The 121896-nt window shown below is 37.9% G+C and overlaps 2 protein-coding genes across 6 annotated transcripts; one reads left to right on the top strand and one right to left on the bottom strand.

Annotated features, from left to right (window-relative positions):
- Nucleotides 1-3800: 3800 nt before the first annotated feature.
- On the bottom strand, nt 3801-59028 carry CEP126 (centrosomal protein 126). 5 transcript variants are annotated; one of them, XM_063394540.1, is made up of 11 exons: nt 57307-59022; nt 56340-56465; nt 47684-47829; nt 46185-46305; nt 42771-42969; nt 30759-32853; nt 26681-26805; nt 26315-26402; nt 25493-25702; nt 23073-23136; nt 3801-19692 (listed from the first exon to the last, which is right to left on the bottom strand). In XM_063394540.1, coding segments are annotated over exons 1-11 (3270 nt in total). In that variant the 5' UTR covers nt 57402-59022; the 3' UTR covers nt 3801-19691. The 5 variants fall into 5 exon arrangements, with proteins under 5 accessions (XP_063250610.1, XP_063250611.1, XP_063250613.1 ...); XM_063394541.1 differs by lacking the exons at nt 26315-26402; nt 26681-26805; XM_063394543.1 differs by lacking the exons at nt 3801-19692; nt 23073-23136; nt 26681-26805 and having other exon boundaries at nt 25565-25702; nt 57307-59025.
- A 1748-nt stretch (nt 59029-60776) lies between these two features.
- On the top strand, nt 60777-74788 carry ANGPTL5 (angiopoietin like 5). Its single transcript, XM_063393508.1, has 8 exons — nt 60777-61003; nt 62698-62845; nt 63792-63895; nt 64275-64368; nt 65146-65246; nt 69529-69649; nt 70661-70846; nt 71931-74788. Exons 1-8 carry the CDS (start codon nt 60902-60904, stop codon nt 72248-72250), a joined length of 1176 nt encoding a protein of 391 aa, XP_063249578.1. The 5' UTR covers nt 60777-60901; the 3' UTR covers nt 72251-74788.
- Nucleotides 74789-121896: the final 47108 nt, after the last annotated feature.

Genomic DNA, 121896 nt, shown 5'->3' with positions numbered 1-121896 from the left:
TTTCTCAAGGTGATGCCAGTACCTCCTGCCATGGAAAAGGCAGAGATGTTTCGTGCAATTTGACGTAATTTTGATCAATATGAGATAAAGATTCTTCCAGACACCTGGCAATAATGGGTTCCTTGCTAACCATCAGGTGCTGTGACTGTCCTAGTTCATCTCTACAAATTCAACTCTAGGACGAACAAACATGTCTAGGGACCTAAGCATAATAAGTGCAGAGGAACAGAATGCACCCATGTAAATGTCTGAAGCAAAAGGTTCTTGTTATTCTACTTAACCTAAGAGACAGGCTGTAGCAATCAGGACTAATTGAAGAGTGAGGGTAGACTTTCAAGGATATCTATTTTGAGAATACTAAGGCAACACAGCCTGAAGTCAAACATAGGGTCAGCTTAGGAAAAGGGGTGTTGGCAAAACAAAACTGTCACTTAGTTTGAAGGAAAACTTGACATGTCTACATTTTCTATGGAAGAAACAGGAAAACAAAAACTTTTTGGTTAAGTTCCAGAAACTCTGTGCTTAATTCAAATCTGTTGGTGAGTCTGGAACTTTTCTTCAGTGTCACAAAAGACAGGGTTTCCAGGAGACAGAAAAATCCAATGTAGACCCCCAGGGCAGAGCTGAAAATCTATAACTTGTGTTCCACAGCTTATGGTGGAGGTCACCAAGTGTCCAGGCTTCTCCCTCAGTGCCAGGCTGAAGTTCTCATTAGAGTTAGAAATTTTAGGCTCTGAGAACAACAATATGAAGTTTAGAAAGCCACATCTATCTGCACAATAGAGCTATCTTGAATTCACAGAACAGGGAAGACCCAGGTTCTTATTATTCTACCAAGCAGTGTTTTTTTGGTGACAGGAAACTAGGAGGGCTTTTATTCAGAATTCACAGTTTTGGTTTTGATTCATATAAACGGAGATTATCTAATGCAAGCCTGCTTCTCCAAAGCTTACAGTTACACAACAGAGTAAAATAACATATTAGTGAATGTGATTGCAATGTTATCTTTGCAAACTCCTCCTCCTGGATCAGCTGGTGTTTTTCTTCCCTACTTTCTATTCTAAGCTTCCAGTGTGGTTGCTTTGTAGTGTTGAATAGTAATCTTCTGACAGCATTAGGCTTCAGAATCCACACTGAAGGAAGCAATTCCTCCCCCCAGATGCAGGTTCAAGACTGAAAGGAGAGGTGGAGCTCTTGTTTATGGGCATGAAGTGTGTGGCCTAAATCTTGTGCATGTCCTCAGGTAGGAAACCTAATCAGAGAGCTCATCACTTTGTCTACAGATGCCAGAAGATAAAAGGATATGTACACTACTTTGCTTCTGTAATTTATCTGGTGAGAATAAATTTGCACCTGCAAATTGAACAAAAGGGTCAGAACACTGTCCTACAGCAACTAGAGCAGGATAGTATTCTTGCAAGCGCAGAAGATTCTTATAGAATGTGTCCTTATACTTCCCCACAATGTGTTTGCACCTCCTTTCAGTCCTTGAGTCTTAAAAATCATGCCATGTAGTTATGACATAAGCACCAATCTTGGTTTCCCTTTGACTCCATTCTGAAAGGATCAGTATGAACAAGAAGAGCATCCTCTTAGCTCTCCAAGTGAGCGTGTACGTCTCAGTTACTAAAACAATACTGTCCTGATGGGGAAATGACAAACTCACTCCAAGATATGAGCCAGTGACGAGTCTCACTTGTGTTTTTTTATTCTGCACTGTTTCATTTGAATAAAATAAAATGTAAATGGTTTCTTAAAATGTTTCCAAGAATATATACCTTTTACTTGGAATAGCAAGAAGCCAAACTGAGCCACACACTATGAAATTGATGGAAACCAATCCATTTCATCCCTGCAAAAGACACTGAATTTTCCTTTCTGTTCAATTGACGTGATGAAGAATAAATAATCTGCTTTTATTTCTTAGCAATGAGTTTGACAGAGAAATGGCAACCTTTTGCTTTTGGTTTGAATATTTTCTGTATTTCAATGTCTAAATTAAAACTCTACTTGCAAGAGCTCAAGCTAAGAAGCGATTTTCTAAAGTTTTCAACTACAAACTTTATAATCAGAAGTCCTGGCAGAAGGATGTGAGGCTTTTCTTCTGAGGGATGCATGATTTACAGTGCACAGTCTGGCTCACAGAGGGAACAATGGGATCATTGCCATTTTCTCTAAAGCTGCAATTCTCTTCCTATTCATGTTGTAGTTCAGCTGAGGAATATTTAGACTAGAGTGGTAAATGTTTGGGTACTAAGACCCTCTTAGGAAAAAAATGCATAAGGAACATTTAGAGAACATTTAGAGAACTAACATTTAAAGAAATTATTTATATAACAATAGACCAAAAGGTCCATGCCAAAATATAGACTAATTGTGCCAGACAGACATGTGCATACAATAAAAGAGTTTGTAATCTGGAGGAGAGGTGTAAAGGGTTTTCAAGCTGTATCCAAGACACAGCAAGTAGGGAAAGGTTCACATGCTCTTGATAAATCCATAACTTCCTTTAGAGCTTGATCTATTAAATGCTCTCAGAATGCTACACAATCTGACACTTCACAATTCTATTTAGAGATCTCCATACATTTCAGAAAGCACCACTTAATTTTTATAGACCTTGTAAGCATTTCCTTATTTCATAAGCACAAAGAAATACAATGATTTTTTTCCAAAAGGCTTGTAAGAGAACTTCATACATAAATATCTTGACATGCAAAATTATCACTTTTTGTGGATACTTAGGTTTACAATCTTGATACAAAATTTTACAGAACATACTTTTAAAAGTTAGATGTAGAACACATTGAGAGTTATTACAAGAATAGCAGAGTGTACAAAGAATAAACAAGGGATTTCGGGAAGAAATTTTTCACACTGATGCATCTTTTTATTTGTCATCAGACAATTAGATCTCTGATGTTGAATGTCCTGAGAACTGTAATTCCAGCAAATCATCTGGCTCTAAGGTGCCATTACTGTTGCCATTACTGAAACTTGGTGGGTCAAATCCCATGACTGGAGTGTGGCTGTTGATGGCTGCAGGCTGTCTAGGACAGACAGGCAAGGAAGGAGGATCAAAGGGGTTGCCCTCTATACCAAGAGGGGTGTGTGTGATAGAGCAGGAAGAGATCTCTTGGAAGAATAGCCATAAACAGATTGAAAGCTTATGGGTAAGAATCAAGATACTGAGACAACAGAGGGAACCTACCTCATGGCTGGTCTCTCCTACAGGCTGCCCCATCAAGGGAAGCCCAATGGTGAAGTCTTCTTCATCACCAGTTTCCTCCAGCTACAGGAGGTATCACACAGGCTGTTGTCCTGCTGGGGTCAGTAACACAGACAGTGGGATCAAGTACACCCCCAGCAAGTTTGCAGATGATACCAAACTGAGTGGCATTGTTGACATGCCTAAGGGATGGGCCTCTGTCCAGAGGGACTCTAACAAGCTCAAGAAGTGGGCCCATATGAACCTCACCAAGATCAGCAAGGCCACATGCAGTGACCCAGCAATGTGCATTTGCAGCCAAAAAAGCCAGTCGTATCCTGGGCTGTATCCAAAGCAGTGTGGCCAGCAGGGTGAGGGAGGTGATTCTGCCCCTCTGCTGAGCTCTTGTGAAACTCCCCCTGCAGTGCTGCATGCAGCTTAGTGGTCCTCAGCACAGGAAAGGTGTGGACCTGTTGCAGTGGGTCCAGAAGATGATCACAAAACCAATCAGAGAAACACACAGCCACTCGCTCATCCCATCCTGGTGGGATGGGGAGAGAATCAGAAGAATGCAAATGAGAAAACTCATGGGTTAATTCAAAGGCAGTTTAATATGAAAAGCAAAGCCACACATACAAGCAAAGCAAAACAAGGAATTAATTCACCATTTACCATGGACACGCAGGTGTTCAGTCGTCTCCAGAAAAGCATTGCTCCATTGTGTGTAACAGTTACTTGGGAACACAAACATTACTTTGACATTCCAGCCCTTCCTTCTTCTTCTCCCCACTTTACATACTGAGCATAATGCCATTTGGTCTGGAATATCCCTTGGGCAGTTGGAGGCAGCTGTTCTGACTGTGTCCCCTCTAAACCCCTTGTGCACCCTGAGCATCCTCATTGGTGGAATGGGGTGAGGAGCAGAAAAGGCCTTGACTCCATAAGCCCTTCTCAGCTACAATGAAAACATCTCTATATTATCAACAGACTTTTCAGCATAAATCCAAAGCACAGTCCCATTCAAGCCAACTATGAAAAAAATAACTCTATCTCAGCCAAAACCAGTACAATGACCTTTAAAGGTCATTTGCAACCCAAATTATTCTATGAATCTGTAAAAGAAATTTGATTACATTGGAAGCACTGAAGGTCATCATATATATGTAAGGTGGCCCCTGCATAGAAGTATTCAGATGTTAACAGAAAAACTTCAAACTCTTTGGCATCAAATTCCCTAAGGTAATTGAAAACATAGTCAGAATTATCTTATTCCTGTTTATTATTTGGTTAGCAACCAACTTAAAAGGCTGGCAAGCTGCACCTCTTCCTCTCTGGGCAAAAATAAAGTGAGTGCCCTTCCTAGGATCATGTTTATTTTTAGTGTCTTCCTTTATTCCAGACATTTATTTTAGCAAAATCAACATGTTGACTATGTCCTAGTGAAGCCTTGATAGTAAATGTGAACACTCTCTGCAACATTATCAGAACAGACAGATTTCTCAGACTCTCATCCTGTCATTGGACAAAAGCCCTCAGCTAGACAATACAATTGCTTGATTTGTGGGAAAGGCAATGTTAAGAGCCGTAAATTGGCATTAAACGGAATCAGAATTGTTTGCTCCTTTTCATCTCATTGACCATACAGACTGTTTGGCTGTGTTTATACTGCTGAGTTGATTCAAGCCTTCAAGCTGAATAGCACTGACTGGCTTGTGTCCACACTCCACAGGGTCAGCTCCATCAAAACTGGCTTCTCTCAGTGGCAGCTGAAGGGCTCCAAAACAGAGTCAAGGAGAACAGTAAGAATTAAGCAGTGGGACAGTAAGTGTGAATGCCTGAGCTCATTACCTGTCCCCTTTGGTTTGGCAGTATAGATATTCCCTAAAGAAAAAGATAACCAGTGTGTGAAAATTTATAAACAAGCGACTGGAGAACCAGTGATAGTGCATCCATCCAACCGACTCCTTATCCTGCACAGGACCGTTCCCAGGAATCACACCGTGTGCCTGAGAGCATTGTCCAAACACTTCTTGAACTCTGTCAGGCTGGTGCTGTGACCGCTGCCCTGGGAAGCCTGTTCCCTGAGTCTGTAGGGGTACATGGCAGAGCCTAGAAAGAAGGCTCCTCCTGGAGACTTTCAGGGGTATTCATGTCTGGAGCAGCAAAGTAGAGACCTGCTTCTCAAGATCATGGCCAGAGCAATCAGGAATCACAAAGAATTCTGTTGAAAGCTGGGCTTACAAGGATCACATGTACGTTGGTACAGCCTAGACAGCTGTGCCTGCCTGCACCCAAGGGTTGGTTACCCCTCCTGCATGTACGTACACACAAACACAGCTGGGAGACAAAATTCATATGCATATACATGGACATACAGAGAGATCTATGGAATAAAACTAGCTCTACTCCTCTTTGCATAAAACCAGACTGTGCTATGACACCCAGTATAATAAAATACTGCTAAGAAATCTTCCCAACAATGGAGACTTTGATTTGGCTGTGGTCCTTTTAAGATGTTGCCCTGGGCTGCTGTTGGGAAGCTGCTTTGCAGGCTGCCAGATATGTCTTTTTGTTGTGTAACACCAAGGGTGGCTTAGGACATGAGGCCATCTGAAATACTGGTTAGTCTGGGAGAAGCCAAACCCGACATGAGTCACACACTGTATCTTCGTGCAGTGTGGGGGTGGGACACTGGCACACACTATCTCCTGCTCTCTGCCTAGTTCTTCCCAGCCCATAAACAACTAACCTTTCTCCAGAATTAAGCTTGGGGGTGAACTAACTCTCAAGTAGCGTGAACAATCAGGAGATAACAGGCAGAAAAATCCAGCAGACACCAGCAAGATAGTATAGATACACTTTGTGTTTACTAAATTTGAAATAACATTTTTCCTTTGTGTTGAATCTTCCATCTAAAGTAACTCCAACTTTTGTAGTGGGGTTGGTTAGGTTGAATTGGAAAGAATATTTAGGTAATATTGAAAACTCTGCCCTAAAAGCTTGAGTCTAGAGAACAGGAAGGTGTAATATTCAACTCCACTAACAGTAAATATTGAACATCCTACTGCAATATATTGATTTCCCTTGATCTGCTCACAACATGATATGATATTGAAAATACAGCCAATTGTCCCTTATTGATGGCCAGATAGCTTTGTGGAGGTTAAACCATGTCCCAGGCACAGACATAAGATCTGGCTGACTGATGGAAACTGTAATCCACATTCATTCGGCAGAATGTCTGAGCCTCTGTATTTTATTAGACTCTTAAACTGCCACTATAGCTACACTGGAAACATGTGGGATTAGAGGAAATGTGTTTAGGCACTGACCTACTGATTGTCTGTATACTTTAACTGGTGGCACAGTCCTGGGACTCTTCCCCAATGCAACATTGATAAAGCCACCTGCTCTAGGTGAAAGGAGAGGTTAGCTGTGTGGTTGCAAGCTGTAGTGTGTCACTTGCTTTGGGGGCCAGAGGACTGGCTCTGATCTATTTTATTTACTGACAAATACAGCCAAACTGATCCATGCAAAGCCAGCTTAGCTTCTGAACACCCAGGGTGCCAGTTGCACTGGACACATCAGGAATTAGGATGCAGATATCTCAAATTTTCTCATTTCAGGTTTGGCAACACAATTTCTCATTTATTTTTGGAATTCCAACACTGAAGTTACTTGGATGAAGGAGAATTGGCTGCAACTGAACAAAGTTTTGTCTACAGGAAGATGTTCAGTTTGGCACAGGATGTGTCACAGGTGCATATGCATTGGTGATCATTGTGCTTGCATGTTATATGTCCTTTTATAACCAACTTTGGTCATCTCAGCTTGAGATCTATTTTTTAAAAACCAGCACAATATTCCAAGAGAGAAAGTGAAGAGAAAAAGTCAGTAGACCTCTTCTAAGTCTGCCAAGTCAGCATACGTGTCACCCAACTTCTACACGGTGCTTATGGCTGAGCTCATCTGTAACCTCTTTTTCAAGTCATTAGAAACAAATATGTTTAGGGACTCATTCATCTGACCTATTTCAGATATATTAAGAACAGGGGGATCATACCTTAAAATTTCCAAGCACTTGGCAATATTCTCATACGTAATTTCTTCACATTTATAGGAGATATATTTATATTTATTATACTTATAATTCCTCAGTCTACAATGGTGCCGTACAATTAGTTGTTACACTTTCTTCACCCTTTCTGAATAAATCCATACACAGCAGAAGTAGTCTATCAAGGCCTAGCTTTTGCTCACGCACAGTCCCCCCAGTGTGTGCTCAGGCAGTGAGGGGTAGGAGTGCAGAGCTCAGTGGGGAGTAGGTGACACGCGGTGGCCCGGGGAAGGGGGGCAGCTTGGGGCCCTCCTCAGCACACAGCAAACACAGTGGCCACGGACCTGGTGGGACCTGGGCCCTGCTGCAGCTGCAGATTTACAGCGTGGTAAATCTCCGGCTTCTCAGCTGCCAAAGGAAACACGAGCGGCCACAGGAGTCGCGTTCTTTATGAGAGATGAATAAGCACAAAAGGGCCATCTGATACCCCACAGGCTAATGTGTGAGCACTGTCTTATTAAGGACAAAAGAGATCTGAGGAATTGGCAGAGATGTCAAATTTAGTACTCTGGCTTTTTCAAATATATTAATAACTCCATCTTCCCTAACCCCTCAGAGTTTTTTTTCTCCAGAAGAAATAAAAAAAGCCCAACCCAGTAACTTTTAGACTCATTTGGTTTAATATATCTTGCATTTTATAGTACCAGATGGATCTTAAAATGCTGTATTAATTATGGGCCAGATGTTGTATGCAGGGCCAAGCTAAATTGATAGGACTGTTCAGGTCTGCCACAAAGCTGTGTGTTTGTGGTCAGCTCTCAGGAGTAGGGTAATGTGGCTGACAGCTATGTATCACTAAACAAGAATTTTGACTGAGAAAATCTGGATGATTTTCAGAGTTATATTGTCTTTTAAAGTGTTTTCTGCAAAATTTCTGTAAAGGATTTACACTTTGGTATTCAGGAACTGAACCAAACATTGCCATTGGATTATTGGATTCACCTCAATTTGTTGCAATGTGCTCTGTGCATTTATTACTCTTTTCAGGTGCCATTCACATGCGTTTGTGCCTGATTAATAAACCATACCTGAGATTTAAAAAACTTTCAAAAAAATGTGGACACATAATTTCCATTAAAATGAGTGGGAACTTTGAACCCTGTCCCTTACTTGGACTATTATAACATTGTACAAACAATTATTCATCTCAGTATATTGAATACTTAATTTCACCTTCTCGCCTTTCAAATTGAAGGAAAAAACAGAATAAAAAAGCACTTCTGATAAGGATTTAATTGCAACATATTTGTTTTTAATTTGGATTTTTATCAATAGCACAAAATCCAAATTAAAGTACTTTGCAGACAATAGTGCCACTTTTCAGAATCATCTTGCTTCTACATTCAAAAGAAAAGTAGTCTCCTATGTTGTCTATACTCCTAGCTCCATGCAACAAGCCACAAAACTCAAACTTTTCCTTGGCTTCCCATGTTGCAGAAGACCCCATATAAATGTGCAATGATGTTTTTAGCAACATATAATAGAGCTATACAATTTAGTATATATACATTATATTATTTAGTATATATATACACTATATACAATTTTGTATATAGACACTATTATTACGTGTTTTGATATAATAAGAATATTGAAAAGTATCTTCTATAATGCTACCCTCCATGTGGTATAGACCCCCAATGTTTAAAAAACCTGTGAGTAACAGAGTCTAAGTTATCAGCATACTGAATTAGTAGGGATATCTGACTCTCCAAATGACATCTGATCTATTTTATCTGACTGTTTTAGAATATAATCATACTTACATAAATTGAATATAGTGTCTCATAATAATCTCCCTCATCAAAACTTTTAATCAAGAGATTTTGTCTTGCATATAGTTTCGGTTAGCAATCTTTGACCAATAGGGAACTTGAAATATGTTTTGCTGGAGTTGCCTGTTTATGCAAATCTTACTAGCCAACAAAGGCCACTTGAAAAGATAGATGAAAGTATTTACTTCTCTTGGAAAAACTGAGCCCAGATAACCAGACCTCAGAAAACAGAGCCACTAGGCATTCTGCAGGAAGATGGTACTGACTTTCTTCACACTGTGCTGGTATTGGATCGAAAGTACATATTTCTTTTGTGTGGGGTCTCTGTTCCTCCGTTAAAGGCTGATTCAGAACAACTTAGAACTGGTCTCAACGTTTTTTAATATTGGATGAGGAGTGGAAACGAGCCACTCTTAAAACAATTTCAGCACAGTTTTCTGTATGATATTCAGGCAAAGCTTGTCCTGATGATGATCTTATCATTTGAGTTGCTATAATGCAAATTATGGAGATTTATAAGCTGTCTGGAGAGGAAATTTTCACAAGGCTATTCAGCCATAGGCAGCCATAAGAGAAAAAGAAATGGCCTTAAGTTGAAGGAGTGCAATGTTTAGATTAAATATTAGGAAAAATAATCTCTACTGTGATGGTGGTAAGGCACTTGCACAGGTTGCCCAGAGTGGTTGTGGACTCCCCATCCCTGGAAGTGTCAAATGCCACTTGGGATGGGGCTTTGAGTAACCTGGTCTAGTGGAAGGTTTCCTGCCCACGGCAGGAAGTTTGGAGCTAGGTGGTCTTTAAGGCTCCTTCCAATCCAAACTATTCCATGATTCTTCAATTTTATGATATTTGTACAAAATCTCTCAAATGGCATGTATCCCACAGCTTTCTTAGGTGAAAGAAGAGATAAGACAGTCTGCTACAAGTGCTGATAAAAAGTAAAACAAAACTAGGGGCAATATGCTCTCTCCAACTCATATGCACAAAGGACAGTTGCATTGGACCTATATGATCAGTATGTAATAGACTTAGACCACTGCTGCGCTGGAGACAGTTCAGTAGATCTTGCTGTTCAAATTACCATGTGTACCCAAATGGCTTTTGGCAAGCTTTGCACCTTGCCGCACGGTCTCCTGGGAATGGTAATGCCATAGCTGCTGAATTTGAAACTCATTTTCCTTTCCTCTCTTCCTTTGCAGCCTGCCAAAGCTTGGATCCAGAAGCTTCTGGCCCAGCAACCATTTTCCTTAGGTATTGATATGGCAGCAGATTTAGTGGCACAAACAGAGAAAAAAGGTTTAAAATAGGACTAAACTGAGAAGAAAACAGGAATACTTTAATATTTTAGCTGCAATCATAAATCCTGGAGATATTAATCTGTGTAGCCACCATTTATGTATCTGTGTAGCCACTGTGTGTCATGCAGTGCCAGGAGCAGTTTCCTTGTTGGAAATGGTCCCTGTGTAGTGTTTATTGTTATAGTGCCATTTCCTATCCTTTCCTGTTGTCCACTCGTGGCAGAAGACCATAAAACATCTACCAGATCCCTGAAAAAAGGAGAAGGTGGGTGGGTACTGAGACAATATAGGGGTTCTTTCTTTTGCAAGTATGTGTTTTCTAACCAATTATTTCTTCTTTGAATGTCCCCTATGTAACAGCCCTTGAGGACAGCCTGGAAAACACTTGTTTTACTTCCGTGCTGTCCATGACAAGGCTCATGAGTCAATGCCCTGAGGTGTCTCAGGTCCCAGCCCTGGGTGTTCATTAACATGTTTTAAGGCTGTGGAGTACAGCTGAGCCATGGGGATGCAAATCTACAGAGGGAAGGATGGGCAGATTGGGTCTGTGACACCTCAAGTGGCTCAGTGGTTTGACTCAATAAGGTTAAGGGTTTTTTTTTAACCTAAATGACACTGTGATTTTAACATGAGCTATCAGAGCTTGTGAGCAAGGGCCCTCATAGGGGTTCAAGGGCACTGAGATTGGACCATGTGGTTGTACCACTGCAAAAGCAGGACTCAGAGTCAGGACACAGATATTCATTTATAAGATTGGAATATAACCTCAACAGGGTTGAGAACAGGGAGAAGTCTTTTATATTCCTATTCCCTCTCCTAATTCATTGAGATAATGAGCCAGCACAGCTGCTATGACTATTGGTCTATCTATTTATCTATTTTAGAGTGACTAGAAGCCAGGACTAATGATTTAGTTCCCCAAAGGGTATTAGCCTCTGGAAGATTCAGAATGATGTGCATGTATCTTAAGGGATACACAAGGTCAGGACACAGGCCCAGTACCTAATCCATACCCGAAGTTTGGTACTAACCCATGAACAGAAATGCTACTACTTTGAGTTAACAGACTACCCAGCATAAATCATTGGTCCAAGGCATTTGAGACTCCAAATCTACTTGTCTCTGAGTGCTGGGAAAAATGAGGTACCCATGGAGGACACGTAACAAGTGCAGCTAATGTGGAACACACATTTCTGAGCAAGGCAAAGGGTGGAGGAGCTGGCCCTGGTAGCCTATTGTGCAGGGGTCTAATCTTCAGACAGGGAGTTTGCCATCGTTTGCTATTACCAGCAGGACCCTTTATATCAAGTTTACCTTTTTTCAAAATCAAAGTATGGGGATATAATAACATGGCTTTTTCATACTGACTGCATGAATACAAAAATATGATTTAAGAAGACATATTGTGGAGTTTGTCTCCAAAGCTGAGGACAGAAACTTTCTCCTAGAGTTCTCCTGCTTGACCTCAGCCCTGCTTTTCTTACTCTGGGGCTAGGTCCTCAGAAACATTGAAAAGGCATTTTCAGAGGGGAGGCTGGGTGATCCTGCTGTGAGCACTGCACTGGCTGTGAATGGTGATGAGAACAAGAAGGTAAACACAGAAGGCAATTGAAAACTTTTTTTTGTTGTTGTGAAGATTTAACATAGGATTCATTGCTTTAAGCACTGCCTTGTCAGATCATTGCCCTTTGACAGAAGAACTGGAATAAAACAAACTGTTGGGATTGTCTCTCCAGCTCTTCATAAGAAAGGAAGCATAAATAAAGGAGATAAAGAATAGTTAAAACATTTGGAGGGGGAAAAAAGAAGGAAAATGTCACCTTTTTCTATCACTTAACACCAAACATTCAGCCAAGGGAAAAAAGGTATGGATTAAGCATAAGACTGCCAAAGTTAGTTAAGGCTTATCATTCACATATTGCCTAGAAAATGTCATTCTTTCCTATCCTAAGTATTCCATATTTGGCCTGTCTGGCATTCAGTGATAAGTCACTGATAGACAAGCTGCTACTGCAGTACAGTCTGAACTACTCTAGAAAAACTTGCAAAACATTGAAGGGCACAGAAAAAGTGAGCAACATGTTCCTATTTCCCCAGGCTTACCAGAGAGCAAAGGTACATGATAGGAAGCTAAGATAACCTGAATCCATTTCAAAATGTGTTGGAAAAATTAAGGTAAAAAATTCTGTGCAACGCTTCTGTAACACTGACGCCAGGAGTTGATGAGAGGATGTTGTATAATTTCCTTTAAACTATTCTGGGAGTTCAGGCAGAAGAGACCAAAAGGAAGGTCCAGCTACAGTTCCACCACAGGATTTAAGGATGACTGTTGCTGTTCATCCAACATGCAGAGGCTCAGCTCTTGTGCCTCTACTGAGTCCCATTGTCACAGTACAAACTGAATACACCAAAGGTGTGTCAATCTGTGCTGTCAATCTGTACATCTGCTGTACTCCATGCCCCTGTACTGCAGAGCGTTTCTCTACGTGCAGTCTGCCAATCCATGTTCTTTGCAACAGGAGATGCTATTAAGCAACACTTTTGTGTGATGTGGACCTGGCTACCCTCTGAAGGTTTGCCTGTCCTGTTTCTGCTGCCCTGTCTCCTCACCTACTCTCTGATGCTTAATAGGTAGAAACTGGCCATCAAATTTGGGACTGAGGGGCCTCTCATCTGACATGTGCATCAGCTGTCTGGGAGAACACAGCTCACAAGAGTATTACTACAGCACTTGATATTTGACAGGACCATGAATAACAGGCTAATAGCGCTGTGTGCTTATTTATACCAGCAACAGCACAGTAGTCAGTGCAGGTGAAATTGGGAAGTCACATGCCGTGGTAATGATAAGCTGTCCATGTTTCACATGAGTATGAGAAAGTGGTGATGACAGCTGTGTGGCACTTTGAAGCCAGATGCCTCCTGTATTCCAGATACAGTGCCCTTTAATCTCCTAAGAGCCATGCTGGATTTTGCTGTGCTCTGCATGACTTCATGTCTTGCTGTGACAGTCCGAGACAGCCTCCTGCTGAGGTTCTCTGAGCAGAATTGGTCTGCAGGCTTCAGAGATGCGTTGTGAACACATAAAGACAGGCCAGTCTATTTTTCTAGCACAGTGAGTGTGGAAAAGATCCTCCATTTTCTTTCTAGTGGTGATCAGGCCAAATTGCCTGGCAGCATTATTGAAATATTAATTAATGTGCTGTACATCTTCTGGATGCACAATGACTGCTTGGCTGTTGACAGAGCATGTTCTCAGCACAGAGGGTCTGGGCCAGCAGGAGGGAAAGTAGCTCTCAAGATGTTATGGTTGCTTCTGTTGGTTTTTCTGCACTGAAAGAACATTCTTTTGGTGATTATGGATGATTTGCAAATATTAAGCTATTTTAGAGGGACCCAACCATGAACAAACATAAATATGTGAAAAGGCATTTTAAGCCATGTCTCCAGAAATCTTTACATGTAATAAGCTTGAGTATGATGTTTCATCAAGTAATCATTCTGAGACTTATTAAGGCCAGAAAGTTAAGCCTTATCTAAGTGCAGATTTAGACCACTCTGTATGTGACTAGCTACTTTCCTGAGAACTTTCTGACTCAAGTGTGTGACAGAAGCTTTCTTTTTTAAATAACCTTATGAATGTTTGCTGGCATGGCAAAGCAAAAGAACAAGATACAATAGCCTCTTGGTATAAATCTCTGTTAATGAGATCAGGACTAGAAACCTCATTGTTCAACTCACATTCTGTCTGAATACAATCTGCTTCTCAAATTATAAATCAGGGGCAAGACACTGTACCATTGTGTAACCCTACACTCCGGCTCTGGAATGTTTCCTAGTCATAAGAGGATTCTCATCATTTCATTTACGAGAGAACTATCAAACAGGCCTGGGCCATATTTGGTCTACAACCCCCCTTGAAAGTAGACAAATACCCCCGCTTGCAGCGGGGTTTTTTTTTCAGCAACAACACAGAAGCATGCATTATAGTGTGCCACATCCTGGAGTCTAAAAACAAAAGAAAAAAGCACTGTCAGAAGCAGTGCTCATTACTAAGGAAAACTAATTTGTTTATGCATACCCTATACATCTGTATCCCTCTATAAAACAAACACACATATGTGTAATAAGATCACTGAGTTGGAAGGTTTAGTTCTATCTGCAAAGGCACATTGTGTGCACGAAGCTTCTGCCATCCCAGGAGACCTTACAACACATTCTGCTTCAGGAAGAAAGAACCACCCCCCCTGACAATCTCAGACGGACAGAGAGAGGGACTTAGCTACAGGGTGTGGATGGTACAGTCATTTGAAGAGCTCAGAAGGACATAATTGCTTGCACATTTTCATCCAGCTTTCTAACAATCCAAGAAAATGGGGAAAGACTTACTAATTTATTACTGGCTTAGGAGCTGTCTAGGAAATCCCAGGCTCACTCGTCAGCTCCATCAAATGTAGGTCGTTAAACACTTAACCTAAATGCACAACCTGCCAGCAAAGTCACCTCTGGTCTTTGGTAGGACTCACTCTACAGGAAGGGAAAGAGGTTCACCCTCAGCACCCTGTGTTTTGTCTCCCTAGTTCTGCCTGCTGTTAAGAGCATGAAAGGTCTGTGTAAATATCATCCTGCCCCCCCATCCCCACATAGCTCTGCTCTCCAAAGGGAGACTGTGGGCATGGGCTGACTGGACAACACAGAAATCAGTGCTGCAATGTGAATAACCACAAGAGAATAATGCCAGCACTCTGACCAAACGACCTCTGAAGGCCATATTGCCCAGTGCCAAACCCTTTGCCTATAACTGAGAACAGAGTTGAAACCTCTTGAATAGATTGTGTAAGTTTTGCTTTTTATTAGATGGCCAAACTGAGAAATCAGAAAGGGAAATAATTTCCACGAGCAAGAAATTGCCAAACATTTAAGTGGACCTGAAAAAAAAATTTCACATAGCTTTTGACTAATCTTATTAAGCTAGTCTCAAAACCTTATCTTGAAAAGTTAAACTTTTAAATATAAACAGATATATTTGGACTTTAGTGTATTTTCCTTTGATAAAAACTCTGAATATGAATTATTTCAGAAGCATTTCCTTTTCTAGAAATAGACGTTTTCACTTTTTCAGTTTGCTTAATGGCACAACACTTCAATGATCATTCAATAACAGACAGTGATCCATTCTACTGGTATTTTTAACTAACTGCAGGATGGCACAACCTTCAAGAGATTCAGCACCTTTTAGAATCTCATCACAGCACAAGTAAGAAGGTCAAATAAAAAATTGCTGAAAATTGAATAAAAAGCTAAGGAAAGTGATGCCTTGCCTTGCCTTGCCTTGCCTTGCCTTGCCTTATTTTTTAAATTTCTTCTTTCTTCTTTCCATTTTTCTTTACTTCTTTTTAGCTTTTTTTTTGGTTTCTCTGAAAGAGAACAAACTACTGGATGCAGACTAAATAAAAATGTTAAACAATTGCTTCCTTCTTGAAAAATGAACAAAATTAATATATAATATCATATATATAATATCATATATATAATATCATATATATAATATCACATAAAATGTAAAATATATAACATATAACACATAACATAATATACAATATACAATATATAATATATATAATATATAATACATATAACATATAACATATACAACATACAACATACAACATATAACAATAATAGAAACTTTATATGTAGATTCATCACTCACAGACATGGCCCCCTGGATCACTGCCACCATTGTTACTGGTTTGAGATTCATATTCAAGGAATTGAATTCATATTGAAGGAATTGTGTGGCTATGATTTGAAATACAATTCCAAAAATATTGTGGAGTCATGTCTAATTATAGGGAGTCAATTCACTTTAGGTGAATTCTCTCTTATAAAAACAATTGTATTACAGAAGGAATCATTATGAGCCAGATGATTATGAATATTAGTATGAGGATGAAAAAAGAATATAACACCTCCTGTCTACTTGATGGAGCAGATATGGTTTAGTGTATTTGGTGAGAAGTAAGTCTGGTCATTCCCACACACTCCCAGCCATGTTTTAGATGGCATTCTGCCCATGTGTTTCTGGTTTCTTTTGTACTGAGCATTGTCATTCCAGTTGTGTCTGCAGAATTTGACAGTGTCAGTCAGGTTCTCCTCTCAGCGGGGGCTTTACCAAAGATGCTGCCACACAACTCAAGACTTCTGTACTATATACTAGCCTAACACAGGCAAACGCATATTTTGAGGTAGCCCTTTGGTCTTGAATAATTTGATGCAGCCTCCTAGCAGTTGTATAGTTGTATATGCAGCCTCCTGTGGTTGTATAGCACAGTAGTTTTCACTGCTGCAATCTTACACACACCTTGGCTGTCCCCGAACACTGTCATAAGGGTTTGGTTGTGCCTGTTTTGGCTGCAAGAGAGATTGTTCAGAATGCTTGAAAGATCATTTGCAGGTGTCAGTAGTGGTTCTGCAAAGGTCTTCCCCCTTCAGAGGGCTGCTTTTAGCCTGTGAATCTGTTAGGTAAAGAAAATACTTTTTTTCCCCATGAAAGCAAATTGACCAGGTGCAGTGGCTGCAGGAGGAGGGTCTCTGACTTCTCCCAGTCCCCCTCTTCCCACCCATTACCAATGAGCATAGGCAAGGACCCTGCTGTCTAATGACCCTGGCTGGAAGAAAGTTTCAGAAGATAAAGGTGAACCAGAGTCTTGTTCAGAACTCCCAATCCACTGTGGCAGCTCCAGCTGCAGCCCAGCCAGTCCGTGTCTTGCTGCTTGTCCCTGTCAGCACTGAGGACTTGTCACAGTCCCCATGTGTCTCTAGCTACACCCATCCCTCACATCCACAGCACTGTCATGCCCGTCATCTGCCTCCAGGGCCAATGGCAGGCCTCAGGTATATTGGCTCCTGCCACCTAAAGCCTAGCTGCAGGTGCTGGACTGGATGTGGCTATTGGCTGTGGCACCCTAACAGATACAGAGGTAGATCATTTTCTTCCTGGCAGCATTGGAGGCTGCCACACAGATGATGGAGGAAAAGGTGGACCTTGGTAGGGGTGCTTTCACACCCTGTAAAGCCCTGATAGGGCATAATAAAGGTTGTGTTAACATCAGCCTGCTTCTCCTAAGCCTGGCCTTCTGGCCATGTCTGTGCTCGGGAGGCTGCTTGTCAATGACACCCTCATGAGGCTCTGCTTTGGCTTTTCACAAGTGCGCAGAATCCAGCTGCTGCCCCTGGGCCCGCTCCCTCAGTGCACATTCCTGATGACCAAGGGTCATCCAGTTTAGGCACCTAAACAAAAATTATACTTCACTATTGTCATAAGAGCCAAAGTGACATCAAAAAAAGGTTATTACCTTTGAATTGAAGCCTGTAACTCTAAATCAAAAAACTAATTTGATTTGTTTTCTGGAAATGTAAATGCAGGTACCTGCTTTTGAAAGAATGTCTTCATGTAATTGAGGAAGTTGACTCATGGCCTTTACTTTTGTCACCTAAACTGATTAACAGGAGTAGAAACCTGGTTAAGCTGCTGCTCTGGCTTGCTGACTAGTCACTACCATGGTCTCTGGTATTTGGATTATTTGCTTTTCCCTCTCTTAATCTCTGTAGGGAAACCTTCCCTTGCTATTTAAATATGAAATCCTCACCATACTGGAATGTCACAGGGAACTGCTGACAAACAGAGATATAAGGGCTCAGTATTTCAGGGCAAGCCAATTTTGAGTTCCAACTCAAAATGCTCCTTGTTTGTTTCATGCTTTTGCTGGGAATTCTACATTAATCTGAGCACCAAAAACCAAGTAAATACTGACGCACATCAAAATCATTTAGGCTTGTGAACTTCAGTGATAGTTTCCCTTTTCTGTTAGAACTGTCAGAACAGATGGCAACAGTGGTCATAAGAAATCAAGTTTCTGCAATTTTGATGTTTAAATACAGTTTATCTTAACAGGCTCCAGACTGAAGTCAGCCCCTTTAAGCAAGATTTTTCCCTCTGAAGATGTTGTAATGCCTAGCTAGAGGAGAAAGGTTATTTATTATTTATTATTCCATCCTTCAAAATATTTCCTTGAAAAAAACTCAGTTTTTCCCTAAACCTTCTTCGTAAAATTTAAGCTGCTATTTGCACTATGTAGTTCACCGTAGTCTTGGTTGACACAAGGCACCAGCAGGTAGCTCTAAACCCTGATAAACTGTTCATTGTTATAATGAGCACATTTTCCTCTTTTTATCTTACAGGCTGGTTCCTTCCTAAGCAGTGGCAGCACTTTTTAAAGATAATGATATGGTGATCTTGGTTTGATGGGGAACAACAAAGTTTTTAAAATACTTTTGCCAAATGGTCATTTAAGAGCTTCTTTTGGGAAGATGCATTCCATTTATAGAATACCAGTCTCTAAATAGGAAGACATGTTCCCGTGGTTGCACTGTTACAGCACTGAGTCCGCTCCTGAAATAAGGCTCTCCTAAGCTTCCATACACTTTGTTTCAAAGATTAGCAGTAACACTGTGTGGGGATGAGGCACAGCTCTGGCAGAAGTACGGGCGTGCTTAACCCCCAGACAAACCCTACATTTGTTACTGTGTAGGTATAAACAGAAAATCAGGCATCTAATACAGAGTTATAAATCAAGAGATTTTGTAAGTTGTTTTTATTGCTTCTTGCAGGTAACTACTGCCTAAATTTGTTGACTGATTCTGCTAGTTTTTTTTAAAAAAGAGATGTGGATGCAGCACTTGGATACTTGGTTTAGTGTTAAACACGGCGGTGTCAGGTTGAACTCAATGATCTTCCAACTGAAATGATTCTGTGATTTTATGACTCTGTGAATGCTTATCTATTTTTTGTCGAAACAGCAGAGGAAGTGAAAAAGAAGAAGTTAAAATGTCACCATTTGTTAGCAATTAACTAACTTCACAGATCTAGGTATCATGCTGGTTAACAAAAGACCTTTAATCCAGAACTGGAATAACAATTCAGATGGGTTTTTAAAAATTGATTTCACAATAAAGTGCAGAATAAAACAGACTTAGTTATCCCAAAAATGCTTACCAGTCAATTGACATTCATTATTTGAGTTTGGCTTTCTTCTTAATTTTGTTGCTAATTTTGTATTGTCAAACAGTATACACACTGCATATAAAGTACATAAAGCCACAAGATCCTGTAGCAGATGATGTCAATGTTTCCTGTACAGTTGCAGTGGGTTGCCAGATGGAGGTACTCTGGTACTGCTGTGAGGCTATTGCAGGGCTCACCCAACAGGAGGACATGCATTGCTGAATACTCTATAATAAATCAGAAAATAACGAGATATGCATGTATATAAACAGAAATGTGGTTATGTATAACATTCAAGAAACATCATTTGATGGTATCATGTGATTTGTTTTCTATTCAAGAAACAACTGCATACCTTCATCTGGATTTAGAGGTTGGTATTACAGAGTAAAATGTCCTTCACAGAATTACCGAGTAAATATCCATATTTTATTTGGGTGCTCTGAAACAAGGAGAGCTGAAACAGGTTGTTCTCTTGGTGAAGTAAAAATTTTAAACCCCATTGTTTCTCCTAGCAGACGATGAAATCTCATTCATCTGTACTTTTTCTGCAGCTGAGTACTTGTACGACAGTTCATTCTTATCATCAAGAAGGATTCCAAACCAGTGGCTGAGATTTGCTTGTATATGTATAGCTGGACAGCTATGTTTCTATGTGTAAGTATATCCTTGTACTGATAGAAAAGTCTTAAATGTCCATCAGAGAACTTACAGTTTCAGCAACTGGATAGCCTGAGCAATATCTAGTGTTTATATCTTATTCATGAAATAAAAATCTTGTAGATGAATTAGTGGGAGAAAGCTTTGTCACAGACCAGTCAGCCAAGAAAGAATTCTGTCTGCTGAAAGCCAGAGAAATGGATGGATGAGGAGAACAGCTGGTTTCTTTTTTTTTTTTTTTTCATGTGGGACAGACCATGAAGGACAAGAGAAAAAGCTCAAAAATGCATTATTAAAACATACTTAGATCCAATAAAAGTAACTGTGCAGAAAAAAAACAAAATTCACAAGTTATTTAGCCATAAACAACTACATTTATAAGACAGGAAGCAGAAGAAAGGAAATTGAGGTTCCAAGTCACACTTATTACTGAGATTCATAAGAAAGTCACCGATGCATTGTGGTCTTTTCATAGTCCCCCTTCCAAACCAGGTAATAATTTTGAATTTAGGAGCTGGGATGCTTCCCAGAGGGTTTCGGTCTCAGATTCAGGAAGTTGCAAAACCTTTATGAATAAAGAATATTTTCTTTAACATTTCTGGTAACAGTTTATCTCCTAAAGTATATGCAGTATGCAAAGCAGATGACCTTGAGAGTGATCATGCAGCATGTACAGGACCACCAGGGAACCAGACCCAGCCAGTGTGGGTTCAGGAAAGGCAGGTCCTCTTTGACCAACCTGATCTCCTTCTATAACCAGGTGACCTGCTTAATGGATGCAATAAAGGCTGTGCATATTCTTTATCTGGACTTCAATAAAGCCTTTGGCACAGCAGTCCCCTGGAAAACTGGCTCCTTTTGGTATGAATGAATGCACTCTTCATGGAGTAAAAAACTTTTTGGTTGTCTATTACCACGAGCCTAGCAGATAAGGACACACTTGGAGACAGAGGTCTGGGTTCATCAGAGCAGCAGGGCAGGAGAACCACCTTTTGTTTATTCTTCCTATTATATACCTCTAGCAAGGTGACCATGGATTGGAGAGTGGGCATCCCCACCTCTTAACCACATTGGTCAAGGAGGCTGTCATTCAACCTCCCCTTCTCTTGGAGAAGGAATTCATAACAATGGCAGTATTTACAAAATATGATCTTCTGTTTACATTGAGGAGTGTGAGAAGCTGCACACTTCTACTTTAGTATGAACGCTCAGCAAACTAGGAAATCTCAGGGCAACTGTTGTCTGAGCCCAGAAAGTGGTGGTGCCTGGAGTTACATCCAGCTGGCACCTGGCCACAAGCAGGTTTCCCAAGGGCTCAATGGTGGGGCCAGTTCTTTATGACTGATCTGGATGAGGGGATGAATACACTCTCAGTCACTTCGTAGCTGACACCAAGTTGGGTGGGAGCGTTGATCTGCTGGTGCCTCTGCAGGACAATCTGGAAAGGCTGGATTGATGGGTCAAGGCCAAATTGTATGAGGTTCAAGGCCAGGTGCTGAGTCCTGTCCCTGGGTCACAACAACCCCAGGCAGTGCTACAGGCTAGGGCCAGTGCCTGGAAAGCTGTCCAGTGGAAAAGGACCTGAGGGTTCTGGTCAGCAGCAGCTCAACATGATCCAGGCTGTGCCCAGGGGGCCAAGAAGGCCGATGGCATCCTGGCCTGGCTCAGCCATGGTGTGGGCAGCAGGAGCAGGGCAGTGACCGTCCCCCTGTGCTGGGCACTGCTGAGGCCACTCCTCCAATGCTGTGCTCAGTTCTGGCCCTCACTGCAAGAAAGACCTTGAGGGGCTGGAGCGTGTCCAGAGAAGGGCAGCGGAGCTGGGGAAGGGTCTGGAGCACAAGTGCTGTGAGGAGCAGCTGAGGGAGCTGGGGGTGTTTATCCTGGAGAAAAGGAGACTCAGGGGGGACCTTACTGCTCTCTACTGCCTGAAAGGAGGGGGCAGCCAGGTGGGAGTTGGTCTCTTCTCCCAGGTAACAAGTGCCAAAAGAAGAGGAAACAGCCTCCAGTTGTGTCAGGGGAAGTTTAGATTGGATATTAGGATGATTTTCATCATGGAAAAGGTTTTCAGTCATTGAAACATGCTCCACAGGGTAGTGGTGGTGTCCACATCCCTGAAGGTATTTAAAAGATGCCTAGATGTGGCACTTAAAGATGTGGGCTAGGGATGGACTGGGAAGTGCTGGGTTAATGGTTGGACTTGATGATCTGAGAGAACTTTTTCAACCAAAACAATTGTATGAGTCCATGTTTCTAAGTATATGGTCATATCTATAATATTTCTTCAGTGTAAATTTATGGTATAGGAGAAGACTGATGATACAGAATTATAAATACTAACTTCTTCATTATACACTGAACTTTTGAAAAGTAAGTTTTGTATTTCAGACACTCCTATGCCTATTCATTTCTTTACATTCCAGGTATCATATTTTGTTTCCAACTGGCAAGATCTAGAATATACAAAACAAAAAACAAATACGTATTGAAGAAAGATAATACCTATCACTTGTAGAAAATGGTGTATGTGCAGGTCAAAGTAGGAATTCATCGCATTAACAATTATTTTATGCACTTCCATGCATAATTACCCCTTTTCTCTCTATATTGTTAAGAAATACAAATTATTTATGAGTTATATATACTTCAAATGGACCTTGCTAAATTACTGTTTCTTAAAAGTTCTTGGAGCTTCCTGGACTTAGCAAGTGTCTTCAGATACCAAAATGAAAATGAAGCCAGAGGATCAGGCAGTCTGATATAAACTGTTAAAGCCTGCTTACAGTAATACAAAGTTCATGTTTGTTGGGGCTTTATTTTCATAAGCAGAAAATAGGGCAAGTCAACTGAAGACTGGTATCAGTATTTTCAATTATATTTTTACAATAAAATAAGCCATAAGGTTCGTTTGTAAAAATTAAAGCTGTATACATTTAAATTAAATACTTACTACAGGTTGCTTATCTGCAAAACACGTGAAGCAAATGGGTTTCTGGTAATGGCTGCTTGAACATCTGAAAAAAGCATGAACGTATATAATGAATATTATATAAACAAAATACTTCAATAAAAATAAGATTCACAGTGAAATATTCAACTCAAAACTTTCTGAAGAGTGTGAAAATGTGTTTTAATAGCATCGGTTTTATTTTCCCTACCAACAGCTGCTGAAGTATAGGCCATACCTCTGTTTTTAAAATTTGCATGTAAATAGTACATGAACAAAAAATTTAGCATCAATAAAGACATCTAAAGCTAGAGAAAAGAATACCATCTTCTCTCTGGCAACAAATATCCTGGATGTAGACTGGCTAGTGATTGACTGCTATTCAATAAGAAGACCAATATAAAGCAACAGTTTTAAAATCTGGTAACGTGAAAACAAAGCCAAAAGAAGGGGTGCAAAAAGGTAACAGTTTAGAAAAGCAATGTACTTGTATGACATGTAAATACCTACAACACTTACTTACATGTAAGTCTACCTGTAAAATTTCCCAACTTCCTATTACCAGTTTTAATCCTCAAAAATTTAGGCAAGCTAACTAAATTTCTGAGGTACACACATACATGTATGTATTATGCTAACTTTCACAGTTACTCCATTGGCAATCTCTTAACTCCTATGATTCTTTCACTGTTTCTTCCATATTCCTATGTACTTTTCTTACAGTTTTCCTTTTCACACTTTGAAAACTTCCGTGTTCTTGCTCCCAGTTCTTTAGCTGAATTTACCTTTCTCCCCTTTGTTGTTTCTCTGTTACTTATACAGAAATTTAGCTTTATATGCTCATATTTCTCTTTTCATATCTACTTCCTTAACCTGAGCACATCACACTGAAACACTTCTCTGGTAAAAAATGGATTTTTTAAATTTCCATTTGCCTGGGAGCAATAACCACTGGTTATGATAAAATTAAATTCTGAACCGTTATTTGACAGAGCAAGAATTGTAAGCTATAGCTGCAGAAAGTTTTTAAACAATTGCAATGATCTTTTATTTTGCTCTTGCAGTTTATTGGAAACTGAAGCCTTTTTCCTCAGAGTCAGATTATTCACCATGTAATGTAGAAATATACATATAGTGTGCAGAAGTTTAATAAGCCCTGTTTTAGTTTGATTCCAGTCAACAAGGGGGTAAACATGGGTTACCTGATCGTGTAATGGTGCAGTCCAGAAGGAATAGTAGTGGAATAGTAAAGTGAAATCAACTCACTTTAAGAAGGCACACCCTAATAAACTCAAATAATTGGCATGTAAAATTTTATATGAAAAACGCCCAAGGAAAATGTAAAATTCAGGAGAGCTGACAATTCCATGTAGAGCACAAATAGCAAGCAGTCATTCCAATCATATAAAAAGCCAAGCAGACCAGTGAAGAGACTAAGTCATAAGGTCCCCACTGATTTCAAGTATAGGATGGAGCACACAAAATACCAGAACTATGCCAAACTAATATGAAGTTTTAATGGCAGACCTGTATGATCACATCAGTCAAAGCAAATCCTAAAGCAGCAGCGGCTCAAGAAGTTTGTTCTCCAAGTGTAATAGTTATCATAGGATGAGTAATGAAAGTGTTAGCAAATTAATCACTGGGGAAAAATTATCAAGAAAAAGTACAGACTTTTTCCCCACATTCTTCAGCAAGATGGAAGCTGTGATTGGGGAGTTCATATAAAGAGCACCAGTATAAAGCAAGTAAGAAATCCACTTGGCATAAAGGAAGAACGAGTTAGAGAACACTTAGGTAAGTCTGACATTTTTAAAATGGTTGCACAAATACTATTTACTTAAACATTTAGATTTATCTGCAGCAGTATCAGAACTCATTATTCCTAGCCTTTCAGAATTAGGAAAGAAGATGAGGAACATTTTAAAATATTAGAAGTAAGAAAATGAAAAGCCATTCATTATAAAGGGCTACATTTGCAAAACTGTATGACACAGAGGGCAATAATTTGCAAAAAGAATTGCAAAAGGTTTAAGATGGATAAGCTTTGGAACAGATTTCCAAGTGAGGCTGATCCACCTGATGCACCTTGAAGGAACAATTTTGACAAACATCTCTTACAAACAACATCTACAGTTAGGCTGAGCCAGTTTCTGAAGGTGTCCTCCCATCACATTTAAAGTTATTTTTTACCAAGGCAAAGTCACCGTTATTTTAAATTAATTTTGCTGACTTAAAGAAGGGTTTCCTGATTCTGATACACTGTTCGCTACATTAAGCAAATAATAATACCAATAACAACAACAACAATAGAAAATATTTCTATTACAGGATTCCTGGTTTTAATCCAAAAAAATCTGTGGCAACAAAATATAAAGTTATTTAATCAATTGATGTAGTATTCTATTTATTATCCAACTTACTTTGTAGCTTTTGATTCAGACAATCCAGAGACTGGAAAATCTTCTGTTCTTCTACGGAAAGACCAATCCTGCCTGGACATGGAGCCCTTTTAAGCAGTGAGGGTTGGCTGGCTGGCTCCATACCATCCATGACTGCCAGGATTTCATTCTCTGTAATAGGTGTACTTGCCAGTTTTTCTGCCACTAGAAACTGAGCAGTGCTTTCTGAAACTGAAGAGATTACAGAGGAAACTTCAAATGAGCAGGGCTAACTTAAATGAATAAACATTTAAATAAACTGTGTTTTCATGACCAAAGGTCTGTGAAACACACAAAATTGATTTTAAAAGAAAAAAAAGAAAAAAGTGGCAAAATCGAGAAGCATAATATGTTAGGAAAATGAAATAATTAACACTAATGCATCTTACAAATGGCACCAAAGCAAGTCCTAGTGAGTTTGGAAATATGTAATGATAGCAAGCAATACCTGTCCACATCATACAGTTATATGTGACACATACAGATAAAAACAAACAGGAATGGAATGAAACTTGAACATATGTTGTAATGCATTTATAAAACCATTAACATCATGCTATATGATACTATATCTTACATTTACAGGAAAAATGCTGTAGAGAATTACCATTTATTACTTAGAATCACGATGCCAAAAGACACAAGTCATGTTACACAGTGGGTGCATTCTGTCATTCTACTTTATGTATGACATAAATAAAACATTCTGTTATTCTACATATATATATAACAAAGAACAAAGAACTGAACAAACAAAGTTTGTTTTTGTATAACAAAGAACTGAAGTGAGTTGTGTTACTATACCTTCCTCAGATTTAGAGATGTTTTTCATCTTTTGTACTGGATCAAATGCAGACTGAATAGGTCTCAGCTGGACAGCACCTAATGAATTCTATCAAAAATATTGTAAGAGTATAATTTAAGGTAATTATACTACATTCTGAACATGTTTTGTTTATTGTTTCATATTACCAAATGTCTTCAAGTGAAAAAAAATTACTGTACACAAATATAGAGATGCATTTGAGTTGGTTTTATTATTTCCATTAGCAGTGACAGCAAGCTGACTAAGCACATTGTTTCAAAATCATGTGACAATGACAATTCCTGAAACTATTTCCATTTTGAAGAAAAATAACACTTTTATTTTTTATAGTATTTTATATTAACCTGTGCATGATGAGCAGGCTTCCACATTTTAGAGATGACACTTTGTCTTCTGCATTCTAAAAAAGCTCGGTGTTTATTTTCATAGTTGTCAAAAACCTGATTTTGTCTTGTAACAGGAATACCACCTTAAATGACATGCAGACAAAAGTAAACCAAAAATGTGTTAACAACATGATGAATATAGTAGCACCAAAACTAATAATGGTGAGTAAACGTCTCTGTCCACATTTAGATATTTACACCTGATCTCCTTCAATTGTCTTAGATGTGGACATAAGCAGCTTAAGTAAATCCCCATGCTGAGAGACAGATAATAAAGATGGTCTGTACAGAGACACAAGGTGATCTTACCAAATAAAAAGGATAATGAAAGGTGAACTGTGATATAAAAAATTTCAAATAAGTAATGTTTTAGAAAATAAATTGCATTTAGAGAACAATCCTAAAGTCTAACTGTCCAATACAACAAATCACTGTTGATAAATTATTGTATCTATATGTTAATTGTGTCAACTTTCATTAAGATTACGTAGTACTGTGCAGTAAACATGTAGTATTTCACAAAGTTTATTTGATTCACAGAATCACAGCATGGTAGAGGTGGGAAGGGACCTTCTGAGGCCATCTGATGCAGTGCCCCCATTCAAGCAGGGCCACATAGAGCTCATTGCCCAGGACCATGCCCAGATGGCTTTTGAGTGACTCCAAAGATGGAGACTCAAGAAAGTCTCTGGGCAATTTATTCCAGTGCTCAATCACTCCCACAATAAAAAAAAAAAAAAGAGTTTTCTGATGTTCAGAGGGAAATTCCTGTATTTCACTTTGTACCCACTGCTCAGGTACTTTCAGTGGGAACAAACTGGAGACAGCCTGGCTCCATCCTCTTTGCAGCTTCCTTTGAGGTATTTCTAAACATTGGTAAGATTCTCCAAGACCTTCTCTTCTCCAAGCCGAACACTCCAAGCTCTCTCAGCCTTTCCTCATAGGAAAGGTGCTCCAGTCCCTTTAACCATCTTTGTGGGTCTTTGCTAGACCCTCTCCAGCATGGCCGTGTCTCTCTTGTACTCAGGAGCCTAGAACTGAACACAGTATTCCAGATATGGCCTCACAGGTGTTGTAAGGTTTAAAAGTCATGGATTGAAACCTTATTTCTATAACTTGGCATTTTTTTAGTTAATCTTATTAATTCGTACATCTTTGTGCTAATTTTTTAAAAGGCAGTACTTCTGTGCAGCATTTTCTCTCAGCCAGAAAGGTCTAATCTAGACAGTGTACTTTAAATTTATCTCAGTTTTGTCTGGTGTAGCAAAACATTTTCAAAATTGAAGCATCAAGCTTCCAAATTAAAACTAAGTTCTTAATGAAACTTTCATGCAATCCAACCGGAGATGCAAATTAGTATTTTCATGTACAACTCAGGAATCTACATACCAAGGAGATCTATCTAAACCAAGGAGATAGTATATTATTATTTGTAAACACAGTTACTAGATATGTAAATGGAGTTACTTGATTTAAATTTGGGAAGACAAATTACCAATTTATTTATGCAATATTTACATGTGCAGTTTAATTGCAGTTCATATTTTGAACAAGTGTTACTTTACTGTTTCTAACACAATTTTATTTATTTTCTGGTTATTAAAGTGACATTAAAGCAGAATTCTTATCACGCATAGAAAAAGAAAATAACTGATCCTAGAAACATATTTGAAGCTTATCATCTGTCTGCTGCCAACAATAGTAACATGGGACACATTAGCTTTGAAACATTGCCATTTAGTTATATGCAAATTATTGTAGCATGATACATGGTACTGAATAGCACCTGAAAAAGAAAGGAAATGTGATCATGTTACATTGAATATGAGAAAAAAAATTTAAAAAAGGAAAAGAAGAAAGAAGAAGCCCCTTGGTATATTAGTAATCACATAATGTTTTTCTGAAAAAAATAGAATTTAAAGTTGCTCTATGTGTATGCATCAATACCTAATTAATTTGCAAGACTAGATCAATGCCAAGGAGAAGATTCCTTTGAGACATACAAGACCAAATAATAATTATAAATAGTCTCTTTAGGGAATGAGATACTGAGCAGTCTACTGAGAGTTAACTGCAAGTATGTTAATTAGCCTTATATCTGTCACAGGCTAAAGGTTAAACACATTTTTAAAGCTTTTACTGACTGAACAAGAAAGGTTTTAAAAATTCTAATATCCAGCTACAATAATATGCTATAATATGTGTCAGGCAGAAGATATACAACTTGAAGTCTGGAAACCAAATTAAATTAAGATCCTCATGGACAACAATTGTATTCATCTGGTTCTCACTTTCTGCACATTTGGCAAAGCATTGCAACAGATCACATTTTCTACAGTGTCTTCCCAGACATCATGAAACTCTGCAGATATTTTACTAGAGAACAGTGCAGTATTCAGTCTCACTGCAAGCACTTTAGGACAAGACTATGGTGTCTGTGTGTATTTAGAGGCATTGAATAAATAACAGCAAGCCATTAAGAGTTATCTATCTTACTAGTCTAGTAAGAGTTGTCTATTTAAAATAAAGAAGACTTTCAAAATACAAAATATAAGCAGACACTGAGAGAGGGCAACCTACATAAATTTTAGAAGGCATTTATTTACTCAGCTCTTCTCTAAAAGAGCTGGAGGTATGTCACACTGGGGATGTAGCATTTAAAGCTGCAGTGAAGGCACTGTTAGTAGTGCCCAACTTGGACCCAGGACATTTCCCGATTCATTGATCTGAAGTGCAGACAAGGACATCAAGAGACAAAAATCTCTGCTGGAGGCAAGGCATGGTAATGCAAGTCTTCATTCATTTCCAATGTAAAATCAAATAGGCTAAGTCACACAGATCTTATACTCATCTGTCTGACTTTGAACTGGAACAGACAAGCAGATAATATTTTCTCTGCCCACCCCTGCTTTAGGCCATGAGTATTCACTTGCCTGCATCTGCTCTTACACAACAGAGTTTTTCTGAATCACTCCAAATTAAGAACTGTGTATTACTGCAGATAAAACTAGAAATGTAGGGGGTTTAAAGTTATGGGTATTCATTACTTTGCTAGAAAGTATCTTTGAGTTGCATGGCCAATCTTTGGGGTGATCCCAGTATGTGAAGCAGTTTGGAGTTGTGCTTGTACATAAAGCAGGGACTACAGCTCCAGGAGCTCCAGCTGCAGATCTCAGGAGCTCCAGCTGCAGCCCTCATTAGGAAGCAAACCACCATACTACATAGAAATTACAAGTACAAGGATGTCATTAGTGCCCAAGGCACAGAATACAGCTAGGCTGCACAGGACAAACAAGGCAAATCAAAAAGCACGAAATGTAAATTGAAATGTAAACCCCAGGAGATTCAAGTTCATTCTCCCAAAAATTTCTTATTCATCTTTCCTGTATATTACCAACAAATCTGTGCCTCGTATTGTTCCCAAGGTTATTTTTTTAAAAATGCAAGATTGTTCCTCAAATTTCTTAAAATTCCTTATAAATCAGATAGAGCTTGCAGCAGAGCAAAGTTTGCTGGCAGAAGCTCTTATCTTTAATTTTTGCTCAGCTTTTAATAGTATTCTTGGGAGTAAGTCAGTAACTGTAGGCACTTACAGTGTCAGTATTTTAAAAACACAGTAGCACTAAATTTCTTTCACTCTCATGTGGCAGTGACTTTGGACAACAACACTCTTAGTTACCTTGTTACCTTAGTTACCTTGTAAAATTCACTTGTATAAACTGTCACTTCCTCCTATATCATTATTTAGACCACCTGTCACATCTGCTCATTAGTCATGAATATAATCTCAGGGAAAATACTTCCTTTTCATTTAATATTGCAGAGAGCTATTAGAAATGAGGATTGACGTTTGAGAGGCCTCTGGGCACCACTAAATAGAAATGAGAATGACAAATGGTGAAAGCTTGTTAAAACTGGCTGTGTTGTCCGAATGGATGAAAGGCTGGATGTTTTAACTGAAAACAAACCTGTGCTGTATTTGAAGAAGACTTTTGTCTGAACACCCCCCACCAAGACCCAGAAACATGATTCTTACCAGTAGCAGAGTCTTTTGGAGCTTGGCTAGAATGTGCTCTGTGCCAGAAGGTGCTTGTTTTTCCAGCTGCTGGGATATGATGGAGATGTAATCCATTTTCTGTGTTAACAGGTTTTCTCTCAGAGCAAGTTACTGAAAGATCTTGACAGGCGCTTGCCTCAGCATTATTTACAGAACATGTACTTTTTGCCCAAGGTTTGTATTTGGCCATGCTGCAGTCAGGTGTAGAGATGGCAGTGGCCAAGCCAGCACAACCAGCAGTATTTTCACTGTTTTCTGCACTGTTCCTATTTAAAACCTGACCTGCTAGCACAACATGCCTGTCATTGAAATCACGGGTAGCTTGCAGGCTGGCAGGCAGCAGTGACTGACACCCAGGGCTGGCTGTGTTTTCAACACTTCTGTTTCCCAGCAGAGGTGTGGAAGGTGGGTGAGGTGCAAGATATTTCCCTGGAACTTTTTGAGTTTTGCTGGCTTCAGTGGCTGACTGCAGTTGGATCATAGTGCCTCTTTCCTTCTTGGGCATAAAATGTGACTGGACTCTTACAGATGTTGCTCTTCTGGTTATTTTTACCTTATTTTTGAGTTGACTACCTTCTTTAATTTTAGCATTATTGCTACATACTGGGGGTTTACTTGTTTCATCTTTTGGTACCATCCAAGCTTTCTGAGCAGAAAAAGATCCTGTAGATGTAAATATATTCTGAGATGGGTAATTAACATTTGGTTTTGATACATGAGAATTTTCCTGATGATTTTTTATGAACATGGGTTTTGAAGGCTGAGCAACAATACTTAAATTATTCTTAGGAGCATTATTTGCAGTTTGAACACATTGCAGCTGTGAAGAAGATATTTCACTGATGTTTTTTTCATAACATTTTTCATTATTTTCTATTATTATCTGGTCAATTTGATCACACCATTTTAGCTTCCTGTTGAAGTTTTCATTTTCTACACTTTTCTTTTTTATTTTTGCCAGTTCTAAACTGTCTCTGATAGATGACATGAGTTGAGTTCCAAAACTGATCCTATGGTCCGTAACCACAGCTTTGAAATCACTGTGTTCATATTTAGAATCCTTCTTTAAGATACTTCTGAATAACTTGGCTCTTTTTCTTTCAAGAATATTATTTTTCAGGATTTTGTCCTGTGCAAGAGCATCAGAATTGAACTCTGTATCAGGTAACCGTGACATATTTTCAATTCTATTTCCCTTTCCTCCTTTATTATTCTGTTGCTTAACTTTCAACAGAACTGAGGCATTTGGTATGTTCTGAAATAAAGATGTTTCTGAAATAATATCATTCATACATTTAATATTTTCTTCTTTTTTTTCGTTCATTTTTTCTATGGTATTTTTTAAAAAGCCTGTACTGATGTTTTTGTCCTTCGGTAATACATCAGCTGTGCTGGGAATGCCAGTGGAACATCCCTGATTAGGAAATAAGATTACAGATGTTGCAATAGGTTGACTAGATGCTTGCATAGATTTAGTTCTCTCCTGTGGGGTCATTTTAAAACTCTGGTCTTGCATCAGATGCTGAATTCTTTCTCCTGGAATAGAATCAGGGCTGTCCCGGGCTCTGCTAGGATTGAAAACAGGATGACCAGCAGCAAATGTGCTAGCTGTTCCAGAAGATGGCTTGCTTCTGTCTTTAATATTTTGCAGAAAACTAAATGCATTACTTACAGAGCTCTTTTGCTTACCAGAGGCAGAGAATTCTGTAGGTTGTTTTCCAGATCTGTGAGAAGCAGGTGATTCCACTTCTGAAGTGTTTACATGTTCAGCAGGAGTTAGAACATTAAGTTTAGCTAAAATATCATGAATAAGTATGTTGCGGTAGTGTAGCAAATCCACATTTCTCAGACAATTATTTAGATGTGCATTTTTAGAAGTATTTTGATCTGTGTGAAGTAAATCATTATTCCTAGTCTGGCATTTTTCTGGATCATACAGGGTACAGTCATACTGTGTGGTAAAAGATGATTCACTCTGTGTTGTGCAATTTTCATTTTGTTCTCCAGCGTCAAGACTGTCAAGGCTCATCAGGCTTTCTGAATCATCTCTTTCTTTGACTTCTTGATGAAAATTCTGAAATACAGGCATAAAAACAAACTCTCAGATTTATCAGAAATGTGGTTTTGCTGATAATTTCTCCTTAATGAGAGCTTAGACCAAATCAATATTGAGTCTGGTGTTTTTATGACTTGGAGTCGTATCTCCATGGGTGTTTCCATCAAGCCAAAATTTACCTGTGTTAAATTGTAACAGAAAATGACGTAATTTGGGAAGAAATCCAGAGGAGAGAGCAGCATGGTTCAACAAATTTAATCTACAATTATATATAAACTCCACAATATTAAAAAAAGGAACTAGATTTATCTGAACAATGGTACTGTTTCTGGATTTTCCTATGAGACTCGATGGTTTTGATCCTCTCTAAGGGTACTTGAGTTATAAATTGAAAGAGAATCCATGCAAATAAAGGTTTGATAGGGGATCTACTCCAAACTGCAACTTTTCCATAATACTGGACCAAAGATATTTATTTTCGTACAAAGCACCACAAGCGATGAGGAGTTAAGTCTTGTCATGGCAAATGCAGAAAAGTCTCTTGGTTATCATAACCACAGTGATTAACAACTCCTCCCAGTGAAACTACTTCTTCAAGTCTTTCAGAGAGAAGAAAGTATCTCCTGTTCTATGAGGACAGATCAAGTCCCAGGGCATAAGGGATTCTCATCCACTTCCTCAACCTTTTCATTAAATTTTAATGGAGTGATGAATAACAGCAACTGGCACCATCTGAAACAACAATTGGACAACTGTGTGCATGTACTATACAAATGTTTTCTTCATTGTTACTGCTCCATCCAAGCACTGAGATGCTGACATTGATTGAAAATAGATACTTTGTTAAGTACAAGACTTCAAACTACACATGAACATAAAGGAAAACAAGCATGTCAACGATTTTCACAGTCTCATACACTCTTTCCTGGAAATTAATTTTCACACAACTCAGCAGCAAAGTAATTTTAAACCTCATGTTGGACAAAATTGATGTGAAAAATTAAGAGAAGTTGAATTAGACATGCAATTTTATGCATTAAAGATTTTTTCATTAGTGACTTAAAATGGAAAATGTTTCTACTAGCAAAATCTGTTAACCTATGTGAGTGACTATAAATCCCCTAGCAATGACATAGAATTAACATCTTGAAAACTCACCAAACAAACATAGAATTCTTTAGTGAATAATAATGCATTTTTGCAGTAAATATTTTTTTTATTCTAATAGAATTGTTATATCTAAATATTGCATATTTTATAGCAGTACAAATATATTAAATTGCAGAAAAAAAAAGCTTAGTAAGTCCTGAAAGACGTTTTATGATCGAATTAAGTCTTATCTTGCACTAAATGTTTAGAGGTTGGTGCAGTCTTCCATTATAGTTATGGTCTATGATAAAGTTACTAAATAGAAGATCAAAGAAGGAAGCGTAGGGAAAAAGCCCTTTAGGGAACATTTTCAAACTAAACCTATACTAACCAGGGTCCTTCTAACAGAAAAGAATAAGTAGCACTCTGTTAGTTATTTATTAACCTTTATTTTTGACTAAATTATACTGTTAACCTCTGTTTGAACTTCCCCAAATAAGGGAAAGGCATATACTCAGCGTTTTCTGTATCAGGACAAATTCAAGAACTAACTCTGACATTTTCAGAAGGGAAAAAAAAAACTGAAAATAAATTACAGCTGTCAGGCTTACTTCTTGTCTAATTTGGAAACTGCACCTGTACAGCAAAACACATGTTTCTCAAATGACAGTTAAACAGAAGAAAAATTTTGCAAAGATCGATTTTAAAAAACCTTCTCTTGATAGCAGGTTAGCTTAAGCTGATAAATCTGGAGGGTGCAAGAAAACTTACAACTTTTAAAAATTAAGATAAAAAATTCTACAGTTGTACTCCAGAGGTTGAAAATAGACTTGTTCCTGCATTATATAAATAAGTATTCTCCTTATAAAGCTAAACCCCATGGAAAACGAAATCTCAGTTGAGGTGACATCCAGAAAAGTTATGAACTAAAGAATAAAGAAGGAGTTCTCTTTTAACCCACACTTAGTATTACTTAGTTCATGCAAATATAGTTCATTTACATTTATTTTGTTGCATCACACATTAAAGATGCTTAACATTCTCATTGAAATACCTACATATTTCCCATTTTAGATTACTATTTAATGCAAATTATAGTCCCATTTCCTTGTAAAAATGTGTAATTAGAAGTAGTTCTGCAGAAATTAAAAAGCATTCAACAATTGTTCATTTTAGTGATCTGTAGGTGCAAGGAAATAAACTGAGAAATCCCAATGACTTAATTTTATTTAATCTGTGAGAATACTATAGGATGATTAAGAAACAAAATGTTCATATAGTACTATATTGTTATTTACCAGATTTGCATTTTTCCTGTTACATAAGTACAATTTATTGTAATGCCTATAGCCTGCATTATCTTATGTTACAATGCATGAAATCTAACACCCACACATATCCACATCCCTAGGAAAGGAATACTTCCAAGGAGTTAAAGAGGTCACTTTTATGTCTTAGGACTTAGAACAGCTGTGTCAAGCAATTTCACTTTAGTGAAGCACTAAAACAAAGAGAAAACACAACCCTAAGAGATCTTTCACAAGGCCAGTGAAAGAACAACATAGCAACAAGTAAAATTTTAAGTGAACCTGACAAGTGAATTTTCTGCCAAAGGACTTTGTCAGAATGCTATTACACTAAAGAGCTGCTACGTGTGTATTTGACATTTTCCGCAAAAGAAGTGCTGACTGTTCGTAATTCCAAGAGGTGAGTGGCAGCACTCTTCTGAATATAAAATCCTGAAAAATGCTATCTATTCTGAAAACTGAGGCCCTTCACACTTCTCACACTACTTGCTATTTTTGATAATTTTAACTGGTTTCTTTACAGAAATTCTTTGGTGTTTATATGTGTATATTTATCATATTACACTTGACATTGACTGAAGTAAAACGCACCACTAAAATTATGTAGATGCAAAACTAACTTTCAAAGCCAGTGAGGTACCTAACCAACTTGTTTCAAATTTATCAACTATGGATTGGGAAAGTCCATTCAAAATTATTCACCTCATTTCTGTATGAGTTTGAAAAACATCATGTACATAGCACTACACAATACTTATTTCTCAAAAGATCTGGGCAGACTCGGGAGAGCAAGTTACACTGTGAAAGGATTTTGGTGCTTACCTTACATGAGAGATCCACCCTATTGTGCCAAACTCACCAAAGAAGCTATAAAGGTATAGGATGACCAGAGGAAAGCTTACTATCAACACCACTGTCTTTCCCAGTCTGAGGCCTAGGTGCCTGATCTCTTCCCAGGCTAAGGATACAGAAACCACATGTCTATGAATCGATGAGTTTTGAAAGGACCTGTTTGGAAAATCATTGCAGGCTGCTAGAAATGCAGGTTCAAACTTCTCAGGATAAAAAGAACTTGTTTCTAATTTCATAGGCATGTGAACAATTTCAGTAAGCCATACTATCAGAAGATTTTAAAAGAAAAGTGATCTGAACACTGAATACCAATGTTTTATTCCAATTTTCAGTCTTAATACGCCCTGAGGCAAATGTACATAATTGTGTAGGGAGCAGACTTTCAGCTGAACTTGTCTCTCCGTCGCTTTAGCATCCCAGTACTGAGAGTGCTGTTTCTCAGGCACCCTGTCCCAGGTGTCTAACTCTCCCATGCTAATCTGGTCATTCCGTTACAGAAGTGCAATTTATAAAGCTAGGTATGAATACTATTAAAATTGTTAAACTATTAAATGGTGAGGCAGGGTGCACCATAATGCATTGTTCCCGTTTTTTGTTTCTAACCCATTAATAAATTCAGTTTGAGCAGGCTTCATCTACACTGCAAATTTGTCATGTAACAATAGCATGTGATTGCATAATTAGAAGCCATGATAAGGCAAATAGTCATAGAGAAATACTGGGCATGGATGAAGCTCTTTAGTATTTACCTAATAATATTTTTTATGATTACAGTTAACACATTTGAATGGACTGGAGCCATAACATCCATAACATCAATAAAAAAGAATAGATTAATACTATTTGATCAGTACACAGTTCCTGAATGAATCAGTGTAAGAACACAATTTTAAAAATAATCTCTCATTCAGTCAAGGAACTGCCCTACCAGAGCTCTTTATTTTCTAAAAAAACAGTATATATTTTTGTAGTTGATGAAAAAGGATTCGGTTTTTTTAGCAGTATACTTTATAAAGATGGAAGAGTTTTTAACATGGTCCAACTCTTGTGCACTGCAAGCAGCAGCCAGAGCAGAAGGTGGATTTACGTAAGGAGATACTAAAGGTCAGATACAGAAATACTTTTAGAATCATGGAACATGCTGAGTTGAAAGGGACCCACAAGGATCACAGAGTACAAAGCCTGACTCCATACAGGGCAATCTGAAGGCTAAACAATATATCTAAGATCATTTTCTAATACTCATATTTATATATTTCTAGAAATAAATTTACCTAATAAGGCAGTTTCATGTAATTTCCAACATTCATTGCATCCTTCATTAATATAATCACTTATCTTGAAAAAAAATTCTGTGACTTACATTACCTGTTTTACAAATCCAACTTTTTTCAATCAGATATGTTTCAAGACATACATTCTTCCTAAGAACTTCGCAGATTTCATTTATAACAACTCACACAAGCTTTCAGCATCTACCTTTCCCTAAATAGCCTACTGAATTTAAAGGTTAATTTTTTAAAATCTTGCCACTGTTTGAAATAGTGTGATTCTTTATTACAAGAACTTTCAGTCTTCTGAAAGAGGTCACAGTTACTCTCTGCTTATCCTTGTCCTCTGAATTTTGGGTGTTTGGTTTGATGCTTTATTTTGTACTTTATTTATGGTGAACCATACTTATGGAGATATGCAAGTGTTGGGCATAAACTGTCCAAAGCTTAAGCTACTAAATACCACAGCAGTGCTACTGCAGGTTTATAAAAATTAGTATTAGAAAGAATGAAATAATTGATTAGACTCCTGTGTACCCAGGACACCATTAGAATACCAGGATAGAAAGAGAATACTAGGACAGAAAAAAGTGCTGAATTCTTTGTTGCTTTACAATTCACAAAAGTCTTATCTTTTTTAAAAAACCTAAAACACATCTCTGCCATCTTCAAAGGGGCAAAATTACTTTGGAGATTGATACTTTATTCTTCATGAGAAATCAATAGGTTTTCCAACATCTCCTTGAGACACCAGTATATACTATCACTGATAATACCACTTTAGTATGATGCAGCATCCTGGTAGACCCATATGCACAAACTTTACATCTTCCAGTCCCTTCCTGCAAGCAAATATCTTACTGTAACTGCAGTACACAAAAGATTTGGTACTGCAGTTTTTACTCTGTTCCTTTCTTTCAGCTACATTTACGAACATCTTACTCTGTTGCAGTAAAACAAATCCCTCCAAACCAGTCATGAAGTATGGTAAAAATACTTTAGTGCATAGCCATACATAAATATTTCATATATATGTATATATAGGGATACATGCATATGAATGTAAACAGAAAAATGGAGTCATGCTAATACGTATGGCAATTCTTATGAAAAAGCGATATGCTTGTAAAAAAGGAACAGGTATATTTTAAAGGATAGTATCAATTTCCTTGTTCCTGTGGTTAGTGAGTTAATGCTGTATGTATAACAGTTATAACTTATCCACAAGCAAAACCTTATCCATGTATTAGTCTAACTCTGAAACAACCTCCTTTGTACTGAAAAGCTGTTTCAGCTTCAATCCTACATTATTACCTGTTCCAGAAGGGCTTTGAACTGAGGAAAGATGCTGTTGAATGAACTCCAGACAGTCAGGTATGAAGATTGTCATGTGATTTTATATGGCACAAGCTTAGAATAAGTTATTTTATGAAAAATCTCCCCCAAAACCTCAAAACCTACTCTTGAGGAATACACAATCAAAACAAGTTGGAGTATTTGGGTAAAATAATTTAGTGTGGAGATACATTTCAGTTTGTCATTACAGCACATGTGAATTTTGGATTACTGAAATAATGTGGAAGATAGCCGTTAGTCACAATATTGGTTGAAAGCCAATGAAAACTGAACACCTCTCCTCTTGCCAAGAGGAAAGTAAGTAAGGAAATCACTCAGGCCTGTCATATAATTTAAATGATCAACATAAAAATGTTAACACTCACATTTAGAAGTAAAAAAATGGCCAACATTTCTTGATTTAAGGTGACCGTAGAAACCTATTTCAAGCTGTTGAATGGTCTCTACAAAACTGAGTTTGACTTCTGCTTCAATGCCATTTTATCCTAACCCTACCTGTCAGAGTCTGTTTCCCCACTGACTAGCCTTGAGCATTCTAAAAGTTCTTGATGCTTCAGAGAGACTCTGTATACAGCACTCCTTTTTTCCATGCTGGTCTTACCTATGGCTCTGAAGAATTAGACTGACACTACATCCCTTGCAGAAGGAGCCTTTGGTTAACTCATTCCAGCCATAGTACAGTTTTTCTATCAGTTACCTGAAACATCTCCATTTCACAGACACTGTGAAACTCAAAACCACAGTACACAAACACCTAACAGTCTTACAAGTGAACTCCTGCAAGGCAGGTGATGTCCATACCATTCAGTGGAACATCACTTAGAAAATATCCTTCATTGTTTCATGGAGACTTATGCGATTTCACATGTAACATGTATAAATACACACACTACAGTAAAATACAATTTTTTTCTGTATTAGACATAATATAAGAATAACCTGCTGAGTTTGGGTTGCAATTTCTGAGAAATTTTACTGGTGTTCCATTCTTTTTTTAATAAATATTGAAGTGTTTTCTTCCAAGAGGAATGGTATCCATGGAAAAAGTGGTACTGAGTACTTCAATGGCTGCACAATAAGCTCAGAAAAAACAGCGAACCAAGGTTAAAATCTTGCTTCAAATCAGTCAGAAAGGGATTTAAATTTGGATTTCACAGATACCATTTGAGTAACCCAATTATGGTCATATAAGGGAGGGAAGAGTGTGAATCTCCATGTGATAATCTATACTTATTTTGTCTTGAATTGGTTCTTACTTCAAAGTATTTTGTTTAAAAAATGAAAGGATAGACATAAAATGTTGTGCTATCAGTTTAATTAAGGCATAATGTATTTTTCTGGTAGAGCCTAGAAATATTGTACTGACCAAAATAATGTTGCATGACCATGAAATTGGAGAGGTGACAAAAAATACCTGAACAATACTCTTCCTTGTCACATTTGAGCCATTTAGTGGAAATTTTAAAAATTATTCAGTTCAAGGCACATGCCAGAAATGGCAAATTTCAACATAATGAGTTAACAGTTCAAAAAAATGTTAAGCACCTTGGGGCTAACGTTATTTGGTGAAAAGTTGCATACAGCTTCAGCTAATGACCATGCTACCAGCTCCACCTTAAAGATTTTATTTATGCACAGAATAAAACCAGGAAAGGATGGAAAGACAAAACCATTTTTTGTGAATGGAATTAGCCATATTAGAAGTCTTCAAAATGGAACATACTCATGAACATAAAACAGTAACTTGATGTAGTGGCTTGGATGCAGCTGTTGCACAAAATAAAATCTACTGCTCTCAATACTTTACACAAAATGATTTTGGAAAATGGTAGAAGCCACTAAAACCCTTGGCTTACCGATGAATCTGTACAAATATTTAGAGATGTAAAGCAGCGAACACAACAAATCTACTGATAAAGGTTCACATAGAATTTTATTGCCCTGTAGAAAAGTAAAGAATTTTAGGAATCTTTATAATCCTGTTGGGCCTGTAAAAACAGAAACAAAGAGAGGTCAAAAGATCTCAATGGATGGCTAGGTTGCAAAGCAAGTGCACAGTGAAATACTTTAATTTTAGAAATTACTTCAGACAACAGGTAGTATCAAGACTACTGAAGTCTATTGATTTCAGTAAGAGTATTTTAAATCATTATAAATTATAAATTTTATTTGTATTATAAATACTATTTCACAAAACAGGAATGCACGTGCACACCAGCCACCAGCACAATCCAAGTATTAAACTTCCAAAACTCAGGCTTTAGAACAAGGTCAATAGCTCTCTTGACTGTTTTTCTAATCAGAGTCCAATGCATGCAATTTCAAGAAAGCAAATCCAAATGTCTGAAGTATAAATATTTACATTTTGAAATTATTCATCAGAGGGAAGAAGCTGAGCAACCCCTAGTGGTAGCAGAAAAATATCTTCTGGAAAAAAAGCAAAAATTTTTACAGGTATTGTCAAAAATACATTAATTCTTAAACACAAATTCCTATATTATATGCAGAGTCCAAAGTTGATGATAACCTTTATAAAAAACTAAAGGCAAAAAATTATGCATGACTCATAGCTGTTTTTCCCTAGAATTCAATTAGGAAGTGATAATTCTGTTTGATAAAACACTCCAGTATAGAAGTCTTAAAATACATTTAGAAGAATCTTTTGTTTTGTTTTCTAATTCTAAGATGTTCTAATGCAGCTACTGCCAAATTCAGCATCATCATGTAGGGAGGGATTTGCAAACTCTCTACCGGTGAAATGCAAATATGATATTAAAAAAAAAAAAAAAAAGCTTAGAGCTTTTTGTATTTTTGCAAAGTGGTTATCTAGATTTCAGTTTTATCAGCCCTCATCTATAAATTGTCACTTTCTCTTCCTTCTTTTATGCTTAGAAATAAGAAAGAGCACTGCCAGTACAAACTATACTTTCTCTCCATTTAGCTTTTTTGAACCTCACTCCAGCTGAGTGAGATTTTCTGTGCTAGCCATCAACTGCTCAAGATTTTCATGCATAACCATCAGAACAAAGTAGATACAAAGGCAGAGACGAATGCTCCTAGAAACATCAATATCAGACCATATCTGAACCCTCTAAAGTCTTTCACAAGTTATCCATGCACTTGTATTAAAAGGAAAAGCCCCTGCTCTATGGCCACCAATGATTCCATGCCTCCAGCCATGACCAAAATAGAGGGACAGGCTTCATGGAGTCCAGGTCATTTCAGACACCACTACTCTGGACACCAATAAATATTACAGAAATAAAAGAATGAGCCCCAAAGTATGCCCTCTTTTTTCCAGCAAATGTAATGTTGAGGACAGTATTTCCAAAATCAAATACAACACTGAGGCATAAAATCACACTTAAGGGTGCACAACTAAAACTTGCTTTAGAGTTCATTTCTTGATTTTCACTGTTTCTAAGGTGACTTTTTGAATTGATTTTCAATCTAAAAATTAGTTTAGCTAATAAAAGCTCGTTGCTGGAACACCCGCAGCTATTCCAAAGGTGAAAAAAGGGATCTCAAGAGAATTGAAGTCAATCTCTCACATATCACCACACAATGGGAAAAAAACAACCAAACAAACAAATCCTCCAGCATTTGACATGCCATTATAATACTGCTACAGCATTTTGTGCTAAGCTACCACAATCAGCAGAAACTTGAGTGTGCACTGAAAATCATCAATTTAAGTTGAGAGGTAGCACAAGACTCCTGTGATCAACTAATGGCTACCAATGTCAGAGACAAGAAGTCTGACACACAAATCTTACCTTAACAGGAAAAAAGGAGGAAAAAACATAGCAGGGATCTTGGATGAAATTGTAAAAATATTCTTATAAATATTTTTACAGATCTCTGACTTTTTACTGGAAAATATGTACAATTTTACTAAAAATAATCTATTGATAAGGCATAGTACAGTAGTTTGCCCTCCCAGGTTGTCCAATTGATAAAGACAGCTGAACAGAACTTTCATTTTTTCCACATTCAAGAAACTTTCTGTCACACTCAAAAGCACCTTGCAATGAATCACAGGAAAATGAAAATATCATACCTCCAAATTGTTGAGGTGCTGTTTTTCAAGGAGCTGTTGCATTTCTTTCAGATTTTTCTGGAAGAGAAGTTGGTGAGTATCCATGGCTGTTCTATTGCTCTCCTGTACTGTTTCATCACAGCCCAACATTGCTGAATTCTGCTTCTGATGGGAAGAATCACTTCTACATGCTGATGAGGAAGAAGTGTCATCTGTGGTTCTTGATATAAACAAGCAAATTACTACTTTGTCTTATTTCTATGCATCAACTGTACATTTTAAATATGTTTCTTACCAAAAGTATACACCATCAATAAATGATGAAAAGCCCAACAAATGCTGTTAGTACTGTCTGAAAGTGCCCAACACTCTCCATTTTAAAACTTTTCTTCTTTTATTTATAAATAGAATTTTCTGATTGGGCGATCGCCTCAGGCTGCATTAATATGGAAAATGTCAGCCAACAGTTTGGTAATTTACAGAAACAGAACACAGAGAGTTGTTTTTTTTTAAAGAAGAAAGAAACAAACAGGGCTTTATTTTTCCATAAAGTTGGCTTATGAAGAGTGTAACTATATTGATGCTGTCAATATATATCGTTGGGCCCTGTGACCAGCTCTTAGCTGAAGATATATGTTTCACATATGTACAGAAATTCAATAATCTCTTTCCTTCATTTCTATCCATTTCTTCAGCTTAATGTCTTTCTTCTGAGCCTTCTCATCCTGCACCTAAAATTATCCTTTTTCTTTATAATTTTAGGGCAATGGAAAATGGAAACTTTCAAACTATGAAGATTATTGTTATTTTCCAGGAGATTTATTCAAGATTACAAGAAACCTTGGCTTAATTGCAGTGACCTAAGGAGAACCTAAATGGAATTTATTATTTGTGATGAGATGGCTGACAGCAAAAAGGGAGAACAAATTCAGATATTTATTGATTGAAATCAAAAAACTGCACTGTTTTCTTTTGAATAGCAGATATCCTCCCTATCCTAAAACTTTTTTTTTTTTATTATGGACCAGACTGACTGACACCTGGCCCCAAAAATCTGGTTTGTTGGTTTTTTGGATACACACAACTTTCTTTATATTTATTTGAGTGCTTAGACCATTCATATTTATAAAAATTGCTACATGCTTGGACCATTTATATTTATGAAATTTTCAACATTCCAACTTTTCCATAGACTCTTTTTGATTTGTCATATTAAAGTTTATATGCCAAGACTGAACTCTATCAAACACAGCAATTTTAAGCACCAGCAGAGAAACATATCTGTAAAAAGAGCAGCATGCCATTTACACACCTAATGTACAAACATCCCAGTGTCTGCTGGCTAATGAGTTCTCCAAAATCTTTGCTTTAGCATTCAATAATTAAACACTACTAGAAGGAAAATGGCTCTACTACAGCATGGAATATACTTATTAGATGTTTCAGGACTTTTGCTTTCTCCAAGAGGAGTTAATATGTCTCAGTTGCCTAATTTATTTTTTTACTCCTTTTGAAACACAGACATTATGAATTCTTGAATTTTTAAAATTCACAGATATTCAGTTGGGGCTGAAGCTGTATTCATCTTGCATACTTAATATAGTATTCATTTCCTCCTTTAAGAGGGGACTGTCAATGAATTCTATGCATTCTCTTTCTGAGGAAGAGTAAATTCTAAAGATGACACAAGATTTTTGGCTTCAGTATTTATAGACTTGTAAGAAACAACAGAAATAAGGAAAGGTATATACTACTTCGTACTAGTTAGTTATTACCCATCCCAAATCTCCAATTAAAGAGATTATAAGAAATGTTTAAAGCTTTTCAGCTCAGAACTGGTGAGTTTTGAAGAACCTTCACTGCTCTGAACCTTCTTAATATGCTCTTCTGTTTTATCTGTACTAGCTGTCTTGTGACATCCCAATAGGTGATAGTGGACTCAACTTTTAAACTTTTCTGATGCTGGGGTCACTTATTTTCATTTTTTTTTTCCTTGAGCCATTGCTAATTTCAAACTTACAGAAATATAATTAACTTTGAGATTCTTAGCTCTCTCTCAAATTTGATTACTAGGGGAAAACAAACTGTAAAAGAATATGAACATATAAATTTAATTTCCTTAGGAAATCAGGTAAGGAAAATGAAAACCAGAAAAAGAACACATGTGCTAAAGGATAGTGAATTTTTAAAATTATACAAATGAAAATGGAGTGACAGCACTGTAAGAAATGGTAAGTGGTTTGTACAAGTCCTGAGATACTAACATGTTGCACAAGAAGCAGTTTGAAAAAAAGATGAAAAATAAAGAAAGAAATTATAAAGGCACTGAGATGCTGTCCTTGATCCAGTCTATGAGTGAAACGAGACAAATGATCAGGAAACCTGAGACAGGGTCCAGAAAAATCTGTATTTTTTGACATAAATTAAACTTAAATTTAACAGGTAGATTTCTTGTTTGTTTCTTTGTTTTTTGTTGCTGCTATCTTCCTATGAATGTTGACTAGAAAATAGCATGAGTGTTAAGATCCACGAGTTCCAAAATATTTTCTCAACTGAGCAGTTTATCACCTAAAAATGTGTTAATCAGCAGAGATATGTAAACAAGTTGAGTATTAATGTCACAGTGAAGAACACAGTGAAGCCCAAAAGTAGGGAGACCCCTTTCAGGCAGAATTTCTCTCTATTCTGAACATCTCCACAATTTATATCATGCAGAAAATAACTGAAATGCAGAAAGGAATAACAAAAGAAGCGATAACAAAAACAACCCCCTGAGGTGAAATGGTAAAGAAATGAGAGGTTAGGAAAGGAATAATCAGGAACTAGTAGGAAACGGATCAGATAAATAAACTGTGTATGAAGGAAAATTCTGTTATAACTCAAGGTATTTTAGAAACAGTGCTTGGGTAGAATGAAAAGTATGCAAATAAAATTTTATATGATATAAAATGAAATTACAGGTCAAATTGTTATGAGGACACTCTCAATTCATGTAGAGAATAGGAAATATAGAGGAATGACAGCTGGAAAGAAGATCCTTGGGTGACCATATAAACTTGAGTATCCTTGAATGTCAAAAGGAAAAATATTATGGATAAGAAATCCCCTAGACAGAATAATTCTGAGAACACCAAATGGTTTGATAACCATGGCAATCTGAGTTGGGCTCTAAATGACTGGAGACTGGGTTAGTCTTAACTATTCCCAGAATTCCACTGAGGGAAAAAGGTTTGTGTCATCTCTGCTGTCTTACCAGCTGGACACAAACAACTCGAGGAAATTGCATAATGTTTCATAGGAGAAGTTCAGAGAAATGCTTTTTTTCTTGCCACGAGAGAAATGGCCTACAATTTCTTATAGGTAATTGTCTGCTGTTCATTGAATACAGTAAGAAATTTACTTCCTTTGATCATCAGAGTAAACAGGAATGCTTACCTGAAGTTGACTTTGTTTATGTTTGGCAAGCACAGTCCTGGTGTTAAAACTGATCCTTTAATTTGTTCAAGAGCTTCTTCTAACTGAAAAGCTGCTTTTGTCTGCACAGGAGGGATCAGAGCTAAAAACACACAATGGGGAAAAAGTTTTTTAAAACTGGAATATTTTACCATAAATGGTTTGGAAGTTTGGAAGCCTAAATCCAGTCAGTTACCCAGTAAACTACTGTGTTAAACACAGTAGTTTAGCATTATTAGACATGCAAGAGCACCTCCAGTTTCTCTGAAACAAAGTCCCATTCTATTTAAGTGTTTACAGTCACACATGTATTTAACAGTTTTGCTATTTGCTTTTAAACTGCACTGTCGAAAAAAAATCAGGTTAAAAAAAATCTAACCCTGTTTTTACATCATGATTATTCCAGTCATGCACTAAGCCAAAGTTATGGCTTGCAGATATTTCACAGAAGCCAAATTGTAACGTAATAACTGAACCAGTGGGGAAAGAAGGAGTCCAGACAGGCACAATGTATTGCCACTTTCAAGTGAGTAGAAGTAGGGTAGAGATTAGCAGAGGCAGAATTTCTATAAAGGAAAACCAAGAGAAAAAATTGTGATTCCTTCTATTGCTTCACAGTCTGGGCTGTCAGTAGAGCTATGAAGAAGCCCTAAACCAGTACTGTTCTATTTTGTTATTTTAATCTGACATTCGATCTTGAAGTCAGAGACATTACCTCACAGCTGGCACAACTGCAGTTGGGAGAGTAAATCTGTTAAAGAATACCTAAGTAATAGACCATATCTTAAGCATTTGAACACTGGAAAGTTAACGGGAAATCAGACTTGGCCAATGCTGTTACAAACTCCTGCCAATCTGCACTGATTCCAAGAAAGCAGGAACTGAGCTGAAGTGATCATTGCTTCCCAGCAAAAGAACAGCTTAGAAAGTGGACTAATGAGAAAAAAAAATGAAGTTATGTGCCATATTAATATATGCTAGGACGGCATTTACTTAAGGATAAACCAAATGCACATTTTTGAATATTTTATATTCAATGGTTCCAAAAGGGGACCATTATGCTACCCTAGCAATTGTCAGTGGCCTTGTAACACCTCTCACCCAGCTGTGAAAGCACAGTACTGCAACCAATAAGCACTGCAGTCAAAAAAGTGGGGAAAACCCAGGAAGCTACAATACCTCAAGGAGGTAATGTATTATTGTGACTGGAATATCGTGAAATATCACACAGTACAGTTTTTAGAAAAGAAAAAAAAGTGGTTTTATTTCCCTACCCAATTGTCGTATGTATCAGATCTGAGCTTCTTGTAAGTTATTTTGCTTTCATGAATTCAATTACTTTGAGTGAAGTTAATGGTTCTGTTTACTAATAGAAAAGACTAATGGCCTCAAGAGTACCCTTCCAACTTTAACCATTTTCTGATCCTGTGAATATAAAAACAGTTCTATTGTGAAGAATGGTTAATTTTTAATTGACAAACCTGTTTGCTTGTGCTGAGAAAACGGCTGATGAGCACATCGGACTTTAGCAGTTGCCTCCTGAAATTTGATTCTCCTCTGCTGCAGAACTTGTTCTCTAAACCTTTGTTCTTTTGCTTCTTCTTCCTTCTGTCGTTCTTCGAAGGCTCTGTATTTATGAAGCAAAAGCAGATAATTCCTATGTTTATGAATTGCATTTACCAAAATATTAGTAACTTACTTGCTTACCAACTTGCCATTTTAGTACAAAAGCCAGCTTGTCCATAAATTAAATGCTATTAACTTCAGCACAGCTGGATTTTTACAGCTTGTCGAATTTAAATGGGACAGTGGGTGGTGAAGAAGAGTCACAATGTATTTTTATTTTTCAGCCTATCTGGGGATTTGATTATTTTTTATATGTGAATTAAACCAATGCAGACTTAACCAGTTCTTTTCACCAATGTGACTTTTATTACAGCCTTTACAATACCACGTAAGTGGTATTACAGCAAGCAGATCAGTAGGAAGGTTACCTGCAAATGCTCTGTGTGTGCTTTTCACAAGCTGTTGGGGAAATCATAACAGCCTAAAAGTTGTTATTTAGAAATCACACAAAGGAACTACAGCTTTTATCTATAAATATGCAAGAGTAAGTATCAAGTTGTAGTTAAGAAGCTTCCTGAAAGACAATCAGTTTAGCAGTACAAAATGGGACAAAGCAGTAACACAAAACTATAATTGACAGAATCTGTTGTTATTAAAAAATATGTTAAATGTGTGCTCTTACTGATTAGAAAGCAAAGCAGGCTCTAGTCAAAAAACCCATCATCACAAAAGTTTCCTTCAGTAGGTGTGAGCTTCATGAAGCTGTGTGGAATCTTTTCTTCTGCAGACAGAATCATCAACTTTTACTGACAAACTAGCTCCCTGAGTGAAATATACCCAGAATATTTTTTGGCACAGTGCCTATGTAAGAAAGTCATATTTAATGATTTTAAACTAAAAGAGGGTAAATTCAGACTACATATAAGGAAGAACTTTTTTACAGGGAGGGTGGTGAAACACGAGCAGATCACCCAGAGAGGTTGTAGATGCTCCATCCCTGGAAACATTCTGTTCTAAAAGCAGTAATACTATATAAGTAATTGTCTTCACCTGAAACTTCCAAAGCCTGCCATGAAAAGATCACTACAGTTGGGAGCTTCCCATCTGTGCATTAGAAATGTCATTTAACAGGTCACTAGTACTCTAAGTAGGATCCCCCTCTAGCCAGCATTAGTGGAAAGAAATGTTTAGCCATCGGTTCTTTGTTTCTCTTATCACAATAAGATACCTTCCTATAACTCTAATCACTAGCAGTTGCTTCATGATTCTTCTTGCTTAATGGAGCAAAGCTGCTACTTCACAGAACTACTCCTTAATTCAAGCTATTTTAATTATTCTTCCCTTTGCTTTTCAGGGAAAAAGTTCAAACTGAAATATTCAACTTGACCCTCTCTAGTGTCCCTTCAAAGTAATGACTGATCTCCTGTGAAAACAAACACAAAAATAATTTTAAATAGGTACTTTTTATTTTAGAAAGCTTAAAGGCTGTAATTGCACAATAGTAAAAAAATAGAAGAACTGCCAACTAATTCCCAAGTACACACTTATGCAGGAATATCCACTTTAATCCACTTGGAAGCCAAAGCATAGCAGAGAGGGAGAAAGAACTTTTCCTATTTTTAAAACCCATATATACATAGCTGTCAAAACATGTTAGAACTAAAAAATAGAACTAGAGTTCCTTGTCCACTTACAGTATTCCTGAATTTTACTGTAAAATCTAATACAGAAATCTGCAATTTTATCTTGAGTAAGTGAAAATCACAAGAGAGGAAATGGACTTTCTTATCCTCATAAGTACTTTAAACACATCCTTCTTGATGCCCTTTAATATCTCTAGAAGCTGATCAAGAGGGCCTTCAGTTGAACTGTAGTTGTTAAATTCAGACATGTGGGAAATCCTACAATTTTACACCTGGAGTAATTCCAGCATATAACACCAAAATGGAAAAAAGTCAATTCTGACAGAGTATTTTTTTTTTAATTATTTTGAATATGACTTAGCTGCACTCTTCCACATTCCTAATAACGAGTATTAAAAAGAGGACTGTTGTTCCATATGGCTGGGAATGAGCAAGCCCAAATGCTGATGCAAGAGGTCTTTTTCAGCACAGCTCATCATGATCACTATTTGGTTTGGATCAAGACAAGAAGGATAAAAAAATTCCTTATTTTAATGTAAGGAAATGCATTAAAGTTATTCCGTGAAGCCTTATTAACTTCTTGACCTTGCAGAATGTAAATTGTAACACCCAGGTGCATTACATAAAATAAATAATTTTAAAAATGCACATTTACATCTTACAGAAAAACAGTTAAAACAAATGTTTGTTCATGCACTCTCCTTAAGCCACCAGCTTAGGTTCCTATCACAGATGTAGCATTGGCAAAAGAGTATGGCTTTAAGATGGATAGTTAGCAGAAGAATTTCCTGACTGGTGTTTTTTTAACCCAAATTTTCTGTCTACTATAAACAACCGAGTGGTGCAGCAATTTTTGAAATGGCTGCCAAAATATTTATGGAGAATTTGGAAACTTAAAGTACTTAGCTGTCTCACATATACAGACATTATGTGGAAGGCATTTTTATGTTAAAAACAGTATGACTAGATGGTGGAACTATTTCCTGGTTAATTTTATTAAATTGTCTTCACAGTGAAGTGATAGATGCCACATTCCCAGGTGGATTAAATGCTTACTACTACCTTGGATGAAACTTATAATTAAAAAAGGAATATATACAATGTGTATGGAATGCTATGAAATGAACCTTTTGATATTGAATTGATATTATTCTTTCATTGCCATATCATGTTGCAAACCAGTGCACAGTAACTTTAAAATTGAGGTAGGGAGATATTTGTATGGTCAATGACTACAGTAGGATCAAGAAATGGCCAGAATGCCATGTCACACTCAAAATTCCCTTCATGGGCAAACAGGAAGCAATCTTACGTCCATAAAAAGATCTGTGGAAATTGCCCAAAAATCAATTTTTTTATCTGAGACACTTACCAAGACCAGGAACACATATTAAATCTATTCCTTCATCTTTGATTATCATATGCTAAATACAAAAAGAGAGCCTGAAATTTCTGTGAGCGCTTCAGAAGAACCAACCCTTACAATACTGTGTGGGCTCACAGAGGGCTGTCCTGCAATATTCCCCAAAGGTCCACAGGAGGGCTGCCTGCACTATGTACCAGTTGTCACATTCCCAGTCTTGTTCATAGGTAAAACCCAGGCACACCTTATACAGTCAAGCTTTTTTTTTTTTTGTTAGCATAATTCAAGTCTTAAGAGTCTAATTATTACTAATTATTACTTAAGAGTCTTATTATTACTAATCCAGAATTGTTACTGGGAAACAATAAGACTGTTAGAATATTACTATGCAGAAAACGGCTCAATAATAGTGATAAAACAGTTTGACCTGTTATTCACATTGAGTTTCTATCCCTTTTCCTGATGCTTATTCTTGCATTGCTCTTTTGCATCCCAAGGCTTGTAGTTTTATTCTGGTTGTGCTGGAGCGTTAGGGTGAATTGGCAGCGTCTGGACTCCCTTCAGCAGGAACAACATGATCTTCATGTAAATGCTTTCCTCTCCCTCACCTTAGGATCCACTTGGAGTCATTTTTATATTTTCTAATATACTTTTACACTTCTGGTCTATTGTTGTAAATCTGTAGCACCACAGTACCTCCAAATATTCCATACCTGGTGCCTTCTACGTATGTTCAAAGCTGTTCTTCTCTTCTCTTTGTTACCTCTAAAAACTCAGATCTAGTTCTGCATTTCTTTAGCTGACTATTGGTGAGTATAGCCGTGGGATCCCCAGTGCCAAGCCTGTGTGCCATCTCTTACCATCCTGCCTGTACTCCTCCATGCCATATCCTGCACCTCCAGTTTTCAAAACCTCTGCTACTGAACCAGGCTTGCATTTCTCTACACTACTTCATTATTTTAGAGTGATAAATATCTCATTCTCTGCATAGAATAACTGCTTCTTACTGCTGTCTATATAAAACTATGGTCATAGGATAAAAAGATAAACAAAGGCAAAATAAATTAGCCACAGACACCTGGTCTTTTAGGGAGATTGCTGTTACAGCTGAACCAAGCAAAACAAAGCTGCTGTCAGGTCAAGAAAAGTTCAAAGAGAGCAAGCTTGGCAAGCATCTGTTCCAAGGCCCTGCAAATTCAGCACAATCCTGTGGCCCATTATCAGAAATGGCAATACTGCATTTCAAGTCCACATGGTTACAGTGATCATCTACTTTTCACAGTTCCATTCTGATGCAGAAAGAAACACAAAATCCTTAACACTCTACCCTCTCTGTTTACCAGGTGCTGACATTGTTCTTGTATTTCGGGCTATAGACTACTTTTCATTATCTATCACACAACTGATGAATGATTCAAAGGGCTTTTATTAAATAATCAATGTTAATCAGCCAGTAGGTGGAGCACAAAGCTTGTGCATATATTGAAAATAAAGTATTACAGAAAGAACAACAGATTGGGAATAGATTGGACATTGCTATAGATTTCCTCCACCAGTTTCAACAGATAGTTATTAGCTATTTCAAGGTAATTCAAAATGCTGAACCAAAATAAGGTTTATTTTAAAATGCACATAGACAATTGCAATTCTGCTATCTGCAGACAGTAACATTACAGTAAAATGGGACACACATTTTGCACTGAGCACTACCAGCACGAAGTCTATAGCCCACAGCAAAACTAACTGTTGGTATTTAGAAAACATTATGTTATAGAAACATAAAATATAGTATCCTATTCATTTGCATCAAGTATGTGCTTAGTCAGTAGCTCTTATTTCTAGAATACTGTTATTTAAACAAAATATCTGCCAGCTACTGTCCCAGAGAATATTTGTTTCTTAATCTGATCTTGAAATTGCAAATTTATCTATCAGTGAGACAATAAAGAAATTAGTCTTGATACTCAAGCAACTTGTATAAACTGTAGGGTAGTGGTTTTTGCTGTGTTTAAGTACTGTTGTTAACACAAAACTAAGGAGCTTGGTCAGTACAAGAGATGCCAAGAAACAGATGACATCAGGGGGTTTGAAAAAGATCTGTGATTTAAGTTACTGAGACTTTTATTTCCAAAGCTATCCTTGTTCTTTCTGACCAAGTGATGTTTTTGTCTTTTACTACTAAACCATATAACTGAGTATAGCTTATAGAAGATGAGTATTTTTAATGCCGAAGTTGCTGCATTTTAGAAATACTGACAACAAATCAACAGTAGACTGTCAAGGAAAATTTCATTACAAGTACATATAGAAAAGGTTGAAAACAGAAGACCTCAACCTGCAAGAGCCTTGCATATGAATATGCAGGTCTCATTAGCTTAAAAAGTGCTTTGGTACAAACTTGTTTAAAGGAGATCTGCTGGAGGTTCCTGAAAAAAAACACAAGGAAAAACTCACAGAAATGTTTTCCTCCACAAAGCAATATGAAGAGAATTAACCTAAATGACACAAGATTAAGGAGAGAGCAGAAACTATCCTATAACTTCACTAGAGCGTCTTTCTAAAGGGAATTCACGGCTTTTACTTTTTTAGTAGAAAATTTATAAACTTAAGGTTGACACTAAATTTGGTTAAGCTTGATCAACTTCATAAAATTCTACAAAGAAAGGGTGAGAGGAGAGCAGTAGATATTGTCTGCTAGACTCTACTAAGGCTGCTGGTACTGTCTCCTCTATGATCCCCATAAACGAGATGCTGCTGTACAGGCTGAATTAGCAGAGTGAGGTGGAATGTAAATGGTCGGAATGGTCAGGCCCAGAGGGAGGTGATTAGTGGCACGAAGCCCCAGTGGAGGCCAGTGCATAATGGCAAATCCTACAAGTCAGTACCAGGCCAAATCCTCTTTAACATCTTCATTAAACATAGAAACATAGAACCATTTGGGTTAGAAACAACCTCTAGGATCATCAGCATCCATCAAACCCAGCATGGCCAAGTCCACCACTAAACCATGTCTTGAAGTATACAACGTACACCCACCCCAATGGGAAGCCTTTTCCAGTGCTTGACAACCATCTCCATGAAGAAAATTTTCCTATCTAAACCTCCCGTGATGCAATTCGAGGCCATTTCCTCTCATGCTGTACCACTTGTTTCTTGAGAGAAGGGACCAACCTTGCAGCAAAGAAGGTCAATGGTATCCTGAACTGCACCAGACAAAGCTTAGCCAGCAAGTAAAGGGAAGTGATGCTTCCCCCCTGCTCAGCACTAGGCAGGCCACAGCTGAAGGACTGTGTCCAGCTCTGGGCTCCTCAGTACAAGAGAGACATGGACAGACTGGACACAGTCCAATCAAGGGCCACAGAAATGGTGAAGGGACTGAGAATATAGGAGAAAAGGCTGAAAGATCTGGGACTGATCAGCCTGGAGAAGAAAAGGCTCAAAGGAAACTTATTAATGTCTATAAATACCTGGAAGGAAGGAGCAAAGAGAAGAGAGCCAGGCTGTCTTCAGCGATGCCTGCAGACAGGACCAAACTGAAATGCAGAAGTTTCCTTTGGAATACCAGGAAACACTTTTTTTTTTGGCAAGGATGACAGCACTGACACAGATAGCCCTGAGAGCTTGTAGAGCCTCCATTCCTGGAATAGCTCAAAAGCTACTCCTGGGCAACCAGCTATAGGTGGCCCTTCCTGAGTGGAGGTGTTCAACCAGAAGATTATGTTTTGAAATCATACACTAGCAGTACCAAGAGTAACTCCTGATACATGCCTGTAAGCCCTGGCAGGGAGAATTTTGGGTGCCAGGTGAGAATGTGGATCTTAAGAACGTCATACTACCCTTGAGAAACCATCATCGTATCTAGCACCTTTACATGTGTAAGAAAGTTAATGGAATTTGATTCATAGGCTTGAGACATGACCTGAGGGTTAATCGATCAATTCCTACCTGCATAACAGCCAGAAAAAAAATCTAGATTCAGGGAACTCTATTTTCAAATTACTTTCCTGCACATATGCAGTGACCCTTAATTTTTAACTATATATGTCACAGCATATAACATTGTATGCACTTACTACCTTTCTAACATTAAACAACTCACTCCTTTTCAGTTCTTAGGAGAAAACTTGTTACCACAGACTTCCATTTGAACTGCTTATTGTGCCAATAATTATGCCATTTTTAATTATCACAAATTGAAATTACTTCATTTAATGAATACCATACCTAAATTTTTAAGTGGCTCACCTGAGTAACTTGGATTTATACTATATTTCTTAAAGCTGCAATGCAACACATATGGAAATGTATTTATGTATCTATGAGTATTACTTTAACTACACCAGTCTGTCAAAAATATGCAGGCTGTCTGGTATTTGCTTTTACATTAGAGTATAATATTTCAAGACCAGTAATACAATAAACAGTGTTCATCTGAGATGTGTAGCATTACAGTGATTCTGTTCCAGAAAATGAAATTAGGTATTTAATTTTTCAACTGAGACTCAGTTTATTATCTGCAAAGGTTGTGGGTCGCACTCCATCTTTAATTACTCACAGGTGATTATATCTCCTCTTCCATTTTTCATTATATTTCAAAATATAAGTTGATAGCACATACTGTCAGGCTGAAATGGCAACATAAACGATATATACCCCCTCTCTTAGGAACATATGCCAGTAAGTAAATGTTGTACAACAGAAGTCATCTGATAGAGGAACTGTGGGGTACGAACATGAACAAGTTAACAAGAGGCAGAGGAAGCTGGTCTGAGGCTGGAGACTTCCAAGGAGGGACCCATCTACCCCTCCAGTACGCACAGCTGAGCCCCCTGTATGTGTAAGCATCACCTCAGTGCGAGGGAAAAGACCTCTATGCCCACTAAACTACTTACAGCACTTCACTGAAACATTTCAGTGCATAAGTTACCTAATCCATTTGTCACAGAATATTGCATGGCTTTGCATTCTCATGTACGCAGAAGACAGACTATGCAAAGCTCTGTTTAAAATGTCAGTACAAAATAACTTTATTACAAGTATAATCCTGTACAAGAAAAATGTTGCTTTTTGTTTATTGGGAAGTGGGAGCTCAAAGCTTCGCCACGAAGGGGAGGCTGTGCAGCTGTTACGCCATGCAGACAGGAAAGCTCACACTTCAGAAGGCAACAACTGCCTGCTGCTGGCCCACTCTGCACAGCTGAGTCATTTTTTGTACATCCGTTGAAGCTAATAAAAGCCAGAATACTTAGAAATGCAGATCAGACCCATAAGATGAAAGTGCTACTTGGCTATAGTTTATATGAGATGTGACTACAGTGAGTTTCCAAAAATTAGTGACCAAACGAGAATGTTGCTCTTTTTATGTTTTATTTGTCCTATAGCAAGGAGCTGGATTGGTGAAACTTTTCAGCTTAGATTCCTCTAGGCCAAAGCAGGGAGCTATTTATCAAAGTGAACATGAAAATAGTAGAGATATATTGATCTGTCTCAAAATTTTGACTCTTTTTGCTATGGTTTTCTCTTTTTTTTTTACAATCCTCCATTAAAGGAACCCTAGATACTTGCCTTCTTCTTCTGTTTGTCTCCATCAAGTATTTCATTGCCTTGCTCCGATGTATTTTTTGATCCTCTTTCAATGCTCGACGTTCTTCTTGTAAATCTTGTTCAAAATGAAATATTAAATCTCTACCCCTAAGACTGTGTTAAGGACAATGGAAACTGGATGGAACAGCTCATTCAAAGATGTAATAGCCTGTGGGATTGACCTTATATAGAGTAGGTCCCAAAATTTTATGTTACAGTCATAACTAAAATTATGCTCATCCAGAAAAAAAATATAATTGCATTTTATTTTTAAAGGAATTTTAGAAGAGGCTTTTCACTCATCTTTCATGATACCACCAGCTGAAAAATCCCACCTTTATTTCATTCAGTTCATTTGAAGGCTCATTTTGTGTAGTTATCTAAACCTGTAACATAAGGATGCAGGTATGACAGGGAAACTGTTAAATGGTAAACACCTCTCCCCACACCCTAAAGGATTAGTTGTTTACACTGAAATTGATTACCATCACTAAATAAAAGCTCTCCACAGAGCGAGATCAGCCCTGCATCATGCCAGTAATTACTTTAGTATCACTGTGCAGGCGGATCTTAAGAGTTTGCGTCAGTAGTTCTTACTACTAAAATTCAAAAAGTAAGAACCCACACACAAGTTAGGATGGAAAACACTATTCCTAGTGGCATAATCTCCTAGAAGAGGGAAAACAAGAAAACTCTTGTTTTCGTTGCTTGAGAAGTCAGCTTTCCCACGGCAGTTTAAACCCCGCAATGTACAAGTTTTAATTTGAAGACACCCCTGGGGCGGTCGCTGACCGCGGGGCAGGGCGGAGGCTGGCACATCGCCGCGCCGGCCCCGCCGCCGCCCCACAGGGGCCCCACGCAGCCCCGCGACCCCGGCCCCCTTCGCGGGCCTTGGCCGGCCCCGAGAAACGCCGGGCCCCGGCGGTCGGGACCGCCTCGGGAAGGATACACAGGGACGCTCCGCCGCCCTCCCCCGCCGTCCTGCGCGGCCCCGGCGAGGAGCTGCCCCCGCGCCGCCCCGCCGGCCTTCCCGCCGGGCTCCATCCAGCGCCCGGGTCAGCGCCGCGCCCGCTCCGCCGCCAGCGCCGGGCCCGCTCTGCGCGTCCCGCCCGCCTCGTGGCAACCGGCGACGCCGCTTCCTTCGCAACGGGGCGGGGCCGCGGCGCCCGGGGAGCGGCGCCGGGGAGAGGGCTCGGTGGCGCAGCCATTGCTGCCTTCGAGGCGGGCGCAGGGGCCGGGACCCGCCTCGCCCGGCAGCTCCTTGCCAGTGCCACGGTGGGAGCCACGCGTGGCCGTCGCGCCGCGCTGTCCCCGAGGGCCCGTCCCGTCCGGGACAGCGGTGCCAGGGACGGTGCTGGGCTCTCACTGGGCTTTCCGTCCTCTGCAGCGCTGTAACCGCGGGATGCGCTTTAGAAGCCCCAAACACACCCGGGGCCGAGCGAACGCGTTCCCGTGGGCAGACACCGCCCCGGTACCGCATGCGGGTTTGCAGAGCCCTGCCGCTGCCGCTTAGGCCTGTGGAAGCCTTGGAGTTAACACCATAAAATAAACTTTTTTTTTTTTCTTAAACTACAGGCTGCAGAAATAACAATAGGAACAACAACCACCACAAGATTTTTTTTGTGCATCAGTTGGTGCACAAAATTGTTAATATTATAGAAGAACACTAGAAATTCCATATAGTTATGCAAAGAAAAAAAAATAAAACCCCCCAGTTTGTTCTTAAGACTGCAAATTTATTTTTTCTTTTTTTTTTTTTTCTAAGCAGAGCAGGGTGTGTTGGGCTATTGCCCTGCCGCTTGGATGAGCTGTCAGCAATAGGCTAAATGCCTTGGTGATTTCCTGGCGAGACATTTCTTGGCTGGTGTATTTATGCTTAAACCAATTCGTCGTCTTTTTTTTTTTTTTTTTTTTTTTTTAAATTTTTTCAGTATGCAGCTGTTTGTCTTTGACTAGGAAGGTAAAAATAGTACTCTGCATTAAAAATACTTGTATCCACAGACCCCTCCCCTGTATTTGTAGCACAGTTGGGGAAGTGGGTGTTGCTGTTAGCATTTTACAGTCAAGACCATTGGTGGTCAGGTTGCCAAATGTGTTAAATATTTGTAGTATCCCAGTTACTGCAGTTGAGAAGATGACCCTAAAATGGAAGTCTTCCACCTATAGTTCAGAAAACCACCCCCAAATTCACCACTTCTTTGCCCCGTCTGCTCTGTTGTGTTGCAGAAGAGGGAAAAGTGGTTGTCAATTCACCTCTGTGTGCTTTTCAACCACCCACACACACATTTTAAATCCCAGTTTAGGCTGATAAAATGCGCTGTTTCATTTAGGATGCAGTAGAAGGCTTTATCGGGATGGAGAACTGAGGCACCCAAGCAGAATTGAGGCAGAGCTGGGAAACTGCAGAATTTGGGTTTGTGTCACACCTAGGAAGAGTGAAGGTCGTGGTCAACTCATGCCACTGACAGAATTGGAGCTTCCTTAGATTTACTAAAAATTTTGAGCTAACTTAGCACAACTTGCAGCTTCACCTTAAGATATCTTCTGAGGTTCAGAACTAAGTATAGTGTTTATTCATATTTCTGTCTTTCTCTTGTTTACTTTTATTAAGTCTTCACAGTCCTTCTTTACGGCTTGGATAATTTCTCCCCATGAGTAACCTCACATCTTTCAGACTGTGGGTCAAGAATGTGACAAGCTGAGGGCCATGTAATTCACATGTGTACGATTATTCTAGGACAGCAAGAAACTTGATCTTGAGTAGTTACAGAATGGAAGGTCCTGCTCTGGCAGCTGGTTTGAAAGAAGTTTCATAAATTTTACTTTGGGCTGGACACTGATATTCCAGTGAAAGATAAAGACCAACTCTTAAAACTTTGTGGGATGGATTCTGAATTTATTACAAGTCTTATTTGAAGGTAGGAACATAGCTGTGCTGCTGCAGAAACCTATTTTTCTTTCCTTGTTGTTCCTGTGGAGGATTAATCTGCTGATGTCCTATAGTTTTTCTCCAAGCTGTCTAGGCAACTGCATGGGAGAAGTTAATGTTTTGACTGTTTTAACCTTCCTGCCTGAAATTTGTCACTCTGCCTATTTATGTACATAGAAAGAGGAAGAAAAACTGCTCATTTGCCCTTAATGTGATATTCAGAGAGTCATGGAAATCTTTTCACCTTCTTCCCGAGACTGACCTAATGATCACAACCTGCATCTTCTTGAGAGAGCATCAACTGATGCACCAATTAAACCCTAGTAAGTCTCATATTGGAAAACTATTATGCACCATGTGGTACTTTAGAAAAAATTAAAAATTTGATTTTGAGAGATACAAAAGAGCCAAAATTGTTCATAATTTCATGGGCAGTTGAATATACTAGTCTCAGTTACAGGTTCTTAGTACCATTTAGTTATTAATTTTTAAAGAAAACATTGGATTAATAAGTGCATTAATCCCTACTCCAATAAATGTTGATTGCTCCCAACAAATCTTAGTAGCAAAAGCTATTTCCAGTGTATTCCAGCTTTAAATAGAGGTGGAGATGAACCACATTATCAAGACAAATTTGGAACATTGTCTTGTACCAGTGTAAGGTGCAGTTGAACAGTGTATTCTGAAGATCCTTTAGACAGTGTATTTCACAATGGTACATTGGAAGCTGAGGTTTCATTCATTCAGCCAGATCACAAACAATTTAAATTCTCTAATATGTCTAAATTCTCTAAATATGTTGGACCTTACTGAACTTTTTTTTTTTGGTTAGACTATCAGATCCACTTTTAAGATACAAAAATAAGGGAATTGAGTGTATGAAATCTGTAAGTGCCTCATAGTTTTAATTAAGCTTCTGTGGACTACATTTAATTTTCTTCTTTTTCATGCCATTCTCTTGTACTTTGACTTTTTTCAGGGATAGAAATCATTGTTTTGAATGGTAGTCTTGGTACCTGTGTTACAATGGGTGGGCTACCAGTGAGACCAAAATCCTGCTGTTATTCTCCTGGTAAAAGATTTTCTATATAATACAAAGTACTAACTTAAAATAACGTTTTTTCAGTTTTCTATTTGAACTTACTTTCATGACATATTCCAAAATTACCTCCACAGCCTGTTCTAGCGCACTACCACCACAACAATACAGACACCTTAATTTTAATGATAAAAAACTTGGTAAAAAATTGAAAACATCAAGTAATACTAGTTTTTCTTTCAAGCAGCCTAGAACACTCATGCCAAATATACACAAATGCTCAAAAATAGCACATAAGAAAATCTGACAGAGTTTATCACAATGAAAATATATATGTTTGATGTGTCATGTAGAGGTGATAAGCAGTAATTTTCCCTAGGATGCAAGTACTAATATATAAATTCTACTCTGCAGTCGAAATGTGGTTTATTAAATCCAGGCAGTAAAAGAGTGATGTGTTGGCTGCCCTTTGTGCTGTAGACATTCCCAAATAGTTAGATCAGGCCTTCGTAGTGTACAATTCTTTCCACAGAAATTTGAAACCCATCAAAACATTTGCATTTCTTCAAGTAAAAGATGAACCACCACTTTAGTGTAACTTCATTTATTTGTCTTAATATTTTTTTGTTTGGTTTAGGAGAGACTGTCATAAACAATGGCGGACCTTGTTCACCTAAGGTAAGATTTTCTATACTTTGTTTAGATAGGATAATGAATGTAACTGAATGATTTCTCAGAAAAGTGACAGATGTTTTAAAAATACAGATTACCTTATTCAAGATAGATATGAAAATATAGAAGAATCAAGTATTTTCAAAAGAAACTACATTGAAATTGTAGGAACTCAGTATATTAGAACATTTTTGTGTTGATGTCCTTTATCACAGCTCTGTTTTTATGTCATATTTTTAATCTCATCTGCATGACTTTAAGTGCAGAGTAAGTATTGTTTTTGGCAGAGTCAGTTTTTGCTTGAATTGCTGAGATCAGACTTAATTGCTTGTTTCATGTTGGCTTTTGTTAAAGATAAATATTGATAAAAAATATTTGCTTAACAGCATTTAATTGAACATCTGGTGAGTAGCTGTGATAGCCCTGGAACAAGAAATACTTTCAAGTGTTCTATTTATAAGGTTTTAGTGATCTGTTTATAACTCTTACATAATTTCTCTTCCTTTATTTTGTGCTTATTTCAAAATCAAAGAAACATATTCTTTTACTTGTCTACCATTCTCCAGGCACAAAATGCAATTATAGTAGTAATTCAAAAAACCTTTTTTTGTAAAATTCCTTTGTTAACATCTTTTAAAAATTTTTACTTTCACTTTTTAAGAGGAAAAATCAGGGAAGAAACCCTTTTCAGTGCCTGCTGGTGTAGTACCAATTCCAGAAAGAGAAAACTGGAGCAGGAAAGAACAACTATATTGAAGGTGTATTCAAGTCTAAATAAGTTTTGTTTTTCATTAAAATGTTGACAGTTCTAAGGATCCTATTTGAGAACACACTATGTGAACATAATGCAAATGATTTGCTGAGATTATGAAATCATCAAACAAAGGCTCATACAAAAATATGTTGCTTAGTCTTTTGACAATGACACATATTTTGGGAATTAGTTTTAGTAATTTCTCTAAGTGATGATTCAGAGGCATTCCCTTATTTTATGTCACATGGCACCATGGAAAAAAACCTCTTAAATGTGAAAATATAATTTTAAAATAACAGTAACAGGTGAAACTACTTTTACTAATGCTATTATTGTCACAATTTCAGATAATTGTGTGTTCATGAATACTCTGCCTTTATTCTTTCCCCTATAAGAACATCTAAAATTTTTTTCATGTTGAATTGGTCTGCAAATCTTCTCACAACTGCTTGTGTGCATAAGTTAAAAACTTATGCAGGTATTTCCCTGATCAGCATCTAAATAATGAATTTAGGGATTTTCAAGTAAAAGTTGGTAAATATCTGGTAAATCCAAAACCCTGTTCCTTTCCACTGAAAATAAGTCCCTTAGCATTTGAGATGTCTATTGGGTGTGGTGATTCCTGAAATGCTGGATTTGCAAATTTTTGCCTCCAACTTACAGTGCTCACAAGTAGAATACCTTACCAGAAATGGTGGTGGTATTTTTTTAATTTATAGAGATTATTCTTTACCCCTGACACTACTTTTTTCTTGTGAGATATGGCTAAGCAGAGAACATCTAATCAGTTTTGGTCACAGCTCTGTCAATTATTATTTGATACAGCTTTTACAAAACAGGTTTTGAAGGAAGTCCTGTGAAGCAATCTACTTCATTTTGACAGACTGAGCTATTTTATGTGTGCTTTATGTTCAATTTATTTCCCCCTCCATTGTTTGGTACACAGGACACAATGAATGTTGGAGCTGTGGAGAAACTACTCCAAGCAGAAGAGAAAAATAAATCTGCAGATATTTCAAAACAAAAAGAACAGTGCCTTGTACCATGTGATGCTCAAGCTAAAATTTTACGAGAGGACAAACATTACATGTGCAGTATGTATTCATAAAGAATACTTTTAGTGATGAGCTATGCAGTGCCGTGCTATGCAATCCTCTTCTCTCCTCTGCTACGCTATGCTGTGCAAACTTATTTTTTAATCTTCTTGAGCACATGTGACAGCCTTGTGACCCTGCTGCCCAAACTGTGTATTGTCCAGAAAATCTGAGGTACCCTGTCTTTGGGATGCAGCTGGTGTGACAAAGTATAATCATAGTTGAAGACAGGCAAATCCAAGCAGATGCACAACCCACCTAGATCTGGAAGTGGACGATGTCTATTCCTCATTTAAATGTCATAGCTGGATGTGGGGGTGTAAGTGGGAAGTAGTTAATTAGTTAGTTAGTTACATGGGAGTAAATGTGTACTTCACCTTACCTTTTACAGAGGCTTACACAGGATATTCTCTATTCACTACTTGACAAACTACACAGCAAATTATACAACCAGCTTCTGAAAATAATTGTGTAAATTCTTGGTTTTCACATATGACTTTAAAATATATATTATTAATTATATGCCATTATGATGATCATCATGATTTTTAGCATCAGAGGAAAAACTAGGAGTGGTACAATGAATGAATAAACATAAGGTGACAAGAAACCTTATATATCTCTGTCGTTTATCATATGCATTTATATTTTCATGATATCCATTAACTGGTTGTCCAGTTTACCCAAGGATAGGAATAATTTCTTCTTCAAAACACGAGAAAGCCATCACTTAAGATGTCTTTACTGCAATCAGAAAGTCTGAAGTTTATAACACCTTTGGCTTTTTAATCTGTGGTCTCTGTATTACTTTCATTTCACTTTTGGGTGCTGTAAGGTAAAACACCTTCAATATTCACTTAGATGTCATAAATAAGTATGTTGTCATTTAGCTGAGAATATTTCTGGCATTGTGCAAACAAAGTGGATGAACACATTTCTTTTGAAGGAAATTTGCAGAACTCTCTTGCTGAATATGCCAGAGGTACTAAAAAACTGGTAAGAGACATGATGGATGATCAACAGTCTTCACTGGATTACCTTTCTAATCAGGTACTTTTTTTCTTTATTATAAAGATTTGTATTTGTTATTTCTCACAGCAGGTGTTGTCTTTCTGAGGAAAAATAGGGCTTATTAAACCATTAAATTGTCATTAAACCTGTAGTATTAGAGCGTCTTATCACCAGTCCATGTACCTCTGGTAGGGTGTGAGCTCCATTTCTATGAGGAGTGGTAAGCACCCCGTTTCACAACTTAGAGTCATACATTGCAGTAGGGAAAGTGGAGGACCATTCCTTCACATTGGTACAAATTACTGCACGTCACAAAAATTAACTTCAGGTTATGTTTACTAGGAATCAGAAAAAAGTCTTTAGAATGTAGAATTTTGCATTGCAACCTAATTAAAAGATCTTTTATTTGAATTTACAGGTAAATGAACTCTTGAACAAACTTGTTCTTTTGAACACAGTAATTTTGAGAAAACATCTGGATCCACTTCCTTATAAAGCAGTTCAATCTCATGGTAAGTATTTTTCAGATATAGTCTTGACACCTTCCCTTTTTATCTTTGTATCTTGAAAAGGAGCTAATTAAAGCAAAGGTAAGCAATTTCAACATGACATTTATCCTGTGTTAGTAACATATAAACTCTGGAAACTTAAGACACTGTTTAAAAACTTATCATAAATACTGCTTTAAATCATTTACAACTGACAACTCTGGGCATCCTATTTAGCATACTGATTTTTATGTAAAACATCAAGTATGATTATCAGCTAATAAGTGATCTGAGGCTGCTGAATGGTATATTCTTTTGCAATGAAATAAAGTATGCTCTGCATCTGCAGTGTCCTTATTCAAATGGAATGTTTTTCATGTATACTTTGTGATGGAAAGGCTTTTACAAGTATTAATACAAATATCTGTAGGAAAAAGACATCATTTCTCAGATGTCTTTTTAACAGTACAGGTGTTATAAATAAAATGAAAAAAAAAATCTGTAAATTGACCCAGATACATAATATTTAATTTCATATAGGTATGTATCATATCTATTAAGATTAGAAAGAACTTTGTCTATGCAGTATCATTTGTACTTACTTAGAAGCTAAATGGTGTTTAGAAAATTTTAACTTACAGGATAAATTCATGACAAAGCATGATTTTAAAGTTTGCATGAGAAGAAAATTATATTTTAAATAATTCATGCCACCATGAAAAGTAATATTCCTGTATTCATCTGTATTTTTTTAAAAACCTTTTTTCCTAAAGAACTCCCTTGAATACCTTTTGTCTCTAGGTTTGGACTGCACTCATATTAAAGATACTGTTGGTTCTGTTTCAAAAACTCCAAGTGGTCTGTACATTATCCATCCAGAAGGATCAAATTATCCTTTTGAGGTAATACACTTATTATTATAGTCACAATTTGCTTGAGAATATACATTTAGAATACTTTTGATAGACTTAAAGTGTTTTCCATGACAATTTCTCAACAGATGAATGAAAAATGTATTAAATCATCTGCACGTGTCTGCTATTACTATAATTGGGACAAGTTTCTTGCTTTCTACAAAGAAATTTAATCTCTGTCATAAGAGCCAATTGCCAGTTTTTATATGCAGTGAAAAATACCTAAGAGGAAAACCCATGGTGTTTTCCAGCACCTCTTTTGGATTTGGAGAAGAGCTGTTCTTTTCTGTTTTAGAGATGGAAAACTGAAGAGCAATTGACTGATCCATTTGGCTTTTAAGATGGGACTTTTAGATTTTGAGTGATTCTGCTGCATAACATTCCCTTCTCTTGTGATGGGACTCCGCTGATGCAGTCATCCTAGTGTGGGTGCAGATGTGCCTTGGTTTGAGGAGTAGGTGCTTAGCTCTTGTCTCAGTATCATGATAATCCAGTCTTGAGGCACGGAGGCCTCTAAAATTGCGGTTTTCCTATCCAGTTTGCAGGATTTATATTCCTAAGAAAAGTATATATATATATATATATATATATATATCCCTAAAACAAACTGCTGCGATCATGCTTCCTATCGCTGCCTGCACTTCATGTAATTTCTCAGATTAATAGTGCTCATCTAGAAGAAGGGAATCTTGGGCTAATTTCCTCAGACTCAGAATATTAAGATCCTTGCAAGAACAAGGAATATTTTGTTTTATGTGTTTATTTCAATTTCAGGTTGTTCTATTTAGAGTAGGCCTTATACATAGTGGAAAGGCAGATATGGCACTTTCAAACCTTCAACTTTGCCGTACAGGTTGAGGTCATTATTTTTTGAAGAAAAAGAGGAATTTAAGCCAACTAATAACTACCAAAGTTTAATATCTAACTTTATAGTGTTCCTTTATGTGCAATAAAGGAAGGATGAATACCTTTATCTCTAGCCAAGAGAAGCCCTTCAATATGCTACAAAAGGGAGCTTACACTGGTTAAGAAAAGGTTTCAGAATTATGCTGGCATCTCAAAAGAAGAATATACTTGATTCTGCAGCCTTTGATATAAAAACCTGTCGTTGTTTCCATACAATGCAGTGAGCTCAAGAAAAAGATCTGTAACTCATCAATAAATTGCTTCCATTTAAAAGAAAGGCAAAGACGTGTTGCAGTGTTTACAGAACAACCATATTTGTCATATGAACAAAATGCTACCATAGCAAAAAATTTCTATTTCAAAATTTCTTCTGGATTGAAAGTGATTCCAGAAATATAAAAGAAAAGTCATAGCAATTTGATTAAAAGAACAAAGTAACAATAAATAATGAGAAGAATGTTTGCAGTCATGAGTGTCCCGTTTCTTGTCTGGTAAATGTTGCACAGAACTTAAAAGACAATGCCAAAAAGCTCTCAGAGAGAAACATCTAAAATATATGTTCCATAAAGAATGTTATTTTAAGGAAAACTATTTAATGTGAATTCTTTCATGTGTTGAAGCACAAAAGGAGTACAAGAGAAATGATAGATAGACAAATATATCAAGATATTAAAATATAAACAAGAAATTTTAATGCATCTTTTAGAGGCTGATAGGCAAGAGTTCTAAATGTTCTGCAGACCATCAAAATAAGAAAAAATACAGAGGCAGAAAATCATAGTAAGAGACTGAAAAACAGGAAACAAACCCAACATGAAACCATTTATTTCAGTGAGGACCTTTGCAGCAATAAGATGCCTTTTTATGCAATGGAACCTAAATGAAAATGTATTTAGAATAATATACATAAAGATATCAGTTAAATGAAAACTATTTAGATGACATGATCCCATTCTTATTTTTCATGTTTGATACCTCATGTTTCCAAAAGTGAGTATAGATTTTGATGCTTAACTTGGGCTAATTGAACTCCAGATTCCAGGAGCAATAAGAATATCTAGCATTAGTGGTAATGGCAGGTTACTGTCACCTCAGAAAGTTACTCTCAAATAGGCTTTTGCCTGAGCATTTATTCATGAGGTGATTAAAACAAATTTCACTTTTGGAAAAATGAACCATGATCCATCTCTGATACATTTTTCAATCAGTAAATTTAGATCAGTGATATTTTTCAGTTGGATCCGACAAACTAAACAGTTGTTTAGAATATACCTCTTATATATACTGCAGATGGAAAGGGAAGAAATATTCAGCAGAAGTGTCCTCTTCTCATTTAATTTAGGTTGTACCTGGCACAGTGATGCCCTTCATACCTTTCATGATATGAGACATAAAGCAAACTGTAAAGCAGATTAACTATTATAAGGCTTTACAATTGCAACATTTCCCTAAGGGATTAAGAAAACTACACAGCTATAACTGTATTTTTTTGTATCTATCTAATATTCTTATTTAGCTGGTGTATGTATTGGTACTGTATCTAACTGGATGATGACCTCTCATGTAGAACCATACCTGCTCCTTCTGTGAGTTATCAACACTCTCACTGATTTATATTGGACTGAAGACTGATGTTGTGACCAAGTGGGCTCCTCATAGTATTTCTGACTCATAGGCAAAGGAGTGGCCAAGCATGCAGTCATCTTCTCAGGACAGTGGATGAGGCAATGGGATTATTTTGAATGAGGTTTAGGTATTTTCATCTAAATATTCATTTTGGAATCTTCTATGCTTCTTTTTATTCCAGTTCTATCCTCCTGGGGTGACTGAAATAAGCATGTGATTCTCCAGGGAATAAAAGTCACAATTTTTTTCCATGCACATGAACCTTACTATGATTCATGTAGTATTTGTTTTGCAACAATCACTCAAAGCATCTTACTTGAAGAGCCAAGATCCCTCAGGTTGTATTAGATCAAATTGCAGCTCTGTCCTGTTGCTTTCTTGTCATTCATTGAGAAGACATTGTTAAATCACAGAGACTCTGACTACGATGTTGATGTTTTCCTGCTAAGGAGCAAGTCTGGTTTCCTGAAGAATATCTGGCTACTACAGGCAATGGAGGTGCAACATACAATGTCTACCACAAATCTTCCTGAGGCTTAAACTGACTTACACCTAGTTTCCCCTGTTATCAGCTGGCTAAGACTGCAAATCTCTCTTTCCTGAAGCATGTTTCATTTTGTACATTTCCTGTAATGTCAAAAAAATTCTTACTTTACTCCATCACTTGTGCATTGGCTTAATGTTATCACAGTCAACATTATGTTCTGAACTTACTTTTGTTATTGCAATAAGCTTATGGGCTTGCTACCTATAAGCATTTTCCAGGTTAATTCTCCTGATATTAGTCACATTTGGAGACAAAAACGAGCCCCTGTTTTTGTAGTGCAGTGTATAAATGTGCAAAATGATCTTTCTACATTAGATTCCCAGATTTTATAACCTCAATTAGAACTGATCAAGATTTGGCACTGCAGATATACACAGAAAAGTCAATTACATATCTTAAGTTAGATGGACTGAGGAGAAAACTTGCCACATAATGTGATATTCCAAAGCAGAACAGATGGCAGCTGGACCGCTGCCATTGGACATACTGCTGGGCACAAATTTTAGCAAAGACTCATAAAGACTCATAAATTTGAGAGTTGATCTTATGTGTTCAGTGGTACTACTCAGTTGCAGGCAGTTATATGTTCACATTGGGACTTCCCTGGATCTGGGCCACTTCTTATGTAGAGGTTTTTGCTGCTGCAAATTATTGTTGTATGCTGGGTTATTGCTATCACTGTTTTCCATTTCCTCACCCTTATTAAAGGCTCTAAATTTCCAGGCACCACAAACACAGTATTCTCTGGAAGAAGGCATGATGGTGATGGAGAACATATAGGAAGTTGTGTGTATTTTGCTTTGCTGAAATAAAAGCAAAATATTCAGTGTTGTTACCTGTATCAATGATATTTTGCCTGATTGATACATGGCATTGCAAGTTGCTTCCCTTTCATACTATAAATGTTACAGTGACATTTATCAAAGCTTATGTATTATATCTGTTATGAGCAGATTATTACACACAGCAGTTTCTACAAGTTGAAGAAATATCCAAATCAAACAGTTCAACAAGAACTTACAAGAAACTACTGCAGCTTCATTTTTTATTTTCTTTGAGCTTTTTTTTTTAAAGATATTTGAAAAGTATGTTACTTAGCAAAACTCTGAATAATCCACCTTTAATTAATTAAGACATGTTTTTCATTAGAGCTGCTTCAAGAATGCCTAATCATGTCTATGTCTATTTTAGGTCTTGTGTGACATGGATTTTCGAGGAGGTGGATGGACCGTGGTTCAGAAAAGAACTGATGGAATTGTTCAGTTTCAGAGAACATGGTCTGAATATCTCGATGGATTTGGTGACCTTACTGGTAATAACTTTAAATACTCTAAAGTGCTTTAGATCCCACATTTCTCCTGTTTGATTTACCACTAAATTGCGTGGTAGTTTTAGTTGTATGAAGTTCTTGTTTTTTAAAAGTCTTATTTTTACTTCAGGATGTTTTTTTAATCAAATCAGATGTGTGATCTTCCCTATAATGACTGCTACCCCACTAGAGCTCTTGCAATCTCTCAAGTGTGTTTAAAATATTATATTTTCTGCTTGAAATAATTTATAGATTGTATTTCCTCTCTTTTCAGATTTAAAAAAAAAAAAGGTGCCTTTGTTGGTTTGAATCACTTTTGCAAAATATTTCCTTAGAACAGAGAAAACTCAATATTTCACCTTAAGGCATACAAAGTTATAAACAATGGAAATATTTCAGTAGCTTATACCAACACAACTGTGATATTAATTTTTTATTGACACCTTTAATCCCACAAGTCTAAACCCATTTGCTTTTTCAGAATTTTATCTGGGATTGCAATGGAAGCATGCAGCTTTTCTGTACAAAAAAGCACAGCTCATATGAGGCTATAAGTGTGATTTATGGAGGCAGAAAATCTCAAGAACAGGGCTCAAATTTTGAGAATAGGGTTTGCAATTTTTTTTTGCATTTCATAGAATGCTAACATTTATCATTTCTCAGCATTGCCCTTAGGACTGCTACTGAGTTCTGTTCATGCAAGTGGATCTTCAGCACATCAAATTCTTGTGGTCTTCTAAGATGTATTGCAGATGAATATTTGAAATCTATCATCTGGACAATTTTCTAAAAAATATCACATAGAGAAAATGATGATGCACACATGGGAATTCTTAGGGATTTCCTAAGGAAGTAGGAACATTACTCTGTTCCTTCATTAGTCTTTCAAAGGAATATAAGTCATCATCCAACTTTTATTACATTTGGTTCAGGAAGGAAAGTAAAAAACCAGAAACAATCACTTTTTCTTTTACAGTTCCCATTTCTAAACTATATATTATATTTCTCTTTAAGGAGAATTTTGGCTTGGACTGAGGAAGATTTTTGACATAGTAAATCAAAAAGCCACTCATTTCAGTCTTTATGTGGATTTGGAATCAGAAAATGACAAGCATGCCTATGCATCATATGATGGATTTTGGATAGAGGATGAAGCATGTTCTTTTAAGATCCATTTGGGGCATTATTCAGGAAATGCTGGTAAGAACTCCCTTTGAAGTATTTAAAGGTAGTTGTTCCCTTTCTTAATATGAACAAAATGCATTTGAAAGAAAAATAATTAACTTAAAAAGTTTATTTCTAATATGTTTTTCTCTGTATATCATAAACATTTATGCGGATAAATTTTTAATTATGTGGTGATCAGTTATGCCTGTAATTAAAAAAAAGAAGAAAATTGAACGGGATATATATAAAAAATAAATAAGGGATTTTGTCGGTGTTAGTGTTCATTTACCTAATTTACAATTAGGTTTATTTACCTTATGGTGCAATTTTTTAGGTGGCCATTATCTCATCACAGATGTTATTGGCAGTCTTCCTGATGATGTTTTGGATAATTCAGAAGTGCCCAGATAGTCATGTACAAAGGAGAGAGAAATAAAGTGACTGGAACAAAGCTGGCCTACAGCGTGTAGCAGTTGCTGGGTGATACATCGGCACAAATTAATCCCAGACCTCCCTTAATAGCATAAATATACTAAACATGCAAAGATTTGCATTAAGCATGGCATCATGTCTTACTGCTTTTTTCCATGTTATGCAAGAATGGTCTTTATTATCAATGAAACAGTTCCTCTCTAAAGGTGTTGGTGCTTTACTCTGTGAAAAATACTATTTCTTCAGTAAGTTCTTGAGTAAGACAACAGAGAGAGTAATAACTGACCTTTGTGTTTTAACAATTCCATCTTGTTTCATGACTCACTCTGGGACTTTGGACATGTTACTGGAAAATCTGAAGTTACAATCCTTTTTGTTTACTGTTATAATTTCTTCCTCTGTCTTTGAGAACTGAAGCCTTTACCTTCACAGCTGGCATGTATCACTAAAAGCAACAAAAATACAAAGACATTTCATTGAATTTCAACTCTTCCATATTTCTCAGTATTTTATTCTTTTTTTCCCCTGCATTGTTAGCACTTTCACAGCTCATTATGTGGTGCTCTTGAAGCGCTTTTGGAGAATTCTAGTTTTCTAATAAATTCAGAGGAGAAGTGTGCATCAAGTAAGAAACATTTCTCTGTAAATAACTTTTTTATTGTTCTGTTTTATCTGTTGTGCTTAGGTGATGCATTTAGAGGATATAGAAGAGAAGATAACCAAAATTCCATGCCTTTCAGCACTTTTGATGTTGATAATGATGGCTGCAGGCCAAGGTGCACTGTTAAAGGACAGCCAGTGAAGAGCTGCAGTAACTTCAGTGATAACACGGGGTGGTGGTTCAACAAGTGTGGCCTTGCAAATCTTAACGGTGTCCATCGCTACACAGGGAGATTCCTTGCAACTGGGATTCACTGGGATACATGGACAGTGAACAAAAAACCAGTCAAAATTAAATCAGTTTCAATGAAAATTCGGAGAACCAATTATCCATATTTCCATTAACATATGAAAATAGAAATATCTCTGCCCTTGCAATTATGTGGAGTGATGTATCACTACAATCATAAATACTTTTCATCTTCACTTGAACAGTTCAGTCTTAAAACTCTATTAGATATTTCTATAATAGAGTTACTCATTTTTATTATGAAATGTCAGCATTTATAGTGTTCCAGCTTGAGAAAGAAGGTTCTACAAAGAACTGGGTTTTCAGAAAAAGGGTTAAATTGAGTGTTTGTCAGCTTTTATTCAATTGCTTCTTGTAAAACCTCAGAACCAGCAGAAAAAAATATAAGAAGAAATGTAATGCTGACTTTTGAATGCGCTTTTTCTATGCTCTCCACATAACTAAATTGGCAAGAAGTTTCAGCAAATTTTGTTTTAAGAAAACATATACCTGCCATTTTCATCACAATATTTTGGAAAATACTTCATCTTAAGTTAAATTTCCAGAATCAGCTTTTCTTTCTATATTCCTTATCAGGCAAGATAACAATTGTTTCAATGTATAAATAAGGTTTTGTACACCATCAGGGCCCAATTTTTATACAAGTTGGGTTGATAGTGAAATTCAAGAACTATGAACAGTTTTATATTTAATTTTCATAGTCACTGTATTTCATAATCCAATTTTGACTCTACCATTGTCTATTTCACAATTCACTACAAATGAACGTGGTATTTTTCAAAGGAAACATATAGCTTTTCATATAACATTTGCAGTGTTAATTTTGGGGTATATGGGCCTGATCTTATGTTTTTCATTCTTAGTGGCTTTCACTTTGTGAATGAACATGTGATAATGAATAAAACCAACTTAAATTGTGTAAACACATTAAAAACAAAGGATTGTGAATTCTTTGAATTTCTGTCAGTAAAAATAGAATAATGTCAATAAAAATATGAATATTGTCAGTACAGTGTTTCTGGAACCAGGCATCAAATCTGTAGCAGCTAGATGTGATATTTCTCATCTTTGCTTCAGTTTCAGCAGACCAACTCTGTAGTAGCATGTGGAATGAAAATATTTAAAACTCCATGATTTTCCTCTTTGCTGTTTTTTATTTTTACCAAGCATTAGTCCAGTGAGCAGAAACCATCATCAGTTCAGAACCACCACGGTTTAGGTCTTCTTCCTAAAGATTTATGTAGCCATAGGAGGAAACTAAGCTTTTCATAGGGTATGTTACAATGTTAAGGGGGAATTTGTTGTATGTTTGACTAGTCTTTAACAGTTGGACGTCAAAAGTTGCTAAAAGCAGGTTTCCTCTCTGCTAGAGGAAAACTGAGGACTGTGCTTATGGGGATACCTACAGGAGAAGCATGGTAGGAAGTAGCTTGAGGAATAATCACAGGCCTTGTAGGGGCATTGTGAGAAAGGGGATAGGTCCTGCTCTTGGGGAAGACTGAATTCTCTGAGCACAGTGGAGGTTTGTTTTTGTCAGACACTGGAGTCTTGGGATATTAGAGGTGGAGAGATTGTCTGTGCACCCTCTTCAGCCTGCCCTCACAGCAGCCTGATTACGAGTGCAACAGCTTTGAACAGCAGCCTGGACCCAGCAGACTTGTAAAGGTAGATGCTTAAATTAAATAATGCTTCTGCACTAAGATTAACAAGAACTGGAGCTTTAAAAGGGTATTAATTCTGGCTGCAAGTCTGGATGTTATCAATTTATTAGGGCTCTTATGACAGAAAGAGTCCTCAGCCTGTGGCACAAGAATCCTACTGAACAATGCCAGTGGGTAAATTTCATGGAAATGTAATGGATTTAATGAAAGCCTCAAACTTTGGTGGTATGGTCTCTGTTCTGACAACCAGGTCCAAGCTTATGAGCAGGAGTCTAAGTTGGTACTTTGGATGTATATAGCTATATTCTACTGACACCCTGAGGCTGCTTTTGGCTTAATTAGAATTCCTGCTTAAAAATTAAGATGGCAAATGAAGATTGTAGACTTGTCCTGGCAGATATTACCACATTTAATTATGAGGTTTACTCTCCCCATTGTCAGCATTGGCTAGATTAGCTGGCAGAAAAAAATCTTAAAGGAGATGGGCCTGAAAAGATAATTAGAGATTAAAGAATCATTCTTGCAAATAGACATTGTTTTAAAATGTAGAGTATGCCTGGAAAATCAAAGTGCTAGAGATTAGTTGACAGCTTCCTGGTGCATATCTGAAATACAGTAATGACAAGAGTTTCCATGTGATAGATGGCTATTGTCTTCAAAGATTCATTCCATTTCCTCCCTAGTAACAAAAAACCTGGGAAAACAAATAAATTTTTAGTTAAACACAGAGAATTTTAAAGGACATTGAACTGTCTCCAGTGGCCTATGTTTCACATTTTCAGCTGATAGTTCCCAGCTGTCATAGGATGGCATGAGATTTGTCTGGCCCTATATTTAGGGCTGGTAATTAGTTGGTTATTTCCCAAACAGTCTTGTTTCAACTAGAATATAAGGGAACATGTTGGGTCTAGCATAATAAGAGAAACCAATTGACTGTTTCAAATAAAGAGTACCTTAGTTTAACTGCACTTAATATCTGCTCCAGGAATGATACTTCAAACTATGAGAAGTTGCCATTAAAAGACACGTAATCTCTGATGCTACAAAACTGTGCTTCTTTGTTTTCTTTTTCCAATAGTATGTCTTCAATTTGTAAATCTCAGTTTGGTGAACTCAAATTGTTTAGTTATTTGACCATTCTGGCCACAAGGAACCTTTTTGGTGACTTTAATTTTGTTTTGCATGTCTCCCTCTGAAGTATGCCCTATGTTGTCCGATTGCCAAACCAGAAGCCAGCAGAGACAATCCCTTGGCATGGGAGAAGTGCTTTGTGGAATTTCTGTTGGTATGGCTGTGTAGAGAATTAAGTTATTTACAGAAGGGGTACTGGAAATGGGGTACTGCACACCCCATTTCCAGGCTGGGTATTGATCTGCCAGGTGTTCTGATCTATAAAGACAGGATGCTCTTTATTTAGCAGCTCATTGTAAAATGAGTTAAAATTGAGAAAAGAAAAACATCTATGGCTTTCAGTGGACACAGATTTTGCTGATGGTCTATATTCATGGACCAGAAGTTACTACTTTACAACCTGTTCTAATGAATATTTCTTATACAGAACAGTGCAAATAACACTGCACTATTCAGAATTGTACAAAGATATAAGTATGGAAGGGAATGGTCCTCTAATTACAGAAAGCTTTTTTGCTCCATCATTTCAATTTTTAGCCTTGTATGTGTCTCTGTGTGTAGAAATCACACATAAGCAGACAAATCCAGGTATGTTTTTCCAGTGCAATTCTAAGAGAGGCAGAAGGCTGCTCGTACTGTATCAAAGGGGCTCACAACCATATATGTTCCATGTATTATCCTCCACTGCCTCAGCTTTTCCCCAGCCTCATCTGATCCGACAGTTTGGGGTTTCGTGCTTGTGGCAGGATGTCCTTGACAGGGGGCTCAGGCGAGGCTGTCTAACAAAAACAAGCCTTCAGAAGAAAAACAGGTCACCTTTGTCCAATAAAGCTTTGTTATAAAAACCATTCAAAACTGAGAGCGTTTTTCCAGGTCTCTCCTCCGCTGCCAAGGGTCTGCATTCCCACCCGGCTCCAAACCCGGCGGGGCCCGCGGCGCAACCCGTGTGCTCGGGCAGCCGCTAGGGGGCGCCAAAGCGCCGGGCGCGCCCCGCGCTCGGGCCCTTCCCTTCCCTTCCCTTCCCTTCCCTTCCCTTCCCTTCCCTTCCCTTCCCTTCCCTTCCCTTCCCTTCCCTTCCCTTCCCTTCCCTTCCCTTCCCTTCCCTTCCCTTCCCTTCCCTTCCCTTCCCTTCCCTTCCCTTCCCTTCCCTTCCCTTCCCTTCCCTTCCCTTCCCTTCCCTTCCCTTCCCTTCCCTTCCCTTCCCTTCCCTCCCCTCCCCTCCCCTCCCCTCCCCTCCCCTCCCCTCCCCTCCCCTCCCCTCCCCTCCCCTCCCCTCCCCTCCCCTCCCCTCCCCTCCCCTCCCCATACGCAATCTAAACCTCACCCGGTGCTCCTGTGTTCACAGACATTGTCACTAGGTCAGGGAGCCCCTGCACCAGAGGTTTCTGGAGTCTGTGTCTTGTTTTACCGTGACAGCTTCCACAGGCATGTGCTCTAGGCTCCCATCAGGTGTGATGGATCTTTGGATGAAGACTGTGTAATGGGAATATGTGGGGTGAGAAATCTTCTGTAAGTGCTCAGAAGTTGCATTCACAGAGATGGATGCAGGAAGCCCTTCCTGGTTAAGGTGGGAAGGATAAGCTTTGGCTGTGCTTTAATGTCACTGTGCTTAATGCCTCTTGTGCCTGGGTGCCAGCCAGACCCTCATCCTCTGATGCACCTGACTTTTCATGAAGAAGGAATGCATGGCATTTCCTAGGCGGGCATTAGAGGACATTTCGAGCAGGTGCTGGTCAGAACACTCACCAGGTCAGGACTTCTGAGTTCACTGTGTACCCACACTAAGTGCAGAGGGAGAAGATGTCACCCTGTCCCTCCTTATGCCTCTTTTCCTGGACCATGTACAAAAACATAGATTTGTGTCCCTCAGCTGAAACAGGGCTGGGGAAACTATGAGATATACAGGAAAATTAGGTCAGTTCTTCCAGTCTCAGCTATTTTGCAGTATTTAGCTGCAGACAAAAAAATGTCAAAATCCAATCAATTTTCTACAATGAACAGATCTAAAATAGAATGCATTTTTTCTTTGGTTTTGTTGGTTTTTTTTTCCTTGTGTTGCAAAACTAAATACATGAGTTATGAAACAGAACTCAACACAGACACACAAGTACGAAACCAAGTATTTAAAAAATAAGACTTCATATTGTATGTCTCCTGCCTATGACAACAGATTACTTTTTGTATTTGCAGCTATTTCTGCCTCATAATATTCAATAAGGTCCTGTATTGTTGCAAGGTTAAATATTTTTTAAACTTTTCTAGCATTCTAGTTTAATTCTGATCAAATCACATTGGCAGTCCTCTAAAATGCTGAGAAATAAACAGATTCAGCAAGTCAGAGTACAAAAGTTGAGTAGGTCCTAGAAATATAAAAGAATATTTTGTACAAAGCCTTTTAGCTATTACAATTTTAATAGCTTCTTTCTTATCCAGAATTTGCAATCAGAAGAAAAGGTACACTCTATTTTCTAATGAAATATTTGAAGGAATTCAGCTATATAAATTCTCAGATTTTGCTTTATATTCTTTTCTTTTATCATTCTTTTAAATGCTCCAACTATTTTTCTGTACTTTCTTTCTGTCCTTTAAAATTAATAATTACAAGACACGAGCAGGAGTAACTCCTGCATTCTAATGGGAATGAACGACTGATTAGTGCATATCACCCTAAAACACTGCATTCAGTTTGTGTGTCCAGGTTTTGCTAGCAGGGGGTCTGCATGGGGACTACAGGGGTGGCTTCTGTAAGAAGCTGCTGGAAGCTTCCCCCATGTCTGATGGAGGCAGTGGCAGCTGGCTCCAGGATGGACCCACTGCTGCCACAGCTCAGCCCATCAATGACAGTGGTAGAACCTCTGGGATAAAGTATTTGAGGTGGAGAAAACCTCCTGCTCTTCTTGTTGTGTATTAATCAGATCCCTTGTAGAACTTACTCTCTTCTTTCGCATGGGATTAACATCACGCAAATTGACATCAAATTCTGTCAGATGACCTGCAGCCAGAGAGACAAGTGAGAATGTGTGAGAGGAGCTGCCCTGCAGACCCCAAGGTCAGCACAGAAGGAGGGCTAGAAGGTGCTTCAGGCGCCAGGGCAGAGATTCTCCTGCAGCCCTTGGTGCAGACCATGGTGAGGCAGCTGTGCCCCTGCAGTGCTTGGAGGTGTATGAGACCTGCAGCCTGTGGGAGACCCCACACTGGAGTAGGTGGATACCCAAAGGAGGTATTTTTGGAGGTATTCTTCTGAAAGCCGAAGTCTCAGTTTAGAACCCACAATTAGTAAATCAAAGCAAAAGATATTTAGCTGAAATATTTATTTCAATTTAGTATTGGACATATTGGGGCAAGGTGTTCCTTTGACTTGCATTTATAGTGTGCTCCAGCTATGTTATAAAATGAAATCTCTATTGAACTGAATCAACAGTGATTAATCTGCTTCACAGAAGTAGTTGTAAAATAATTTTAACCTAAAAGGCTGTACGCTCCTGTTGACTTCGAAAAATGTATGTGACAAGCTTTTATTTGGTGAGTTTGTTGATAATTTTATGAAGGGTTACTTGGAGAAAGCCTTGGCTTAATTTATTTTCTGGGCTGTAATGAAACAAGATTTAAAAGGATAGGAAAATTCCACAGTTGGTTTGGACACAATAGAACATAATTTTATTGAATAGTTGATGCTGTTCACTGAAAAACTGTTGTCTTTTTCTACATTGCTACTTACAGAGTTACTGAAGACAGTAATTGTATGTATGGATTCACTGATAGATGCAGTTAATGTCATCAACAGCAGGTATAGTCCAGTTATTTACAAACTTGCTTTCTCAAATTTCATCAGAAAAGGAAGTGCTCAAGTTCCAGATGCAAAATTTTTAGAAGCCACTCAGGAGCAAGGAAAACTTATATGAATGCATCACTACCTTGAGCCAAATGTGCTTTTCCTGATTCTAGTTGAGGGAAAAGGCTTTTTGGAATACAGACTCTGCCTGCATGGAATTTCTACCTCAAGGATATGAAGGAGGGATATACGAGTGTGCTTTAGGCCTGCTTCATGAGAGAGAGCCATGCAATGCACTGAAGCATGTCATCTTAGATTAAGAAATAGATTTTTTTTTTTTGGAGAGAAAACTTTCAAAATGCCTTTTAAATGGGACTAAAGTATGTTCTTCTGTAGTATATAGTATGATTATTCCGGAATCGGGTCTGCTGTATGTGATTATTCTTGTTGCTGGATAGGCAGATATCAGCTGATCCATTTGGTCCATTTGTAAATTGTATGAAGCTTTTTTGAAGAGGCTGATCTTTAGAAAATGTCAAGTTCCTCAGCTATAAACACCAAAAATATTACAGAAGTTTTTGATGGCATCTTTATGAAATAGTGATCATTTGAGTCCTTTACAGGTGTGAGTATAGTGAGTTGATTAAATTCTTGAGGTAGAAGGATGTTTCCTTGTTTCCAAATTTGCATACCAATGCAAGGATTTTCTTCAGGAATAGTGAAAGTATTTTAAGGTGTTTGCTTGTTAAGTGGCCCTCTGTACATGGTTCTTATAATATTAAAAAATCTTTTATTGCTGGTGAAGCATAAATAAATAATTCTAGTGGAGCTGTCAACGTTTTAGAAATTCTTCTGGCCAACTGTTTATTGAAAAATACTGCGTTTAGAAGTTTCTGGAAACTTATTATATTGTTTTCTATTAACTTGTTGATTTTTCATCTGTGTTCTTCAGTTGCTCTTCAGAAACTCAGTGTAACCTCAGGTCTGGGACCCCAGATGAGATCTAAAAACCCCTTTGATGTGGAGGGAGCCCCACAGGTGTTTGAGATGTGACAAAAGCACAGCAGTAGTGACAAGCCCTGCAGCAGCTACTGTGCTCCAGGGAATCAGCTGTGGCCCAGGAGCAGTCAGCTGGGAGCTGAGACCAAATAAAAGCCCTGCTCCTCCCAGATTGCCTCTGCTTGGTGCTAACACCATCTCTGTGTGTTCCTGTCCCTGGCAGTTCTGGGTGTGGGGGCTCAGGGAGCCAGCACTCCTGCCTGCCTTCCCAGCCCCTGCTGCAGACATAGCTTCCTCCAACAGGATATTCTCAAATGCTGGCTTTGCACTTTCTTTGCAAACTAGTTTGAGTCCACGTGCCTCCCACACTCACCATTTCCTGTGGATGGGGATTTGGGGAGGAAAGGATGAACTGGGCAGAATAAGATTTGCTAGAGCTTGGCATGGAGGTATCTATAGGGGGGAAATGAAGGAAAATTGATGGCCATTTGTTGATTTAGACAGAGTCAGGGAACCCTGCTTTCTCACCGATGTCATACTTCCTTAAAATGTTTACATTGGCAAGAAACTAAATGTGTTCACTAGACACCTGGCACATGCCTGTCCCTCTGGCTGAGCTCTCTTCATCTCTGCGTCCTCAGTGCTCTGACAAATGTTGAAACCATCTGATCCACATCAGGAAAATAATCTCCTGCTTTCGTTTAGCTCTGCTTCTTGCCTTTGCTGTTTTGTTAAATCTTTCTAGTTTGTTTCTAGTGTCAGCCTGTCCATCAAAGCTGGTTCCTGTGAAAGGGAGAGGATGGAAATGCTGCCTGGAGAAACAAGTCACAGGTGAAATGTTCTTTTATGCCAGTGAGATTTTCCTTACAAGGTTATTCTCCTGCTCCCCCCACTCAGTACTCAGGTACTCTTCTACATCCTCTCAGAGATACTAGTACAGAAATTGGCTAATTCTGTATAGTGTCCACCTTAGGATTAATATCATGATGGAGAAATCCCTGCTCTGAGCTGATGATGAGCTCATTTATCAAATAGAAGCCATAACAGCATAAGGGGCTTGTCATTAAACTGGGAGTCCAAAGTGAGTCATGAAGGCAAGACAGTGGAATCAGTGAAATTTTAAGGTACTGGTATAGAGATACAGAAAATTACCTAATAGAGAGGGGCTAGGGATCTCTTCCATGGGTTGACTGAAAACAGGTACAAAGGACAAAAGAAGGTGCAGAGGTATCAAGGAGAGGACTGAGCAGAAGGCAGAGATAGAGAGAGGTGGAGAATGAAGCAGAACTGAAGACTAGATAACAGGCAGCACTGTCCTTGAACAATTATGAAGGTAATATCAAGAAGTTTGAATCAATTGAATCAATTGCACAAATGGAAAGGATGCGAGTGGATGCATGGAAAAAGGCAGGAGTGTGGTTGTTTGTTTTTTTGGGGTTTTGTTTTTGTTTTTGTAGCTTTGGTTAAAGAGATGCAGGATGTTTTGATTTCTAAACCAAAATTTTCACAGAACTTCAGAAAAGAGAGAATCAATTTGGCTAAGCCATATGGTAGTGTTGCTTAGAGACACTCTGAGTTAAATGATATCCTGTTATGCTTTTCTTATACAAACAAGTTTCCACTTTGAAATTTATTGAGTCTGGGAAAATATTCCTCATAAGCTCTCATTTGTCTTTGCATAGATGGGAGAGTTTCCCACTGCTGTAATTTTCTTCTGAGGGATTGTCCTCCCCTGTCCACGAGTTTTATACCTACTTTGAAAACAGTTTTTGTATATTCATTCATTTAGTTGAACAAAATCTGTCATCAAATCCCAGAACCCCCAGACAGAACGACCATGTGAACAGAGAATCTTGTTAATATTGGAAAGACTTCCCAACTATCAAACTACCAGTGGTATCAAACTACAAGTGGACTCACTTGTTCCTTATGTGAGTCATTAGTAATTCAAACAAATAAAGCACCATCAATGGAAGAATTAATGAAACTTAAGACAACAGGACCTTGAAGAAAAGAATTTTAAAAATGAAATTTAATTTTTATTGCATTTAAAACAGAATTAATACACAAATACATGTAATTCATTTTTGTTTGTAACAGCACATTTAATAATATATGAGCTCAATACAGTGTGTGTTGTTAAACAAGAAAATTGTGAGGTTCATTTTTCACCTCACAATAGTTTGAGTATTATAATGTTACAGGAAAAAAAAATGCAGCTTCATGTTCAGGAGCTCCAGCAGAGGAAGCCTTTGATATACAAGTGCCAGTGTTATAGGACAGGAAAAGCGATGGTAGCTTTTAGAGCTAAAAGTAAAAACACAAAGATTTTGTGAAGTGTTCCTACATATGTTAGCTACACAAGTCTCTATATGGTTCTGCACGAGTGTCTACATAGTTATTTTTATTAAATGATCAGAGTAGGAAGGATGTAGAGCAAGTCACTTGAAAATACATGTGGATGACTAAATATTTCATGACAGCATATTCTCTTTGCAGACATACACTGCCTCATACAGTGGACAGGATGTGCTGACTGTGTTGCACTGATCATTTTGTCTTATACTAATTGATCAAGCTATGGCCTTGTCATTTATTTACTATAGACTTCTCTAAAAATAAAGCTAATAACTCCCTTGTGCTGTTTCCATCACAATCATCAAGAGATACATAAGACTATCTAACATACTAATTTAGTTTCACAAAAATACTGTTAGAAGCTCTGTTTTTATCCTCATTGCACATCTTGGGGACTGAGACACACAGAGATGTCTACTGAAGACAAAGCCTTTTCAAAATAGTTTTTATTATGTAACACAGATGGAAATGCTTGGTGCTTTAGGAAAAAAAAAAAAAAAGAACCTGGGGGAGCTTATCAGGTATCCCAAAAATAGAAAAACATGCAGTTTAGTTACAACTCGTGAAAATCTTAATGTTAGTTATGCATAATCAGATTGTCATTCAGAGGCAAGTACAGAATAAATCAGGGGCAATCATTGAGCTGATCTATGATCTTTACTTTTCCTCACTCAGCATCTACAGTGCCTGAGTCAAGCTCTTAGAAATGGGAGAGGCTCTTTCTGTGCATTCCTGGCCCAGTCTTGGCACCTGCTCCCTCCTGTGCGTTTAGAGAGGGAGTCTTCTCTCTAGAGTACATCTAGACCAGCCAGGAGGCAGAGTTGTTGAACTCAAGGGGAAAAGAGTGAGGACTTGAGTATTTCACATTCTATCATGTGAGACCGACTGTCAGTCACAGCTTGGAAACCCACCCCTGATTTAGTCCTTGTGCTTTGAACTGTAAATGAATAGCTCATACTTTGTGTTCTGAATGGAACTGCTTTTTAGGAGATGAAACAAGTGATTGGAGAGCTCCATAAAGGCTGCTCCAGCCTGAGACTGACCAAGTGCACAATTTCCACTAAGTACATGATTAAATTTGATGATGTACCCAAAGGCAACATTTCATATTTCATTAGAGCTTCTGTTTCAGCTTGAACTTGGTCACCCAAGAGATTGCCCTGTTTTGAATATCTGCTGTGTCTGGCAGGTGTAATGGTAACGATTATGATTCTCCACGTGAGGCTGCTGTGGGTTTCTGTGCCTGGAAGAGCAGGTGATCACTATGCCCACACAGAAAATCCAGAAGTATGGTGCATCAGCAACACAGACTAGACTAGACAAGTAGGAAGAGATTAGTAGGGTGAAATAAACAAAGTTCAAAATTCTGGAAGAAATGAACAAAGTAAAATGAAGAAGAATAAGAAAGATTATAGTAAATATCCCAATTTTCTGACAGATTATTTATTTATTCATGTTGGACCCTGCTTCATTGAAGACAATATTTGCCACAAAAATGTTGAATGTTGAAGAAGCTTCCTGCAGAATATGAAAGGAGCATTAAGTCCTTTAAGCTAAGTTTTGCAATGAGGCTAGGGCAACATTGCAGCTTCCAAGCAAACACCAGTAATGAGTACAGGCACAAGACGAGCTGGGACATGGCAGCTGTAGAAGAAAGAGGCTTAATTCAAAATTTTGAGAGACAGTATAAAGAGAGACAATCTCAGCAAAGCATACAGCTGTCTACAGGGATGTAGATAAGGAATGCAGAAAGTAGCTCTTTAACTTAATCTAAACAGATTATATAATCTGTTCCAGCCTCGTGATAGCAATGTGTAACACAGTGAATTGCAAATACACATGTATTCAGTCCAAGAATAATGCTACTGACTGGTTGCTTTAATAATGTTCAAGAAAATCCAGCTCATTGTGTCTGGAACCTTCAAAAGGATCCACCTGTGCAGGTCCTTAATCCTGCTTGTAGCAGTAAATTGATTCAGGGATGCAAATATTTACCCCTTCCAATCTCAGTGAAAAGTCAGGCCCTTTATTCTATCATCAGTGCAACTCAACTTACTGTGGTCACTTATAAGCATCACTAAACATCTGTGAGACCCTCAGAACACCGTGGGACACATCCAGAGACAGTAGCTCTCCAGTTCTTATGGCTCAAGTTACTTAGGGCCTCATATCATTGCTACCTACAACAGGAGCACAGATAGTTACCAGATCCATGATGATTAACTCTGTGGTGACCTTGACATTCCAGCAGTTTTGTGAACAAGTTGCTATGTGATTTGATTACTTTTCTGTTGCAGCAGAATAGGGCAACCTAGGTGATACTCAGTGGGGAGAGGCAATATTTAACTCCTGGTTGCATCTCTTGTGATTTATTTCACTCAGCCTTGCAAATTTCTTCTAGGAAGAGCAGTGATAAACTTATGTGTAGAACTGAATTTGCTGCTTGCTCAGCTGAATTGGCCCAATTGAAAATGAAACACCAATTCCTTATGTAAGTCTCTAAGCTGATTGTACAGATACCAGCTCCCCAGTAAATACATCAGTAGCATATTTAGAACAATAAGATGTTCAATGAGACGGCTTTAAGTAAAATAAATGTTATATATCAAGCTTTTGCCCTGCCTAAAATTGCACTGTGAACCATGTGGAGGTAAGGTCTGAGGATACACTACACTGGATAGATCTACTGTAATGGTTTGGTAACATACAGCATGGAAACACACAGGGCATGATTCTGAACTTGATTGAGTTTACAGCCATTTAAGTCCATAGTTATTAGTTTTACTGTCACAGTTTTCCTATACTGTGAATAATAAAAGAGAATCAATAATATTTAGGGGATCCTAGCCTTTGCTTATTAAATCTTACTGTGAAAGGAGGTTAAAAAAGCAGTGCTTTTAAACCTTAAGAAAATGGACAGGAAGGATCAAGTCCTGGTGTTCTTTTAATGTTACTGACTAAGTTGCCAAAGATTTACAAAAGATTTACTGGACCTGCTGAAATTGTAGGATTTGTTTACTAGTAATCTTCAGAAATTTTTTGTGCTCTAATAAAATTTAATTTTCTCTCCATCAATATCCATTGTGTTTGCTCAAATGTTTTCTTACTTTTTACTTTTACAAGCTCATGTTTATCAGATTCATGTGCTAAATATTTCTCTTGAGTAATTCTGGTGATCTCACACTTCCATAAATTTTGCTTATCCTATCAACAGTATTGGATTGACCACTATACTGTTTCATCATAATTATGAAAAAACCTGCACTTACAAATTTGGTCAGTGCCTTAATGAGGCCCTATTTCTTGCTAAGTAGTTCCTGAATATACTGAATTAGTATTGCAGAGCATTATTCTTTGCTTTCTCTTCCTTACAAGAGCAGCAGCAATGCAATTTTATGAAGACTGATCCTCAGTAAACTGGGTAATTTTTAACTCTGTGTAATAATGCTTACTCTTATTTGCAATTAATTACTTTATGGTTTATTTATGCTTTCTTCTAGTACACATAAGGCTGGAAGCAACACAAAAATAGTTGTTCTTAACAGATGTCTTTGATTCCTCCAGAGTAATTGTTGGATGGTAGTTCAATTTTTAGGAAAAAAAAAAAATTACTCTAGAAGGAAGTCTTTATTTTCTTTATATCCACGAATTTTTATTCCCTAAGACTGTATTACCAGTGAGTTTAAACTGAGTAAACAGTTCTGTAACATTTTTCAGCTCTTGAAAACAAATATTATTAAAGTAGAGAGGATTAAAATATTATTTAGTAAGCTGATCCTGATTTTACAGTGGTATCACATAACTGATTTCAAAGTAGAGGCATTGATGTAAGGTTGGTGTGATTGACTGGCAAGTTGGGATCCTGCTTTCCCTTTGTTTGGTAATGCTATAGGCAGACACTAGCACAGAAGCAATTGTTAATTTTATGCATAAAGGAAAGAAATCTTAAAAAATATAAATGACTTTTCAATTGGAAGCCAAAAGAAAAAGAAAGAAAACCTTACTGTATACTACCTACAGATCTTGAATTCTAATAGGTAACAGAGAGTGGATGTAGAAATCTGATCTTACATTTTGACATATTGGAATAACAATATGAGACTATACATTTTGCATCACAATATAAAATATTTTTTATTGCAGTTTCTTAACATTGCTCTCTTTGTTTTGTATTAATGCTAAATTGGAACTTTTTGCCCCAGGATTTCATATTTCGTGAGGAGATGGTCCTCACTAGATATGCATCTTTTCTCATTGAAATAAAACTATGAGCTTGTGCCACCCACTACAAGCTATTTAAAGAGTTTCTCAGCATTTAAGGCCACTGGAATACAAACAGGAAATGTTGGATGTTGTGGGAAAAGTCTCTTGTGTTATTGTTTGAGCAATACTGACATAATGTAAAAGTCCATTGCAGACAATTAGAACTAGAAATCAACCCTCAGTGTATGTGAGCACTAATGATATAAATCTAGCTTCTGTTAAGGTAACAAAGATCACACTGAAGATCATGAGGATGTGTGCTATCTCCTGCTATGATTTATTCACCTTCACGAGGTCAATAATTGTGTAGGACAATATTCTGAAGTCCTGAGTCCCCCAAGGAATATCTGGCCTTGCTGCTGCTTGCTCTTCAATCCTTTGACAAAATGCCTGGGTCTGAAATGACTGGAATCACTGTTCAGAGAGGAAGGAAAGATTCAGGGATCTGAGCCTGATATAACATAGAGGAAGCTTAACTCCCAGGTCTGGCAGATAGGAACTCCCCAGAGACAGGTGGTATCCTGGTTTTTCATCTTTTCTCTTAGTGCTGACTCTCCAAGGAAAATGTCTCAATAGATTTAGGAGAAGGGATGGCTCCTAGGGAGTTTTCATCCCTATACAGCTCTGCATTTGGGGTCTACTCTGTGGCTGTTTTCAGTCTCCAGGACTGTGAGTCAGCTTGTTTCTGTGATCCCTTTTGCAGAACTGCTCTGCCAAACAGCTGTCTCAGCTCAGCTAATGGGGCTGCAAGCTCTGGCTGGGGGAGGGAAGATCTGGGAAAGAAATATCTTCAGATGAGCCTCGACCAGCAGACCCTCTGAGCAAGTGATCTGAGCCCCACAGATTCTGTTCCTTACCACTCTTCCTTGGGTAGATTCTGCATTACTCTTCCTTTTGTTGCAGAAAGGCTACTTTACCTGTGGTACAGCATCTGCCAACTAAGGGCAGAGAGCCACTATGCTGCTGACACAGCTGGTTAAGAGGTAGGGAGAAAGACTTCAGCATCACCTTTAAGATCAAAGGTCCAGGACTTTATGCACCCTGTTGGGATGAGCCAAGCTACACCAAGTCTCAGTACAAAGGTGCTGATGGGTGTTAGATCATGTTTTGTGGCAAATCCTTTCCACAGCATTCAGCACAGTGGCAGGGATTGCACATCTCTGATGAGGTCTGTGGTTGCCCCATTGCTTGGACATCCTCCCACCACTGTTCTTGAGGATAAGAAGTAAATTTGTTACTACCTCTGCTCAGTCCCTTGCTGTCAACTACTAACTTAGAGTTTCATGTTCCTTCAGCATACTGGATAAAGATAACCCTGTTTATACAGTTAAAAATCCATCAAGCAACTGCTGAAATTTTTCAACTTCAGGTGCAGAAATTTTGATTTTTCCTCATTCCCCATAAGTAACCTGGCTTTCTCTCCAAGCTTAACTTTGTAACTCTACATTCAGGTAAAGCAGTTATTGTGGAAACAAGCTGAGATTATTTATTTTCATTCTTCAGGAAACCCTTTTACCCTTTTCTCTCTTTCTTTATCCCTGTACTCCCTGGCTTCTTCAATCATAAGTTTCTTTCAAAAACAGCCATTAAAAAAATTATACACATTTCCTTTCCACTTATTATCTTTTTGATTCTTAAGTCTTCAATATTTTTTTTCTTCCTGTACCTGAGATACAAATTCAAGTTAGAGTTTGACTATTTGGGTTGTTGATTAGGTATCTGCCATCTTACCACTCTGACATCAAGATTTGTATCCAGATTTGAGAACACACTGTGAAGGAAAGAATTATCAAAAATATGGAAGTGAATGGAAAAGAGGTTAAAATGCTACACTGTACTTCATTAGTCCAGTATCTTTATTTTAAAAGAGTAACTTTTAACTGCGTAAGTGATGCTTTACACACTTCACATCACTGGTGGAATTGCTTAAGTAGTGATTCAGTAATTTAATGTAGTGTTGCTTTTTGTCAGTTTAATCAGTTCTGTAAATTTCCAGCATTACACAGAAAGCCTTAAATACCCTTTCAGATCCACAGAGGCAGTCCAATTTAGTGTGCATCTTCCTGTATGTGAAGTATATGGAAAAGCTTCATCCTGCATCCCTGCCTGCTCTCCCCAATACATTACAGCAAGAAAAAGAACCAGGATGGCTCTTTTAATTTGCCTGGCTCACCGGGATGGGAAAGGGTGAGAATAATTTATCACTCCATCTTTAGTCAGTGAGATGTGAACCAGTTCCTTTTCCCTGGAACAGGGATTAAGTCCCTGTGGAAAAATTTTAAACTCATGCTCGCACAGTCCTTAAGCTAGCAAACAAATGAGCAAGCATGGTGGCATCCACTGTCATCACTAATCAGGGATTTAAAGACCTGGGAAGACTATAAAATTGCTTTAATTGTTTCTTCTCATAGAAATCCTAGTGTTTCAAAGCAAATTGTTGTTATTTGGTAATAACAAGAGGTAAGTACGTTTACAAACAATTTGGATTTATGCAAAAAAAGAAAATTGCATCAGCACAAACAGCGAAGGTTTCACACTGTATGTAACATGACCTCTCCTCCCTGGACCCTGGGGCTGCTGGAGTCATCTGCTGCCTGAAGCCCATTTTCTTATTACTTTGGATACTGTCAGCAAGGCTGCTGAGAGACTGTACTTCACATCTCCCTTTCCAACTCGTGGGCACAAGTGTCTGATTTTGAACTTATAGCGAGGTGTTTCTCTGCAGAAACATCCACTGAGACCACAGAAAGCTGCAGGATAGGACCTGCTGGTTGTGTTTCAACCTCGACAGTGAAAAAACCCAAGCACAGACCTTGGTACCTGTAAGGTAGCAACAGGCAAAGAAGGATTTAATTAATATTAGCTTACTCAGAAGTAAACACCCTAATATAGCATAACTGGAACAAATCTATAAGCATGTTTGTACACGGTGTTCCAGTACAAATATTGTTGTTGCCAGTAGCAGGACATGTGCCTCATGGTGTTCCTTATGCTGAAAGTGCCTTATGCAAACAACACAAGCTTCAGTCAGGGCTTGCTGTGTGAGCTTCCTGTGTGAACTGGAGCTTGGTACCAGTTATCCCTTAGGATGCAAAGTTGAAGGATGAGATAGCAGTGAAAACCTTGAATGTATGAGTGCAGGTTGAAAATTGAGATCAGAGAACTGTGACCAACTTGCTGATGGTCACCTATTCGGTAGGAGCTGGTGTTGCTCTGACACAAGAAAATGCAGCCAGCAAGAAAGGAAAACAGCCACATGATGTGGTAAGACACCTGCTACAGCCTGGAAAATCACCCCACCTAAGCATCACTCACCTGTAATTCAGGAACCCAGGTAAAGAGTTCAGAGCCATCCAGAGACTGAAAACATGTATGAAAGGAGGTCTCAGATTTGCAGGTGATGGCAGGGGAGAAAGAAAAGGCCTGTGTCAGGTCCAGCTTCCCATGTCAAAGAGCTCTCATTAATTGCCCACACTGGGTAAAAAAAAGACCATTTGGGGCCACAGTCACCCTCATGGGCTATGTGGCTCAAGTTTCAAAGAGTATTTTGTTTCAAAGTTTCATTTATCAGTATCCCATCGCAGAAATCTCTAATTTATAGGTATACACATTTATTCAGTATAAACGATAGGCAAATAATGAAGATGCATTTTGGCAAAAATTGTTGTCTCTGTAATTTTTGTTGGAAGTGCTAAAAAATTCCTTATGATAAACAATTCAAGGTTAGACAAGCCTGACGAACTGTCATGTCCTCTGATAACATCAACCAAAGTACTTCTGCCATTATTGCTCAGTATCATGTGTTCATTGAAAAGGGTCTGTTGCAAAAGGGAACTTCACCTGATCTTTGCCACATAGTGAGTGCTCCCTAAGAAGAGCAAATCTGTAGCTGGATTTTGACTAATCTGTCCTCCTGTGCTTCTTCTTCTTCACCCTCTGTGTTTTGACTTTGTAGCTGGAGTGTTCTGCTCTCTCTGTTTCTTTTTAGAGAGGAGGCACTGTATAATTTTTTAAAAGATTTTTATTTTAAGGTTCCTAAGAAGCCAAAATTATGTGATGAACTGAGCACTTTGCAAGTCCCAGTTGACAGCCAACAGCTGAAAAATGCAGAATAGTGAGTTCTGTATCCTTTCTGGAAGTTAATTTAGTTCATTTGATGCTGCAGTAGGAAAGTAAAAGCTGCTTTTCCAGCCGACTGAATCATCAGAGAAGGATTTAATTTCTAAACACTAATAACAGGTGATGTACTTTACTGGTGATCACTGCTTGGAAACTGGTTTTCAAAGTAAAGGTGACACAGGAAAGAGAAAAAATAGGGCACAGTCAGCATATTTTTTCAAGTGCTCATTAACTGCATGGTGATGTTGAACACGAAAAGATTTTGAGAACCACTGAGCTGATTTTTTCATTGATATCATCAAACTTCTGCCAAATGGACTGTGCCTGGCCTATAAAAACTTCATCCCTGTTTCTCAGCATATGAGGTCAAGTAATCGCTGTGGCTCACTGGTGTGGCAAACTGATAAATACACTTACACAAGTGCAAATCTAGAAGACAAAAGCAACTTGGTTTTGGTAAACTTCTGTCAGCTGATTGTTACCCACCTTCTGATCCCCACATGCAGCTAATGCTGTGCTGCTGGACCCTGTCTTTGAATTAATGTTACACTCAGTACCAAGGCTCTCTTCAGTGCAAAACAGTGAGGGACCTCTGACTGCACCCACGTTAGCACCTCTAATTTGGGTTAGGAGAACACTTCAGAAGTGAATCCCAGTCTTAGCACACTTAACTGTGTGTTGGGTCATATTGCCTCACAGCACACAGACTCAGTGCTTTCTGAAGGAGCTTGACCTGGTAGATATGCTTCAAGATCCCCTCCAATGCCCTCTGCCCTCCAAGGGATGTTAAATTGCCAGGGACAGACTAGCTCCATTCTAAAGTTAAACCTCCCACAGCGCATCAGCTGTGCACACTGAGTCCTTGGATCCAACCCACCTCCATGCACTGCTTTTCAGGATCCAGTGCCTGCAGCAAGCCCAGTCCCCATGCCCTCCAGGGAGAGGAATCAGGGCAGAAACAGCAGGGAGGGCAGGAGCAGCACTCAGCTGTGCTCAGCCTGAGAGCCTCTGACTGCTTGAGAACAGCAGGACAAGACCTCCTCTGGAAATTAGTGCCCACATATTTTTCTTTAAAAACTGGAGAAAGGGTCAGTCTTCATAAAAATAAGCAAAACAAAAACTGGGTGATAGAACTTTGCTGATGCTCTGTTTCTTCAGCAGCTAGAAGGTTACAAAATGCGCTCGTCTTTCAGAAGGTTTTTAAGGTGGGAATTGAAAGTTTGCTGTTTTGTATTCCAAAGTCAGGTGTCTTGTGTGTACTTCTGTTCTAACTCCATGGACAGACCACTCCTGGTGTGCCTGCATCACACTGGTTTTTTTTTGTCTCTGCTGAATCATGCAGTAGAACTATCAGAAAATATTAAACATACTAAAATTAGTAATGCCACACGTTCAATTATTACACAAAATCATTCTATACACTTACTACTAACTTAGGACCTTCACACTGCAATATTCTTGCTTGAATATGTACTTAGGGACACATTTATTTTGGCAAAAGCCTAAAAATATAGTTTGAATAAAAGTGTGAGCATTATAGGAATATAAATTGTTTCTGAGAGCTAGTTATTCTACAGTAACCAATTAACAGGGTTTTTTGAAATTTCTGAAGGATCTGACTAGATGGGCTGTTTACAGTTTCAAGGCAGAAAGAAATCATTGTGCAAGCTGTAAAATCTTAAAACAACAACAGGCCTGTGCTATGATCTCCTCAATATTTTTCTGGTCCAGTTTTCTTCTCAGACACTGAACATGTAAGTCAGACAATTAAAGACAACAGATTTACAGATATATTTCTCTAGCTGGAAAGTAGGTAGAACATAATTCTCTCCTCTTTTTGCCTGAAAAATAGCAAAACTCCCTCTCCCTATAGGTTTTATAATGGAATTCAAAAGCCAGAGCTGAGTTTCTCATATAAATTTGTAATTTGATTATATGGAAGAAAAACACAAAAACAGTGACATGACAACTGAATCCAATGCCTTTTACAATTCATGTGTAGAAGCAGAAGTAGAGGTTGTTCAGACCAAAAAAAGCGATTTATTCCAATGTGATTTATACAAAGTTTAAATAGACTCATTTTAAGGTTTTGGACCAAAGTTTTAAACTAGTTTCAACTCATCCCTACCGGTCAGTCTAACACTGGTAAGGCGTAAGTTAAATTCAAGCCAGAACTTAAATTCAAACATGAAACTCCAGCTTATATAAAATAAAACAAGATGTTTGTTAATAAGAACCTTAAGAGACCTAAAATTCCGAGTTTTTCACTAAGCTGGTGTTGACTACAGCCATCTTCTCTAATTTCAAATGCCATGATATTGTCAAAGCACCTTTAAACTATTTACTGTAATTTAGAAAATGTTTGATAAAACCATTTGATGTAACTTGTTATAACATGACTTGGAAGAACGTCAGAGTTTGACCTTGCTTGTAGTAGTGAATGAAATATCTCCTCAGAAACTGATGGTCAGGTTTGCAGAAATGGAAATGAAAACAAATCAGATCCATTAAGTGCACACTTGCAAATTATCTGTTACACAAAATAGTATGAAAAAAAAATCAAGGTCCTGCTGCTAGTAGAGTAATTGCAGAAATTCAGCATGAATAATCTATTTTAGATTACATACTAAAAATGGGGCAGAAATCGCTTCTCTGCCTTACAGCAAATTTTGAAAAAAAATTGTAATTTGTCTGAAACAATCCTTAAAATTCTCAATGTTTTCATGACTGAAGTTTAAAAAGGTAGTCTATTTTGGGCAGTAGAAACTTCTGCTTTGAATATAACACTTCTTCTGAAACATTAACTTTTTTAGCTTAGAGTACTAGATTTTGTAATGAAAATTATGTGACTTATAAGAAGAATTCGTGATATGGAAAACAGGTCACTGTAAAAAATATTAAATTACTAGGTGATAGAAGCAAAATATAATTCTATTTCTTTTAATTATTATTATTATTCATGGCTAAAATGAAGTGGGTTTTTTTTGTCAAAAAGCAGTCTTTGAAAATTTCGTGATTAATTTGGGGACATACATTCCACTTTTAGGATACCATTCATCTGGTGAGCCACTTTGAAGTACAAATCCAATATTTTCCAGAATCTAGTTTCACATTCTGTGTTTTTATTTTGTTTATTCTACCTTTCTGAAATATGAATGTGTATGGCTTGCATTGTTTGAAGACTTGTTTCACCTCTAGCTTCTTCACACTGAGACAATGCTGCTCGGGGAGAAAAAGGATAACTTGTTGGATCATTTTGTCTTCTATCAAAGGAGATCAGGAACAATGGACAAGGATGCTGTATGTGTTTTTTAAAAAAATCATAGAATCCTAGAATATCTTGAGTTGAAAAGTACCCACAAAAATCATCAAAGTCCAACTCCTAGCCCTTCACAGGACAAGAATCACACCATGTACCTGAGAGCATAATCTAAACACTTCTTGAACTAGACAGGCTTGGTGCAAGTTCTAACTTTCGATATTTTGAGGTGGTTTTCCAGTCAGTTTTTGCCTCTGTCATCTAGTACAATTTTACTCACTTTGAGTCCAGGTGTCACTTCAGAAGCACCCAGCATAAGCTGTGAAGCAATCACTCTACATAACTGCTGAGTAAGACTTGGGCACTAGTATAAAAAACACTCTTTGTGCTCGTGGAAACATTTAACTGTTGCTCAGGGAAAAAAGACAAAACCTACAGAAGTCTTGTAGTTCTTAGAATCTTTGTGTTACATAGAGACCATAGTGTTTTCAACATATGAAAAATTTGTGAGGAAGAGTATAGAGTTTGAAGTTAACCATACTGATAATTTCAGGTTATATCCTCAGAGCTCTGTTGTCAACAGCCATCCTGTGCCTCTAAACAAAGTTCCTTTGGTCTTTGGGGGCAAGTCACCTGGCAACATGAAATGTCTTCTTTGTGTTAATGTAAGGGCCACAAGAATGTCTTGTATATGAGCATTTCCTCTGACCTATTCCTCTCTGACTCATTTTGCATGTCAGTTCTGGCTGAATCAGAAGATCTCTCACTGCTCACATTTAGTTAGCAGCTAATTGTGAAGCTGAAGAGAGATGTGGTATTCCTACCACTCCATACATGTTTATTTCTTATCAAACTCAGGATTTTACTCTGTCAAGTCCCCTTTAAATGGATGACATTTCTGGTCCTCTGATTTCATTCCAGATTCAATTAGGAAGGATAATAGTCTATGGTATGATATGATGGATTCCCATGTAACAGAAAATAACTGCTAGTGCCTCTCTGTGAAAACATCCCTGCTTTGGGAAAAGGCCAGAGAAGGGCTTCTGTTCAGTGCAAGTCTTGTCTTTACAAACTGTAACAAGAGCCAGTGAAATATAGACCAGATATTATTCTGGAGACTCCTCAGCGTCACCTCTTTTATTTTAATGATTTTTATTCAATTTGTAAATTGGTCATTTCCAATTAGGCGGTGTACTGTCTTGGCTATTCATCTTGGATGCTCCATAAATAGCAAATAGAGAGAGACAACTCAAAAGGCAAAATCTTGGCCTCATGGAATTCCTAAATTTTTTGGGAGATATTTCAGTGTGACTGGGATTTAGGCTTTGATATTTAGGCACTATTGACAGGCCCTGAATTAAACTCAGTTCTGCTGCTTTGTAACATTTTAGCTGAGAAACTACCACTCATTTGATCCCAGAATGAGCATTTAATGTTTCATACATGAAATAACTGGAGTAAAAACAGAAATGAAAAGTCACACAGAAAAACTAAATTTTGGTGGAAAATTGATCCACTGATTCTTATAATGTGGACAATTAGTGATTTCCCCTTTCAGAAACCTCTTAGGTAATTTTAGTAGAGAGTTCAGATACTTGCCAAAGTGGTTGAGTTGTGGAGCCACTGGGGTCATTGGGATTGATCTGTATGTAGCATGGCTGCATTGAAATTTCCCAGGTGGCTGTGGAAAAAAAGGGAGAGAAGTTTGCCTTAGCTGTGCTGCATGGGTTTTGTGATTTAACACAAAACAGTAGCAATAGTAGCAATGTCTGACTGCATGCATGCTCTTAACCTCCTTGCAAATGGGACATGAGGTGGAATACCTACAACCTCTTCTATCAATATGTACCATCCAAAACCTGAGAATACAAACACAATTCATGACTGTGGCTCAATGGATGAACAGCAGTTTATGAAACTGCTAAAATCTTGCCTGTGCCCCAGACTTTTGATAAGAGGTGGCTGGTAGTGAGAGTCCTTCAAGATGAGATGTTTTGCCACTGCTCCTTACCCTTCCTCACATGTTTTAGGGTAAAAGGATAGAAATCTGTGTGCAGCCTGGGTAGGGGATTTTTTAAATTTGAGTACTGACTTTTATTTAACATGCTAAAATGATATATAGATGGCTTTAGAGCAGAGAGCTCTTTAGTGAAGTGGCCTCTTAAGTGTATGAGTTAAAATATCAATGGGAGGTGAAGAGACTGCAAAACGTACAAGTGTTCCCCTGGAGGGAATTCTGGGTTTGAAACCAGACAAGTATCAGGCCTGTTTGGTACAGTTCTTCTAAATAAAAGTGTGGCCTATTACAAAAATGTTGGATTCTGGTTAACAGTTTTCCTCTGTTTTGTTCCCTGAAAAATACAGAGTACTGTTGACTGGAGACATTTTTCAAACTCCATGTAGAGGCAAAAAAGTCAGGAGAACATGTTCAACTTACATGGGCTTTCTTTAGGAGCAGGTGGAGAGCATGTTCTTGGGAAGATATTTGTTCAAATGCCTCCATTTCAGGATCACTAACCTTGTGCCATAGGGCACAGAAAATTCCAAGAGATGCTGACTAAGCCTGTGAATTTTAGAACGTGCTTTGATAGTGACCTTCTAAATCATTCTATGAACTGGAAATAGTAGTGTTTCACACAGAAAGGAAATGTACAGTGCACTTGAACAAGCAGATCACAGGAGGTCGTGGAAACAAAGACCACACAACCCAAGGGAGCAATTCCACTCTGGCTCACAGTCTTTATTTGTAAACGCCATGTGGCCTGGATGTCAAAGCACTTGACATCTCTGCTTTAAATAATTTGTCATGGTTGCTTTTAAAGTTCAGAGCACTTGTTCATGGTCTCTCTTGAAAACCCACAATAAATATTATCATTGCAGATGAACTTGACCGTCTTTGAAGTTGTTTTGATTCTAAAAATGGTAATAGAGTAATACGGCCTATGTGCAATATTTTCTTTTCCATATTAAGACTCTTGTATACTATGGCACAAAATATATGTACAAATCCTTACATATTTTTTCCCACCTGAGATTCATTGCTCCAGAAATACTGTAGTAGGCTGCACTTTACTAGCACTTTCAGTGTGACTTTGCACAGGGAACTAAATTCTGAAAGGCAAAGAAGATCAGGAGCTTGATTCTGCATGGTTAAACCCCCAAAACATTACAGCCAGGCTTAGTAGAAGCAATATCATAGCTAAACACTACATGGTCCTTTGATGGCAGGACCACTCATGGACCACTGCCCAGAGAATCAGTAGAGACAAGATAGTAACGGGTTGCAGAAAGATGAAAGCTAGGGAACAAATGTCATGAATTTTCTTCCTTCTTGAGTGAAAAGTAACCTCAAGAATCATTGAAGAGTAGTTTGACAGCAGAAGGGATGATTGTGGGATGAGAACTGCTGCAAGAAAAATAAAAAGATATTGTTTTGGCAAATAGCATAGCATTTAACATGTAGAAGTGTTTTTTCCCGTAAGCCCAGCAGAAAGAAAGGTCTAGGCTTGGAAAGCTGAACAGTGGGAAGAGTGATTGGAAAAGCCACAGATAACAGATGAGAATTTGATCTACAGCCTCTCTGTGACTTGTGGCTACCAATATTTCCAGTCTCAGATACTGAACATTGAAAAGACAAGACCTTACTTGTGAGAAAGGCTTTAAAATTACATATTTTTCTACAAGTTCTCATTCACAAGTTTATGCTCAACAAGTTTAAATAGGAACAGGCTTTATGTGTCACAGGAGGCCGACAACACTACATTTTCTGGAGATAACCTAGCTGTGTTTTATCCTTAGTAGTTTACTCTTATCCAACCTATTTTGCTGTAAAGCCACTTGAATTTCAAATATTAAGTGAGAAAATAGTTCTGGAGGCTATGGTCCCATTTTCCTAAGCAAAGTCGAGTGAAACATTGGTGATCTGAGTGTCTGGATGAATCGTTTGCTTTTTTCTTGTTTTGAACTAAACAACAAAATTGTCTTGTTTCCTCTTGTTCCTAATTTGAGTCTTAGAATTATTTTCCTAGATTTTTGTCCTTGTTTAGTTTTGCTTCTTATTTTTGTTTTGTTGAGATTCCTTAATTCTATCCTTTTGTCTTGCTTCTGAAGGTATTACTGCTTTATTTTGTATGAAAGATGCTGTAAAGAATAAAGCTGCTCTTTTGTATGATTTCTTTGCTGGAAGAACCAGACTGTCTCAGTCTGACTCAATTCTTCTGTCACATGTGTTTAAATAGTAAAAAATAAGTCTAAGTTCAATTTCTAAGGACTTTTACTTTAAATAGTTAAAGCAACTGCAGCTCATACTCCATTCTAAACACCCATCTGGATGCTTCAGGAAAAACAGTACTCACATACAGACAAGATTTGCATCTTCCCTGAAGGAGGATGAAGTTCCTCCTTTATCTGAGGGAAGGGAAGAAGAGCAGAGTTTGATATCCTCTTGGAAAAACAGCTGATGAAGTTACAAGTGGGACACCACTTCTTTTGCCTGCTATCCCACTGCTGCTCCTTTCACTGCTTCTGAACACTGTTTCTGTTTTTGTTTCTTGTCACTATTTTGCTGTTGCTATTCCCAGTTACCCGAACACATCTCAGCACTGCAAGATTTCTTTTCCCTTGAGGTACAGCTGCATCAGCTGCTGGTCACAGCACAGGTCTGAGCCCTACCCCAAACCTCATGATTTTAAAACCCCAAATCCAAGTTTGACTAAAAGTATTTTGTATTAAACTAATCCCTGTCTGTTTTCAAAGCCACTTATGTCTGACCTTAACTTGCTTGATTCCCTCTACAGTTAAAACAGAAGTAACTACTGTAAGACCAAGATTCATCTCACCCAGATAACGATGCTTAAAGTAGGTCAGGCAAATTTCACCAAATGCATGTTCCACATGATGGGGTTCTCAAAGTGGTTTTATCAGATGTTGACATCTTTTCTGTATATCTCGAAATTTAGAAAAGGTCTGAATCAGGAGGGTATTAGAGTGAAGCATCCTGTTCTTTTTCTCATAGTGGAAGATTATTAGCAAACAGAATGAGGATCCTTGCCTAGAGGGTATTTTGTTGACTCAGTACAGCCATTCCCATGCTCTGGAATGAGCCCATCTTTTATGCCTAAAATGACTTTTATGGTATATATTTGCAAAAATTGGCAGCAGAGGTGTAAACTGAAAAATCAAAGTATGAGCTGCAGTTTGCAGGCAGGGTACACTGATGGGGAAGAATAAAGTCACACAATCCCTCTACTTCATCCCTTTTCCTTGACAGTGAAAATTCTTTCTCTCTTCTGTCATTTCCTACCTTTTTTAAATGACTTTCTTTCCGTTATGTGTCACTGCTTGGTGTTACTTCCTCACCTCCAGCATAGAGCAGGATGTCCAATAGTCTCTTGAATAAAAATATAGATGTTAATACAATACTTAAAATGTAGAATTTTTTTACATAAATCATTCATAACATATATAATGTACAAGAAAAGAAAAAGAAGGAGGAAAAACCTACAGAAATTAAGCAAATATTAGTAATTTCTTTTTCTCTTAAAATCATGAACATATCAACTGAATAAAAATCAGGCCAAACAGAGAGGTTGATATTTGAATTTCATGAAAGGAAGGAAATATGTAGTTATCTTAAATTTACAAAACCATTTTAAATCTTCTTATGAAGCCATGATCTATTTTATTCAGATTGGATCCTATTTTCACCTCATTTAAAATTCAGCAATTCAGAAAAATCAAACATATTTTGTCTGTCAGTGAATAGGGTGGAGATAACAAAGAGAATGAGACAGCACTCATATGGAGATGAGGGATGGAAAACTAAGTAAACCAAGTTTGCTGAGAAAGAGTTTGACGCTATATGTGTGGTTTCTTGCTTATAAAGCAATAACACTGCTGTGACAAAGCCATGATTATAACCTGAAAGTACTTTTATCAGTCAGACAGAGTGGCTGAAGCTGGGAGGCGCCTCAGGAGATTGCCTAGTTCAATCACCTCCTTTAGAGTAGGTAGGTTCTGCTAGAGAGGATTGCTTCTGTGCAACTGGGTTTTGAATATCTCCAAGAAGGGAGCCTTTAGAGTGTCTTGAGGCAATCCATTTCAGTATCTGACCACCCTCAGAGCAAATTACCTTTTTCTTATCTTTAATAGTGCTTTGTGTATTTCAATTTGTGTCTGTTACCTCTTGTCCTGCCACTGATCACCGCGGGGAAGAGTCTGGCTCTGCTTTCTTTACTCCCAGCATTAGGTATTTATATTCTTTGCTGAGATCCCCCTAGGTCTTTGCCTGTCCAGGCTGAACAGACCCATCTCTTTCTCTCCTTGTGTGACGGATGCTTCAAGCCCTTGATGACCTTCACGGCCCTTCACCACACTCACATGGCACTTCACTACACTCCCAAGTACTAAAGAGATGTTCGCATCTCTCTTGTAGTGGGGGGCCCAGCTCTGGCCACAGCATTCCAGGTGTGTGTCACCAGTGCTGAGTGGAGGGGAAGGATCACCTCCCTCGAGCTGCTGGCGATGCTCTGCCTGATGCAGCCCAGGAGGCTGGTGCCTTTCTTCACCTCAAGGACACTCTTCTGGCTCATGGGCAACTTGTTCCCTGCCAACCCACAAGGCCTGCAGTGCAGAGCTGCTTTCCAGCCAGCTGGCCCCTGGCTGGGGTCTCCTTTTCTTGACCCGACAAGCGGAGATGCCGCTGATCCCTCCCTCGGTGCAGCCGAGGCTGAAGGTCAGGAGGCTGCAGGTCTCCGAGGGGACCCAGCCACCCCGTCCCTCTTCACCCTGAGGCTGTGCAGGCTCCTGGCCTCCTCCTGCTGTGAGAGCACAGCCTCTTTCCCAGCAGCAGCACGCACCCTGGTGTTCCTCAAAGCGTTCCCAGGAGTGCCCTGACAGCCTCAGAAGTTCCCAGAAGACAGGCAGGACCTCAAAGCACAGCCAGAAGCCACTGCCTGGACCGTGGTGGCTGCCAGCTGTGCTGTGCTGGGGGCTCTGTTGGACTGGGGGGAAGCAGCTGCTCTTGTGCAATGTTTTTTAGGAAAAAAAAAGAAAAAAAAAAGTGCATCAAGGAAAGCAAAACACAAACAGAGAAGACAAATTATTCTTCTGTGGATAATAATATACAGTTCTAAAAATACTTACAGAGGTCTTATCAGTCCTTGAAATTTCTGAGAATGTTTGGGAATATTGATATATGAGTGTATTATTGTATTAAAGGCCTCTGAACACTTTTCTCTCTGGAAAGGAGAGATCAGATTAAGTCCTGTGTTTCCAGGAACTGTCAGTTCTCATAGCTGCTGCAAGCAAAATCCTAATGGAGTGTTGTGATAAAGCTGAAGTGCTTTATTCTTCCTTTATCATATTGATTTTTATAGTAAAATTTATCATGGAAAGCTTTAGTGAGAAGAGTATTTTTGATTTATTGAAATGAAAATCCAGATAATACCCAATAATTCTGAAGTGAATGTTTCTAGAAGTTTCATGTCATGGGAAGTTTTGATATTTTATTTCAATTTCTGTCAAAAGGAAATGTTACCAAACTACGCAGGCATGCAGAACAGAAATTCCAGAATTTGGGCACTGTAGCATTCTTTGAGATAGAGGTTGTGGTTTTCTTTCCTCTTCTGCCTATCTTAATAATTTCATATCTCTTATCAAGTTACATTTTAGTAGTAAAATCTGCACTGGGCAAGTAGATTTCAGTGTGTGCTCTAATGAGCTTCTTGTGGCAACAAAACCTCTGTGTTTGTTGAGTTGCTTGCATGGATCTAACATTTCTGGTTGTATCTTTCATGCTTGTGAGTTTGAGCAGAACCACTTTATAAAGGTCCAGATTTTCCCTGCAGTCTCTAACAATGAGTGAATTACTTTGGGAAACAGGATGAGCGCTATAATTGAGAAATGAATAGTTCAAATGCTTTCATGTTTTACATACTTAGTGTTTTCTCCTTTCTGGAGAATAGTTATTCATAGTAAACCTGTTTTCTGTTGGTCTTGAGAAGGAAACCATCAAAAACTTGGAGCAAACAGAACTGTGTTCCAAAGACATGTGGCATTACATTCTACCAATTGATGGTAGCCAGAGAATATGGACAGAACTGATTAGTCAGGTAGAGGGTTCAGTTTGGTTCTCTGTTTCTCACAAAATCAAAAATTTTGATTTTTTTGCAGTAGCTATCTTCTTTAAAATGTTCTTTCTTGGAAGGTATAACATTTTCATTTTAAGATATTTTCTATTTGAAGATTATAGGATTAAAAATCCCCAGAACATACTGTGAGTAGCATTTATTCCTGTTTTAGTGTGACAGGCGTATGAAAGTAAAACTAGTTTTGAGGAATATAACAATTATCTGGATCTAAATCCTGAGGTGAAGGACTAGAAAAATAAACACAAAAATTCTCAGAAATGTGTTCATCTTTTCCTAATTATTGCCTCCTGGAGGTCTCATTCCAGTAGATAGGTGTGGACATGAAGGTTGTTCCATCTCCTTGGTTCTTCCTCTGTCAAGCATCTCATATGATTGCTTTTAAGTGCAGCCTTTAAATAAACAGCCCCATCCTCAAAAAGCTATCATTTCAAATGCATCCTACTACCCTGCAGAAAAAAAATGATGTGATAGTAGGAAGGCGCTAACTTTAAGTAATGTGAATTTTCTTTCTATGTTTTCCCTAAAGAGGTTCTCTATGGGGAATAAATAAGTTTTTACAGGAAATTAATACTTTTATTAGGAGAAATGAAATTAATATCTTTGTGTTTGTAGAAAAAATGTACTTAAAGCAATAAAAAATAAAGTATACCTGAGCCTTTCTCATAAAATTCAAATACAGTATGATTTCTATTAACTGAGAATGATTTATCCCATAGGATTGAGTTTGGGATTAACAACAGTCTATGATATGCTGGAATGAGGGGCTTTTTTCATCTTTTTAGCTGCATACTCAGTTATTTTCCAATTGAGATCATTGAAATGTGATCCTACCCTGGATAAAAACAAACTCTGTGTTCCTCCCTCCAATATGAGACTCTTTGTAACACAGTTTTATTTGTATGTCATGACATTCTGTTTCAGATATGCCTTTTTTCTGTGAATAACAACAACTTTTTAAGGGACATGTCCAAGAGACAACTACTGTGGGTCAAGGTCACTGGAATCATATCTCCCCGGGAGACACATTTTGAGCATCTGTCACTGAGAGCCTCACAGATGTTAAGTTTATTATGCATCCCTCATTTTTGGCACTATCATTTGTTTCTCTGTAATCACTGCAAAAAAGTATTCCATTATCATTTCCAACAGTAGTCAGAAAGTTAAACCAGAAAGTTAATCACTGGAAAAATCCTATAATTCAGTTCATGCCCAAAGCAAAATTATCACCACATTGCTCCACCCTATATCCTTTCGATTTTGTGGTTGATCCCTGAATTTTGCTTTTTGGGTCTCTCTTCTCCTCACCCACTGCCTTGAGGGGTATCTGAAAACTCATTTTGCTCTGGTTGCCCTGTCTGTCCCATGGATGCTGTGGTCTCTACCCAGGAATATCATCTGTCTACAATTGTGAATGCAAACTTAAATCCTATTTTAGTTGGTAGGAGAGTTGAAAGAAAAGACTGGGGAAGTAAATTTTCACTTATCTCTGAAAATAAGTGTTGAAATAAATGAGAATCTGTATTTTAATAGAATCTGAAAACTAATGTGAGTATTTATCCTTTTACAAAATTAGGCACTTGGAATACTCAACATTTCAGAGTAAAACACTACTAATTTGGACATATAGGAGTTAAAATCTTCGAAAAACTTCAAAACATTTCATCACCATTCAGAAGAAGATGCCAAAACCTCAAGATAACTCACAGGAATACTCCAGTGCTAAAAGACACTGAGCATCTTTGCTGCTGCCAAGCCTAGCATCTTTCACTACAGAGTATGACAGTGAAATGACCTTTAAGAGACTGTGCCTGGTAAACTGAGATCAAGAGTGACATCAGTCCTGAAACAGCTGCACAATGGGTGATGCCTGATAATTTTTTCAAGTAATTTGATTCTTCCATTAAGAACCTGATTTTCAAAAGAGTTCATAGCTCAGTAGCACCATCTGCAGCTCCCAAAGCTAAGGCCAGGCTTGAGAAAACACCTCTCTATGGACACTTTCTCCCAGAATTGTGGAAAAACTCACTAGTACTGCACCCATGTGAACTGGTGAACACCACAGCACTAACCTGGTGGGGAAACTAGGTGGTACCTTAGACCTTCTCATTTCTTGCTTGTAAATATCTTATCCAGCACTGCCCCGAACCATACATAGAAAACTTTAAATTTTCCTTAATATGGTTTCACTTCTGAAGAGGTTCTAGAAGTGGAAAAGCAATTTTGTAGCTTAAACCTGAACTGCATTAATAGATTCATGTGAGGAAGTTTTCACAGTGGTTTTGCTCTGTGCCTATATTAAACCAAGGCTATTAATAGGGTTGAAATGTTTTGGTAAGTCTCATGAACTTTCACATCAAACTGAATCAGAAACTTTTTTAAGTCTTGAAGAAACTCTTGTGTACTTTTCTGTGACTTGCTCTGCTTACCTCTGTTCTCTTTTTTATTAGAAAAAATGGGAAAGGGAATGGTCAAAATGAAATTTGAGGAGCTGTTCTCACGGTGATCCTGACCTGCCTGGCAGCCAGAGCCATCAGAAATTGCCCGAGTATTTAGCTTTGCTTTATAGAAGAAAGGATCAAGCATGTTCCCAATTATAGCTGGTAACCACTATAATTATTCCAACAAATATAGCTCATTTTTAACTGGCGGCTGCTAACAACACATTTTGAGAGATGTGTTCATTGTTTGAGAGCCAATGAATACTCAAAAGTACTGTAAGTGTAAGAGATAACTAGCTAGAAATGTCTGAAATATCAGGGGTTTGACTTATGCCAGGGATTCACTGTTTATGACTGCAGGTATTACTTCAAGGATTCAGCATGCTTAAAAACTGTGTTCATTATGTCAAGTAACAAAGAGAATTAATGTTACTCCAAATGAGGTATGACTTTGTATATAGTGAAGGTTCTCAAGCAGCTTTTTTAGTCTTCAAACATTTTTGTTTTTTGTACCAGCATAATACCAACTTATGCTTAAAACTCTGCTTGTCCTCATCACATTAACATACAGGAACACAGGCACATGATTTGATGGAGGAACAGTTATACAGTGTTTGTTTCTATTGGTGTACTCCATGAGGAATGGTTACTGTTCTGTTTCAGACATTTCTAACTGGATATCTCCTACAGTCATTAGCCTCTTCCACTGATATATTTGATTATGCATCATAACTAAAATTAAGAAATTGACTAATTCAAGGCACCAATTTTTATCATTGTGAAGCATATGCTTCTGAAAACATTCTCTGTTCCCCTGTGCCTGGGGAGACTATGGGAATGTCTTTACAGAGAGCTTTCTGTGCATCATTATATTTAAAAATCAGTGTCATTCACATTCCCAAATCTGACCACTGGTGTGTCCTTCCTTCTCATCCTCTCATCCATTTTAAGGTGTTTCATCTATAAATTTCACTTTGTCCACAGTTTTTGGTTTGATTTGTAATACTTTCTGTCTTGAATTTCGCTTGAAGGGCCTTAAAATATCCAAGAGTTTGTCCACACATCCCTGTCTGTCTCTCATTTCATCTTCACTCCCTCATTCACACCTTTTAACCTGTTCAGTATGTTCCTAATACTGCTACCACATCAGAGACTTTCAAACAAGAAAAAAGGTAGCACTGACACTATCAGACTGTACAGAATTACTGTTTAAAATTTTTTTAGTCTTCCTTCTTACCATGATTTTATGTCTTAATATCTCCCTACCTTTCAGATTCTGTAGATCTGGTTTTATTTATTATGCCTTTTTTTTTTTTTTTTTAAATTTTGGGAAGAAATTTGATTAAGGAATTTATTTGGGTTACCGCAGAATAACCTGCCTTTCTCTATGTTTCCATAATTTTCTGTATTAATATATGTATGGTTTTGAACCTTATCAAGATGAACACACTATTAGTAAGCAGCAGAGTTAAGGATTAAAAGTCTCAGGTAAGTGGTTCAGATTAAAGTGAATGTCTGTATTTCTGATTTAAATTGCAAGGACAGAAAACAAGATCCAAACATATTTGTGATGATACTTTGTAAAATTGCAGCATTACAGGGAATCAAGTTAGGCATGGTAAACAGGCAAATAACATAAATCCAAGAAAGACCTAAAAAGCAGAGAAGCCAAGTAACTAGTTATAAATAGCTTTGATTCAAAAGACTTAACTTTCTTTCTGTTTTGGAGCATATTTCACAGCAGTGTCTAATGTGCCTTGAAGCAAAACTGGCAGGAAATGTAGTAAAAGGTCATGTAATGCCAGTTTTCAAATATGGTATCCTAGAAGCCTGCTCTTAGCTGTGCTATAAATATTATGTTTGCTGTCCCTCTAAGAGGTGACACAACCTCGCAAGGAAAACTACCTCTGTTCTGGCACTGGGTGTAGCCTTGGATATTGCCATGATCATCCTTGTGCCCACAGGGAATTCAGGTTACCAAACACTTCCAGAAGTGTGCCCATGGATCTCACTGACACTTCATAGGCACAACTAAAATGGACAGCATTGTGATTGTGAAGCCCACAGTGATCCTAGTGGGCTTCCAGATGCTTTTTTCAGCATCATTTCTGTTTGTCAATTGCATTTGGCTTTAGTTTGCCTTTTAATAAATAGGAAATAGAAAATTAATATTGGTTTTGTTAATTAAATACACTGTCTTCTGTTTAGTGCCCAAATAACAAGGCAGGTCCATACAGCAACTCTCAGATGTTACCAATTTTCCTGAAATAAGGCTACATGCTGCATGAGTCTTGCCTTTGTGACAACTTCCGTGTTTGTTGATATTAAAATCCACTTCCCAGAAACACAAGTCTCATGCAGTCCGGAACAGCATGTACTGAGCACAAGTCATACTGATTTTTAAGGCTCTTTAACAGCAGTGGTAGCCCACAAAAGGAAGTTTCCATTTTCTTGATATATAATTACACGGACATAAACACAAAAGAGGCATTTACAAAATAACAAATTACTACCCCAGTCCTGCCCCAGTCCCAAGTAAAATTCCAGTCTCTTCAAATTTCAGGTGTAAAGCTTGATTAATGAAGACCCCATCCTGCCTGGGAAGCAGTGTAGTGTCTGAGTAGCATAAGAGCCCAAACCAAGCAGGAATGTCTCAGGAGAAGTGTAGAGTGTTTGTCTGGTTGGCTCTTTGTTAACATTTTTGAACATTCTGTCAATCATACATGTTTTGCCTGACAGTCCCTGTTACTGTGTCTGTTACTAATATCTTTCCTGGATTTGGAATACTACCTTGAGAACTCATTTTTGCCTTTAAGGGTCTATATTAATCCTATAACTGTAGGATTATGACTAATGATGTGGAGCCACTGATGCACACTGCAGCACAAATAATATATTGGTAATAAGGTAACTCAGGATAGCAGACAATTTTTGAGGCTGCTAACTTTATAAACAGAAATAATTTCAGTAATAAAAATAATGTAATAAAAACAGTCTAGTCAAATGTCTATGTCCTGATGAAGTGTCTCATTTGCAGCCAGGCTTGAGTAAACATCCTGCAGTTCAAAGAAATTCTATATTTGTATGGTGAAGAAAATTCAGAATGCCAGACTTCTAATATTGGTTTGTTCATGTCTCATTCAAAATTCAAAGAGACAAAATTAGAGCAGTTTTAAAGTATGTCAGGAATAGTTTCCCAGATGTTCCCCCAGATATCCCTGGAAAATCATTGCATTAGGCAATGGATAAAACTCATCCTGTACTACTTGGTTCTACCAAAAGGTCCCAGATCGTGGTGGCAGGCAAGACTCGTTTTCTTCAGGTCAGTGTAGTCAGGACTTCATTTCTCCACTGCCTGGGGAAGAAACATTCTCAAAATTCCTCCATCATCTTGTCCTCCTGTGCAAAACCAGTGCAAAGGTCCAAGGTGCATAAATCATCTTATATTTGTCCTCCAAGTTATTTGCTGACACACACACTGTGCAAGGTCATTAACTTGTAGAGGGGCAGCAGGAAGTGCTTAGCCTGGATCAAGTCGAAATACATTGAATTTCAAGGGATAGAAAAAAGTATGTGATGTTTCTATTCCTTGGGGAAAATACTGGAAAAACTCACAAGGGAATGAAAACCCTTTGTCAGTCCAGAGTCAGGTATTATCACTGTTTTGTCAGTCCTTCTGGAACATTCTCTATTTTGATGTTACAGGCACATTCTTAGTACATAGGTCATGTGAACATGACTTACAAAACTCTATTTTTAGCCTGAATGAATACATATTTTATGAGAGGAAGAGTTTTCTTCACAAAAAGAGCTTGCAAATGATGTGAGACTTAGTTTTTTCCCACAGACCCTTACACGTGTTGCAGACATTAAGAGTAACAAAAGCAATTGATCTAGCTGGCTAGGACAGCTGCACAAGTTAAAATACAGCTCTAAGTTCATTGGTAGATGTCTGTATTACCAGATGTTCAACTTGTTTATCCTCATATGCACTGAGAACTGTGTAAATTAAAGAATAATCTGTGATTACATTATGCTCTGTACTCTATCACACTGCAGATTGTAGCAATTGTCTCAAAAACTTCCCCAAAGTTGAGAGACTAACTATAGCTCAATATACTCTCTCTTTGCTCTGTCAAACTTCTTTTCTCATGCAGAAAAAGTTCGATGAGTTTGATTATGGCTGGATAAATATTACATGGCAATTCTGACATGTATTACCCAAGACAGCATTTGCATGCAAAAAGAATAGAAATTCCAGGTTGTTATGAATGCTACTTATCATTTACCCAATGAAACTATTAGTGCTCCAAAAAAACCTGATGGTAGCCAGCTGCTGTTCCTCTGCAAATTGCAGAGTTAATGTAGAGGTGATCAAGCAGCCTGTGCTCATGTAGAGCAGGAAAGGAGTGAAGTACAAGTCTTTCCAGCCAGCTGTTTTCAGCAATTGCCAACATACTCACTGCCATGGGTAGGCAGAATCCATCTGCCTGTTACCTACTAGAAGATCATTTAAACATCTACAAACACTTTTTCTTTGTTTAGTGTTTGCACAGTCACTTGCCGATTTGTGAAAGGCTGGATGAGCACCTGGGAAATGGAAATCATGTCCCTGTTTACAGAACAAATGGTTCATCACAACTGGCCTTTCTGCCAGTTCTTTTGCTGCCATTCCCTACTTGCTGTCACTGCCTGGGGTGTCAACACCAGCATTTGTATGCCTGCTCTGCCACTCAGACCGTGAACAATTCTAGTGTTTGAGTGATTTTGGTAGTTTGTTTGTTTGCTTGTATAATATTTTTTAAGGTTTTCCTTATAGCCCTTCCCAGGCACAGGATGGGAATCAGCAGACAGGAGAGAGAGGTCTATGGGTTATTTTATATCATTATCTCTATCAAACATATTGTGGCTTCATCCACAGCCTAAGCATGGACTAAATAGACCTGCAAAGATTAATATAGAAATCAGGGAAAATGATTTAATTACCTGAATCAAACTAGGACACACTTGTTTCACTACATGGATAAGTTATCAGCCCTTGGGGAGAAGTAAGTTTTGAAACATGAGATTAGGAGATCCAGGACACAGATTTAGGATTCTACCAGTTTAATTTCTAATTGGATTAGAATTTAAAGCCTTATATAGCTCAGGCACAAAGACACAGTTTTTACAGTTCCTTATTCACCTTCCTCTGAAAAACATCAGTTTCTTCCAGGCTACTCAGTTCAGTGTTACGACTTTGCAGCCTGAAGAGTAACACTAGTGAACAGCACAGCTTTTCAGAAAAGTTGAAACAAGAAGCAGAGAGAAAGAAAATATGTCTTATTCATAGAAATAGGATTGGGTTTAGTTTCATTCTTCCCATTTGGGAATGTGCAAAATTAATTTAGAAATAAAAATAATGTGTTAGCAGATGTAGATACTTTAGCTGCTACAAAGAGCATCCAGAATATAGAATAGTTCCTTTTATGTATAATTTGTCATTGGCTTCTCTGTGAAGTATGCAGAGGAATCTTGAGGCCTTTGAATTACAAATAACTCAGAACCAGCCTCAAAACCAGGGATCGCTTAGTACTTAAGACCCCAAGCTCCAAAAAGCTTGCCTGTGTTAAGCATTCACCAATCCAACTTTTCAGAGACCTAAAAACATTTAATTTGCTTTAACAGATAAAAAGTCCACTGTATATATATACATGTAAAGTAGACAAAGAGACATAGACCATAAAAAACCTATATTTGTCTATGGATATTTATAAAAAAATAATCCTCAGACAGAGGAATGATTTTTTTATTGGGAAAGGGAGAAATAGTGTCTTACAGATGCTTGCTTGTTATGGAATCTGGGCAATGTATACACTCAAAGAAGGAGATTTTTTCTTTAGGGGGACAGCTGGAAACATGGGTGTTAAAGGACAGACCAAGCAATTGTCCAACTATTTGGGTCCAGTTACACCTTTACAGGTAAATAGTGTTACTAGAATTCCTACAATTGATTAAGTGACTGTAATTTTTTTGAATATTTAAATACTGGCTTTGCTGAGTCATTTCTGTATGATGTTTTTTGTTTTTGCTATACTGCAGCTTTCATTACTCACTGACTATTTTTCACTTGATGCATCTGCATAAGTTTCATTAACATTAATGAAAATTTCAAGTTTATGTCAGATGGAGTCTAAATCTTCAAGACTGGAAATAACAGCTTAAATATTTCCTGTGAAGATGTCTGGAGAGAAGACAGGTTTAGTTCTAATAGCTACTTCTTCCTTCCCTGCTCATTATGTCCATTTATTTACCTCTAATTATAAATTACTGTTCTCAGAGCTACTGTACCTTTATGCAAGGATAAACACATTACACTTAACCAGAAGCACAATTTAGATTCTAAAATATGAAACAATTTGTAGGGTGCTTTAGGAAGTTTTAGAAATGTAATTTAGGTTAGAGAGATCTAGAATAATTCTGTAAGCACATAAGACACAGATTTCTCAGAAGCAACTACAAGATTAATTATATCTATGTGGCATGGTGGGACAAGTCTTGTGATGCAATCGTGGGTCTCCTGGCTCCTCATTTACTCATGCCTGCAACTTGTCCTGAGTTTATAATCCTTTGGGCACAGGAGACCAGGAATTATTAAAAATATGTGCTTCATTTACTCATCATTTACCTGTCTATCTTGTTTATCATCTTAGGTTTAGCTATAAATACAAAAAATAATTTCGTTTTAATCTACTGTAGAAATTTTGTGTTAATAACACTTTTCTTTTTTTTTTTTTTTACATCAACAAGAGCCAGGCTGCCAAAATCTCATCTAATTTGAGGCAGAGGCACCTAAATCACAGCTGTGTGCATTTCAACTAGAGAGCAACATAGACTTGCAGCTTTCAGATATTGCCTGGTCCTGTAGGCATTTACCCATCTAACCTGGAAGACCTTCAGGTATCCAGCTTTGGCTCCTCAAACATGTTCCAAAGAGGAGCCAACATTCCTTAGTAGGATGAAGGGCTATACTTCATAATCCAGGTTTAGGCAGACAGTCACCTGTTCTGTGCAGCTCCTGGAAGAAGAGGTATTTTATATGTTTTTGCACTTAACATTTAGTGGATAAAGCACTCACTACCTCCTTAAAGTTAGTACCTGTCTACAGTTTCCACTCTTCCACCTCTAAGAAAATGTCCTCACCAGTGATGTAGTTGAACTGGGAATGTTTCCTACAGCTCCTCACGGAGCTGAGTCTGGGATCCAAGTCATGGGGCCAAATGAGGAGCAGACACAAGGAGTCTGATGCCAGCCTGGTTCTAGGCATTCCTGAGAGGCTAATATTCTCAGTAGGGGCTTAGTTCCCAAAGGCATTTTTTTCAGTAATCCACAATTTCTTTCTCCTTTCTGTGTCAGATTTGAAGCAGGATGGATGCTGCACTAGAATTGGCCTGTGAAAAACACCTGCAACACTCAGTCTCCTAGTCTGAAGAGTTAGAATGACAAAATCTGATTCTATTGACATTTTAGACATCTGAAACTCATCACTGAGCTCAGGCTGCATTTTTAAATGTGCTTGGGATAGTTCTTTAGAGATGAACTGACTTTTTTGTCCCTGCTTTTTTGGCCATGGCTTGCCTTAGTGTTGTATGATGATTTTGCCATAGTTGAGGTGCCAGAACTATGTGAGATGCAACAGGGCACAAACTCGTGCTATTCATAGTTTATATGTTATGTATAGTGGGGTGTTTAAAGAGAGTTTCTTCTCATAGCTCATCTCATCTTTGTAATTCTGTGACTGTTGCAATTAATACTTTAAAAAGAATATTAGGATAGCATTTATAGAAATAAGATTAGATTACCTTCACTGCAAGATACCTTTTCTTTTGCTTACATTTTCCCACTTTATCTTTTCTTTCCTGAACTGTAAAGATTTGCATTCATTAGAAATCACTGTCCCTACATAACTCATAGTTCCTGATGCTACCTGCCTTTTGTAGCAAATTCTCTATTACGTTCTTCTTCTTCCACATTTTTTTCATCCTGCCTTCACTTCCATAAGAACAATACCAAACAAACAAAGAAAAAGGAAGACCAAAACCAAAACACATAAAAAGTCGCTGACTGAGCAAAGCACAAGATGATATGATCATTTCTTTCAGAAAAGGAAGAAAAAATAACTGAGTAATGGAGAAAAGGAAGAAATGCTTAAAGCATCAGTAGTAGCCAACACTAGCACTCTTCTCCAAGAATATAGATCTGAAGTTGTGGAAATCCTTAGGCTAAACAGGACCTAAAACTCAGGGTTCCTTCTTCTCTGTTGAAAGGACTTGTGATTAGGTTATGAAACCTGTAAATGCATTTTTTAGAAAAGTAGCAATTACTAGATTTTTGAGGACCTGAACCAGTTATGAGTCCCCGAAGAGGCAGCATTATTTCTCTTAGTTTTTGGATAATGATCCACAGCAGGCAGCAGTTCAGAGTCCAGAATCTTAGTTCAGAGTGTGCTCATATAGAACAAGAGATTCACAAATATTAAGTGAGGGGCACGCAGCAGGTTTTGGTGTTTTCAGGATCACTGAGGCACTAAGCAAAGGCATTTATGGCCTTTGGATCCCCAAGTTCATGTAAATGCTCTTCCAGAGTGCTACAGTCCTTTTCTGTCTGTTGCCCAGCACCTTCTCTTTGTTCTCCTGTCCCTGAAACCTGCTTAAGACAGTACTCTGCAGTCAGGAATCCCAAATACTTCAATCTGTGGCTATGCTCATGCTGAGTTATTAATTCTGCCCTCTGCTCACTCCACAGCCATGGCACATTAATCCTGCCTTGGAAGACTTTCAGCTCTCTGTATGACTACAACAGAACAGAAAAGAGACCTGTTCAGAAGCTGTGACCTGATCCATTCTGGGGAGGCAGTTCCAGCTAGACATGGGGTAGCTATTCTCTTCTACCATTCAAGCAAGATGAAACAACTAAATAAAAAGCCGCAAACACAAAACTCAACAAACTTGTAATGCTGGGGAGAGAAATTTAGTACCTGTAGTGCAATTTAAAGAAAAGCAGCTCAGCAAAGATTAAAGAGCATTAAAAGCAGCAAGTTCCACCTGCTGCCCAAATTTACATCAAAGATTCGTGTGGTACTTGCTGCTGAGGTTTGTGGATTTGAAGACTAAACTCTGGAAGAATAATGCTCGTCAAGTTGACAGAAGGTATTATTTCATACCTCTGGAATTAAAGGCATGCCCAGCCCCAAACCCTGCAGCCATGAGCATCTGAGTGCTGAGGATGTTCCAGCATGAGCTGCAAGACTGATGACTTTCTCTCCCTAAAGTGAGCTGCAAATGTTGTCAGGGTGCTGTGCTACATTCTCTATCTGAATATTAGAAAAAATACGTGAGCTAGCTTCTGTCTTCATGGGTCATTACAGACTGTTTCCTTCTCTTTAATGTCTGCAGATAAATAGGATTCACAAAATACATCAATTTTAGCCTGTGCTGAAATGTGATGAAGTCTACCACAAACACAAAATCAGGCTAATATCAGTTGTGAAACCCCACTCGAAAACATCCAGTTTCAGAAAACATTTCAGGGTCACTGAAAAATGAGACACTGCAGATACAAAAAAAAAAAAAAAAATCACCCCCCAAATATATTGAAATTTGTTTTGAAGATTAGTTTTCTTTACAAATCTTTGACAAAGTCAACTGGAGGCCACTCTCAGTACTACCATTGGGAATGTTTTTCTTCTGAACTATTGCTGCTGCTGCTGCAAGTATCTTGGCTACACCTGGTTCTGACCTGACTCATGATGACAAAAGATGCACAAACTTGGGTGCTGGGGCAGGTCAGTATGATGCTTCATTTGGATGCTTCCCCTCTGTGTCAAATTTGGTAGTTATAATTGCTTTGCTTTTTGATGAATGGAACAGGATTGGGCTTTTTTATTTCTTAATTGCAGTGGCTTTCTGAAATCATAATTCTGTAGAAAAGATATGGGGTGAATGTTCTTTTTGGGCTGTTACTCATCCTCATTTTTAAGTGCTATGTTGTCTTCAAATTAAGTGACTGACACTGTTCAGCAGTCATTGCTATTGGGTTCTAATAAACCTAAAACCCAGTTAGAGTTTAAAGAGCATTTAAGTGAGGTGTGGGGGCGATGTGGAACCTGGGGTTCCCCAGCTTGGCAGGGCAGGGCCTTGCATCAGACCTGGGCTTTCCTTAATCACTGTACAGCCATTCATTCTCTTCTCATAAACAAAAGAGGTTTCTTGAAGATTTTCTAAATAAGTTCATGGATTTCAAGTATTCCAGCCTTAGTGCTTGTGGTATTTCATTTCAGAGATAATGGGAAATTTGTGTTCCTGAGATTAGATGTCATGAATTTGACCTTCATCTACAGAGAGAGTGTAGTTTCCTTCCTAATTTTTTTTCATATTTGTCCTTCTGTTGGTCACAATCAATAAAAAAAGCCTCAGCCTAAACCAAACAAAGTTGACAGCAATGTGGAGGATGATGACAAAAATATAGAAATATATCTTTCATTATATTACTTTATGGATTCCTTTATTTAATCTCATGTTGAATTAACTCTTTAAGTAAGGTCAGTCAAGGTTATTAAAAATTGATTCATAGTAATTTAAATTGACTACTACTGAATTTTATGTGAATTAATAAACTAATTTCAATCCAATACTTAAATAAAATCTCAAAAGTCTATTTTCAAAAAATATTGCTTGTATTCTCCACTGGACATATTTATGACACTTTTAGCTAAATTCTCAAATAAGAATCAAAGGGCTCATAGAGGTACTGTAAGAACCTTCTAACTTTTCTCTGATGCTCCCAATGAGGACTGGTATCAAATAGATTCCCAAAGTCTTGAGTCACTTGCTTAATAGCACAGAATTGAAGACTCAGTAAAATCCAGATATTGGTAAAACAACTACATTTCTATTCTGGACGAATGGATTTTTAAAATGTAACAAATTACACCTCTGTCAAGCATGGGCTCAAATACAATCACCTGGTGATTCAATAAAACATAAACCAAAAATTAAATAGTAATGATTAATACAAGCTATCATTTCTTTTATTGGCCCTACACATTTTTGGAGTTGGTACTGACAGTTTATGGACACACCTTTCCTCAGTTTCCATAATTTCTGATCATCAAATAAAATGTCCATATATAGCCTGTATATCAATAAAAGGTCTCATTCCACATGACAATAAGCAGCCCTAGCAAGCCCATTGTCCTCATTTTTCAGGAAGCCCAGGACTGACATATCTAGAAACCCAAGAGCAATTTCACAAGCTCCTCACAGCACAACAGTTTGCTGCCAGCAGAACTAGTTCAAAAATTAGCAGTTTTCCATTTTTTAGAGAAAGTATGTAAGAATTTAAGAAAATTGGGCTATGACTGTGGTCTATTAATACTTGATATCCCCAGCCATGTGGGTAAACTTTAATGTGTTGGCTGAGAATGGCAGAGTGACTTGAACACACCTTCCTGTTCATCCTCCCTGCACTGGCACTACCTTCTTTGCCAGCACTGGGGGAACAAATGCTTACCTATTTAAGATGATAATGGAAGGATATTTGATTATTTGAAGGCATATTTATATTTATATTTATATTTATATTTATATTTATATTTATATTTATATTTATATTTATATTTATATTTATATTTATATTTATATTTATATTTTTTAAACTTTCAAAGATTTCTCCTCTGGGAAGTATAGGAAAATTTAATTAGTGTTGCATGGGGATAATTTTATGGTAGTGAGTAGCAAGCATGCCTTGGTGAGCGTTTTTTTGGAAGAGGTAAGGAGAAAATGACTGTTTTAAAATGCTGCCCAATGTATCTGCATTAGGGCATGTAGTGTCTTTTTTAAAAAAAACATTCAAAGTTTTATTCTGCTAAATCCTGCTGCATGCCTTGAGTTGATTTACTTTCTTCACCAAGTTGTACAGCCGAGTCTGGGCCCCTGTCAGGGAAATAATGCACTGCTCAGAGATGCCAGAGTTGCGGTAGCTCACCTAAATATCTTTATTTTTTTCCAATTTGGGAAACAAATACAAAAATCCACTCTCTCTGAACCCTCTAGGCACTGTTAGTGCCAGAATTGGAAGTGTCAGCTATGGCTCTCTCCACAGGCACTATTATGTATCTCCAAGGCTTTCAGACAACTGGCTAAATAAGAAGATGAATCACTGTCGTCCATTTAAAAGGTGGAGAACAAAGAGCATGTCAAGGATGGTGTGAGAAGCTCTCTAGCAGTTACCTCTGAGCTGAAACTATTATAGACTCTATAACAAATTGCTTGCCTACAGGCAAGGTCACTCCTATTAATTTTTATGAATTGCCCTCAGTTCCTTGAATCCATGAACTATGCAACCAAAGGCAATCAATAAGCTTCACTAAATTAGTGTTTCAACCTTTAAAAATATCCACAGCCTGTATGGAATCACCTCAGTTTTAATTAAAGTTTATTGAAATTGATTCAGAACAAACCTTGGACAATATGTGTGAATAAATAACATCTTTAAAGGACAAAGTAATAGAGGAAGGCTAAAAGAGATGGTGGATCCCTGGATCTATTTCTGGTTATTCTCTGTACCAGGAAAGACAGTTTCTCATTTTTGTATTGCATCAGTGAGAATTCCACGGGCACAATCTCTCTAGTTATGAAATTTCAGGAAAATCAGTGGTTTCTTAAACTACTGTATTTTCAGTTTATCTGGATCCCCTTTTCCTCTGATTTTGTCATCTCTTAGTGATTGCTCCTGATGCAGATAGGTCTGACCTAACCTCGAATTTTCTAGCATAATCTCAGCAACCCAGAGCTCACAGTAGGCTGCAACACCTGGCCAGAGGTGTCTGAGGTGATCTTCTACTCGACCTCCAGGAACCATTGGGGCAGGATTTGTGCTCTGACAGGCCTTGTGTAATACCAGCCTGCTCTGTAAGGCTGTCTCAGAAAATTGTGGTGTCTCAAACAGCACAGAACTTGTGTTTAGGTAACTGAGTTAAGCTCAGATCTTCAAGGTAGCTCTGTTGAGGAAAAACCAAGAAACTCAACTTTTTTTCTGCTGATTGATCTGCCCAAGCATCTTTGCCTGCATGACACTTACAGTGAAATCCTAAGAATGGGTGACTCAGGTACTAGGAAAGAGTGCTAATTTATGTTTAGAGTAGTGGTGTATCACCTGTGATGGCAGCAATCATTATGGGTGAAAATTTAGTAATTTAGTAGTTTCCTAATTATTATTTGAGCTCAGTTGTCACCTTCCTCATACCTAATAAAATAAAAAATTTGATTTACAATTTTTGAGAGTTAACAGATGAAGTAATACACCAGCTCTGCAGCACTTTGTTTTAGCTTAAAATTATTGTAATGTAGCTATAGTATTCTGCCAAGTTTGAATTTTTCTTTCTAAATTTCTTTTCAGACATAGAAGTCAACTAGAAATAAAGAAATAAATTTTATGGTTTAGTTTAGGTCTGGAATTTTCTGGGGTTTTTTTTTTTTTTTTCATTGTGAAAAATTATCTGTCAATATCTACATAACCTTTTACTCAATTTCATAAAGGTACCTCGAAACTTTGCTATTTTTTCTTAACAGGAATAAATATATTTCTCATCAGTTATCTTCACAGTTGGCATACCTACAGTTACTATGTTAGCCTACATTGGTGTATGAAATTATAATAGCTCCAAAAGCCTGTTTATCAAGAACCTTCTCATCCAAAAGTAATTTTCTAAAACAGCAGTTACAGTTAAATTTTGTAAGTTATTGAGGTCATTTAACAACTACTAAAACAATTGGATTAAACTATTAGCTATTCATCAGTAAAAAAAAATTAACATATTTTCAATAGAAAATAACTTTCTTCACTTATGATTTTATATTGTGCTATACTGAAATAACTTTCATGAGAGAGAACACCATAATGTTATAAAACTTCCTGAGAAGAGTCCAAAAAGCCAAATCTTTATTTCATGTGACCTTTCAGAAAATTCTTACTGGTCTTTGAAGATGTCTGATAAAATTATATTGTAAGGCAATACACATTTCATGATCTCAAGGGCTTTATAAAAAAATACTTTGCAATTTTCGACATGAATTGTTAATATAAAAAACTTCAGCATAATTTCCTATTTATTTAGGGAGAACCTTGATGGTTAAGAAATGTGTTTTGAGTGCTGGCACACAATCAATCAGTGGGTGGCTGGAATCTAACAGGTGTCAGAAGTTTTGTTTCTCATTTCCCCCTTCAGCTTCCCCCTTCTCCTACATTGCCTCTGCCGTGTGCCATCTTGCACCTGGGCTTGGTAACAACAGCAACATAAAGGTGTGCAATTTCCAGCACTGAGCTGGGAGGCTCAGGGGTCTGCACCTCGAGCACAGCTCTAGAGGGTCACACCAGGACACAGATCCAGCCTCCCTGACAGCCTGACTGCCCAAATTCCTGACCTTACATTAGCCCCTGAGGATATGCAGCCTTGTGGGTAAAACGGCTCTCATTTTTTTCAGGATGAATTTTATTTCTACTGCCATTACTGTCTTATTATTCACTGCAGAACTGTAAGGCTGTTTGCCTTTCTAAACCAGGATTGGAGAAGGCACTCAGACAGCAAGCCTCCCAGACAGAGGCTGCCAGGCACCTGGAAGTGTAAAGGGTGGATTGTGGATTCCTCCCTTCATTTAGAGATTAGCTTAATCTACCTAAATATTTGCCAGCCATTGCTAACATTGAAGGGTTTTTAATATGGGACTTAATATGGGGATTAAGTTATCTTGGGTGATAAAATTATCTTTACAATAAAAATTAAGAAGTTAATGTCAGCTATTGAATTAATGTGCTAGTTATGTAGTGATGCTTATGCTTTAAGTGACGGAAAATTATTTTCTGGCTTTAGTAATTGCTCATCTTCATGTGACAGAGATTTTCTGTACTTACACAAAGTTAGTGGACACTCAGTTGAGATATTTACTTTCTGGCAAAGACAGCAGACAAGCTAAGCCCTATAACATAATCTTGTAACTTGTCCCATTATGATCAAGCTATATATAGAAAAAAAAGCTTCCCACTAGCTTTAGTGGGAAACGTGAACAGCTCTTAAGCACCAGTTTTGGTGGAACTATTCCAGATATTTTGATAGTAGGAACTTCTGCAAGGTTGAAAACTGAGAATGACTGTGTTTGAAGTACTGCTTCAATTTACTTTCTAAGTAAGTGCTGACATTATGGCTGACAGCAAAGCTGGTCTAGAGATGATGAATGAACCAAAACCTAGATTACACCTCTTGTGATGCAGACTTCGAGGAAGCAATTCTAGCTCCAGAAGAGATCTTGCAGCCTGGATCTGCCAAAAGATGCAGTCCCACTACTTTCTCCTCTCTTGGCCATACTTCCCTTGCTTGGCATTGGCATTTATCAGGTTCTGTGATGAGATGATTCATCTCCTTAAACTGGCAGAAAATGACCCATTTGTGTCTGATGGGTTTGTTCTTTGATGATTTAGTGAGCAGAACTGGTTCCTCCTGATGGCGACTAGAAGGGCTTCAAGGGAGGGGCTGGGATGTGAAATCAGGAGAGTTGAACTGGAAAGGGAGGAGAAAGAAAGGGAAGAGGAAGCAGGCTTTACATTGAGGTAATAGCTGTTAGAGCTGCTCCACCCATTTGTAAAACGTCAAACCCAGTATAATGCCTCTTAGAGCATTCCCTTTCCATGATGCGTGAAGACATCCCTTTGCCCTCCCTTCCCACTGAACTCCTGTTTGCCTGAAGTTTAGGCAGAAAGAAGGCAGAAAATGTTATACAGGGCAAAATACGACTATGAAAAGTGTGTTTAAAATATTTAAAAAATGTACAAAAAAGAAATTCCAAGGAAGAAGTAATTAGGAAAGTGACACAGGAACAGTGCAGAAGGTAGCATGAGCAAGAGTTAAAGTTAAGGATGCTTATAGAAAGCTACAGGGACAGCCTCAAAAGACAAACCTGAGGCTGATGTTGAATTATTTTGTATACAGGATGAAAGCCAAGCTCTAGCAAGTGCATATGTGAGCAGATACAAGGCCTGTAAGCCTAAGGCATGTGTCTGTTCAGAGGAAGACAGAACTGGGACAGGGCAAGTTTCGACTTTCTGTTCTCACTACTATATTGTGCTTGACTGTAAAGTCTGTCTCCATTTGCAGCTAATGAACTAAATTTCATTTCATTGTAAAGCATCTGAGGGAGGGGTTATAGAGTTCTGTAAATTTTATTTTTTATTCTTGTGGGTTCAGTTTGCTTTCTAATATTTGTAAGTACTAGTTGAATGAGGATTTTTAGGATCAGGCCTAGTAGCTGTATAGTATCAATTTTGCTGTTATATCAGTTTGATGAAAACATTTGGGCTTTTCTCCATTATTATGCAAATTCATTATTTATATCTGAAGCAAGAGAAGATATTATAGAATATATAAAGGCCAAAGTGACAGTTCTGTAATTCCCCTGAGCTTACTGAAAAAAAGAAAATAGTCCTTTTGGTTTTCTGCTGCTCTTAATGAGTAAGAGACCTAAAGTACTCTGCAAAACATTCTGTGTACAAATGGCATCTCTATCCCTTCTCAGAAAATAACAGATACGTGAGGCCATATTTGCAATCAAATATCTCACTTTCATGTAGAGTTTGCCAATGCAAGAGTGTGTACGAGAAAGAAAAGAGAATGTCCTACACACCTGGGATATAGATGGAAGGAATTTTAACCAAATAAGTCACTTGACAGCCAAAGGCTCTAATATAATGGGAAGATGACTTAGCTGGGACTGTTTGCTCAATTTCTGCTTAGATTTAGCCTAATACTCAGTGGGGAGCAGTGCCATTAGGCCAAAGCAAGGACAACATGTAGGCAGGACACCATGGCCACACAGGGCTAAAGATCATCACATAACCACTGCCACCGGCAGCTTGCTATCTCCTGCAAGACAAAATTCCAAGCTCAAAGGTATGAATATGTCACCTTACAAAATGTTTTGGAGGCAGATCCAACAGCAGCTGGACTGCTGAGCCTTTTGTTCTCGGTGTGATAAAGGGAATGACTGTGGTGTGGCAGAGGACTGAGGATGAGCTCTCTCACTGTCAGCCAGCAACTTGCACATAGGTGCACAAGGTGCAAGTTCTAAGTTACAAATTAGAGAACTTGTGAGTTAGAAACTTCATGAACTAAGCAATGACTCATTAGACTAGTCTGTACCAAGAGGATTGAGACCTTGTTTGTTTTGTTTGGATTTTTGGTGGGGTTTTTTTTCCACTAAGCTCATAAAAATAAATTTAATTTGTAGTGTAAATTGTAAATTTGAGATCCAAATGCACTGTGAAAGTCAGGCTCCAGGAGGGTTGTTTTCAAATCCTATCACAAAAAGCTAATTTCATCACTTCTTGGAATTAGTGTTCAGAGTACACTGCAGTGATGCTGCTTGTCATTACTTCAGCCTGGGCTTTGATCAGAAGTAATGTATGAAAACAGTGATGGATTTACTTCATGGAACTGTGAGCTTCATAAATGAATAGATCTAGATCTTTTAAGACTTATTCCTGTTCATTAAAAAACACTGAAT

The sequence above is a fragment of the Prinia subflava genome, chromosome 3 (genome assembly GCF_021018805.1).
Source record: "Prinia subflava isolate CZ2003 ecotype Zambia chromosome 3, Cam_Psub_1.2, whole genome shotgun sequence".
Taxonomy (NCBI): Eukaryota; Metazoa; Chordata; class Aves; order Passeriformes; family Cisticolidae; genus Prinia; species Prinia subflava.
Note: the sequence above shows the minus strand (reverse complement) of the source record. Positions and strands in the feature narration are given on the sequence as shown.

Coding starts and splice junctions, on each gene's coding strand:
- CEP126 (XM_063394540.1), bottom strand. CDS start 57,401: ATGGAGCCCGGCGGGAAGGCCGGCGGGGCGGCGCGGGGGCAGCTCCTC. Junction 46,306..47,683: donor TTCTCAGCACAAGCAAACAG/GTTTGTCAATTA, acceptor GTGTGTTTTTAG/CTCTGATCCCTCCTGTGCAG. Junction 26,403..26,680: donor AGCCTGCTCATCATGCACAG/GTTAATATAAAA, acceptor TATTTTTGATAG/AATTCATTAGGTGCTGTCCA.
- ANGPTL5 (XM_063393508.1), top strand. CDS start 60,902: ATGAACCACCACTTTAGTGTAACTTCATTTATTTGTCTTAATATTTTT. Junction 61,004..62,697: donor GCGGACCTTGTTCACCTAAG/GTAAGATTTTCT, acceptor TTTGGTACACAG/GACACAATGAATGTTGGAGC. Junction 70,847..71,930: donor GCATTATTCAGGAAATGCTG/GTAAGAACTCCC, acceptor TGTTGTGCTTAG/GTGATGCATTTAGAGGATAT.